The 135,281-nt window shown below is 36.8% G+C and overlaps 12 protein-coding genes and 1 long non-coding RNA gene across 41 annotated transcripts; 4 read left to right on the top strand and 9 right to left on the bottom strand.

The window, feature by feature from the left end:
* The first annotated feature begins 15,887 nt into the window (after positions 1-15,887).
* LOC121251848 (bifunctional TH2 protein, mitochondrial-like) lies at positions 15,888-20,843 on the top strand. 2 transcript variants are annotated; one of them, XM_041151235.1, is made up of 6 exons: positions 15,888-16,318; positions 16,401-16,509; positions 17,823-18,113; positions 18,208-18,622; positions 18,757-19,020; positions 20,074-20,843. In XM_041151235.1, exons 1-6 carry the CDS (start codon positions 16,119-16,121, stop codon positions 20,484-20,486), a joined length of 1,692 nt encoding a protein of 563 aa, XP_041007169.1. In that variant the 5' UTR covers positions 15,888-16,118; the 3' UTR covers positions 20,487-20,843. The 2 variants fall into 2 exon arrangements, with proteins under 2 accessions (XP_041007169.1, XP_041007168.1); XM_041151234.1 differs by having other exon boundaries at positions 18,754-19,020.
* Positions 20,844-22,249: 1,406 nt separating this feature from the next.
* LOC121251849 (auxin-responsive protein IAA11-like) lies at positions 22,250-26,953 on the bottom strand. Of its 4 annotated transcripts, none has more exons than XM_041151236.1 (5): positions 26,190-26,953; positions 24,279-24,604; positions 23,619-23,754; positions 22,734-22,795; positions 22,250-22,643 (listed from the first exon to the last, which is right to left on the bottom strand). In XM_041151236.1, exons 1-5 carry the CDS (start codon positions 26,582-26,584, stop codon positions 22,594-22,596), a joined length of 969 nt encoding a protein of 322 aa, XP_041007170.1. In that variant the 5' UTR covers positions 26,585-26,953; the 3' UTR covers positions 22,250-22,593. The 4 variants fall into 4 exon arrangements, with proteins under 4 accessions (XP_041007170.1, XP_041007172.1, XP_041007173.1 ...); XM_041151238.1 differs by having other exon boundaries at positions 23,619-23,748; positions 26,190-26,924; XM_041151239.1 differs by having other exon boundaries at positions 23,619-23,748; positions 24,279-24,601; positions 26,190-26,921.
* Positions 26,954-29,151: 2,198 nt separating this feature from the next.
* LOC121251858 lies at positions 29,152-40,936 on the bottom strand. Its single transcript, XM_041151249.1, has 4 exons — positions 40,688-40,936; positions 40,459-40,593; positions 37,859-38,046; positions 29,152-29,552 (listed from the first exon to the last, which is right to left on the bottom strand). Exons 1-4 carry the CDS (start codon positions 40,744-40,746, stop codon positions 29,356-29,358), a joined length of 579 nt encoding a protein of 192 aa, XP_041007183.1. The 5' UTR covers positions 40,747-40,936; the 3' UTR covers positions 29,152-29,355.
* A 1,050-nt stretch (positions 40,937-41,986) lies between these two features.
* Positions 41,987-46,299, bottom strand: LOC121251857. The gene is made up of 2 exons (XM_041151248.1): positions 45,783-46,299; positions 41,987-44,466 (listed from the first exon to the last, which is right to left on the bottom strand). The coding sequence occupies exons 1-2, from the start codon at positions 45,889-45,891 to the stop codon at positions 42,884-42,886; spliced, it is 1,692 nt and encodes a 563-aa protein (XP_041007182.1). The 5' UTR covers positions 45,892-46,299; the 3' UTR covers positions 41,987-42,883.
* A 2,079-nt stretch (positions 46,300-48,378) lies between these two features.
* LOC121253058 lies at positions 48,379-50,323 on the top strand. The gene is made up of 4 exons (XM_041152954.1): positions 48,379-48,546; positions 48,679-49,540; positions 49,650-49,822; positions 49,938-50,323. The coding sequence occupies exons 2-4, from the start codon at positions 48,734-48,736 to the stop codon at positions 50,071-50,073; spliced, it is 1,116 nt and encodes a 371-aa protein (XP_041008888.1). The 5' UTR covers positions 48,379-48,546; positions 48,679-48,733; the 3' UTR covers positions 50,074-50,323.
* Positions 50,324-58,594: 8,271 nt separating this feature from the next.
* Positions 58,595-67,480, bottom strand: LOC121252441 (nuclear transport factor 2). 4 transcript variants are annotated; one of them, XM_041152086.1, is made up of 9 exons: positions 67,060-67,480; positions 66,824-66,958; positions 63,503-63,812; positions 62,639-62,892; positions 61,740-61,932; positions 61,074-61,195; positions 60,889-60,954; positions 59,829-59,910; positions 58,595-59,146 (listed from the first exon to the last, which is right to left on the bottom strand). In XM_041152086.1, the coding sequence occupies exons 1-9, from the start codon at positions 67,096-67,098 to the stop codon at positions 58,974-58,976; spliced, it is 1,374 nt and encodes a 457-aa protein (XP_041008020.1). In that variant the 5' UTR covers positions 67,099-67,480; the 3' UTR covers positions 58,595-58,973. The 4 variants fall into 4 exon arrangements, with proteins under 4 accessions (XP_041008020.1, XP_041008022.1, XP_041008021.1 ...); XM_041152088.1 differs by having other exon boundaries at positions 58,595-59,084; positions 67,060-67,479; XM_041152087.1 differs by having other exon boundaries at positions 62,639-62,889; positions 67,060-67,479.
* Positions 67,481-68,936: 1,456 nt separating this feature from the next.
* LOC121253245 lies at positions 68,937-69,264 on the top strand. The gene is made up of 2 exons (XR_005938380.1): positions 68,937-69,060; positions 69,159-69,264. It is a non-coding gene; the product is annotated as an uncharacterized LOC121253245 (long non-coding RNA).
* Positions 69,265-71,743: 2,479 nt separating this feature from the next.
* On the bottom strand, positions 71,744-90,818 carry LOC121251658 (pre-mRNA-processing factor 39-like). 15 transcript variants are annotated; one of them, XM_041150966.1, is made up of 14 exons: positions 90,718-90,818; positions 87,867-88,318; positions 85,235-85,344; positions 83,707-83,936; positions 82,936-83,103; positions 82,140-82,506; positions 81,492-81,635; positions 80,602-80,754; positions 80,412-80,528; positions 75,682-75,762; positions 75,426-75,575; positions 74,292-74,591; positions 73,288-73,404; positions 71,744-72,038 (listed from the first exon to the last, which is right to left on the bottom strand). In XM_041150966.1, the coding sequence occupies exons 2-14, from the start codon at positions 88,315-88,317 to the stop codon at positions 71,934-71,936; spliced, it is 2,493 nt and encodes an 830-aa protein (XP_041006900.1). In that variant the 5' UTR covers position 88,318; positions 90,718-90,818; the 3' UTR covers positions 71,744-71,933. The 15 variants fall into 15 exon arrangements, with proteins under 15 accessions (XP_041006900.1, XP_041006898.1, XP_041006901.1 ...); XM_041150964.1 differs by having other exon boundaries at positions 87,867-88,360; positions 90,718-90,780; XM_041150967.1 differs by having other exon boundaries at positions 90,722-90,739.
* A 3,313-nt stretch (positions 90,819-94,131) lies between these two features.
* On the bottom strand, positions 94,132-95,718 carry LOC121252769 (plasmodesmata-located protein 1-like). 2 transcript variants are annotated; one of them, XR_005938276.1, is made up of 2 exons: positions 94,665-94,704; positions 94,132-94,455 (listed from the first exon to the last, which is right to left on the bottom strand). XR_005938276.1 is itself a non-coding variant. In XM_041152570.1 (2 exons), exons 1-2 carry the CDS (start codon positions 95,637-95,639, stop codon positions 94,322-94,324), a joined length of 906 nt encoding a protein of 301 aa, XP_041008504.1. In that variant the 5' UTR covers positions 95,640-95,718; the 3' UTR covers positions 94,132-94,321. The 2 variants fall into 2 exon arrangements, 1 of the variants encoding a protein (XP_041008504.1); XM_041152570.1 differs by lacking the exon at positions 94,665-94,704 and adding an exon at positions 94,868-95,718.
* Positions 95,719-98,336: 2,618 nt separating this feature from the next.
* Positions 98,337-106,725, top strand: LOC121252768 (probable inactive histone-lysine N-methyltransferase SUVR2). Of its 6 annotated transcripts, none has more exons than XM_041152567.1 (11): positions 98,337-98,569; positions 100,798-101,023; positions 101,284-101,319; positions 101,414-101,912; positions 102,174-102,382; positions 102,584-103,420; positions 103,601-103,863; positions 104,585-104,651; positions 104,760-104,810; positions 105,356-105,452; positions 106,195-106,725. In XM_041152567.1, the coding sequence occupies exons 2-11, from the start codon at positions 100,841-100,843 to the stop codon at positions 106,218-106,220; spliced, it is 2,268 nt and encodes a 755-aa protein (XP_041008501.1). In that variant the 5' UTR covers positions 98,337-98,569; positions 100,798-100,840; the 3' UTR covers positions 106,221-106,725. The 6 variants fall into 6 exon arrangements, with proteins under 6 accessions (XP_041008501.1, XP_041008497.1, XP_041008502.1 ...); XM_041152563.1 differs by having other exon boundaries at positions 100,788-101,023; XM_041152568.1 differs by lacking the exon at positions 98,337-98,569 and adding an exon at positions 98,592-98,610 and having other exon boundaries at positions 100,788-101,023.
* Positions 106,726-107,216: 491 nt separating this feature from the next.
* LOC121252767 (cellulose synthase A catalytic subunit 4 [UDP-forming]-like) lies at positions 107,217-112,506 on the bottom strand. Of its 2 annotated transcripts, none has more exons than XM_041152561.1 (12): positions 112,442-112,506; positions 112,060-112,264; positions 111,824-111,942; positions 111,186-111,246; positions 110,913-111,063; positions 110,070-110,682; positions 109,812-109,949; positions 109,499-109,624; positions 109,178-109,390; positions 108,568-109,083; positions 108,049-108,399; positions 107,217-107,951 (listed from the first exon to the last, which is right to left on the bottom strand). In XM_041152561.1, exons 1-12 carry the CDS (start codon positions 112,460-112,462, stop codon positions 107,370-107,372), a joined length of 3,096 nt encoding a protein of 1,031 aa, XP_041008495.1. In that variant the 5' UTR covers positions 112,463-112,506; the 3' UTR covers positions 107,217-107,369. The 2 variants fall into 2 exon arrangements, with proteins under 2 accessions (XP_041008495.1, XP_041008496.1); XM_041152562.1 differs by having other exon boundaries at positions 112,060-112,261.
* A 4,037-nt stretch (positions 112,507-116,543) lies between these two features.
* On the bottom strand, positions 116,544-122,509 carry LOC121253278 (cellulose synthase A catalytic subunit 4 [UDP-forming]-like). The gene is made up of 12 exons (XM_041153280.1): positions 122,168-122,509; positions 121,851-122,058; positions 121,549-121,667; positions 121,059-121,116; positions 120,789-120,942; positions 120,052-120,664; positions 119,809-119,946; positions 119,033-119,158; positions 118,724-118,936; positions 118,088-118,600; positions 117,508-117,858; positions 116,544-117,353 (listed from the first exon to the last, which is right to left on the bottom strand). The coding sequence occupies exons 1-12, from the start codon at positions 122,255-122,257 to the stop codon at positions 116,772-116,774; spliced, it is 3,165 nt and encodes a 1,054-aa protein (XP_041009214.1). The 5' UTR covers positions 122,258-122,509; the 3' UTR covers positions 116,544-116,771.
* A 946-nt stretch (positions 122,510-123,455) lies between these two features.
* On the bottom strand, positions 123,456-132,864 carry LOC121252854 (protein PHOSPHATE STARVATION RESPONSE 1-like). The gene is given in 8 exon segments (XM_041152682.1): positions 123,456-124,200; positions 125,260-125,329; positions 126,246-126,303; positions 131,066-131,105; positions 131,727-131,803; positions 131,889-132,099; positions 132,224-132,801; positions 132,804-132,864. Coding segments are annotated over 8 exon segments (1,449 nt in total). The 5' UTR covers positions 132,859-132,864; the 3' UTR covers positions 123,456-123,840.
* Positions 132,865-135,281: the final 2,417 nt, after the last annotated feature.

Genomic DNA, 135,281 nt, shown 5'->3' with positions numbered 1-135,281 from the left:
AATCTATCTTAAAGTAGTTAAGATGCAGTTTAAAATGCTAACAACAAATCTAGGTGCTTTTATTGTTTGACAACATTTAAAAATTTAAGCATCTAACATGATGTCAGGTCTGCAGAACTCAAAATTTTTGTGTGACATATAAAGTTGTTCTAGAGATTCTATTTTATGTGACAATTAGATGCTTTTAGGTGCATCTCCTATACATTCCTGTGTATTTGGGTAGCACCCTTATAGCTTTTCTTTAATGATTACATTAACTTATTAAAAAATGGTGACTATTATCTGCTATGAGATATAAGTATTTGATGAAGAGGTATGATTTTGATTCCGAAATTACAAAATCAATTCGATTAAAAAGAAAGAAAAGTCAGAAATTGAAGAAGTATGCCTTTGTTCCTGATAGTCATGACCACAGAAAATGACATAGCATGAGGACTTATTTTAAAAATAAGAAGGCTTATAGAAAGAGTAACACTAAATTACAAGTGTTATATATGCTTCATGATAGATGCAGTATACCAAAATAAGCCCATATATTTTCAATCTATACAATATTCAATCAACTCCAAAATAAATAATGAAGGAATTGTTAAAGGAAACATGTGAAAGATACCACAGATAAAGATGCTCTCCAAGTATCCACAGAAATTACTCTCGTCACTATAGACCTAATAAATGGTAATTTGATAAAAAAAATCATTTCCGGATTTTATTTACTGTTTGAGTTTATGACCTCTATAGTTTTTGAAGCATTTTTTTTTTTTACTCTAGTTGAGCCACTTCATCATTTTCCTAATTACCTTAATTTTTTCACCCTTATATCGGTTACTTAATTTTATTATTCTCTTAACGACAATGCCAAGATTTTCACTTCACTCATTGTGATCATTCACTTACCCATCTCTTACACTCCCCCTACAATTTAAATGACCATTTGTTGTATAAAAGATCCTTCGATTTTTAACTCCCAGAGGACCTTTTGATTTCTACCTCCCAAAGGACTCTTCAGGTTGGGTTCCACTTCAATTGTAGTTACCAAACAAAAATCAGAACTCTATTTTTTTTTTTTTAAAAAAAAAAAAAAGTGAAGACAAAGATAAACAATGACCAGAATTCTATGAAAAAAATTATAAATGATGAACAATTTATGAATGACATTATAGGAACAAAAGAAAATATTTTCAACCAACCTTTTAGATTTGGCACTATATCAATAGCGTCCAATATTTTTACTTTATTTATGTCATACACATACGTTTTAGCTTGTAAAATGACAATGAGCCTGCATTTACCAAGATTGCATATCAATATAAATAATGAAAAACAAAACAAATTTAGACCTCTCTTCATGAAAGTGTAAAAATGTCTAATCACAAGGCTAGATTTATATTAACTAAAAAAAGTTGAATGGCAAAGATAAAAAACAAGAATCCTGACTCTCAACAACCTAATAAATTCTAACTTTGAACACAATAATGTTACACAACATAAACAGATCATCTCTGACATTATTTTGTACCTATACACCATATAAGTCTAACTAAATTAGATAAATGGAAAATTCTAAGAAAATACAACTAAGGTTAAGCGTCCTGGAGTAAAAAGCACACAGAGCTAGAGTCCAAAAGTGTAAGGATAACATATTGGAAACAGGGTGCACCAAAGGGAATAACCACATAATATTATTATTAAAACCACTTTGGTTTCCAGATCAAAAAGAAGGATTGAATATATCTAAATAGACCATGAAAATATATTGATTAATTGTCACTAACTCTGAAAATTAAGTGGATAAGAATGGTTAATTCTAACACTCCCCTTCACATATGGGCAAAAAACTCCCCTCAATGCTAACATTTTGAAGTTCTTAACCATAACAGAAGCTATTGAACAGAGATAAGGCTCATCAACGATCACATGCTTCATATCATGCAAATGACTATATTTATAAATACTTAGGTTTATATGAAATAGTCAATTTCTTATTCAAATAAAGCTTCTAATTTAAAAATCCCAACAATGACCAACTCACCTCTAATTTAGGTCACATATTCAAGTTCCTCATCTACTTCGAAATTTCAAATGCCAACACAATTGAGATTAAGTACCCCCATACAAATTGCGTATTTAGGTAATATCGACATGTCTTAATGTTTTTTTATCAATGTGTCTTTCTTAATCTACTATGTTTTTCATGCATCAAGAAGAATCAAAAGAGCAAAAGAACAAAGAAAAACCTATCTAGAATTATACTCCTTAAAAAGAAGGCACTATAACATTGCTCCTATACAAGCATGTATTGAAGAGATATTGACAAGGCATATAAATCCAAACAGGTGTTATAAATGTGAAGAAGTGTCTAAGATGCCAATTTATTAGACAGAACCATTTCGAAAATCTGAGCACATCATTATTAATGCTCCATCTAAGGAAAAGATCAATTCTCTATGACAACCATGATTTATGTTATTTTAAAAATAACCCTAAGTTATCCAGGCCACTATCGAGCATATTAACTTCATACATCAAACCCCACACCCCGCAGAAAAACCTCTTTTAATAATTAACATCAATAAAAATTATTAGAATAATTATTGCCATGAAACATGGAAACAGAACATCAAAACAATAATCTCCAACAAAATTCAGATTCTATCTAAAATCTTTTACCTTTCTTTATTCATGCGAACAACAAGTATTGAAGTTAAAAATTCAATTCTCGGAGAGCAGTTCCAGTTGGTAAAACGAATTGGAACTAGATAGGTGGATCTTTTTCACTGTAAAAATTCAAATTGGAAAAAAAAAACATACCTTTGACGAAGTGAGTCCCATTAAAACGAATTGGAAAAAAAAAACATACTTTTGACGAAGATTTCTTCCACTGAAGGGGGTGAGGGAGATGGATCTTCAAATGTGGTGAAACGGTCCAGTGGCTCAGGGCTGAATGCTACGTCGAGTGAGAGGATGAATTTTCTAGGGTTCGGTAAGAGTGTCGGGGTGAGAAAGAAAAGGCGTGAGAGAGAAGAGTCTAAGGGAGAAGAGGGAGAGTTGAGAGCGGCTCGAGGCTGAATGCTGCGTCGAGTGAGAGCAAGAATTTTTCTAGGGTTCAATGAGGGCTTTGTGGTGAGAAAAAAAAGGCATGAGAGAGAAGAGTCCGAGGGAGAAGAGGGAGAGTTGAGAGGTCTGAGAGAGAACAAGGGTGAGATGTCTGAAGGAGAATGAGGGTGAGAGGACTAAGGGAGATAGGTCAAGTGAGATGTCTGAGGGAGAATAAACCGTGATGTGGGAAAGAATCGAGTTCGGCCACGTTAGGAATGTGGCGTGCGATTAGGGAACCGAAGGTTGAGTAGATTATTTGCAAACAAATAGCCCTTAAGTTCGTGCTACAAACACAACACTTTCACGTATAAATTATTCTATTTTTAAGTTAGATATATAGAATACATCATTAATTTTATTTAAATAATAAGATTTGATTTATAAGATTTAAATTTAAAAATTTATCTTATAAATTAAATTATAGTATATAAATACTTATTAAGTGTGTTGTATACACCAATTTAAAAATATAAATTTTTTCAAGTAATGTTACATACAGTCGTGGAGTACATAAGTGCCGTGCAGTTAATTTGAAAAAAGTAAGATCCACTATAAAAAAAAAATTAATTTTTTTATGTGGGTCCATATGTATTCACATTTTCAAAGTGATTACACGACGTTGCACACTCTAGACTGCAAGTATCATTTCTCTATTGGCAACAACAAATTTGACTGCATGCTGATGTGACAGTGCCACATGACATACATGTCAGCAAGATCAACATTTGACCATTAGTCGAGTTAATGAAAGAGTCCGCATAAGTAGCATTTTTAATATTCCTGAACATAACTGCAAATATTATTTTTCTATGAGTGCAAATATCATTTCTCTTATTTAGGAGTATAACTGGTTCGGTCCGATTTTGGACAAAATCTAAAACTGAATCGGTATGTACCAGTTTTGTATTTTTCAAAACCGATTACGCACCGGTTACCCTCCTAAACCGGTACTTCCGGTTTTCAGTCCGGTCCCTTTTTTTAAAATGTAAGTTTTACAATTTGTCATTAAAAATTTGTTTAAAAAAAAAAAACTGATTTAAAAAAATCTGTTTTATACTTTTATTAATATATTAGACTATATAATAGTATTAATATTAAACTATTGGTATAGTTATAAGTTATATATTAGTATTAGTTATAAACTTTTGATAAAAACTTGTAGTATTAATTATAAGTATAATTATAACCATTAGTCTATTAGTATTAGTTATAAACTTTTAGTAATTTAATATTAACATTTTATGTAATAATTTATAAATTATAATAAGAAATTATTTCTTATATAAATATATATAATTATATATATTATATATAAAAATTTCACATAAAAATTTATAATTATATATAATATATAAAACTTATATATATTAATATATATATATATAATATTTTGTATAAAACTTATATATACAATAATGCAAATATTATTTTTTTTATATATTTTTTATCAACCGGTCCAATCCGGTCCGAAAAATCTTAAAACCGGAACCGGCCGATTTTCACATTTTAAGAACCGGTCCCGGACTGGACCAGTTCAAAATCAGTCCGGACCGATTTTTTGGTTTGAATTGACACTCCTACTCTTGTTGATAATAGAGCACCAACTCCATTAATCTTCATTCTTTGTGGATGCTCCTTGTAACCTGCGATGTTTAAGGATGGTGCGCGCATGCTAAGTTTCAGGAATTGTAGATTCTGTCTTGACTCTCTTGTATTTCCCAACCTTGAGCACATCCTCATCATATATGTCGTAATATTCTAGTTTGAGAACACTGTTTGAGGGATAGAAAGCTTATGAACTCCTAATTTCAGAACTATTTTCTGCAGCAATATTTGACATTCCAAACATATTATATTGAATTTGAACTCCATAATCCATATCAAGCAAAAACAGGTAATGCAGCCAAGAAAGTTAAGGTTTAGCATTGAAGTTGAAAGATTGAACAGGCCTGTTGGTTGCCCCTAGAGCAAGGTTAATTCAAGGTTGTCCTTCCAAGTCCTCCGTGACTAAAAGTGGCTTTTCCTAGTTACTCTTTTGATATTAATTTATGAGTAATGATAGATACAATTATGAGTTGTGTAAACGTCATGCATTTTTTTTGAAAAACAGTGTGATTTATCATTAAAAAATTAATCTTTTCCATGTGAGTCATATTTATTTACTTTTTCAAAAGAAGTGTGCGACACTTATGCACTATGACTACAAATATCATTTCTCTTAACTGATAGGGTTGGAGTTGTGACTCAAGTGTCTATAAATATGAAAAATACTATTAATCATAGTTAATTATCAATATTCCTTTAACATTATATCAAATGATTGGTAGGCAAGTAATACATAATAAGTAGTTTTTTTAATTATGACGAGAATATTGTAAATAAAAGAATTGTGAGTAGGATTATTTATAAATAATATTGATACTTCAACTCATGAAGGAAAATGTTCTTTGTTTCTTAAAGTAACTACTCACTTTGATATAAATAATATTGATATACTAGCAATATGCAATAAGTAATGCAACAGAATATATATGGTTTGTGTAAAACTAGACAACGCCTAAAGTAATTGCCTTAGCACATGGTACTGTAAAAATATGCATAACCCAAAACATTGTCATCGTCAAAAGATTTCATTTCAAAAGTACCCAAAAGATGGATATGTTTATGTTTCCTAAAACATGAGAATTTGTCAATTTGTCAACCTTTCATATGAACATAAAACAGATTTAAAAACTTTAAATATCAATTCTAAACATCCAAATCAGAATTTTCTAACAATACAGAAACACACACCAACCATAAAGAAGTGATTAATCATATTTGGATGCCAACAAAGAAAATTTCTAAAATCTACTAAAAGTAAATTTTTTATCAACCTTCTAGAGAAGCTATACCATAAGAATAGTAAGGAAAATGAAAATATAAATACATTGCACCCTTGTATTAGAAGTCAATAACTTAGAAGGAAAGAATACTAGAAGTCAATAAATACATTGTTGGTTGATTCATTTTAGTTTCAATATAAAGTGCCAATTATTACTCACCACTAATACAAGAGACTAACAAGCAAGAAAATGAATCAACTAGCAAGTAAAAGAAATCATGTAGAAAACAGGCCATGACACTGACGTTTCAGATCCAAAAGCAAACAAAATATAACCAACAAAGCTATATCAAACAAGCTAGAGAAAATCCAACCAAGAGACCATACCCACAACAGACGACAAGCAGAAACGATCATGAATACCCAAACACAAACGACAGGAGCTGCGAAGTAGACACCCCGAGATAGACTTTTTCTTCCAGCCAAGAGACCATACCCATGGCAAACGACAAGTAGAATCGATCCAAAAGAACCCAAGAACACACGACGGAAGGCAAGAAATTGAAACCCTGTGATTAAGCCCGATTTGGATTCACAATCCATCTCAACTCATTTTACTACTATTCACTACTATTCATCAACTTTAACTCACAAATCTCACTACTATTCACAGCTCATCTCAACTCATCTTCGAATCCAAACGAGACTAGTTTTTCTTCTACAACTTATAACCAGCAGAAAAAACAAAGTATGAGACTGAGGTTTCAGATCCAAAAGCAAACAAACTATAACCCAGAAAAATAAAAAATAAAAAGCAACAAAAAAGCTAGCCAAGAGACCATACCCACGACAAGCCACAACAAAAAAGATCACCAACAAGACAAGAACACACAACGGGAAGTAACAAACAGAGGCCCCGACAAGCATTTCTTCTTCTAGACCTTGCAACCAACAAAAAAAACCACAGCATCAGAACTCTCGTTTCAGATCCAAAAGCAAAAAATATATAGGCAACAACAAGAGAAAAAAATCAAGTAGATCCAGCCGAGACATCATACCCACAAGACACGAGAGGGAGAAACGATCAAGATGATCCCAACAACACAAGATGATCCCAACAACACACGACGGAAGGTAAGAAACAAAGAGCTCGAGATGACCTTTTTCCTTTAGACCTCAGAATGAAGATACTTAAAATCGATAATAAGAAACAAAACCCAAAAACCTCTTTTGTAGCACCCCCATTAACCGACCAATACATCACTTCGCCTGACAAAACGTCGCACCACTGCACTGTAGAAGAAACAAATCTCTAGGAGACAATGAGCAAGAGCTAAATCCAGTCCTCAAAAGACCAAATAATCGATGCCCAACAAGAATAAACACTGCAACGAAACTCATTCCCAGTTAGAAAAGAACCAAAATCAAGAAACCCTAATACTATCATAGCCGGCAAAAGAGATGGTCAAAAGTGTAAAAATGCAATTAAAACAAAAGGAAGTGAGGGAGAAAAGCGACAAATAAAGTAAGAAGATGGGCAAAAAGGTAAACATGCAACAAAAGAAAGAGACAAAGAAGGAAAAGAAAAATCGTCGAAAAGCCACTATTCACTATTTTGAGGGACAAAAAAGTAAAATCAGAATAAAAGTAAAACAAAAGGCAGGACAAAATGGGAAAACAAACTAAATAGAGTGCCAAAACTATAAAATTATGAACAAATGAATGAAAAACCGAGGGATAAAAAGGAGAAATGCGAAAAATGGAGGGGTAAAATGGGAAAATAAAAATCACCGAAAATCTACTGTTCATTATTGGATAGCCTTTTTTATAATAGACTAGTTGATGGTGCAACGTGCAAGGCACGTTTTCCCAATTGTGTGAAAAATTCCTAGAAATAACATCTATAAACAGTAAAAATAGTTAATAAAATGTGGTTGAAAATAGAATAATATAGAGTATCATAAAAACTTGGTATAAAAATTTGAAATTGGTTGAATTGAATAGCAATAGGTTAATGAATAAGGTGGGTGAAAAATAGCATTCAAAAATATGTTTTTTCTTTCTTGGCCAAATTCTTTAATTCAAAACAATTATTGGCACTCAAAAGAATGAAAATATGACACCCAAATGCAAAAAACTAACTATGTCTACCTGTGGAACGTAGAGAAGGGAATAATAATCTTATCTTCTAGAATAACAACTAAATTCTATCATTTGAAATTCTAGAATGTTATGCACTGAAAATAATCCATTCTAACAAGTCAAAAAAAAAAAAAAAAGCCAAAATCAGTAGTCATCAGATTTAATAGCAAGCCAAAGATTCATAAAAAGTATCACATCTAGTCAAGCATCATTCCTGAAACAATCTTGTTATAGATTTAATCCACAAAGTATCACATCTTGTCATACTGTCAATCCAAATTTAGCATGGCACAAAAAATTAGTTCCAAGTGTATTCTAAGATCATTTTACATTAATTATACACAAGAATGATGCAAATATTTTTTGGGACAATCAAAATAGCTATTACATAGATAAGGTGATATATACATCCACAAGTTATGTTGTTATATCATTTGCGGTATGAATGGAAAGGACATTGAATTTTTTGTGGCATTGTTGCCTCCGCTGGTCCATGCTGGCAATAAGTTGCAAATAAAAGAAACCGTATAGAAAATGAAGCAACGGAATGGAAGAAACAACGAAAACAAAGGAAAAAAACAATCAGCATAGAATTCATATCCAAAACCAAGTAGCAAGAACAAATAATGGCAATACGGGCTCTTAAATTCACACATCACACAAATCTTCTGAATTCAAAACAGCCTTTACAATTTACAAGCAAATAATCTTATCAAAACATCTACTTGAAATTTACATTAATGGAACCATCACAAAGGAAAAAAAAAATAAAAACACCTAGCTTTTTAACATTTGTATCTACATGTTGATTATATAAAATCTGCGCCAACAGATAGCAAATTACATCAATAATTACAAACAAAAAAAAAAATCAATCCTTCTTTCAATAATTGGGAGAAAACAAATAATATTTCTTGGGAAAAAGTCTATCAATTTTTTATGAGTGAGGATCAAAGAAAGAGACCTGTAGCAGACAACCAAAATAGCTAATGAAAAAGAGGGCCCAGAAAATGAAACAAACGACAGATCAAACCGACCAGATAACCTGTATTGAATTGACATTAATAATTGAAATTAGCAACAAATGTTAGAAAAATAGAGCAACATAAATATTAAGTAAATAGACATCAGATCGAAGTGATTTTCCATCAAATAAAAGTAAGCATGTAGAAAATGGAGCATGAGAATGTAACAAACAGGAAAAAAACACAGCACAGAATTCAGATCCAAAGACATAGACACAAACAAATAAGCACAAGACCAGCCTTCAAATTCAAATCCCACATAGTTGCCATGAACTTCAAAGAGCCTTTTCAATTTCCAAGGAAATAATCTAACAAAAACATCTAACTTTATACATCTGCATCATTGGAACCATCATGAAAAAGCACCGAATGACCTAGCTGTATACATTTAGATCTATACATCCACCGCACAAAATCTACATCAACAAATATGATCTCATACAAAAAATTACAAAACTGATATACATACAAAGCAAGGGTAATAACAATACAAACTAATATCTTGTTGCCCTCACTTCCATGAAATCATCAAATTACTTTGATAACTTCCATCAAACTCTATCGTTGGAAGATAGGAAAATGCAATAGATTCTTGTTGACATTAGCATTCATCAAAGTAGTTGTGTTGACCACAGCTGGAAGGGTGCTTATATTGATAATGAGCCTTCTTTGGACAAAAAGAAGAGCATAGGGTCATTAACAGTTATGTACAAGGCAGATACTGCAGAGCGAGTTACACAAAAAGTGACTCCCATAGAGAAGAAAAGGAACAACAAATATTGGGTTTCCATGACTACTGCTGAATGAAAGGTGGGCCACTCTGAAATCAAGGTTAGATCATATAATAATTCGAAATCATACATAAGATAACAATGATAATAAGTTAACCTACAGTACATTTGAGCTGTTCTTGGCGTTCAAGAATTAGAATTTTTGAATTTTGTTAGCAAGAATGGATTTGAGCCATTCTTGATTAGCCATTTCATTAGGACCTAAGAGAAAGGGAATTAGAAAGAAAAGAAATGGAACAATGCACTGCAAACAACAACCAAAGAAGCCTAAAGCTAAAATGAAAGATCATAATAAAGTTTCTGAAGAGTTTCCGGTAGGTTACATCCACATATGGCTAAGAAGGGATTAACCAACAGATAGCCACAACCTTGCACAAAACATCTGTTAACTTCGTTCCTAAACACCCCTTAGATTCAATCCAGGGTCTTTCACCATTCTAGATAGTTCCCACTTTATGCACCACAAAGCATCAAATTAATTTTTGCGCCACAAGTCATACCCACCCAACTATATACATGCTTATAACTTTTCTATATGACCATTAATACACAGGTGCCTCATTGTAAATCTCTTGTGTAAATTGTTTCCAAGTAAGAAGAGAGAAAAAAAGCAAAACCATCAAGATATTACAACAACTGGTTCTGAGCCGTCATAAGGTAGATTAAAATTGTCGCATGTCTTTCTAAGCAAATAGATTTTTTTTCCAACTGTTTTTTTGAAAGCCTTGTGCGGTCTTGCCTAAAAATTAGCTAACTGAAAAGGTCCTCACATTGGATGACATAATCAATTACATTCTAAAAGAAGAAAACCCCAAACCAGTTACCAGATTTTAATGATAGAATATCTACAGCTAGAAGGAAATATATAAAAAAAAAAAAAAGAAGTAAATAACTATCTAATTGAATATAAAACATTACATTTATAAACAACAAATTGCCTCAAACTTATAAACAACAAATTGCCTCAAACATTGGCACAAACTTGAACGCTCCAAGTATCCCAAAAATAAAAGATTAAAACATAGGTAGAAATGAATTGCAAATCAAATTCTATAAGCAAAATTCAAGACATTATTCTTGTTCATCAAAACTATTCAATGCCACTTGTAGAAACATTCAAACTTAAAACCCAAAAACCAACAACAAGCTTAACCTTTCAGTTTAACTTTCCACTCTAACACTTACTGAGTTCCTCTCCGTATTATCAAAATCAATAAATACAATTCAACGTTTGAACAAATATTTTATTTAATGATTGGAAACATTGATAAAATCACCTATAAACACTCAATCAAACGATCAGAGAAATGACACTTTATGATTCTATCCATCATCAAGCAAACACAACTATGTAAAAAGATATAACAATAAATTTGAGGAGAAAATAAATTTTCATTGCCTAAAAACAACCACTACACTCAATCAAACAGCCATGGAAAGAACACCTAATCCATTGCGAAGTAAACACAACTATATAAAAAGATATAACAATAAATTTGAGGAGAAAATAAATTTTCATTTCCTATGAACAACCACCACATTTCAGCATTTATGAGTTCATTACAAGAAAACTTCTAAACCAAATGCTTATCCGATTTTACATTGATAACTTATGAAATAAAACCTCTAACAATCAAACAGATTTTAATGAACGTTACTTATAGAAAATTGAGAAACCAAATAAATCAACAAAAAATAAAATAATACAAATAATGAAATTCAAAAAAAAAAAAAAATGGAACTGCCCTCCATACAAATTCAGAATCAAGTCAAAACATAATATTGATAGGAAAGAAATAGAAATTGAAAATGTCGGATACCCTCACACTCAACCACTTTCAACAGAACCAGCATGAAAAAAATAAATGCAAAACAGAGAAATTGAGAAAGGAAGAGCGATAGACAGAACACGAAAACTGAAGAAGAAAAATGGAGCAAAAGCACAAAAAATTTCGAACCTAGGAGTGTATGTGAAGTACCCTTCATATTCATATTACGTAGAAAGCAAAAAAATAGGAACAGAAAGGGGCATACCAACACGGCACCGCGAAGACCAAGGAACATATACCCAACAACGAATGGAAGGTTCTCTTCGGTGCTTCACCTCCGAGATTTCTCTGATTGATGGTAAAAATTGAAAATCAAAAACCCTAACCTCCGAGATTCCTCCGCACAACCAACACAAAAAAAAAGAAATGGAAAACAGGAAAATGGAGAAAGAAATAACGACAAAGAGAATGGCAAAAATGAAGAACAAAAACACAAAAAAATGCGAGAAAACATAAACTTATAGGAAGTACCCAGAAACAAATGAAAGCTTTTCTTCGGCGCTTGACCCTTGATGTTCCTCTTATCGCTAGCAAAAATGGAGAATCGAAAAACGTAGCCTTCAACTCTCCCATCAGCCGACCAATAAACCTACTCCCCTGACAACACATCACACCAACGCACTGTACAAGAACGTGTAAAACCAAATGCAAATAAACCAATTTTGTTCTCAACTAAACAAAAAATAAAGCCCAGCAACAAGAACAGAAGAACAGAAGCTACACTCTGTCAGGAACAAGTGAAATGTAAAAGAAGTAAATTTAAAACCAAAAAGCAAGGAAAATGTACGGATGCAATCAAAGAAGGGCAGAAACGTAAAAAATAAAGCAGAACTGGGGCAAAAACATACAAAAGCAGCAAACAGAAGGACAAAGAGGGAAAGAGAAAATAACCAAGCAGGGGCAAAAATGTACACATGCGATCAAACAATGGCAAAAACGTAAAAATGCAAGACACAGCCGTACAGAAACAAGAGACAAATCAACAGATAAGCGCACAAAAGTAAATAAGAGAAACATTGAGGGACAAAAATGGAAAGCAAAGATCTCCTAAAATCTACTATTCATAAGCGGATAGACGCTTATATAATAGCAGTAGAAATAGAAGAGATATATATAAATATATCAATAATCCGTTTTCCAGGCATATGATTGGCCAGCCTGGTTAACTTTTGGAGCTACTCACAGGTCTTGGTGCAGTGGTTCTTAGCTCCAGATTTTGCCCTTTTTTAATTTGAAATGGAATCTGAGAAATTGTCGTTTGGAAGGACTTCCATTCTATAAAGCCTTTGAATTAACAAGAGAGAGCATAGACTACTTCGATCTGTTACTGCTCCTCACTCTAAGAATCCTGCTGCTCACATGCATTTGCTACACAAGTTGTGTTTGGATCATCAAAAAGCCCTCCAAGGATATTGGTGACACTAAAATAGGCATAATCTATTGAGCTTTGTTATTTGTAAGTTTCGTATCTCCGACTACTTCTTGTGGGATTCTTAATACTTTATTATTATTGTAGGACTTATTTTAATGTTATGATAAGTATATCTAAAAACACAATTGAAAATAAACTTTTTCTTATATGTTTCTCTCAAAATGAAGAAAGTTTTCAACAGTTTACCACACATTCTCACGTTTAAGGTGGGTGATGGCCCAGTTAGGTCAACAAATATGTCCTTAAGATTTAAGAGTGGATTAAGTCCCGTTTAGATTTAGAGATGAATCGAGATGGTTTTAAATGAGTCGAATAAAATATTATTTTTAATATTATTATTATTTTGATATTTAAAAAATTTGAATTGTTTATTATATTTTATGTAGAAATTTGAGAAAGTTGTAATAATGAGATAAGATAAATTGAGATAAGTTTCAAAATTTAGCGAATAGATTGTAGCATATTAACAACATTGTATTCTTTGTTCAAAGGTATGCTTAGCTTAGGGAATCACCTAACAAACTTGAAATAAAGACAATTAACTCCATCAATATTACTATAATTCACATAAGATTATGTCCTATAGACTGAACACATATGCATTTTGTGTTCATATGTAAGTTCAATTTCAAACCGCTGGAATTAAAACCCTTTGTTGTGTGGGTCCATCACCATCCATGCAATATATGCCCTCCACGCTCATTATATGAATTTTTAGCCCTCTTAAAAATCTAAACACCTTGCGGACCTGAAATGCGTTCACTTTTAACAAGTCTCCTCTTCATGAAGAAAATAAGTGGTACGAAATTATGAATGCATATGATATTGTAAAATTAAATCTAAAAAGACCCAAAGTTCTTAACTTTTAGAGTTATATTACATATATCGTTTTTGGGTACTTTTTACATATTTTATTGATGTGATTGATTAAATTAATTATTTTATATTAAAAAAAAGTGACAGTCAATCACATTAATAGAGTACACAAAAGTACGTAAAAGTCACTACACATAATTTTTTTTTAATTTTTATGACTTTTACACAAGAAGAATTTTATAAAATTTAATTTTGCACTCCAAAAAAATATTTTTATAATTTACCCACCCCCTATTTTATATTTCCTGGTTCCGGCCCTGACCAATATACTCTTGAAAATTAAAAGAAGAGCTTAATACCATGAACTAGTAATATATACATTCGAGTAATATTAGATATAGTCATTAGTTATGTAAATATTGTGCAGTTCTTTTAAAAAAGAGTAGGATACACCATTAAAAAATTAATTTTTTTATATAAATTTTATATTTAATTATTTTTTTTAAAGTGAATACGTAACACTTGCGCAGTAGACTCTAAATATTATTTTTTTTTGGAATATTACGTCATCTGTATTCTGAAAATAACTTGCATAATGCAACTGGACACGTGGTAAATTGCAGTAGATTTGGGCGGATTCAGTGGATCTTCTTTGTATTCAGATTCTATATGGAAACTAGATTAAAGATTCTTCATAGTTGATTAACTGAACTCATAAATTCTCAGATCATTAGCTGTTTAATAAGTCAGCAATAAGCAAATTTACGACAAAAATTTTACTCATAATCTTTATATCATATATTATCTATAGTTTTTATTTTTATTTTTTTTTTTACTAAATATGTAATGTATGAATAATGAGTAGAAGAAATTAATTAATTTAAAAAAAATAAATTAAAATAATTAAAATAAATATGATGAATAGCAAAACTCTATTTACAATTTTCTTTATTTTTCCTCTCAAACTGATCAATTTCCATACGGAAGGTCATTGCTTGATTTCAACTGGGACATCATAGCATTACGTCAGAATCAATATAGACAGCCCTCAGCACTACAAACAGGATGCAAATTTTCCGGTCAATTTATAAGTGGTCGGTCTCACTTATTTTCTTTTTCCAAATAATTCCATTGCATTAATAATACCTAATATTTTAAAAAAATACTACTTTGTCTTCTTAACTTATCTCTTCATTTTGACATTTTATATATTTTAATTTTTTTTTTACTTAATAGTTAAGAAATGAATTATTAATGTATTGATATTTTTTTATATTTTTAAAAAAAAAATTAAAATGATAAAAAAAATATGAATAAAAAATTAAAAAATAATTTTGGCCTACTCTGAGCGGTAGATTAGTACTACTCATTATCTTATCCAATTTTATTTTTTATACTTTTACGTTAGATATAAATTTAAGGTATGTGTATTTTATATTTTTTTTTTAAAAACGTCTATTATAAAATACGAATATTTTTATTTTAAAAAAATAATATTAAGCATAAGTTTTAGATGTGTAAGTTTTGAACAGTCTTTTTATTAAAAAAAATTGATTTTTTTATACTTTTTAATATGAGATGTATTATTTTATTAATAATATATACGAAAATTGTATATTTAAAATTTATACAAATAGAAGAAAAAAAAATTATACAAATACTTTCAAAACACTTGCACAAAACTTGGACGTCTTTAACCTTTACAAATAATTTTCTATAAAAAATAAAAAATATATGAGAAATAAATAGATCTTTCAGGCAGCCCACGTAGTCCGTCCCAGGGATCAGCACCGAATACGTACTTTTATCCTAGTCAGCAGCGCAATTGAGCCCATCTGTCCTACGTGTCAAACCCCTACGGACGTACTTACCCTCCAAATTATACGAGCTACCCAATTTACCCTCACCTAGCTCTTTCCCACTTTCACGGTCAGTCCTTTTCCTTTTAGCTGACCGCCGGCTTCTCTCTCTGTCTCTCTCTGTCTTTGGTGCCCGAGAGAGATGTATGGAGAGGGATTTGTGTGAGTCCAGTCAGTGAGTGAAGGAGTCCATTCTTCTCACATCTGGTGATTTTTCTTTGAAGCCTTTGGAATTTTCTTGTTGGATCATCCATCCGCCAAAGCTTTGATCGCCGAAACGGCGTCCTTGAGAGGGAGAGGGATGCTAGGGGGCCCTGGGCCTGGGACCGTGGTGGACGTCGGAGGTATCGCGAGCCGATTCTGGATCAAGGTCCGGACCCACTCCGTCTTCGTTCTCTACACGCCCTTCTTCGTTTGCTTGGCCTCTGGTCACCTTGACTCCGATGCTTTCCGCCGTTGCATCTCTCAGGACGTCCATTTCCTCAAAGCCTTCGCTCAGGCGTAATCTTCCTCATCTTTGCGATCACATGACATTTACGTAGCTTCAATTCCCAATCTGAGGACTATTCGATTGTATTTGCAGGTACGAAATGGCTGAGGATTGCGCGGACGACGATGACGACAAGAGCGGAATTCGCGACTTGAGGAAACGGGTGGTGCAGAGGATCAAAACGCACGATGCTCTTGTCCGAGTACGCTTTACTTACTTTACCAAATCAATAACCTTTTTTTTTTCCTCTCTATTTTCTTTTCTTTTTTTTTTGCTTTTCTTTTTACGTTGATTTTATGATCTCACTGTTGTTTATTCTCGTCATTTTTAAATTTGGTTCGTATGTAATCAGTTTTTAGGCAAGACCTTTTTATCAGGTCCTGTTTGGCTCCCGAGAAAACCGATCCAACAAAAGGAAACTAATTATCCAAGCTAAAGCTTCTTCTTCTCTTTTCTTTTGTCACCTAGGATCAAGTACCTGATTTGCTCCCGAGAAAACTGAACCAAAAGAAGCAAACTAATTGCCATGACTAAACAACCTTTTCTTCTTCTTATCCTCCTCCTTTTTGACTCTCCACTTGATCAGATTGAGAAACAAAAAGTTGGAGGACAAGTTAAGAAACGGAGATTTACCGATCCTTCTCGTACTTGTTTAACTAAGCAAATCTTGGACTTGGACTTGTTCCTTATCCATTTCTGACTATTTTATTCTGCCGTTCATGCGTGTTTCCTGTTCCTCAGTATTTACTCTCTTGCTTTCTCTTTCCCAGGGTTTTAGTGAACCATCAATTGGCCTATATTAATTTCACATTCGGAAAGATTCTCTTTTAATATTTATAAACTCATGTAAACATAAAATGTGTCTTGGATGGTGTTTGAAATATAACACTGTGATCTTTTAATTTATGCGTGATGATGATCACTACAAGAGCTTTGATTATGACTATTATCTTCATTGCCAGCATCCTTACATGTGAGTGAGTTACAGTATCATCATTATATTTATCCTCGGACAAATAAAAAGAATCACTGCCATATGAAATGAAATAGTATGACAACTGACTTCTATTTCTAGCTGCCAGTTGTGAACTACTCCATTAATGGAAGGGTTATTTTGGCATTGATCCGTCAGATTGACTGTTTCTTGCTATTATACCATGAACTAAATTTTTATTCTTTTATTTCATTGCCATGGTGATGGAATCAGTGGGAGCAAGTTATGTTCATGTTAGTGAGGTTAGTTTTTTGTTGATTAGCTAATGTCCACAGGTACCATAAGCATCTGTATGCGCCTACCGTCTACATTTCTACTACCCCTTCTCCTCTCCTTACTTTTTTCTTTTACCTTTGTAATATGGGTATTGAATGGGCTTGTTTTTCTTGTAGGCCGGTTACTACTAGGTTTGTGAAATGCTGAACACCATTCTTTCATTGGAATGCTTCTTTGTTACCTATATTTTGTATTCTCATTGGCTATCATATTCAGTATGATTAGTCAAAGGATTACCATTGCAGGAATGGGGCTTTGAACTCCCAGATGAGAGCATTTCAAACAATGCAACAGTCAAATACACAGATTTCTTAATGGCAGCAGCCTCAGGGAGAGTTGAAGGAGAAAAAGTTCCTGGTAAAATTGCTACTCCCTTTGAGAGGACAAAAGTTGCTGCTTATATTCTTGGTGCTATGGCGCCTTGTATGAGACTCTATTCCTCTATAAGTAGAGAGATACAGGCTCTTCTAGTTCCAGATGATAGAAGTCACATTTACAAGAAATGGATTGACAGTTATTCTTCTCAAAATTTTGAGGTCTGTCATTGTTTTTCGTTTTTGTTCTGTATGTATTGAAGTTGCTGGGGAAATATATGTTATTACCAGACTATGATCTTCTTTCTGAATTCAGGAATTTGCTTTTCAAATTGAAGACATGCTGGATAAACTAAGCATCTCTTTGACGGGTGAAGAGCTTGAGGTCATAGAGAAACTTTATCATCAAGCTATGAAATTAGAAGCAGATTTTTTTGCTACTCAACCAATTTCTCAGCAAACCATAGTCCCTTTGGCTCGTGTGCTTGATCCTGCAGTACATAGTCTTACCATATTTTGTGACTTTGACATAGCATGCACTGCTTTTGATTCCTCTGCTATATTGGCAGAGATTGCAATCATAACAGCATCGAAGGTTGACTTGGATGGATCTGAAACCCAAATTACTCGAATGTCATCAGCAGACTTGAGGAGCACATGGAATTTTCTTTCCACCCAGTATGCTGAAGAGTTTGAGCACTGCATGGAAAGTATCGTGGATGGCAGACAAGGTTTGATAACTGATCAGTAGAATTACTTCTTGATATATGCCTTATACTTTGAGTTTTAAAATGCTGAACATTTTCTAAAAGTTAGTCAAAAAGATTTCTTACTATGAAATTACTGGTGTGTGTCTTTCTAGTAGAAAAACTTGACTATGAAGGTCTGCGTAACGCCCTTGAACATGTTGCGGAGTTTGAAAAAAGAGCAAATACACAGGTGATTAACTCAGGAGTACTTAAAGGCTTACATTTAGAGGATATAAAACGGGCTGGCCAGCGTCTAATTCTTCAGGAAGGTTGTAGAGAGTTCTTTCAGAAGATTGTGACAAATGATACTCTGAAAACTGAATTTCATATACTTTCATACTGCTGGTGCGGTGATTTCATTAGGTCAGCTTTTTCATCAGGTATGATTTGCAAACATTTATATGAATCTTTACCGTGTAGAGATATCCTTACGTATAACGTGTGAAGAGACATTATGTCAAAAGAACCTCGAAAGAAAATTATTGCGAAAAGTACATTTTACACCCTCAAATTATCAGAGGTTTTGCATTTTGCACCCCCAACCAAAACTGTTACATTACACCCTTCAAAACTACTAAAAGCTTACACTTTGCAACCATTCAATTCTGGTCATTAAGATTGATAAAAATAGGTGATGTGACACAATTTTGAGGTTGGAATCTTAATGGGGGTGCAAAGTGTTAGTTTTCAGAAGTTAGAGGGTGCAATGCGTTGGTTTTTGTATATGAGGTGCAAAGTGCAAAACCACTGGTAGTTTGAGGATGCAAAGTGTATTTATCCCAAAATTATTTATTAATTTGACTCGTTCTTTGATTCATTTGTATATGTGGGCTATCAATGGTAATATTTAGCTTGATGTCTTTTATCCCCACATGTTCTGCAGAGCTAAGCTGACCCCTGATATCTTCCTCGTTATCCTCATAGGATATCAATTCAACACCTTACATGAAATTTTCAACCCTTATACAAAGGTGCTTTGGGAATTCTCGAGTCTCCCGCAATATTAATCTGAATCTGCTGCTTGCTTTCTTGTTTACGGATTCATAAAGTAAATCCACCAAATTCTAAGACTTGACCCAGCGTCTTCTGGTTAGAATCGTATTAATGAACTTGAGACCCACTCCCTTCCAAGTTATAAATATTTTATTCTCTAATAATTTCAGTTATGGGATTTCAAGTTGAACAAACTTGTCTTTCATTTGGTGGCTTATTTTGGAAGGGATGGAATTTAGGGTATGCTGGTTGTGTATTGCTTTTGACATTTTGTAGGATGAATAATCTCCTATTAATCTTGTTACAATATTGAGGATGTTGAAACGAATGTACTCTTTCTCCTCTTTTTTTTTTTTTTTTTAAATTTTTTTTTAATTTTTTTTTTCTTTTTTGTATTGGCATTTTGATGATTGAGGTCCCTTTTCTATTTCACCGAGCAGGGGGTCTAGATGAATTAAAAGTACATTCAAATGAGCTTACTTATGAAGAATCTGTGACAACGGGTGACATTGTTAGGAAGGTGGAGTCTCCCATGGAAAAGCTTCAAACCTTCAATGACATCCTAAATGAGTGCAACAAAGAAGGCAGGCGGTTGACAGTATACATCGGAGGTGCGGTGGGTGACCTACTTTGCCTGCTTCAAGCAGATATAGGCATTGTGATTAGTTCAACTCCAAGCCTGAGGAGACTGGGAGATCAGTTTGGTGTTACTTTTGTCCCATTGTTCTCTGGTTTGGTGAAGAAGCAGAGAGAACTAGTTGAAGATGGCTCCTGTGATTGGAAAGGGCTATCTGGCATTCTTTATACAGTTTCAAGTTGGGATGAGATACATGCGTTCATTTTAGGGTCGTAAGCACCTCGTTTAGTCGGGAGTGTCTTCTTATTGTTAAGACAATTTCCTAAGGGTAATTTATTACGCATTAGGATATGTATATAGCTCAAAATCAAATGGTGGCTACTTAATCCAAAGGACCACAGGTCGGCCCTTAAATCTTTTTTTTCCTTCAGGGTCTACCACCCATAAATATACAGAAGTTTTACTAGTGGGGAAGAAAAACCGAATACTAGGTATAGTCAGACTCGAACAATCTTTGTTCATTTCATTGATTTCCTGTATTCATCTCCAGCTTGTCTTCAATTGTCGTTGTATGACTTTGATGTTTCAAACTTGTTCATCATGATAAAATTTAAGTGGCAACTTTCTCAGTCACAGATCTGTCGATTTGCTCATTATCTAATTAGTTTGTGTCAATAGATGCTAAGCATCTATGAAAGAGAATGAGAGAGGAGCTAAATTCTGAAGCTCCTGAACTGCTGATTAATTGCATATATGTGACATTTCCAAACTGGTTTGTATGCTTCCTTGTATAAAAAAACCATTACTGCTTTTTGGAACTTAGTTGGGAGATGTCAATGGCAGTTTGATTTGCAGTTGCAGAGCTAGTCGGATGGGCGAGGCACGGCAGGTGCTGAAGGTGGAGAGGACTTTGCTCGTGGCTGCAACCTAAGTTGGCAGGCAGATTCCACTCTCTAGATACCTCAAATGTGGGTTAATTAACAGCTGAAGATGAGCTAGCTCTATTATGTTACTCCCTTGTGGTCTCAAGACAACATAGTCCATAAATCGTTTTTGAAAAAATTATTTATAAGTCAATACTTATTTATATGTCCTCACAGTAATAGGAGAGGCAAAGCCTCGGAGAAAAAGTAGAGACTTATCAAATAATCTGGCCTTTTCCACTGCTTAATGCTCATTACAAGGGAATAACACAGATAACTATGTCACATCCTCTTACCAATGCTGGAATTATTCGAGGTTGGTTGAAGGCAAGGCCATCTCATACTTGTACATTACTCTCAGTTTGTGACAAAATCATTATTACTCTGAATCATTCGAAGTTGGTTGCAGGCATCTATCTCATTCTGCTATTTCTTTTCAGTTTGTGACAAAATCATTCCCCTGAAATACACATCCCTCCTACCAAACATTAAACTAGTTACTCACCAACCCAAGTTGAAAAAGTATTCTGGCAAAATAAACCATCATTTTACATATTTGATGAAGAGCAACCCAAGTTTAAACTAGTTACTCGTTCCAATATCTTCCCAACCATCATTACCAATCCTGAATTCATGATCTTGAATATTAAATGATATTTTCACAATCAAATTGGATAATCATAATAAAAACTTCTATAAATTTATATATTTCTATTGATATTTTGTCCACCTGCGTACATTTGTGTGAAATCTTCAGCTATTTAATCAAGTCCCATGGGTTACATAAATCTTTAAGGTGGAAAAAGTGCCCCCAATTAAGAAAGACTAATGCTTCATGCAGTTGTGGAATGTACAAACACCATGTAACCACTTTAAAAAAGAGTGAGGTCTATTATTAAAATATTAATTTTCATATTGATCTTATATTTATTCACTTTTTTTCAGACTGATTACACAATATTTACACACTTATCACTGTAAGTATCATTTCTCGTTAATGAGAATCTAATACCTCGTAAAGAACAAAATATCTCTCCTGTAGCAAGGAGGAGGAAATTAAAACAAGCCTATTTTGGCGTGCAGAAAACTTGAAACAAAAGCATCCAAACACTCACATTTACAGCATAACCAAACAATATTTACTGAACGGTACTGCATTTTTTTCGTATAACAGTAGGATATTGAAAACTAAGATATGTCAATTGCTTCCAAAAAGCAGGGAGAGAAGAGAACTCACTCCCGGGAGAATAGTAACAAAAACAACTGAATTGAAAAAAAAAAATATGTATGCTGCATTATACATATTTGATGAAGAGCACCCCCAAAACAAACAGAAGAGCCATGGATCAGCCAGCCATTTACTTTTCAAAAAGCTTTTGACTATGCAGCATTTCTCTATTTTGGTATTATATCACTTTCAAGCCAAATATCATCCATTGCTAAAGTCTCGAAAACCAGGTCTAGATGGGCTTCATCCTTTGCCCACCATTACTTTCTTCTGACCTTGGAGCTGCATTAAGATTAAACAGGATAGTATCAAGTTAATGTGATACTGCATCTTCGAAATCTCAATCTTCGGGTTCATTGCAAATCTACTTACCAAGTCCATTAGCTTCAGATGCCCTCATAATTCTTAGCCTCCTCACGGAGTTGATGAACATCCTGAATGCAATTTAAAGAATGTAAGAAAAGAGTATGACAATAAGACCAGAGTGACTAATAGCAAGGCCAGAGATTAATAAATCCAAGAGAACATAAAACTTGCTAAAAGAAGACAAGTATTTGGCCCATTTTTCCGCCCGATGATATTTATTTAGTCTTTGCATTCATTTATACCCAGTCCAATGCCCCCCCCACATTCTCTATTCTTTCATTTTGTCCAAGAATAGGATGAAACCTAGAATGTCCACACACCGAACATAGAAGATAGGATATCAAGAGAGCACCTCATTGGAGCTCTCCCCACCTAGATTAGATAACCTGGAACTTTGAGACTGCAGCAAAAGTCTCATTATTCAGGGGTACATACCATTTTTTTTGCTAAGTAGGGGTATATACCATTTACATTATAGTGGTCTCTTCCTTGTATTTCTCAAGAGTGTAACTCATGAATTCACTATAGGACTATGAATTCAGAGTACAGACCATGGCATGAAGAAATTGAATGAAAAGTACCTGGGATGAGATTAATTGTTCAGTTTTCAATCAAAATAAATACAATTTGAACATGCAATCAATGAAACTAATGCCTGCAAGTAATTTGCACTCCAATCTTGCATGTTTTTATTAACCAACTCAATTTCATGAGTTAAGACTCAGTGTAGTTATTGTCACATTGCCTAACCACTACCTGCATCTAGGCAATGCCAAGGTGACAAAAGTAACAAATTAAATACTTGTGGGGCATAACAAAATCACGTTATTATCCTCAAGAAGGTGATTTCTTAGGCCAAGTAATCAAATGAAAGAAACATATTACACGTACCCCCAAGGAACATCTCCAACAAGCATCCAGTCTCCCTCTTTATCTTCGTATGTGAGCACAAACCCTGATGATCCATCCAGCAATTTTGATGGTCTTGTTGCTTCAACCATCATGTCATGTTCCTCTCCACCTGATCCTAACCACAGATTAACCACTTAGAAAGATCAAACAATCGCATTTCTGCATCATGACAACCACAAACAATAAAGAAGGATTTCCTATAATGAAATAATCTCTTAGATTTCAAATTTAGCTTCAATTTTTACTTCAAAATTTAGAGAACTTTTGATTTTTCCTGCATGAAATCTAAAACTTATTGGAAAAGTTTTGGCAAAGGGTCACAAACATTAGGAATTTGTTCTGATTGGGGGCAAAAACTGAAGCCAAAAGAGTTAAAGTGTAGCTCAAAACGTTGGCTTATATAATATCTGACAAGTTAATTTAGCACACAATCCCTTATATTTATTCTCAAGAATATAACCATTGAACATAGATCTAAAACTATCCATTTGGATCTAAATTTTCGTTTTTGAGTCAGATCCCCTGTTAGCTGAGAGCGCAATGACACCAAAGCTGATAGAGATCAGCAGAGAGACGTAGCTTTTGAAACCATATAATCAATCCTTGAAGTTCAAAATACAAGGTATACGGAGCACTCACGTATTGAGTTCATTATCGTACTTGATGTCGCAAACATATCCTCCAGTTTTTGTGCCAAGGTTTCATAGCATCTGTGTGAGCTCAGATCCACCTTCCTTCCTATAGGAATTCCATCCATATTCACCTTCACAAACAGAGAACTTCTTAATTGTCCCTTTTCTTTAGCATTAACACAGGCATTGCTAGTTCCCTTTCCAACTGCAGGATTACTCTTTCTACTTTTTACAATCAGAGAGTTGAATACTTCAGTGGCAGGTAGTTTTGCTTGGTTGACCAAGCTATTCATTCTATATGCTCTTATTGGCGGCCATCCAACAACCTGACTGCTTTAAAAATATAATAACAGTCCCATTAGTGAAGAAAACAAAACTAAGATAAATAGGTTGTTGAAATGCAATCACCAAAACCAATAAGATGAAGCACAAATAGAAAGATCCAAAACAAAACAAAAAAAAAAAAACCAATACAGCGAGAATAACCGAAAATAAACTGTTTTGTACATGGAAAGATTTTCTTGCTTCTTAAAGACAAGTGATTAGAACCAATAAAAAAATGATTAGATCCCAAAAAGTGACTAAAGAAACTAATGGGCCTTATGGAAATAGGCATGATACTGCCAAAATTCTACAGCACAAGGAATAATCTTAAATTATAAAAAATTTGACCCAAAATTTCAGATGTTACCAGATAAGTTTTCAAATGGGGTGGACTGCTCCTAACAGCATCACGATCACATTTATAATCTTTTTACTGTGACCAGCAAAACTTTCAGTTCAGCTCCATTATTGTTTCTAAGAAATACATGAAATGCAACAACTCCAGCCAGAACAATAATGCTGGAAACTTCTACACCATTTGTCTAAAAGCTAACTTTTGTGGACGGTGCCGACAGGCAGGGCCCTCCCCCGCTCCCCCAGAAAAAAAGGGGCAAGTTTTGAAATTGTAAGTCCACGCTCATCTTGTATGGTTTCAACAATTGCATCAAATGCAATGAAAAAATCAAACTGGGTATTAAATTAGACCTCAGATCATATGTTTATTTGTCAACAAATCAATTTGGAACAATATGGGAATCCTTATAATTAGAGGTAATTTTAGATGATTCTTACTCCAAGTTGTTTTAGGTTAAAATTGGGGATTAACTATTTGCCGGATTGCTCAATTTTTTATTATGATAAATAGAAATCATGGGTCTTCGAAAAGACAAGGGTAAAGCAGTGTACAAAACCCCAAGGTTGCCATAACCTAAATCTTAGGATATAGGCGATATAGGCACAGCAAAGAGACTCAAGTGACCAAAATGACAGAACCTAACATGTGCTAGTTGACACATTTTTGTCAATTAAGGTCTATTAAATATAAGCAACCTGTAATGCAAATGGAAGCAGATGTAAAGATAGTTAGGAGACGAGTGAAAAGGGAATGAGAACTTTTGGAGCTTCCTCTCTGATAGATTCCCAAATAGGACGTATGGGGTAACTAGAATTGCATATAAAATCTCAGATAAGCGAACTCGGTTGTGTATGTGAATCCCCAAAATAAAGGCAGGCAAAAAAAAAAGGCACATATGTTCATGAGAATCAGATCCCCCAAATCCAATAAAAAAAATCAGAAATCACGAAATTAATTGGTGATTGAAACAAAGTCAGAAAAGAAGATTGGAGAAAAAACACAGTACAGATCCAGGTCATGAAATGACAAGCAGAGTAATTTAACTTGATTAAAAGCACATAAATTAGATATCTTGAAACCACAAAATAATAGAACAATTCATTAAATAAACACAACTCAGAATACATTTAGCAGAAAGCAAAGAAACTGAAGGAAACAATAAAAATACTAAGCCAGTAATCTGGGTCAGAAAAAAGGGAAAAAAAAAAAGCATATGCTATAATCCTAAAATCCTACTACCTGGCACCATTAGCAGCAGCAGCAGAATCAGCACTTCTCTTGGTCCCAGCTGTAACATTAGCTCTGCTCAAAGAAGAAGAAGAGGACGATGATGATGAGGATGAAGATGAAGAAACTGAAGCTGAAGAACCCACGTAAGGAAAATCCTTGGCCGTCAAAATCCGAGCATATTGACCACCCCTTAGACCTTGTTGGGCCTTGCAAGCACCCATACCAACACCAAGACTCAATCCAAGACCCAGCTCAAGCTCAGACTCATCCAGGCAAGAAGATGAATCCTCAGAGGACAAGACCAGGTTGTCCTCATTTGACACCGTGGAGATCGACGCACCACTTGTACTAGATCCTCCTCCTCCAGATACCGCTCCAGCACCACCACCAACAACACCCTGCATTGAAAAATCTTTGTAGCTTGTAGAAGCTCCCAGACAGACCCAGAAGAGGTTTTTAAAGAATAAGAACAAGACCAAGGCAGATGATAGAGAAGGGGACAGGGGGTTTAAGAGAGGCTTAAATATTGATAGGGCCAAGAAAAGGAAAAGGGTAAGGAAGGGAGACAAATAGAGAAAATAAGAGAACCGTCAGGGCTGTGTTTGGTGGGTATTGGGAAAGGAAGGAAGCAAAGGATGGAAGAAAAAGGTAGGGTTGGTGCGGTGGGGGAGGCAGTGATGGTGATGGTGACGGAGGAAAAGGATGTGCTGGGAGGTAAGAGTAGTGATTGCAGTGTGGCCCACCTGTCTGGTTTATGCGCCTCCATCAACGAATCTTTAGCATCCAACACCAACCAAAAAATAAAAATCTTACTTCTGGAAAGAACTCTTTTAACTATTTCTTTCTTGGAGGTATTTCTCTTGAATTTCTATCCTCAAACTATAAAAAATAAATCTTTGAACCCAATCATCGACATAATTTTTTTTTTCAGAGAAAAAAGAACGTGCAATATTCCTAACAAAACCTAATTTTTTCATTTTTTGTTTTGCATCGATAGGAACAATACCATGACAAACAATCTGATGTTTTCTGTTTTTCTTTACCATATTAGCTTTAGAAAAGAAAGAAAAAAAAAAAAAAAAGTGACACTCAGATAAACATCATGAATAAGGTTTCTGGGTCGACCTGCTGTACCTTTTTTGGTGGGGTTGGGAGCTTGAAGTAAGCTGGAAAATGGTAGAAACTACAATTTCATTTGATGTTACACCATCTATAGGTCTTTGATCGAACTTTAAAATAAAATAACCATGTCAAATTAATATAAAATAATAAGAATAAAATACGAGTATAATATATATTATAGTAAGTGTTATTCTTTTGGGTTGGTTTAGGATCAGTTTTAACGGATTGATTGGTATCCGAGTATCATATATATCGATAGTTTGGATATTGAGAATATTTTAAATATTCTCATAATATCTCATTATTATTTATTATTTTATTACTATTATTTTATATTTTATATTATTATTTAAAGAATACCAATACCTTACTAGTCAAATATAATATTCCGATATTTTTAATATACGATAATTATTATGATTTATAAAAATATATATATTATTTTTAATTTTTATTATAGATCTCAATTTGTCCGTCCCTAAATCAGATGTTGGGATACTTTACACAGAAAATATTATTTATTTATGTATACGACATCACATAATAATCAAATCCTTTGAACTTAGAAAAATAAGAGGAAGAAGATAACAGACAAAATAGTCTCTCTCGTTAGAAAAATGCGTAGGGGAAAACAAAAACACAAAACATTAATCAAACTCGCGAGTTGAGTTTTTGTCGGGTCGGACAGTTCCCAATCAATCCCGATCGACCCAAAAAAAGTCATCTTCACGATCATATCGCCAGAAATTATTATCCTACGGAGTAGGACCCACGACCTAGGTGCTCCAAACGACAATCCGACAAGGTGGGGGACCACACATCAAAACTTCGGAGTGATGACCACTTGGGCCCCATGTTTGGTGAAATCGCGAATTGTGACACGTGGGGGACCACGGACCACTTGATTTTATTACAGACAGCTCAACGAACGATCGGAGTACGTTAGGCGGCCTTCCCAAGTCCACATTTCAATAAAAAGAAGATTTTGAGATCCGGAGTTCCTGTCCGACAGCGGCACGCCACGTGGCTAAACTCGAGATCGTCGGGCACGGCGCTGTCTTGCTGGGAGGAGACAGCGTCCACCGTTGCCCTCACACGTGTGTGCTAGAGGGCCCCACAAAAAAGGTTGATTTCTCTACAGGCTGTTTATATGTTTCCCCGCCCACCGGTCACTGTTCTTCTGACACCTTGACAGTTCACGGGAAACCTCTATTTTTTTAATTTATTTACTGTTTTTTTTTTTGTTGGCGTTTGAGTCATTCGGTAAATTTGATTGACCATTTTTTTAACATTTCAACAACTTCCGAAACATATAAATTGATACAAAATACCATTTAATAATTGATACTCTTTTCACAACTTACGCCTCGTTAGGACTAGAAGGGATGTTCTCGCTCTTCACTGGCTAGGCCTGACTTGCCTCCAAAAGGCCCAACAGCCCAACCAATCGAGATAACAAACAGGCCTAGGACAAACGCAGGAAAAGGTTCTACGTGGGAAGATAGAACAAACAATCGCTCTAACACGACTCTCCACACATAAACGGCAACAGAACTACGCTGCATTAAAAGATCAGATATAAAATGTGGGCGGGAGCCTTTGTCCTTGACAGAGTGCACAAATGATGGTCACACTCACTAACCCGACACAAAAGACGCGACCCAAAAGAATCACACCGCATTAAAGCCAACGGCATGGTACCCATTACAGAGGGGGCACCCGACACAAGAATAGAGAGCCCCACCTCAGCAAAAAGCATATACCAAAGCCTTTATCACTTCAGCCAACTCTAGGGGTTAACTAATTATATCTTATCATTGGTTTAGAGCACATAACAAGACAAAGAAAGAGAACAAATTTGGCCTCTCATTTCTTTTAAGTTTCATTACATTCCCAACTGATCTCAACAAAAATTTCGCAAAACTTATTTCATTCACATATCAAGTATGGAGGTTCCCTCAGTTTGATTTGCCAACGTTGAAATGGTGGAAACTTGTGCAAGCGAAAAAGTTAAACAAGTAAACATGTGACCATATTAAAAATTATCAGACTTTCATTTCTGCTCTGGAATCTGTGACTTTTGAAATTGAGGCTTGCACTCGGTGCATGCTTTACAAGCTGGGGGAGTGAAGTCAGATAGACTAATCCGTAATGTTTGATGCTTCTCGTCATTTCCAGGAACATGGAGAAGAGCATCCATGATTAGAATGTCCCAATCACGAGGCAGAAGAGATGATAACCAGGAGTCATCTGTTAAAGAAACATGACGACTCTGTTAATAAAATCTAAAAAACAATGAAACTCAAGTGATATAACTGACTGAAATGTAGTGAAGAGTTGCAAAACCAGAAATTCGACTTAGGGGGTGCCATATCCATCTATTTGATGACATCGATGCTTGCATAATTGGTGAATGTATATTTATACTCTTTGTTGTTTATAATTATAAAAAATACATTATAGACATAATTTCGTTTCCTATTCCTTTAATTTATGACAAATGCTTTATATTGTACTCAATTTGATCATATTAAAATTCTATTAAAATAAAACAAGAAATCACACTATTTTTTCACTTTATTGCCGTCTCCATCACGTCGAAGAATTGAAAGCTATGCACCTATCTATACCAACTACTGATTCTAGTGCTGGTCCGCAGCTATGATGCCAAGGGGTACTCCTACCTTAGCTTTACCCAAGCTAGTGGTGGCTCAACCGCTTCAACCAAATCATGTATTTTTCATTAAGTAAACAATTGTTTGAAGGGGACAAGATATGCAAACGTTTAAAGGTTTAAAATAAATGCTTTAATTTTTTTTTAAAATGAAAGACTTTTGAGTTTTATAAAAGAAATATATATATATGAACACATATATTTATATATTCATACTTTAGCAACCAGGTTTGGGTATTTTTTAACTCAAAGTGTTGTCAAAAGATAGTTTTGTCTCTCTCCTTCCCTATTTTCTCTCCATACACTTCCATTTTTTTTTCGTTAGTTGGCTGGTGATGTTGTTCATGGGAGCTTGAGTGCAAGTATGGGAAGGGATATGGGTATGTTGAATGCTGTTACTATTGATCTTAAGACATTTTAGGTAGTAAGAAAGGGACGATGGGTGCACATTACTGAAAGGGGGTGGAAGTTGGTGAAGAACCTTCGCTTGGAGTTAGCCACGACATGGTTTTTCACAAAAGCATTGGAGGATTGCTTGAAGGTGGGGAGAAGGTAGTTTTATACAGCCCACCGAGAAGGAGACAGGGGCTTCATAGAACAAAGGTGTTCTAACACCCAAGGGGTGTTCATGACTTTGGTGGAATACAAACAGGGGGGTTGGTGAAATGGTATTATCATTCCTGAAGGTAGAGATGAGAAAGGGTGGAGGAAACTGGTGGAGGTTTTGAGGGAGGCTAGCAGAGAAGGCCGTTACACTGGGTCAGCACTATCAATGACGATGGCAGCGACGATGGTAGCTCAACCTTCGACGCGGTCGTATAAGGAGGCTTTGCAGAAACCCAGAACAGACTGTGCTAGAGGACCTGTTGCTAGTCCTGGCATGCATGATGTTGCCGTCTCTGCAAAGGCGTAGTGTAGAGGGGGTGGTGGTAGGGGGGATGTTTGCCTTAAAAAAGAAACTATATTTCGGGCTCTGTCAGAGATGCAAGCTCAAATTGTTGAGATGCAGAACAAAATATTTGGACTAATACGATATGTAGAGGAGGATAAAGGGGAGGGGTTGATACGGTGCGTAGTGGAGGATAGAGGGTTGGGATCAAAACGGGTGTTGAGGGAGTAACGGGAGTTGGGGTGGGCTTGGGCCAAAGGGACGGGTCTGCTAGAGGGTTGTATAAGGGGATGGGCTCGATGGAGGGTCAAGGGGTTGGGCTCGTGGGAGAGCGGGCTTGGTGGAAGGCCCGAAAAGGGTATGGAAGCCTGAGGTCTGAAATGGATGTATCGGCGTATCAGGAGGCACGAGGGAGCATCATACGACTGCGCCAACCCACACGACGATGCCACCACTCGCACATAAATTGTCGCCGGTCCTTGGGGAGTCATCTGGTGGTGTGTCGGAGCCAGTGTCGTTGCCAAAGGAGGAAGAGGGAGAAACTAGCAACCCGATCGTGTCTGGGGTGGCTTTTCAGGCGCAAGAAATGGAAGAGGGGGAAATTATGGGGAATAATGCAGGAGGTGAAGGGATGGTAAACGTCGGTGAAACAAGTCTTGCACAGTGTGAGTCATAGATCACGCTGATGAGTCCTGGGCAGCCACAGAATACGTCAATGAGTGTTGGCTATCACAGAACATGCCGATGGGAGAGGAGTTGCTTGCTGCTGAAGATATGGTAGTTCTAAAGAGTGGGAAGGAGATGGAGAAAGGTGAGGAGACTGCAGTGGAGGACCCCTTTCCAATAAGAATTATGCCTCCTCTACCTACTGATTGGGTAATGAAGGTAGTGAAGGCGGTGGTGTTGTGTTTCGAAACAGTTTTCGGGTTAAAAGTGAATTTTGACAAATCCGAACTGGTGCCAATTGGAGTGGTGCCAAATGTACAATAGCTGGCCAGTATGTTGGGTTGTAAGATAGCCTCCCTCCCTTTGACGTATCTGGGACTTCTGTTGGGGGCAGGAACACGGAAGCCCTCTTTATGGGAGTCAGTGATTGAGAAGATAGAGAAGAGATTAGCAAGTTGGAAGAAAATGTATTTGTCGAAAGGTGGTAGGCTCACTTTGATAAAGAGTACACTTTCTAACTTACCAACCTATTTCCTATATCTGCAAGTGTGGCGTACAGAATTGAAACACTCCAAAGCGATTTTTTGTGGGGAGTTCAAATTTTACCTTGTTAAGTGGGAGACAGCATGTCATCCTATATTCAATGGTGGCTTGGGTATTAGAAATGTGAGGACCTTCAATCAGGCGTTACTCGACAAGTGGTTGTGGAGATATAGTAATGAACCGGATGCCTTGTGGAGAGGGGTGATTGGGTGCAAATATGGCGACTTATAGAGGGGTTGGAGCACCAAAGAAGTTAGAGGAACTGATGAAGTGGGCTTGTGGAAATACATTAGAAGAGGTTGGGGGGTTTACCTTCGACACGCTCGTATTCAGTTGGGCGATAGCTACAGGATTAAATTCTGGAAAGATATATGGTGCGGCAATAATGCTTTACAAGACCGTTTTCCCCCACTATTCCAAATTGCTTGTGTCAAAGAGGTTTCAATGGCGGATGTTATGGGGATGGTGGGTGGACAAATTCACTAGGATATTACCTTTAGTAGGGTTGCACAAGATTGGGAGATAGACAGTTTTGATGATTTTTACAGCCTCCTGTATTCTATGAAGCCAAGCAATCAACAAGAAGATAGTTTGTGGTGGTTACCCGCCCAAAGAGGTGCATTTTCGGTTCGTTCATTTTTTAAGGCTCTCACCCAAGAGCCCAACACTCAGTTTCCATGGAGACGACTTTGGAAGCACAAGGCGCCCCCCAAAGCTGCTTTATTCGTGTGGACAACATCATTGGGCAAAATACTCACTACCGACAGTTTGAGAAAGCGGAGGGTTATCATAGTAGATTGGTGTTGTATGTGTAAGGGAGGGGAAGAGTCGGTAGATCATCTTCTATTGCATTGTGAGACTGCAAGGGCTTTATGGTATGAGGTACTTAGTAGAGTAGAGTTGGCTTGGGTTATGCCAGAGAATGTGGTGGCAGCGCTGGCCAAACATTGGAGGTATGCATCAGATTAAAACCGTTTGGAAGATGATTCCAATGTGTATCATGTGGTGCATGTGGCAAGAATGTAATGCGCAGAAGTTTGAAGACAGGGAGAGAACGTTAAAGGAATTGTTAGCATCATTTTATAGCACTCTTTGTATTTGGGCCATTGTTGTTGATTTCAATGGCATGGCTCTTCATGATTTTCTTGTCTCTCTTGCGTCCTTTTAGTCAGGGCTCCCTATTGTATATACTGGGCTAGGCCTATTCTTTGTGCAATATAGTTTTCTTACTTATCAAAAAAAAAAAAAAAAAAAAAACAGATTGGGTAATGAAAAAGGTGGAGGAACTACAGAGTTTTATGGGGATTTCGTGTGAGGGATATGTAGATCAGTTTAGGGCATTGTTAATAGCCATTGAGGCAGGCCATTACCAATAGGGAGCAGGGCCAAAAAGAAGCAGGGAGCTGAAGCAGCTAGATTGGTCTATTAATTATGATGGCAAGGAGGGGAGTGCAAGTTGTAGTAGGAATAAGGGGAGGGCTGGAATGGTTGATAAATGAAGCCCCGAAATTCTGATATGGAGTGTAAGGGGGTTGAATGAGATCAACAAACGTCTCTGAATAAAATCCTTGTTAAGACAATGGAAGATGGACATTATTTGTTTGCAGGAAACGAAGTTGAAGCTTATTACAAGAAGAATCATATGGAGTATTTGGAGTTGCCAGTATGTAGGATGGTCATACTTACCTTCGAAGGGGGCTTCGGGTGGTATTTTGGTTATGTGAGACAAGAGGGTTGTGGAGAACATTGATGATGAATTTGTGGGAGAATACTCGCTGGGGTGTTCTTTTAAAAATTCTGTAGATGGTTTTGTATGGGCCTTTGTTGCGATGTATGGACCTAATTTAGATTGCGAAAGACGGTTGCTTTGGGATGAGCTAGCAGGTTTATGTTCTTGGTGGGAGATTCCTTGGTGTATTGGTGAAGATTTTAATGTGACAAGATTTCCCAGCGAAAGATCGGGGGAGGGGCGACAAAATCAAGCAATTGTGGAATTCTCAGATCTAATTTTTGAGCTAGAACTCATGGACCTTCCTCTTATAGGAGGTGATTATACTTGATCTGATAACCAAGTTTGGTCAAAGCTGGACAGATTCCTCATATCTCCTTCATGGGAAATGCAATTTCCAAATTTATGTCAGAAAAGACTTCCTCGGATATGCTCTGATCACTTTCCCATAATGTTAGACTGTGGAGGAATGCCAGAGGGTAGAAGAACTTTTAAATTTGAGAATATGTGGTTAAAGACGGAGGGGTTTGTGGAATTGGTTAGGCAATGGTGGAATTCATATTAACTAGAGGGCACTCCAAGCAAGGTATTGGCTAGAAAATTGAAAGTTTTGAAAGTGGATTTAAAGACATGGAATGAACAGATTTTTGGTAATATAATATTACAAAAAAAGAATCTCCTACAAGAATTACAAAGCTTGGAGGGTGTTGAAGATGAGAACGAACGCAAAGGCCAAGTAGTATCCGAGTTAGAAAGGTTGATATTAATGGAGGAGATCTCGTAGAAGCAAAAGTCAAGAGCATAGTGGCATAAGGAAGGGGATAAATGTACAAAGTTTTTCCATCAAGTTGTAAACTCACATAGGAGGTTTAATGTCATAGAGTCCATGACTATAGATGGTATTTTATTTTCAGATCAAGCAGTAATTAAAGATCATGTTGCTGGACATTTAGAACAATTGTTGACGAAACCTTATGCATGGAGGCCAAAAGTTGATGGTCTAGTTTTTGAGGCCATTGATCAAAACAATATGGCTTGATTGGAGAGACCATTTGAAGAGGAAGAGGTACGACTAAAAGTTAGAAAAAGGAACAAGGATAAAGCGCGGGGCCCGGACGGCTTTACTATGGCATTTTTTAAGACTTGTTGGGAGGTGGTGGGAGGGGATGTTATGCAGGTTTTTGTAAAATTCAAGAAAAGTTTAAATGCTACTTTTATTGCACCTGTCCCTAAAAAGATTGGTGCAATAGAGGTGCAAGATTTTAGGCCTATTAGTCTTGTGGGCAGCTTTTACAAGATAATTGCCAAGGTACTTGCCAATAGGATGAGCATAGTAATTGATAAGATTATTTCCAAGTCTCAAAATGCTTTTGTGAGAGGTAGACAATTATTGGATTCGGTTCTTATAGCCAATGAGTACTTGGACAGCAGGCTTAAGTCGGGTGTACCGGGTATTTTATGTAAACTGGACATGGAGAAGGCCTATGACCACGTAAACTGGAATTTTCTATTTTATTTGTTAAGTAGATGTGGATTTAGGGAAAGATGGAAGAGGTGGATGATGCATTGTGTGTCAATGGCTCGTTTCTCAGTTTTGGTAAATGGTGATCCTATGGGTTTCTTTAATAGTTCGCGGTGGCTACGACAAGGTGATCCACGAAAAAACTCTTATTTATCCTTGTGATGGAAGCTCTCAGTAGAATGATGTCGGCTGCCGTCCGCCGGGGGGGGGGGGGGGGGGGGGGGGGGGGGGGGGGGGGGGGGTTAAGGATTTTCAGCGGGGGCTTCTAACCATGGCTCCATCACTATTTCTCACCTCTTGTTTGCAGATGATACGTTGTTGTTTTGTGAGGATAATGTAGGACATATTCAATCTTTGAATGCTATCTTACTTTGTTTTGAAGCGGTATCCGGGTTAAAGATAAATCTTGCTAAAACAGAGATGGTTGCGGTGGGTGAGGTAAGAAATATTAGAGGGTTGGCCAGCATATTGGGATGTGTGGTCTCCTTGCTGCTGTTGAAGTATCTTGGTCTCCCGTTGGGTGTAACTTTTAAAACTAAGACAATTTGGGAGGAGCTGTTGGAGAAATTAGAGCGTAGGCTGGCCAGGTGGAAAAGGTTACACTTATCGAAAGGGGGGAGGATCACACTTATCAAGAGCACTCTATCTAACCTTCCCACATATTTATTATCTTTATTTCCTCTTCCGGCAAGCATTGCATCTAGAATTGAGAAACTCCAACATGACTTTTTGTGGAGTGGACTAGGTGATCAGTTTAAATTTCATTTTGTTGGATGGGATAAAGTGTGTACCCCTTTGAGAGCTGGTGGGTTGGGGATCCGTAATGTTAGGTCCCCTTTGAGAGCTGGTGGGTTGGGGATCCGTAATGTTAGGTCCTTTAATAAGGCTCTATTAGGAAAATGGTTGCGGCGATAAAATCGTGAGAAGGAAGCCTTATGGAAAGGGGTGATTGATGCGAAGTATGGGAGTGCAAGGGGGGCTGGTGTTCTAATGAGGGGAGGAGGGCTTATGGTGTTGGGTTATGGAAGTACATAAGGCAAGGGTGGGGGGCTTTCTCGAGTAATACTAGGCTGTGTTTGGGGGAGGGCAGCAGAATCAGCTTTTGGAATGATGTGTGGGTGGGAGATATGGCTCTTAAGGATGCTTATCCTAATATTTTCCGAATTGCAAGAGAAAAGAAAGTTATGGTGGCTGATGTGAGGGCAGTTAGACATGGTTCACAGGAGTGGAACATCAACCTCACTAGGGAGGCACAAGATTGGGAAGTAACTGTTCTGGTGGATTTTTTCAGCTTGCTATATAACATCACTGTTGTGGTTCCAGCTGAAGATACGATGGAATGGAGGCCTTCTAAGAAAAGGAAATTCTCGGTACGCACTTTCTATGACATCCTTACAGCTCAAGCTGAGCCCAATTTTCCTTGAAAAAATATATGGAGGAGTAAAGCACCTCCCAAGGCTGCATTCTTTGTTTGGACAGCAGCCTTAGGGAAGATTCTAACCATGGATAACCTAAGAAGGTGTGAACTTATAATTACAGACTGGTGCTGTATATGCAGAAATAGTGGGGTAACTGTAGATCATTTACTCTTACATTGTGATTTTGCAAGGGACATATGGAATTATTTCTTCAGCAGATTGGGAGTAGCATGGGTAATATCGGGAAGGGTGGTGGAACTACTAGCTAGCTGGAGAGCGATCACAGAGACACCGCAAATTGCAGCTATGTGGAAGATGGCTTCTATTTGTATTTTCTGGTGTATTTGGAGTGAAAGAAATGATAGATTTTTTAAGGATCATGAACGCTCCTCAGAGGAGTTTAGGAGTTTTTTTTGGAAGACTTTATTTATGTGGGCCATTGCTTTAGAGTTAAATGGTCTCAGCTTCAATGATTTTCTTGTAACAATTTCTAGTTCTTAATTTGGTGTACTCATGTATACCTCTGGTGTATTTTGGCTATGCCTATCTTTATCAATACCATTACTTCTTACTTATCCAAAAAAAAAACTCATATCTTCAAGTTTTTTAATTTTTGGAGGTATATTTTGGGATTTTTTATGCATGTACACTCATTTTTATATTTTGGAGGCAAAATTTTTGGACTTTAAGAAAATATAGAAACTGTTTTTTTATACTTTTAAGAAGACCCAAGAATTTTAGATGGGGTTAGAAGAAGATTTTTCTTATTGTTGAAAGATTTCAAAAAGTTTCCAAATTTTTTAGAATCAATATTATTTTTTACCAAATTTTATTTGAATTTGAAAAATAATTTTTTTTTTGGGAGGCAGGGGAAATTAACTGTAGATCATCATCATCATCATCACAATAATCCAAACAAAGCTTTTTGTTTTACCAACTTTTCCTAACCAATGCAGAAAATGTCAGAAGGATGATAAGTGACATCTCGCTTGACTCAAGCTGCTTATGAAGATTACGGTTTTGGACGTGAGAGTAGGAAATGTACGTGAAATAATTTGAAGATGGAACAAAAAAGAACTAAAAATATAAACATTGCGTTGAAGTGGAGTACAAACCTCCATTACGGACTGCCTTCAACTGGAAAATTCCCGAGCCTTGTGGTCCAGACACAGGAAATGTACAAGACACAGAATGCCTCTTATGAGCTACTGCAAGTGATGCACTGTACCATGGACCCTTTTCAATAGGTTCCCCAATGGCATCTATGACTGCCTGGTTCTTACTGGCTTTCTCCAAGGCCTTGCTGCAAAATATTTTAGGCAAATCTTGATTCAATTCAATTTTCTTATGTCAATCTTCATTTTCTTCTCAGCACCAAAAACATTGAAGAGGGAGACAGAATAAGGATCAAGAGAAAACATTGTCTGGCAGAAAGTATAGATATATTGGAATGTGCATCAACTGAAGTAACTATGTTCGCATTAAACAAGAAGACATAATAAATAACATATATAGATATAGTTCAACTCAGCTAAACCCAAAAATAACATATCTAAATCTAAAATGGGGTCAACTTCATGTACCTTTTTTCAGTAAATACGGGTAAGCATAAGCATCCCTTCTGCCATTCTGCCATACAGAAGATCATGCTCTCCCATACCTTCTTGTTTATCATATCCCCTTTTACGAATTTTACCCATGTTATTCCTCTACCCATTTTCACAACAACTTGAATTGTATAACCTTTTTTTCTCAAAGACGCATTCATCAGTCTCCACTACACATGGTTGATTGAAGGATGACTACTTCGATTTCAATAAGAGGGTGTTACATTCTACATGCATTGAATAAAAAACATTTAAACGAGTAAATGCAAAAGAACTGGGGTTTGGTATTGATGAGTCTGATATTAGTACTCTGATTAACCTGAGTAAAGAACTTTCTTAAATATATTGCTTACATTTTTCTTCAGTGGTTAAACTTCGTAAGCGTATCTATTTTTTCTTTTCTTTTCTTTTCTGATAAGTGTTAGATATATCTGTACCTGAAACTCAATGATGAATATGCCACCATCTTTCAAAGTGTTTCAGCATTTTAAAGTGCTCAAAACTAAGGATGACTAAATTATAATAACAATATGTTCTCTTATTACCAAGAGAAAATCTCATCATCACATCAACTAAAACAATGGGTACACCTTCCAGTGGAGTAGTGATGACAGATAATTAAGATAAATCTGTTATCTTTTAAGATACCTTTAAACTTTGATTTCAACAAAGAATAGAAAACTTCAATGATATGTATATTCACTACCTACTTAATACGATTCATGAGGCTTAATCTCGTGTCATGTCTTAATTAACGACTAAAAGTATTATTGTCATGTCTGTCTAGTCTTCAATTTGAAAAACCAATCAACTGATTGCAGGCACTCAATAGACAGCATAAGTCTCTCTCTCAGATGACGGGGTAGAGCCCTTAGGACTCATCCATGGAATGTAAAAGACAGCATAAGTCTCTTAGTTTGTATATGCCAACTTCACAGTTCACACTCTTTTGCACCCCCAATAAATTAAAATGCTTAAAATTTCTATACGAAATGGGTTATTTTTCCAACAATGAGCATTCCATTAGAACTTCCAACTGAGCCATGAACAGTAAATAACAAGCCATGACGTGACTTGACAAACAGATCCATCAACGAATGTGGTGTACTGACAAATAGTTTATTCTAACAATATAACACTAAGAATACATTCAAGCACCAGCATCTCTTGCCTAGAAGCTCATGAATACTTATATGCACACACCTGGCTACCAGCAAAGTCTCATGCATACAGAATCCATGGCTGAGTTATTGACCAAGATTGTCCAAACGTTCCTCACACAACTTTGGTACTTCACAATGGGAAACTCATAAAGCTGGCGAAAACAATAGCAGAAACAAGAATGAAAGATCTTGATATGAGCCCTCCCATAGCCATGGCACCTAATTGGTATCCTGTAAACCCAAATCAGATGGGATCCTACGAGTGAGAGCAATTTAAACTAGCATCATCATAAGTCTTAACAATCTGAGTCACATACTCTGCACTTTATGACACTGTTCTAACAACTTTATTCCAAGTTCAAAGGATGTCCAACTGATGGATGCAATTAACATACCCAGAAAAAAGGTTAACTGGTTGGTTTAAAACAGTTACAATGAAAGCAAAGGACTTACTGTTAATGGCTTAACACAATCTACACAGTCCTGTTGATTGATCTATAATTAGATGAATTTGTCCACAGAACAAAAAAAAAAAAAAAAAAAAAAAAACAGGAGCCCCGAGTCAATGAAGACTGAGAAAATTGACTGAAGAACAGATTTAGTTTTCATTAGGAGCTCCATTGTAGAATTCGGGCCTAACCGTCGGAACGATGGAACCTGTGGATGCAACTCAAAATTGGCCAATATCTCTATCCTCATGCAACCATGGTTTGGAGAGGGGGATTGAAGATTATCGACAGAAGAATAAACAGAAAATTCATGAATAGTAAGCTTTTCCTGGGCTTCGGATCTTTAAATCTTTTAGCATAAACAAATCATTCGCATTAGAAACATTTTACCTAAAATATCTACTGAAACCATGACAACTTGCATGTTACCCATTTAATTGAAGCAAATTCCTAGTGTCTTATACACTAGAACATAACTGAATACAAGGCCACATACCTGCTACAGCTACGATAAATAGCAAGGTCGTCAAGAGCACTCAGAGCGACACCACCTGTTACAGTAAACAAAACAAGAGACACCGCCTTTCGAGCCAATGACTTGCTGTTATCTTCATAGGTGGGCTTTGCAGAGCTGCAGCAGAAAGTCGGATTGGCAATATATCACGAGTTTCAAATTCCATAACCAAATAATTGAATTAATGTGAAATCTGGCATTAATTGTGTACCCAGAAAGCTGCGACGTTGGGGAGCTTTTGAACAGGGAGAATAGTCTTCTCCCTAACATTTCCCACCTTTGAGCTGATAGCTCGCTCTCTCCAAACCCTTCCTCTGACCAAAGATGGGTTTTTGCAAGTTGTTTGCTTTCGCTTCATATGGATGCCGTATGCTAGGCGGGACAGCAATCCCACAGCCAAACCCGGGTCAGTGTATCGTTGGCCGAGCTACAGCCTACGATATCCTTTCAAACCATTTGATTGTCGTTTTTTCGGCTTTGCTACACGTTTTTTTTTTTTTTTTTTTTAATTTCTATTAAACTAATTAAGTTATTATACTCATCATCTATACACCACATATTTAATAAATAAATAAATAAGTAAAATAAAAAATCATATATAGTGCATGCTATAACAATGATGAGTAGAAACATATTCCTCACAAGTCTTATAAAATTCAAAAGGAGAGTTATCTTAAATAACATTCTTTTTTATGGTTTGATTGACAGATTGTGGTGCCACACGAAGAGTCCGTTGTTCTGAAGTGGCTGATGGAGAAAATCACTTTGATTTATTTACAATATTTAATTATAGAAACCTGCAATATAGATGGATAATGTAAATTCTCATTTTATCTCATTACCCAAATATGTCCTTACTCATTAAAAAAAAAACGTTTCTATTCATTGAAGAGGCATTTTATAAAGTAGGGTAGATTTTGTGCCAAACTCTTGGTTGCACTCACTTTAAAATGGCATGACTTACGTCTCATATATCTCATTTTAAAATTTCATCTTTGTACAAGTATTTCCATTAGAACTCTTAAGTTTGAAGTATTAAACCGTTATTCGTTTGAGTTTGAACTAATACCATTCCCATGCCTTAAACCCAACCCAACATGAAAGTCACTTGTGATCAAAACAGACATTACAATTTACAATCTAGCTTGCTCAGGAAAAGGAGAAAAACAAAAAAGAACATCACAAGCTAGCTCAAAGCCTTAGCCCAAGTGTACAAGTTTTATAAAAATCTGATGAGTTGAGAGTCTGTTTGAACCAAGTTAGGCCTCGAGGCTGAAATGTTTTGGTTGAGCATAAGAACCCTACCCTTTGCAAGTACCAGATCGACCTAATGTCTCCTTAGTAGATTCAAAAACTTGATATTTCAGGATATGGAATCTCCTCATTTTCATTTTCAGCAACGGTCGAATTCAAAATTCAAGTTTCACCATAACTGGACTCAAAACAAACAAATGGTTTATAATTAGCATGCCAATATGTTTGCCAAACCAGAAAAAATAAAACGAAATAATTTGTCTCTCAACTCCCTGTCATTGCAAAAACCTCTTACAACATCTGGATGATTCTGATATGCACATAATACATTACGCATAGGGATCCATGTAATACCCTACCCAGATTGCAGGAAATTTGAACAGGGGTGCAGGCGATGCCCGCCCCGCTTCCTTGGGCAGGTGACCTGAACCCCTGCATAACAGGTGGGGCATATAGACTCCTGTCCAGCACCCGTTGGAATTGACTGCAATCTAGGTAGGGGATTTCAAGAGATCCTGATTCACATATTACAACTACTTGAAATTAATCTTCCGATTCAATTGTACATGTGTAACATCCACCACTCATCTCTACAGCACTGAACCAACCAAAAAACTACATCTTGGAGATCAACCTCATGAAATAATCTATTGTTGGATTTCAGAAATCTATTTCATCAAGACCCCATGCCAAAGCCTGAACCATGTCAAAGCTTGAAGAATATAGTAAAGGAAGCGCACCTGCAGTCATGGATGTCATAGAGTGTAATAGTTGCTTGTCTTCCACATATAGAACCCTAGCCATTTAATCGCATCTTGTCCTACCCAAAATTACATGCTTTAAGAGACGTGTCAATGGCCCGGTCATATTACTGCATTGATCATACTTTATGGGACTTGCTCATTTATGACCACATGAACTATATAGGTCCACTAAAAGAAAAATTCCTAACTTCTACTTCATTTACCCCTCCCCCTCTCTCCTTGCAAAGGATCCGCGGCTCAAATGGGAGCACTAAGCAATCCTATCTAAAAATACATATATAAGAATGAAAAGTATACCATCAGCAAAACTGGCTACCCGTGTACATACATGAACAAAAAGTGCAGGCGATGAAGAACAAACAGTCAATTAAGGTGGTTCTCCGACAATTCTACCATCTTTCATCTCCCACCCAGTTGTTCTTCTCCTTCGGCCCAGTAGGACCTTCCTCCCCATACAGCTCCACCGGAAACTTATCAAATATGTTCTCCACTGAATATCGAAGCATCGCAGGCAAAATATTGATTATCTTATCCAGTTCAGTTCTTGAATCGTAGACGATAGTTGGACCCCACTTTCTCATAAACTGCAACCAAAAAGGTTCCGTAACGAGCCCATCTCCAAGATACTCTGCTGCAACAAGTTCATAATGGACGCTTGAATTGACATACAAGTTACTTTGGGCACAATCATTCCTCACTCCAATCCCCAGCTTGGAGGACCCCTGGAGATAGACTCCAGGATGCGGGAAGCTTGCATGACCACTTTTTGATGAGTAAACAACAGCCCTATTTCCCTCCATGTACTCCAAATCATAAGCATCCACCCACTTACCGCCACTGTGTTGTGAGAAGTATATACTCCAAAGCTCTCCGGTGAAGTTACATATACGGAGTGTAAAATGCTCCCAGTCACCAACATGCTCTCCAATCTTGCTAAGAGCAACATTCACTAACCCAACTTTTAGTGTAGCAGGCCCATTGAAGGGGCAGAAAACCCACATTGCAATGTCAGTAAAAGTAGCACCAAAAGCAGGCTTCACGTGAACATAAAGTTTTGCACTTTCCAAGTTTCCATGTTTGACACTCTCTCTCCGATCATCACATGGCAAGTCAATCCAAAACTCCCCATCATTCACTCCCCCACCCGGCAAATTTGAGCCACTATCATCAATAGCTTCACCATCCAAAATTCCAGCTCTGAACAACAGTGCTCCATTTTTTAAGAACCATGAAAGAGAAGATGGCAAGAAGACCTCTTCTGGATGAAAAAATACGGTAGGTCCATAGTGGCGAATTAGTGCATGAATCTGCTCATGGGTTGGCATTGCAGCTAAAATAGGATTTAGGTTCTTCAAGCATGCAATATGAAGCTCTTCTCCAGCATCCCAGTGGCCACTGCAGAAAAATGTACCTACAGGAACTCCTCTCCCCAACATTCCCCGGTGGCAGGGTCTCATGTCCCAAACTTCAAATGGGAAATTTGGAGATTTAGAACTGGAATTAAGTATTGGGCGGTAAATTTCACATTTGTCGGTTAGATCAGCTCGAACACATCTTACTGCATCCAGCTCAGGCTTGTCTGGCTTACTGGTAACCAAATAGCCCATGGGCTTGTAACCCTTAGGTGGCTGAGGAAGCCAAACATAACCACATGCACCGTCCTTTTCCTTGCTCCCATCATCAAGAGTCCATACTAAGGCATAATCAAGGGGCTCTTGAAGAGCTGGTGACTTATCGGGGTCGCAAGAAGTACCTACTTCCCGAGCCACAAGAACAAATCCTCGTAATGGCTGGCTGTTAGGTTGGCAGTAGTGGCCAAGGCAATAGAACCCATTAGGTATATCCACCGGTTTATAAAATGCAACACCCTTCTTGTCTTGTGCCGGGTTGTAGCCCCAAATGAACTCAAACCTGGAGATCTTAATAACTTCTAATGCTCCCAAAATTATTTTTCCAGAGGCAAAACTTCCACCTAAGAAGGCAAGCATAGAGTCAACTAATTTAACAAAGTAAGTAATTTTTCACGCTCATCATTAAAAAAACACTAATTTTCCGTGCGAAGAGGAGGTTAAAAGCATAATGACCTGTTTCTAATAAGTAAAAATGCACAATGACCTTGAAACATGAAATTAATATACATATCTAAAATAACAGTAACCAAAGGGGTTTTTGTTCCATTATTAAAAGATAAATCAAAGTGCTGGAGCGCTGAAGTTAATCATGTTCTAAGAATAAATCTCAACTGAGGAATAGAAATCCAAGATTCACAGAATGCAGTAATTTCTTAAAGAGTTTTACAATCTCCAAAAGGACACCCCACTCCACTAGCTTCAACAGACCAAAACCTACCCCATCAAGGAAAATAAAAGTGAACTTATAAGGGAAATAAAAATTCATGGAAAAGAAAAAACAAATAAAAACATTGATGAGTTAATTTAAATTTTATAGAGGGTTCTACAACGAGTTATAATAATAAAATATTGCAAAAGTACATTCTAAATGAAAAGAATAACATCAGACACCATTTTATCTATTCCGGATCGCTCATCATGCAAAAGAAAATCAACCAGTCACCACTCAGTTATGTGCAATCAAATTTGAGTATCTTTTCCACAAAAGTACACAGTCCAACAACAATCCGGGTCGCCCATACCATAGAATAGACACATTCAAGATGAAATCGTGTTTTCCTTTTTACGCTTAGGTAAGTTAAAGTACAAAGCAGCCTACCGACAAGACATTACGAACCGTGTTACCAAAGGAAAGGAATACAGCTGATAATGAATAATGAAATGAGGGCCCCTCTCGCGCAATTGCCTTAGAATAGAATACTAAACTCAGGGCAAGGGAAACATAAGCGACAATGATCGAGCTCAAGCTCAAACCATCATCAGAACTCAAAATTAACCCCCAACAGGTAAAGACAACAAATTGCGCATTTTTTTATGTACAACTCCAAATCCCTCTCTGGTATATAAATCGAATTGAGCACACCATTGCTCGGCAAAGTTGACGAATAACTTTAACCGTAAAACGTAACCAGCAAACAACTTCAACCATGATCCATTTCCACAAGCAAACCACAATCTAAGGAAATCCAGAAACATGCGTTACCAGGAAAGCGAAAAAGAAAAAGGTAAAACCACAACTGACCCAAGACACACTCCTCAGCCAAACCCAACCATCAAGATCGACCAGAAAAAGGAAGCAAAACCCACATTTCATTTCACCAAAAAGATCGGCATTAGCAAAAAAAAAAAAAAAAAAAAAGCCCCAAAAGCCTCGTACCTTCAGGCCATTTGGGAAGCGGAGCAGGCAGCGAGAAGGGCTCGGGCGAAGAAGGCGGCGAGAAATCGGTGACTGCGTTCCAATATAAGCACTTGCACCCAAACATCATCGCGAAAGGCTCTCACATGCAATAGAACCTTAAAAAAGAATAGCTCTCGAGGCCCTGATCTCCGAGGCCTCTGGAACCGAGAGTGGGGATATGGTTCTGTGACCTCCCCTTTACCCCCACACCTTCAGCATCAAGTCATGGTGTTGGGCCCCCCTATGCTACCCTCAATTATAATAATCATAATGCAATGATATTTTGTAGCTCTTGTAGTTGTTGACGTCTTTCCTTCTCCCTTTGAGCTCTTTGCTATGCGTTGCAACTTGCTTTTGGATGTTTGGAAACTGGATTTTTTATGTGTTTGTGGGCGGATGGAGGAATTTCATTGCAATTTGTAATGAATCATGTTGGTGGGAAAGTGGGGTTGGGTTGGCATTATCTCGCGTGGTGTATAATCATACTCGGGGTGATCGAAACTGGTGAGGGGGGTTGAATGACTCTCAGAAAGTTGACAGGAACGTTTTCAAAACTCGTATTTTCCTTCCTAAATTTTATCCTCTTAAATAATTTCTTATTTTAGTCATTTAAATAAAATATTATTTAAAATAAATCATATTGTTGGATGTAATTGAGTACGAAAAATTAGTGAATTTTTAGCGGCCACGTCTCAAAAGAATAGATATTTAATTTAATTGAGTAAATCATATTGTTGGATGTAATTGAATTTAACTTTTAAGAAGTGTTAGATTAGAGCACTAATAGTAGACTCGACAAAATTATATTTTAGTCAAAGTTTAATTAGGTTTTATAAAAATTCACTATAGTAGATTCAACAAATGTACAATACTTTTAACTTTGATCATTTTCACTAGTCAAATCTGTTGAGTCTAAGTTACAGGCTAAATATTATTTTGGCATAAAAAAATCTCTCTCCCATGTGTTATTTGTTTCATGCGAACTCACAACTCTAGAAAATTCATTTTCGTCTAAAAAATACGAAACGTCCAAATCCCAAACTCAACCACAGAAGGCGGCCTTACTCCATCAGTCATCATTTCAATGACGTGGCATCATCTTTCTAGAGTATTTCAAGTTTTAGTTCTGCAATATTATTATTAGTTGATGTTAATTTTTTCTTTTAAAATTTAATATTAACGATAGAAAATTAATGTGTACTTTTTTAATAAAGAATAAATATTTAAATTACAATTAAAATTAAAATAAACGAAAAGGTCAAAATCAATATTTTAATAACATAATGATAGATTTAAAAAGTTTGTTATTTGATGTTGTTGAAAAGTGGCTAGCTAAATTTATAAAAGCAATATTACTAATACTCTAATAATACATACATTTTATACAAATAACTTATTTGAAAAGGCTTGACATCATTTATCATTATATATATATATATATATTATAAAAAAAAATTAATGATCAAATCATATTAATTTAAAAAATATATTTCGTAAACCAAGAATTTCTTTTAATTGCTTTAAAATAGTTACATAAATTATCACTCACAAGACAAGAAATCCTTACAACATTTTTTTAGGAACAAATATGGATCATTTAATAAGCAACCGATGGGAGGAAACAATTTGTTGAAGGACCATTTGAGGTGGGTTCAATTCAGTACTCTCATCATCTGTCAGCTTGCAATTAGAGTTCAATTCAGTCTAAAATGACATTTAGGATGGCGAGAAGAATTAAACTCAAGAGATATTTTAGGCTTTATATTCAAATTCTACAATGTGAAGTTTTTAAATAATAATATTGATAAATTCGCACAAACTTTTTATTAGAGATAGATACGAAACTATCATATGATTTGGACCGTAAGATTGTCTTCATAACTTTTGAATATAAGATGAGTTAAAATTGATTTCACGTGATTTTGTGAAAGTGTGTTTTGAATTGAAAAAAATTTAAGAAATATTTTTACCAGAGTTTGAAAATTGACGGGATTTAGTGTAAATAATATAAATGAAAAATATTTTAACTACAAATAAATTTTATAAAATTATATTTACAAAAAGAAATATAATTTGATATGGTACATTAAATTATAAAATTATTTTTATTATAAATCAAATCTAATATATTATATAAAATCCTATTAAAATTATTTTTATTGTAAATCAAATATAATTTATTGTAGGTCAAATTGTTTTTATCGTATATAATTATTTTATTTTATAACTTACACCGATATATCTCAAATAATAAATTCACCACTCACATTAAAGATGAATAGTACAAACTTCAGATGAACAGTTTAGCCACGTGTACGGATATGCCAAAAAAAATAAAAGACAGCGCATTCTCTACGTACAAAAACACGTTTTTGAGCATTTGAACGTGTTCCAGAAGGACTGTAGTCAACCCACGTGATGTTTTGCTATTGCGCGTGGGGCCACGCTGCTGGCATTTGCATGGAAAGGCAAGCTGTCAGGTTCTGCTGGAATCAAAAGATATTTTTGGATCAGTTTTGTTTCTCCACCATGCAAAGTTGATATTTTCTTTTTCATCTCTCTCTCTCTATTTTTTCCCCTTATAAGAGGAAGAAATTGAAAGTAATTACTGTGAGTTAAGCACCATATATAAAAGGGGTTCTGTAGAGAGCTCTTTGGTTCAGTTTCTAAATTCCTTTTTAGATTTCTTTTTCTGTCTGGAGGTTCTCTGCGATCATTAGAAGACTCCTTTGCATCTCAAAAGGTTAATTTTCTTTCTGTTTTTGCCAACTTTCCCCATCTCTCTGTATCTTTTATGGAGCTTATGCTGAAGAAAAAGTGACCTTAAATTCTCCTTTTCCTTTGCAACTTCACTCGAATTTTCTTTTCTCCACAGGGATTGATACCCAAAACAAGAGAGATTGGAGCTGTTGTATTATCAAAGAAGAGAAATGCTGCTAAGAAGCTCTTCAACACCGGTTCTGGGATCTCTCCTCTCATCCTTCCCAGAAAGCCCCAATAACCTCAATCACTGTGAAACCAATATCACCATCAAACACCCACCAACTGCCATTCCCCAAAGCCACCACAAGCTCTCACTCCGCCAAAATGGGTCTCTCAGCCTCTCCTCATTCTCACGCAACTCCTCCCCAATCTCTCCATCCATCCCTGACCTCGACCGGAGTAGAAGCTTTTGTAGAGTTCAGTCCGAAGGAAACTTGGAAGGAATAGCCTTTGCTTTTTACAACAGCAATGATCAAGAACCCAACAAGGTTTTGGACAGACCCAAGTGCTGTGTATTGCAAACTATATCGTCTATTAGAGGTGGACGCGAAGATGTAGAAGAAGGAGAAGAAGAACAAAGGGATACAGAGGATGATGGAGAGAGAGAAGAACTGTTACAGAGGAATGAAAGAGGGGAAGAGAGTGCCATGTCAATGGAAGCACAAACGCTCAGTTTGGAGAACAGAAGGAGAAACATGGTTTTGACAGAAGAGGCGGCGGATGTTATGAATGGAATCTGGAGTCTGGGTTTTGGAGGTGTAAAAGAGCTTCTTGGCCAAGGGATGTTTCTTGCAGGAGGGCTAGGCGTTGGCGGCGGTGGTGACGGCGTTGGCGGCGGTGGAGAGTCCAACTCAGCAGGCCCCGGTGGGGATGGCGGGGATAATCGAGAGGTTGAGGAGTATTATAAGAGGATGGTGGAGGAAAATCCCGGCAACCCTTTATTTCTGAGAAATTATGCTCAATTTCTGTACGAGGTTAGTTTCGTCGTATCTCTGTATCAAGGCCGACTCTGTTAAGTGCTTTGCTGGGACTCTCTTCATTAGGGCATTGTCAGTAAAGCTTACACTCTTATTATATTGACAGTGGAGGAGAGATCTTCAGGGTGCAGAACAGTACTACGCTCGAGCTATTCTAGCAGATCCCAAGGATGGTGAAGTTCTATCACAGTATGCCAAGCTAGTGTGGGAGTTCAATCACGACCAAGATAGGGCTTCAACCTACTTCGAACGTGCAGTTCAAGCCTCTCCTCAAGACAGGTACTGCGTGTTCTTTTGAAAACTTTATTACATTAGAATGAAGATTTTTGTTTTCTAGGTCAGGTGCTTGGCATGCATTTCTCCTGCAATTTAACTTTCGATTCTTGGTTTCCAGCCATGTACATGCAGCATATGCTAGTTTCCTCTGGGAAACAGAGGAAGATGAGGATGAAAGTGATGTGCCAAATGAGAGTGAAGTCATGCTCATGCCTTCACATTTTCATGGAGCTGTGGCTTCAGCAAGTGCTTAAAAGTTGTGGGAATGCATTAATGCAATAGAAGTTTAATTTCGAGACAATGGCGATTTGAAAGAGATACAGAGAGTGGATGGCCATGGCTTTTCCTCTAATACATTTTATTAGATGACAGCATTATTTATTAAATGGTAGCATTTTTTTCCCTGAGCTATTGACTGATGGCATTACCATGATAAAGGATGGCCCTGACATTGCATGTGTATAGAGAATCATTGATTACATGGCCTCACAATTTTTCCCTCTACATCTTATATTTTGTGTGAGTAGGGGTGGAATTTTGGAGGTGGAATGGTGACAGAAGACACAGCTACTTTGGATTAGCCAAAGCAGCAAACACAAAATGAACTATAAACATGCTTGTTACGCGTACCTCTCTGCCCTCTCATCACTGAGATAGACCGTTCTGAGGAATAGTCTTATCTCACATGCAAGTAACACAATTCATCCTCTTGAATTTTATTATCTCAAATATCCTGAGAAAAATCAAATCGGATCTTAATAAAATGTCACTTGATTAGTGTTATTGAAGAGACAAACTAAACTTCAGATAAACAAAAATTGTGAGTGCTTTGTGGCTACACTACTGGGAAAGAGGGATAGAGATGGGCACATAAAATAGATCATGGCATTTATTATGCATTGGATTCATAAATGAGTTGAGATGGTTTTAGATTAGTTGAATAAAATATTGTTAGGATATTATTATTATTGTTTTAATAAGTAAGAGATAAATGTTATTGATATGAATGAAATAGGCATAACTCATGTACACAAGAAGTATACAAAAGAACACCTAGATACATTCTAAGAGTGATGAATTAAAGACAATAAATCAGGAACATTATTCCCGTTTAATACAATAGCGGAAAACCAAAGCAATAAATATGGAGAAAAAATTTCTTCAGCTCCGCCATTGTGCGTTCCTTGTCTTCAAAATATTGTGCATTCATTTTCTTCCAAATACACCACATGATACACAACAGAATCATCTTCCAAACTGTTGCCATTTGATGACAGCCCTGCAATTTCCTCCAACAACCCATAAAATCTACCACCCTCATAAGCATTACCCAAGCAACATCAACCATTCGAAATATTTTATCCCAGAACACCCTTGTTACGTCACAATGTAGTAAGAGATGATCTACCGATTCTCCATTCTTTTTACACATGTAGCACCAATCCATCACTACACATCATCTCTTCCTCAGGTTAACCGTGGTCAAGATCTTCCCAAGAGTGGCATTTCAAACAAAAAAAGCAACTTTAGAAGGCACACGAGACCTCCAAATATTCTTCCAAGGGAACGAAGTATGATCCTGTGTTGTCAAAAAGTTATAATACGCCTTAACTATACATTTCTTGTGATTATTAAACCTCCACTTCAAGCTATCATGATGTCCCATAGGAGTCCCCATGGAATGTAATAGGCTGAAAAAGTCTGAAACCATAGATAATTCTTAGTCATGAAAATTCCTATTAAACAGAATATTACACTGATGCGAACTATGAGAAAATAACAGCACATCCGCCACTGAAGCCTCCCTATTAGCTGCAATACGATATAAAGCCAGAAAAACCATTTCCAATGCATGATCTCCACACCACACGTCCCGCCAAAAACTGATTCGTTTGCCCTCACCGACTACAAAGCGAATATGATTTTCAAAGCATGTCCACATCTTCCTTATAAACTTCCATAAACCCACTTCATACCCCCTTCTCACTTCGTTGGAACACCATCTACCCCAAGAAACACCATATTTAACGTCTATAGTTTCCTTCAACATTGATCCCCCCTCCAAGTGATATCTCCAAAGTCATTTCCCTAATAACGCTTTATTAAAAGTTCTCAAGTTACACACACAACCCCTCATACACAACTAGGGCATATACTGTCTTCCAACTAACCAGATGGAATTTCTTCTCCTCCCCTATGCCTCCCCATAAGAACACCCTAAAAAGTTTCTCAATCCTATTCACCAATCCTACAGGCATAGGAAATAGAGATAAGAAATAAGTGGAGAGGTTAGTGAGGGTGTTCTTGATAAAAGTGAGACGATCCCCTTTTGATAAATACATCATTTTCCATCCAGTCAACTTTTTCTCTATATTCTTCATCACCCCATCCCATATAGCTCTATTCTTGAAGATTGCTCCCAACAGAAGGCCTAGATATTTCATTGGGAAAGAGGACATCGCGCAATCTAGAAGACTTGCTAAACTGAGGATTTTTGGGACCTCACCCACCGGAACCATCTCAAACTTGCCAAGGTTCACCTTGAGGCCTGACACTGTGTTAGGGATCCCGGTCTTGTCCCTAAACACTAAGTCCACGAACTCGCCTTGGTGAGGATGATGACCGAGTGACCTTTCCCTCTTGCTTGGTCTTTGAACAATAATGACAATTAAGGGTTCTTAGGTTGATGAAGGTTTAGTGTTTAAGTGATGGAATGATGATGATGATGATGATGATGGAATGGGTGTTCTAAATGATAATTATGAGTGTTTGATGCAATGTGGACGACTTGAGAGTTGCTCTTGATGTTGGGGCCTCTTGGATGATGATTAGGGTTTGAATGGAGTAGTGTAGCTAAGGTTTTGTGTGGTGGCTAAGGAGCATTTCGAGATTGGAAGAGATGGACTAGGGTTGGAGTCTAGGATGAGTTGCTAGGGTTTGAGGATGATGTGGATGAATGGGACTAGGGTTTGGTGTCTAGGGTTGGCCGACTTTGGGTTTGGTTCACCCTTAATGTTAGGGTGGTTCGGTTTTGGAAGATGATCTTGGTTGACTAGATGGATTGGAAGAAGTTGAGAGATTTAAAGGATTGGATTATGGAGATGAGATGGAGTTTGAATAAATCTAGAATTGTTCCTTAAGTTTAGGAATTTGAATTTGAATTTGAATTTGGCAAGAGTGGTTCCTTGAGTTTAGGGATTTGAATTGGAATTTGAATTTGAATTTGAGGAAGTCAAGACTCCTAAAAGGAATGAGTTTCCTTATAGGCCTTGAGATGGGCGGCTAGGGTTTGATGGAGAGAATGCTTATGATGGCCGAATATGGTAAGTAAGGGAATAGAAAGATGAGGGCAATTAGGGTTCCTAAATTATAGGAACACTAATATGGGAAGTGAAGTGGGCGGCTAGGGCAATTCCAATAAAACAAGTGATTGCCGAATTTGAATATGACTAATAAGGAAAGTGGGTTACGGTTAGGGCAAAGTGTATGGAGCAAATGATTTATGAAAAATGGACTAACACTTGGATTGGTCGAAAATTAGGTTTGGATGGATTGGAAGAGCAACAATGAAAAGAACACCAAGAATTCAATGAAGAACACCCAAGAACAAAAGTAATAATACTTAAGAATTTGAATGAACCAAATGATAATAATTCAACAATTGATCCACGGATTTCACAAGAGTTGAATAAATCTCATGTATTGAATAAAAATAGAATCACACCTATCCACGGATTTCAAGATGATGATGGAACAATAATCAAAAGATAGATAGATGGAACACATATTCAAAGAATTGCAAGGTGATGATCCTCTCCATGAGGTTCACAAATGTCACCCAAGTAGCCCAAGTGCAAAAGCACTAAAGTGTTCACAAGAACAAGCCTAAATTGTCTACAATGGAAAAAAGTGTCAAATGATCAAAAGTTCTTAACTCAATACCTAAGGGTCCTATTTATAGATATTACAAAGTGGAAACCCCCAATAGGTCCATTGGAATATTATTAAATAAAATAAATAATAAATAAATAAAAATGATAAAATGATAAGGCTTTACATGGCCAATGTGGCCCGTGACATGTTTTGGCCCTTGGTGGCCTAGGCTGGCCCATGACATGGGCTATGGGCATGGTTGGCACGGCTGGTAGGCATGTGGCTGACATGGCTAGTGGCTTGGCCATGGGCCACAAAACATAGGGTCCTACCACACTGCTTCAAAGCAAAGTAACAATGCTCGTAGAGTTTGAACCTGGCTATTATCCGCTTCACAAAATACCAAAGCGTCATATGCAAAAAGAATGTGTGAGATGATAATAAGGCTACCAAAGCCATTTCCCACCTGAAAACCAGATAAAAAACCTCCACCAACAGCGGCCTGCACCATCCTACTTAACGCATCCATGACTATAACAAATAGAAGAGGAGATAAAGGACCTCCCTACCGCAAGCCCCTCGTATTATAAAAAAAACCAGTAGGAGTGCCGTTAACTAGAACTGAGAAGCAGGCGGTTGAAATACAATGTCGCATCCATGAAATCCACATATCCCCAAAGCCACACCTCTCAAGCAGGTACAAAAGGAATTCTCAATTCACATAATCATAAGCCTTCTCCATGTCAAGTTTGCAAAGAATACCTGGACCTCCCTCCCGCAATCTATAATCTAAGCTCTCATTTGCAATGAGCACCGAATAAAAGATATGTCTCCCACGAATAAAAGCATTATGAGGCTTGGAGATAATATGTTCCAACACTTGACTAAGTTGGTTAGCAAGAACCTTCGAAATAATCTTATAAACATTACTAACCAAACTTATTGGACGAAAGTCCTCAATAATTGAAGCCTCGTGTTTCTTGGGAATGAGAGCAATGAATGTCACATTGAGAGATTTTTCAAACTTTTGAAAAGCGTGAAATTCACTAAACACCTGCAAGACATCGCCTTTCACAACATCCCAACAAGTTTGAAAGAAACCCATTGAGAAACCATCGGACCCAACACTTTATCCTTAGTCATACCAGAGATGATCTTGAAAATCTCTTATTCAACTAAAGGTTTCTCCAAAACACTCACACTCTGCGAATCAATTGCCTCAAAGGACAAGGCATCAAATTTTGGCCTCCAAGTTGCCGATTCGGTGAGAAGAGTCTCATAGTAATGTACAATATGATTTTCTAGTTCGGGAGGAAAGGACAACACCTGAGAACCTGAATGAAACGACTCAATAGCATTGTTACGTCAATGTGAATTAGCCACTTTGTAAAAGAATTTCGTACACCTATCACCCTCTTTCATCCAAAGGGCCCTGGATTTTTGGCGCCATGAAATCTCCTCCGACAACAAAACCCTTTCCAAATATGCCACAACCGTGCCCTTCCTCAGTAACACCTCCTTTGAGGTATCTCTCAATAGTTCCTTACCCTCTAGCTCTTGCCCAACAATGTATATTTCTGATTGTCAATGTAACCAAAAACTTCCAAGTTTTACTTCTTCAGATCTTGTTTTAGTGCCTTCAACTTATCTGCGAGAATGAAACTTGGAGTGCCACTAAACTGATATGACGCCCACCAAAAATGCACCATCTCTACAAACCCATTCGATGTTAGCCACATGTTCTCAAACTTGAAATACCGGCGACCCATGTGCATGCCTCCACAATCTAAGAGAATGAGAAAATGGTCTGAACTGACTTGAGCTAACCTTCTCTGACTTACTTCCAGATAATGGGCTTCCCATGAAGGAGAGATAAGGAATCTATCCAATTTCGACCAAACTCGACCATTTGACCATGTGTACTCACCCCCCACTAGGGGAAGATCCATAAGATCCATATCAAAGATGAACTCTGAGAATTCCTTCATGGCCATAGTATTATGATGATGCCCTGATCATTCACTAGGAAAGCGAGTAGTGTTGAAATCACCCCCCATGCACCAGGGCACATCCCATAAGGAGTATAGACCTGCCAACTCCTCCCACAACCTTCTCTACCCATGTTAGGACCAGAAGACCCTACAAATGCCCATTCCCATCTGTCACTCACATTTTTTAATAAAGTCAAAACCGAGAACTCTCCAACACACTCATCAATCGCCTCAACTACTCTTTTATCCCATATTAGTAACATTCCACCCGAGGCTCCCAAAGAGGCCAAATAAGACCAACCCACATACAAGCATCCCCCATAGACTATACACAATTCTTCTATCAATGAAACACAACTTTGTTTCTTGAAAACATACCACATCACCCTTCCAACCTCAACAATGATTCGATACGAATGCGTTTATTGCTATCATTGAGCCCCCATACGTTCCATGATAAAATCTTAGGCTTCAGAAAAACTTAGATTGCCCCTCCCTTTCGATCTATCCCTTCCACCACTCCCTTCCTTAACATCGTAATTGATGGAACAAGTTAACCATTTAAATTCTCTATCTCGCTTTGTGGCTGATTTCAATCAGCTAGCTTCCATTGCCACGAGAAGGGCCATAAATTGTTCTTCGTAACCTCCAAAAGAAACCCCAATAACAGCTTGTAGCTCCTCTACCTTCTTGAAAACCCAATTTGACGAGCAACTCCCATAATTAGAGTTGGGAGAGAGTGTACACAAAGGAGTTAGAGCAGTCCCCTCCTCACCAACATTGTCATTGGGAAGCAGAACCAATTCCGAGCCACCCACAAAATATGGTTCACCACTCGATGCCATATTTTCAAAAGATTTACCATCCCTAGAATTATTCCCAACAAAAACATCCATCTCCAATGGTGGAGAGCCTAATGGAGGCCCCAAAAAAAAAAAGCCCACGCTCCGACGAGATAGACTGCATCAACACAGCATCTGGGCCTTCAACCACCACACACGACTCAGTCTGCCCATTCTCCAATGCCAACCCAAGTGACAATGACGGGAAATCAACCCTCAAGGTCTCCACCACTACCGGCTCCTCTACCATCTCGCCATCCTCCAAATCCTCCAGTCCAAGTGACTCTACTGGCTCACTGAGATGGTCGACGAAGACCCGCGTTTCTTTCTATGTCGGTGTGGATGCCAGTAAAGCACTTATCGACGCCACCGGAGCATGTCTCAGCGCCTGGGCCAAAATATTGGCAGACACCCGATGGATTGCCCTCCAAGGCTTCTTTGGGCTTGCAGCCTAGCCCATCCTAGGGCCCTTCACCAAATTACCCTTCCCTGCGCCCTCTCCCTCTGGCCCAAAGTTAAAGGCCTGCCCTTACTTTCATTAAAGCCTGATACATGGCCCATGTCCATCTTCATCTCTGCCTTGCCCTACCCTTAACGCAGTGTTTCAGACAAATTATTTCCTCTAACAAGGCTCCGACTTTTTCCTCCATACCAACCAACACTCTTAACATATTTTCCTCATTTGATCCCAACAGCTCACTGCCATCTCCCTCATGCCTCTGCACGACCTCTAAAATGGACACGCCTGGCACCACGGCACTCGCGGCTTGAGGCAATACCTTATGCACTTGGAGCACCTCACTAATCATTGAAGGCCTGCCCTTCCTTTCATTAAAGCCTGATACACGGCCCATGTCCATCTTCATCTCTGCCCTGCCCTACCCTTAATGCAGTGTTTCAGACAAATTATTTCCTCTAACAAGGCTCCAACTTTTTCCTCCATACCAACCAACACCCTCAACATATTTTCCTCATTTGATCCCAACAGCTCACTGCCATCTCCCCCATGCCTCTGCACGACCTCTAAAATGGACACGCCTGGCACCACGGCACTCGCGGCTTGAGGCAATACCTTCTGCACTTGTTGTGAACCTCCTACCGTTGGCGATGGAGCACCACCATCTCCTCTGATCATCTTTGAGTAACCTGCTTGGACATCATAAGCCACTCTGTTTCTCATACTCGAAAGAGAGGAAGAAAGGAGCTCCTTCAATGTATCTCCGAAGTTCTTCCACCCCTCCCCCTTCCTTCATTTCGGCACCACCATCAGACCTCTCCTCTTATCATGCCCAAATTCCGAAAGGGAGATAAAACTACCATTATGGTTGCGACCCTTCCGCACCATTAACACGGTATCTCCTTTCTACAAGTTCTCAGAAACTCATAAGAGCAAAGTGACGCTACACATTCCCTCACCATAGAGCCCAACCAACCCAAGGCTTCATGATCCAAGGAAATGTATTTCACCACACGGCGACTACTCTATATGATTCTCCACCACCTTCCGTTCTCCTTTATGAACTCAAATAACTTCTTATTAATAAAAACTTCTCTACATAGCCCCATCTAAGCCAACTCACATGGTAACAGCTGCAATGATACGCTAATCTCCACACGAAGAAGTTGCCATTAATGAACCACCACCAACGGCAACAAACCAGAAAATGTACAGTGATAAAATATTTTAGGAGAGAAAAAATTTGCTATTTCTATGATTAAAAATATTATTATTTTTAACATTATATTATTATTATTTTGAGATTTAAAAAATTGAATTGTTTATTATATTTGTGAAAATTTGAGAAAATTATAATGATGAGATGAATTTAGATAAATTGAAATGAATTTTGAATCCAAACAATGTTGCCTGCAATTAAATTGAATGGCTATAAATACTGTTTAAGATTCACTTAAGTGTCTCTCTCGAACTCTAGATCCTGACCGAATTCTTGGAGATCAAAATCAGTGTAATCAAACGCAGGCGACGGGCAAGAACATTGTAGTAAAACATTGAAATATGAGAATACAGGTAAGCATTAATTCTGAGACCGATAAAAAAGTCTCATATCCTGTGATAAGAACCTAGGGTCACCCATTAAGGAAGCAAACATGTTTTCCTGAAAACATGGGGCTTAAAATGCTTAGCAAAAAAATCCCACTTGAATTGCATGATAAAACTCATTCATCAGGGGAAAAACAACATAGCTACTACCCACACAAGAAACAACACAAACAAGTTTCTCACAAATCCCATTCATGTAAAAATGGCACACCTGAAAGTACGACATATTTCCTGGAACCACTAGAAGGAAAGTGTTTTATCTGGTATGAGCCCGAAAAGCTTAACTCCCAAATCCAAAAACTAAGTTTGGCCCATTCGGTAGATACTTGATTGCCTGAGTCTTTTTTTATCTCATCGTGAACCACGCTGATAAAAATCATTGCCTCTTAGTCTGTTGTATTCACCACTATCCTGATTGCTTCCCCTGCCCAAGCTCCGAGCACCAAAACGCCCCTTTGGGGCCTCTGTTTGGTAACTTCCTCTTCCTCTACCCCTTCCTGGTCAACGTATTTCACATAGATGTTAACAGACCACAAAATTGGTGAACTCACATTCAAGTCTATAACAAAACAAAAGAAAGAAAAGTTGGCTACTCCAAGCACACCATTGTACTTGGAAAGAAGATGATATTGGGTATGAAAAATTCAATTAAGTGTGTATGATAAGAGCCAGTTTGGCCCATAAGTGCCGATGAACCCTGTTTCTACATTTGGTTTGACATGATTCATAAGACGTGATCGACCACAAGCCTATATCAAAGCAGACACGGCAGTTATTGCTTTGAGTCTTGAAAGCAAGAAGCTTTCTTATTCTTCTCAACACTAACCACCATAAAAAAAAAAATCATCACTACCACAAGTTGAGAGCAAGGACCATCACAATCACCACAGCTACTACAGCAGTAGCCATTGTGTTGAATAACACCCATGCTCCTGTGGCAGCACATTGCCATCAAATACATATTACCAACCCTCTTGTAGGAAAAAATATAATTTTGGAAAGTTACTCTTTGTTTATATTCCAAATATTTTTGATAAGTTTTAAATATTCCAGGGAAATAATTTTAGCCAAGACTGCCTTAAAGAGCAATTAGCGAATCCCACATTAAGAATTGCACACAGCAAACAATTAAATAATAGACAACCAAGAAGGAATATGTTTGCTAAGCTCATTTTTTAATACGTACAATCATGCTGGGTTAATGAATACTTCTTATAAGAGAAATGGTTTAAGGCACATACTTCCACCTCGATAAGCACTGCTGCTGTTTGGTCTCCTCTCTTCAATGTAGACTTGCCTTCCAGCCAACTGTATTGGAGATGCCTACAGAGAATCAATTTATGCTGGTCAATATCATATTAAAGAGTACAAACTAGACATTTAAATTATCAATCAAGCCGAGATTTCGGAAGACTATTGAAAAGATCATTGAAGACATACAACACGCTTTTTTTTTAAAGTGACATTAATAACAGCACATAAGGCAGTCTGGTTCTTTAGGCACACCATATGACAAACAAAATATATTGTCCCGAAAATATTGTCCCATTTTACATAACATACAAGAATAACATTTTTTTTTTTTTTGATAAGTACATACAAGAATAACATTTAATAAAAATCTATCGATCTACCATAGTTTTGTTTTCCAGGATTGTTCTTCTTACAAAAAGCGACGGGAGTATCAAAACTTAAATTTGAATCTGAATTAATGAATAAATGGGTATTATTGGAAAGTGAATTGCTTTTATATTTTGATTTTAAAATATAGAGAATTAATACAATATACTACGATATTCATATTATATACTCCAAAAGAACTAGTCAATGATACAATTAGAGCCTCATTGGAACCTTATAAAAAGCAATAACTTCTTCTTCTCAATCGATGTGGAATCTTATTCAGCACCTACCCCTACCCTTATAAGATTCCAATGGGGCTCTTTATAAGATTCCAATGAGAAGTTCTTGCTCTTTGTATCATTAACTAGTCCTTTTGGAGTATAGGCCATGTGGTTAAGGTCTTCCATTGAGGCGTTATATCAATCCAAAAGATATAACAATGGACAGGTAGATGATTAAAATGACAAGCCAATACAGAAAATATAAGCAATTAATATGAAAATAAATTCGATAGATCAAGCAAAGGATCACATCATAGGATCAGGTAGGTAGACAACCAAGGTAAAATGATTGCCATTATATAAACAGGATATTCACAACTCCCTGAAGACATTTTCTACTAATTTAAACATGGAGAGAGAGAGAGAGAGAGAGAGAGAACACAAAACAGATAGAAACCTTGAGTGCATTTTGAACGCCCATAAGGTCTTCGAACTCGACAAAAGCATAACAAAGTCCAATTTCCTGTACAAACTGATTGCCTTAGCTTCTCTTAATGTAATATCATATATATATATATATATATATATATACACACACATAATCTATATAAACTTAGTCCAACCTAAGATTAAAAAACTCACCTTACGTAACCTAATAAAGATTCCATCAGGTATTATTTGGCCAAAGTTCTTGAATTCTTCCTCAATTTCTGCTTCTGTAACATTAGAAGGCAAGTTTCTCACATAGACAGACTTCGGTTCACCTGGAAATGATTGGAGAAGGATCAACTTAAAGAAGAAAAGAAAATACTTCAACATTAATATAAATGTAGAATCTCAGAAATGGAATATCATCAAGTTAATGCAAACTATATATAATATATGGGTAAATGCCACATAAAAGAGGGAGTTTGGACTCATCACATGGTCCTCAAAGAATGAATCTATTTGCAAACCTCTTTGTTGATACACCAAGCACACCGCTTAAATGGAAGCCTGCTACAGCAGCTTACATAAAAATTTATTGATACTTTGACTCTATTTATAAATATAATGGGTCCCACAGTAAGTGGTGCATTACATACTAGGCTTGCAAATAGCATATTTCATTCTCAAAATGTTGGTACAATTCTCATATGAATGTTACCTGAATATGTATACATATATATTTTGCTAACAACAATATATAGAATACATGAAACGGGAAGAATAAACATTACAATTAGCCAAAGACCACTAATAAGTTCAATTTATGAATCAATGTATCAAATCTTGACAAATTTTCAAAACATGAATCAAGAACTCGACCTTCTTCTTCTTCCACTGTCAGACCCTCCTCTACTGCATCTACCCCAGCTTCAGGCAGAAATGACGGCACAAAGTTTGACTGCTGAGCAGCAGGCAGCGGTGTATGATTCCAGTCTGATACAGCTGGAGAACTTTTGTGTAAAGATGACTGGGATGCAACTGATGATGCAGTCTGTCCTTTAGAAACTCGCAGCTAGCAAGTTTCAACCATTAAAAACAACACGCGTGATGAATAAGCCAACCAATCAAACACAAACAAGTAAACTTCAAACTGTGAAAAATTGACAATGAATCCATTGTTACAAAATAAAGGATATATACATAAATACCAAAACCAACAGACAAATAGATATCGATAAAGGTTCCCTCTTTCCCATGCATAAATCTTTTTCTATAACCAATAACAAACACGCAAACCCCTCCACATGCATATTTTTGTTAATTCAATTAATGTATGCCAGATTTGCAATCGTTTCCACAACCCCAGTTCCTCTCATAGATGGTCTTTTCCCATTGATTATGCCTAGATCTTCGATTTTTTTTTTTTTTTTATAGGTATAGATCTTTGAATTATTATTGCATCAATAATGATTATTGAGATCCAGGGGGTAGTGTAGCTCAAATAACAATCGTCTTTTGATCATTTCAGCCAATTTGATAAGAATGCAACAAATGACGAACAATATACAAGTGAAAAGCAAAGTGGAATAAACTTTTGATAAGGGAAAATAAAATATATAAAGCTAAAAGTGAAACAAACAAAGCCCATATGGTGTAGAGGCATATTGGCAAAAGAAGAAAGCCAACGGCACATTGAAAATGCACACAAAGGGAGACAGGTGAATTAACTCCCCACCCCACAAACCCACACAAAATCTAAAAATGGAAGAGGTGCATACGATAGAAGCATAAGTTTTCTTTGGTGCCTCTCCCACAGGTTCCTCCACAGCTGGAGCTGGGGCTTCGTGCACAGTGTTTGCCATGCTTTGAAATGAAGGAGATGGCTCCTCTACAGGAGTTTCCTCCACCACAATTTCAGTTTCATAGTCCTCTTGCTCCTGTTGCTCTGGTAGACTGTACTTATCAACTAGATCATCTTCTATGTGGATTGAACTCACATAGTCCTGGGCCTCTTCCACATAGTCAGAAACTGCTAAAAGCACAGGGTTAAAAGAGAACAAAGAAAAAAGAACAGAAAAAGGTGATCTGTTTGCCTATTAAAATCTATAATAATTAGATGCCAATAGTGAAGAAAAAGGCAAATTTCTCAGAGATCAAGGAAATATCTATGAACATATCTACTTTCCATATCAAGAGATTAGGGAATGCCAATAATAATTTGAACCCATAATTGATGAACATATCTACCTTACATATTAATATTAAAATACCAACAACATTGACTAGGAATCTCAATCATGACTTCTAATAATTATGCCTTGAATTGGTAAAATAAAGAAGAATCCATGACGGTATAACTAACCTTACAATTGCACCAAACTAGACACAATCTAGGGTTGAAAGGCCAAGAATAGGCACTAAAAACTTGATAAATGAGCTGAAATGCCCAAGACCAGGACCCTAAAAACTTGCTGGAAATTTTGAAAAGACATCTGCATCATACAATGAGTCCTATATGCATATAATTGCTTTAAGTTTTAGGTTGAGCCATACAAAAAATCTCATGCAAAACTTCTGGGTCCAATTTCAATAATTTGCATAGTAGTAATTCGATTAATCTCAAAGTAAAGCAGTGGCGTTACCTGGCGGCTCGGGAAGAGTGTTAGAAGGATTTGGTTGTGCGTCAAAATTGCCTTCTAATGGAATGGGTGCTTGATGTTGGTATATTCTTCCATCATCAACAAACTGAAAGATATCATTGAGAACAAAGTAACCCTTCTCTTGAGGAGCAAGGAAAAAGCTCTGCACAAAATTTCTTCTTCCACTGAAATCTCTGGTTTTAACCAATCCTGAAACCATCACCAAAACACCTCCATTCCAAGAATCAAGAGAGTTGATTGTCTTGATCTCAATTGCAGTAAAATTTAGTGATATGAGAAGTGTATGGATTTCCTGCAGAAGGGAAAAAACCAACATTAATCAACATGGAGAAAACACAAAGCAAGGAGTAAGAAACATATTAATTCATAAAGCAAAAGACAAACAACAGGGCAAAAACAAAAATTTAAGGAATCACTGCTATTGTATCTGCAAGATCAACAGCCATATCAAATTGCATCTGCAAGATATTGGGATACAAATTTCATATCACGATTCCTCTTACTACAAATGTTGTCTGCCCCTTAACCTGCCCCTTGGAATCCTGAAATGGTAATAAGGTGTGAAAGAAAATGATAGAAAACTTGCTTCTTGAATTCTTGGCACAAAAGAGGAAAGTGGCTCCAATAAAGCATGCTATTTCGGAATTCCTAACTATTTTCTCTTTTTCTTCATTTGGGCTCCCCCCTTTTAAGTGCAAAGATGATTACTATGGATCCATGGGGACAATCTGGGAAAAACGGAGATCAGGTATGTGGAAACTAAGAATCTGTTATGCTATTAAACAAAGAGAGAAGACAATGGGCATTAGACCAATCGAGAAGTTCCACCCAACTCTTCTAGAATGGTTATGAAAATTTAGATAGCCAAACCATAGAGTAAATACTTATCGAAGTCAGGGATGAGCAAGAATGATAGAGAAATGTAGCTTCAATAGAGTGGTTCTCTAATGTTGGGGGTTTGGGGGGGGGGGGGGGGGACCAGAAGTGTTCATCTTCTACAATACCCCATGAATGAAAGCACGCCCTCTATTGTAGGACATGGAGAGTAAGAGATTTAGAAAGATATGTGTGGTATGAAAAATATCCTCTCACATACTGATATCACCTCACAACTCTAGATAAAAAGGAATTGAACAATATGTATTGGTTGACTTCCCAGAAACAGACAATACTTTTTTCTTTATAGGTAAACTTCACAGAAACAGACAATACTTTGGGCCGAGAAAAAAACAATAGGACTTTTTTTCCTTTTCGTTTCTACATTTCCAAAAACACAAGATCCATCTAAAGAGACTTCATGTCGTTGGCAAAAGGTGGGTGCCATGAAACTATCCTCTACAATCATATGTACCGTTCTAATTATCGACCTATCAACGCAAAATTCTAAGGTAGATTCGGCATTAACGACTTGTAAGAGTTGGTTAAATTTTTTACAAGGGTTGGATCTGATAAAGTGGAAACAATTTTCATTGCATGTCTTTAAGATTTCGTAAAGAAAGCAGGTCACATGTCAGGAACTAGTGCAATATGCTTTATTACACCTAAATAGGAAAAGAAAAGTATCAACAGCCTCTATCTCTATGCAAACCATACTTGGTTTGAGACATTTTGCATATATGCCTTTCTTTAATAAAATTCGTATTTACCGATTAAAAAAAAAAAAAAAAGAAGAAGATATTTTGCATCTACACTGTCATAAATGTTTGCCTTAAAATATGCAATAAACACAGTTTCCTTTTGCAGATATATAAATTTAAGTCAATAAGATTGCCTGCTAATATATATGTCCGTATAATCGCACAGACGTATAAGGTATAGTGACCATTTGTTCACATTTGAGCATTTCATGGCTGTACATGATTTTGGTGATGTTTACTTCAGGCATTTATTGTATTAGGACTGAATCACTTTCCTTCCAAACATTCCAGAATTCACTCTGCAAGCCTATTCTGGCATTAATATCTTGCCATAAACAAAAACGTAAAACAGTTAGGCAATTCTTCTCGAACTGCATACTTTAAGTATAAGTATCTCTTACTTATCCATATTGTGCTAGTTTGTGATTGAATTACCAGTTTGTTTGCCATAAGATTATTCTTAATTATTAAGAAAAAAAAAGTTTTCCTGTCATAAGATTGCCATCAAAAGTAGAGATGTTTTAAATAGTCATTGACTACACAAATATAAGACCACCTAAACTATACAAGAAAGCAAATCAATTGCTAGTGTCAAGGGCTTGGCGAAATAATGAGCTCTAGTAACTTACTGAAACCTATGCTTCCAGTGTTTCTAAAGTGCTAGCGTGGTCTGACCACACCAATGAAGGCAAACACAAAATATTCTTATGTATCTTTCCAGCCCATTACTACCATCTTCCATCTCAAACCCATCCAAAAAGAAAAATTCCACATAGCCATATTTGTAAAAAGAAGTGTCAAAAGGTCAGGAGACAAACATCATTGCACTCTCCTCTCCAGAACCACGACACTTTGCCCATATTTATAATTAAAAAAATGAACACAAACATCAAGCCTAAAACCACAGTTAGCCATCTCTTTGGCAGACACCTCTAGGCATGACACTCATGTTGGCCCATTTTAGAAGCCTATTTGGATGCCAATACAAAAAACTTGCCCAATGTTGTCCTTGATGAGGTATCTCATACATTTGAACCAACATGTCTGGTTCATAAAAGCGCACACAACTTATAAAAATAAAATAAAAGGATTCATACAGTCATGCCCCTATGAGTGGTCTCCGACACCTCACATCCGTTTCCTTGTCCACAATCGTAGGAGAAATTCCCTCGGTTATCTTGTCTAATATAGATGCATTCTTTTATGGATGACTAGAATCCCTCCTACATTTCCATAATCATTAAATAACGAAGATTTAAATTAACGCCACAAAAAATAAAAAATAAAAACCATTCTCACATCCTGATCATAAAGCTAAATCTTCTAGCACATAATATAATAAAATGAAAGCTGAAAAAAAAAATTAAACCCATACTATATACAAACAGGTTCATCCTCGAAAGGTGAAAAAAAACCATTCCTCAGAATCATATTCCATTTTTCAAAGCATAAACACACAAACCCAAGAGATAATACTTTACCAAATCTGATTCACATGTTTTGCACAAGAAAACAAACTAGAACCCACAAGAATCAAGCTTGACCTAGAATGGGATAAGTGATGATAAAAAAAAATAGTGATGGAAAAATGAATGTATATACATACTCATGCTAACATTCGCAAACATATAAGCAGTTATCCACAAACAGTTCCCGAAAGACTTACTAGCATTGCAGAGGCGGACTCGCTTGAATCTCCATCGACTCGTATCATGGTGCTGCCTTCGGTGTAGAACTGATGAACACGATCGGGCTGCTGCTGAAGAACTAGATAGTACTGTCCCACAAAGTACGACCCCACCTGCAAAAACCAACACAATCCCATATCACCCATTGAAATAAAAATGTCTTGTCATACATCTATAAACTCCCATTTCCATGTGTGCGTGCGTATGCAACGACCTGAGTGGCACTGACACGTCCAGGGTAAGAAGAGGACATTTTCAGAGTCTCCTGCTCGCTCCCTTTTTCTAGAAAAGCATACAGTAGCCGAAAACAAAGATTTTGGGTCACAGATCCACTGATAGGTATAGTATTCCGAACCCTAATCTTCAGTAACTAGGGTTTTAAATGACAGTTTTTCGCGTCAGATAAAACACAGTTCACAGAAACAGTGCTTGGAGATTTCAGAGAAAGGAAGAAGGATTAAAAGATATCGAGAGAGAGCCAGAGAAATAGACGGATTTTAAACGGAGAAGGAAAGGAAGGATCGAGGAGAGAAATGAGAAGACTTAAGACGATAGATCTGTGAACGAAGGAAGATAGATAGAGAGAAAGCGCTTTGTCTGCTACACCGAGTTCTTCCTTGGCCAAACTTATTGATTCGCTGTTTTTATACTGTGTTGCTTGGGAATACCACACGAAACCACAGCCGTCGGATTGGGTAAATGGCACTTAGGAAGACTTGCCAAATCACGACCGTCCATTACTATTTAAAAAACGTATTCTCAACGGCTGCGGTTTATCTCGTATACCGTCGATATTTACAGTACTTGTAGCCTTGTAGGACTGGAGTGGTGTAAGCCTGATGATCGGACGGTGATGTGTAGGACACGATCCTCAAATTGATTGGTTGGGTGAAAGGGTTACCGTGTGGAGGGTAGCATCATTATTTAGAATATGTCGTAAATATTTATAAATAGTAGTAAAATAATTTTAGTCAATATATTTTTATTAAATTTTGAAAAATAAGAAAAAAATTGAATAAAAATATTATAAAATTAATGTTTGATACAATCATGTGTTGTATAAGTGTAATATATTCCTTTTGAAAAATAATAGAGTCTACAGTTCAAAAATTAAATTTTTTTATATGAATATTATATTTATTCATTTTTTTTAAAAAAATACGCAATATTTACATACTCTATGTCACGAAACATTATCTATTTTTTATCATCTTCTCATCATTTCGTGATATAGTATTAAATGATTAAAAATTATTTATTATATTTTACTTATGAATCTATCATCTAATATTATATCATAAAATTATAAAAATATGATAAAAATTAAAATAACTTTCTCAATACTCAATAACAGTTATGTTGGGAAGGTTAAAAAGTAAAGATGCAATATTATACGAGGGTGTACTTGGCCCAATAGTAGTCGGAGAATTGTTTGGCGTTGAGTTCAGAGGGTTTTGCTTTTCTGCAAAAAGGGTTTTGTTAATTTTTTTGTTCACATTCACATTGATCGCACATCCGTATCAAAATTGAAAGGTGGAAATGTACTTGTAGGGGAATGTCGACGTGGCTTCCAAGTTGAGACTTTCACCTCGGATTCGATTGGAAATCTAGCATGGGTCTAGAATCCCACCCTACATATTGTTTCAATGGGTATAAAGTTTAATTAAAATAAAAGAAGAAAATATGTAAATACAATTTATTTTTATTTTAAAATAATAATAATAATAATAATACTAATAACGTATTTCAATTAGAAGTACAATAAAATTGTCTAATAGGAATTTTCTGAAAGGTGTCATAATCATTTCATTTTCAATAATAATATTATAAAATAGGATTTGTTAGGAATGAATTTATAATAGGGAGCTGCTATAAATATACAGAGATCCCATTAACTTACATTTTTATTTTCAGAAATTGAACAGTCAACACTCCCCTGCCCAGCGTCCATCAAGTCCATCCCATTTCAAAGATTTTCCTACCAACGTCCTTGCAAACTTCTTCAGCAATCCACCCAATGTTAGGTACCTCTCTCTCTCTCTCTCTGTCTGGCATTTTTTTCAACTTTTCCACCCATTCTCTGGTTTGCCCTTTTTTTCTATTTGTAGGGATTGCCGACATCGTCCCTAACGTTGTCACTGGAAGTTACATTCCCGATGTTGGGAAATATTGGCAACAAAGGTGAGAAACTTTAGCAAATTAGACGAAAATAAATGTGTTTTTTTTTACCCAGTTTATTTAGTTTATTTACTTAACCCAATATTCTTGCTTTATTGGCTGATGGTTGTCTATGTATTCTTGCTTTATTGGGAGGAGAGAGAGACAGATGGATGGGCGGTGGGTTGTTGGCAACAACAATGGGTTGTGGGCAGGAAGAGAAAGGGAGAAGGGAGATGGGAAGGGAGAGCAGTGGGAGGTGCGATTCTAACGGCTGGAAGAGAAGCAGGGGTGCGATTCTCACAAGTTGTGGTCGACAGTATCGACAACGATGGCTAGAAAAGAAAGGGAGGAAGGAGATGGGAAGGTAAAGCAGCAAGGGAAAAGGAAAAAAATTACAATTGTTGGGGGGAAGAGATAGAAAGCAAGGGAGGGTGGATCAAAGAGAAAAAATAAATAAAATTGACTTGCCACGTCAGTATGTGAGATCCTTTTGTAGGATTCTTTTGTGTCTCTAATGTTTTCCCTTATAATATTATAAGGTTTGATATTGTAGAAGTGACAAAAACAAAAACAAAAACAAAAACAAAAATAGGTTGAAATTTTTGGAGAAAGACCTTGCAATAATGAGAAGTACGGCTGTACATTAACTGCCAACCCAAACCGACCCGAATTTTTTGCACTAAATTACCTGACCCAGAATGAAATAATAGGAAACGGAACTCTTCCATTCTACTTCGAAAATACTACGGTTAGGGTCGGTTAATACCCGTAACCGAAAACTGGTCCAGTCCCTGCAAGATTCAGCAGAGAGTCTCGGATGAAGTTGTTCTATTTCTTTAGTGCCAAGGCGTATCCTATTCTGAATCTGCACTCATCACCCATTGGGGGCAATTCCTGTATAAAGAACACAAGAAAATCAGTAAATGTGAAAATGCAAACATAAAACAAAGCAATTCAAGGAATCTTGCTAGGTTAGCAAATTGAAACAGAGAACTTCAACGTCCTTTTCAAGGGTTCTTTAAAGAAAGATAACTTTGGAGAGAACGACAATGGCAGAAAGAAATAAAGAGAGAGAAGGGTAACAAAGATATGGTTAGGAGGGAGGGGATTTGATAAAGTAACCTGGTTAGTAGGAGACGTGGCACATTCTTGGTCAAATATTAGCATTATTTCTTAATCTTCATGCATCTTTAAATTGGTGGATGATTTTCTCTAACCCCCTCTAACATTTTTGTATAGCATGGTAATTAAATTTTTATAGTCATTAAATAAGTCGGGTCGGGTCGGCTATTTTCGGGTCTAATGAACAATCCTAATGAGAAGTGAGAAGGAGCTCTGTCAAAACTCATGGCCCACATCATATATCTCCATCAATCTCTCAGTCTGTATCACATCCATTAGAATAAGGTCTGGCGAGCTCACTGCCCACTCAAAATTTCATCCCACTATCTAAGGAACTCGAGGCTTATTAGAGGTTAGATTAATAAGAAATGATATTTGCAATCGTGGAATGCGTAAATACCGCACAATCGTTTTGAAAAAAATGAATAAATACGAAACTCATATAAAAAATATTAATTTTTTAATAGTAGACCCCACTATTTTTCAAAGAGATTGTACGACGCTTACATACTCTACGACAGCATATAACATTACTCTAGATTAATATATGTTTGAGTATTTCAAGGTTTATAGAAAATAATAATAAAAAATAATATTCACAGTTATAATATGGCTACTACCTTTAAAAAAAATGAATAAATCTAAAATATGAAATTATTTTTTTAATAATAAATTCTATTTTTTAAAGAAAATATACAAGACTTACACACCCTAAGATTATATTTAAGGTGTGGACTCATAAGACTTACGTAAAAAGGATCTATTCTATTGTTTTCTTTCAAAAAGTGCCCAAAACATGCATTCCTCATCTACAATTGACTTATTCAGGTTATCGCCATATTTGATGCCATCTGTTAATTTTTTTTTTAACAGTTGAATATTAACACTCATTTGGTTACATAAATAAGATAAAAGATATATGAATAATAATAAGATAATTTATAAATAACAGTAAAATAATTTAAACCAAAGATGTTTTATGAAATTTTGATAAATAAGAGAAAAAATTAAATAAAAATATTATTAAAATATAATTTTTTAATACTATTTTTATTTTGAAATTTAAAAAAATTAAATTATTTTTTATGTTTTGCTTGAAAGTTTAAGAAAGTTATAATGATTAGATAAAAAAATTAAAAATTTGAAATTGAAAAGTGTTTGTATTTGAATATTAAAATGAAATGAGATGAATTGAAATCATTTATGAAACCAAACAGAGCCTTAATCTTTGGTTAATTTTGCACCACTTACTTACAAGCACATGGATGGTTGATTACCTTCAGAACATCTGTGGAAAAATATATTCATCATCTATTTTCTTATCATCTTCTCATCATCCCATAATATAGCATTAAATGATAAGTTCACAAATGAAATATAATAAATAGTCTCCAATCATCTAATACCATATCATTAGATGATGGAAAGATGATGAGAATTAAAATGATGAGTAACATTACTCATTGCCGTTCTCTTTGCAATCATCCTCACGTGAATCCGAGTCACCGCTCTGTGCTTTAGTTAGAGCACGCAACAATGTAAACAATTTAGATAAAGTGAGGGGCATCAAATATTGCAAAAAGAAATTAATACGCGCGCGCACACACCCAATATAAAATTGCCTGAAACACAGCTAAGACGGAGGCCTCTCTTCCCTTGATAGTTCTTTGTTAGCAACACCATACCCATGTCTTAAACAAAAAACCAATGGTACGGGCCAGTCTATGCAGAGACCAACAAGACAAACGAAAGAATTGATTACATATGCCAAAACCATGCCACAATTCAACAATTGACTTGGCCGCTTCAGTAGTAACTCCCATAATAGGCCTGCGGAACTGACGCGGGTTGCTGCAGTGGGGCGGCTACTACTGCAGTGGGCTGTGCATAACTTTGTTGTGGGAAAGCCTGCTGAAATTATGGGCAAACATTCAGCTGTAGAGATGATGACAAGCAACCAGAGAAAAACAACAGACTTCATAGTTATAACGTCCCAATAGAATACTCAAACCACATGACCTATACTCTAAAAGGACTATCAGTGATACAATTGGAGTTCCATTGAAACCTTATAAAGAGTAATAACTTATCATTCTCAAATAATGTGGGATTTCATACACCACCAATCTTTATCCATATCATATGAAGTATAACAATCTACTCCCTTTAAACTCCCGACGTCCTCGTCAGGCCTGTCCATTGTAGGTGGCACGGCTCAAGTCCCACATTTTTTGTTGGAATAGTTTCTGATACCATTTGTAACGCCCCAATGGAAGGCTCAAACCACATGGCCTATACTCTAAAAGAACTAGTCAATGATACAATTGGAACCCCATTGGAACCTTATAAAAAGCAAGAACTTCTCCTTCCCAAACAACGTGGAATCCCATACACCACCTACCCTTATTTATATCATATGGGATATCACAATAGTGTCTTTATACAAGCCCCAATGGGTTGTGGGGGGAAGTTATAGAGATGAAACATTTCTTAAATCCCACACAGCTGCATAAATAATGCATAAATAATTAACTATATCATGGGCGAGTCCTAAACTTGGACTTGCAGTTTCAGGTGTGGACATACTGCAAGGTATGTGGAGGTGTCACACATTACACATGAAGACAGATACCAATTTGGGTAGAAATGGATGTTCATCTGTCAAATATACGAACAAACTTGATTCTGCAGGAATCATGATGCTTTTTTGTTTGCCATGATTATTAAATACTCCAAAACAAGAGGTGAAACTCGGGTACACGAGACACAAGTTTAAATACTCATGCCTACAACAATGGCAACCTGAAGGTTGAGAGAAACCTATTCAAAGGATACAAGTCTATAACTCAACAACAATTGTGGACTAGCAATAGACCCCAACTTCTTTTGTGGAGACTTCAAAATGCACAAACTAGTTCCAATGTGGCTATAAAGAAATAATCGAAAAGAAACGACAAACAAAAACATTAAAAATATGGGTTCTCAGGCCCAAAATAAATAAATAAAAATAGGAAAAGAAAAACAAAGACAATTCCAATGCAATATCAAAAAGAGGTCGTCAAGATGTAACCCAACTTTAAAAAGTGATCAATAAGCAGCCAGCTAAAAAAAAAAATGGTAAGAATTTGATCCACAACACATGACAAGTAATACTAGGTACCTGCGCAGGATATGTAGTAGGATAAGCCCCATAAGCGGCAGTTTGTGGTGCTAATGCTGCCGTTTGTGGATTAGTGTAACTGCTTCCATAACCGCTATATGCACCATATGCAGCCTGCTGTAAGATTTAAAGGTTCTTTTTATAAATAATAGCCATAATAAATCAAGGTAGCCATTATAAAAAGAACCTTTTTTTATAACTAATAGCCATAGTAACTGCTTCCATAACCACTATATGCACTGTATGCAGCATGCTGTAAATCAAGGTCTTTAAAAAGTTTCGGATTGCAAGAAACAACCCTTTGTATGCATGTGCAAGCCGACAAAACAATGGCTATTAAAACAGCATAAGCACCTTTAATCTAGAAAAAAAGGTAGAAAAATCTCATCTTATCTTGAATGAACCAAGCACACGGTTCACATACAGTCTCCTGTATATTAAGATTGAAATTTTTGGTAAGCAGTCAAAAATTTTATTGATGAAAACAAAATGCGCAACCTAAGTGCACAAGACGTATACAAGAGAAATGCCTGATTACAAAGTGGTAAGATTAAAAATACATTCTGAACAACCAAAATTCCTGATAGATTGGGCATGTGACAATACTTTCACACATCGCTCCTTTAGATCTAGGGTAAGTCAAGATGAGTGTTGAAGAAGAAAGTTTTGGGCTCCACTAATGTCTGTTCACGATACTCAATACTTCTATTATTACTTTCCCTCCAAATACAACATATGACACAAGTAGGAACCATTTTCCACACCACGATGTGACTTACCACTCTATGTGACCTTTTCCCAATGTGGGACTAGGGTGTTACACCAAAATACTTCTTAACGAACAAAACCCATCAATGAGAAACAACGAAAACCGAACTGTGAAGTAGAAATTCTTGTGATGTGGAAAATCCAGCAAATAAGTCAAAGATTTCCCTCAACCAGCACATGATAAATAACATATATATTTATATGTACATAAATTAGTGTGAAGAAATGACATCTACCTGTTGTGTATTGCCAGGGGCCCACTGTTGAACTGGTCCTTGCGTAACTGCTGGCCAAGCTTGATGCTGCAAACCATAACCAGCTGTCCATTGGCTTTGTGCACTTGGATATGCACCCATCAAGGACTGCGCAGGTGAAGGAACAGAATAAGACCTGGCTATTTTGGCCTTATCTGATGCTAGAAAATCCTCTGCATGGCGTTTTTTCAACTCTGAAGTGCTCTGATGAGGCAAGAAAAGCTTAGCATGCCGATCCTCAGCCTTCTTGATGGATTGTACATCCCCAAAGACATTCAGAAACTGAAAAATCCAGGTAGGCACATAAGACTTTGAGGCAAGTTTCATTTCTCACAGAAAGAATATCAAGATCGGAATTGGTGTTTGTGATGCCAGAAGATATTCAACCTAGATGCAAACTAATTCCAAAACTGAAATCCTATCTTTAAAAAGTGACATTAAAAACAAGAATATACAAACTCCATTAAAACAACTAAAAAAGGGGTTAAACGATAAGAGGCTTAAGCTTGAAGAATGCATATTATCATTAATAATATACCCAACCCACCTGACCCGATCAAACTCTGTATGCAAGGTAAAAGCAAGGTAAAAGCATTGAAGCATGCAATCAACAATCAATTGGAATTTTTTATATATTCACGATTCACTGCTGGAGAGGAATTTCTGTTAACTGTCTCAATTCAAAGCTACGGAGAGAAGACAAACAAAAAATAGGTAAAAATTCCTGGTTTTTGTTTTGCTAGGAGTAACTATCACACAGGGCCCAGGCCAATAGTATACAAGCAGATTTTTTTCAGTGGTTATTCTGAAGAGATTTCTTGAATCATCACTGCTTTTTCTTTTTTCTTTTTTTAGATTGGAAATTATAGATGCACCTTAACCAGCAACATCACCCTTCATCTAATTTTACAATTAGAGGAGGTGCCTTGGAGCTATAGCTCATGTCACCCTCTACTCCATTCTTAAAATTAGTTTCTTAATGAAAAAGGGATGCTGGAAAATTGCCAACTGAAATCTTCAATAACAAACAAAATATAACCTTTCATCTTTTCCACTCAACAAGTTATATCTGGAAAGTCATAAAACTCCACTCATCTAAATGCCAAACAAATTTACCTCCAAAAAAATGCAAGAAAGCTCTTCCCTATCAGCTGGACCAGCAACATTGGGGCTCTCTAGGTCAGGAACTATGAACTTAACAACCAACGAATCTAGATAATTGATTCTCTTTGGTAAGGACTGAATTGCCTCAAAATGTATTAAAGCCTGCAGGCACCATGGAAGCAGATGCAGCATATCAGCTAAAAGAATCTTATTGAGAGAATATTGGAAAACAGTGTGCGTCTGCATGTGAGAGAGAGAGACTATAGACCTCAAGAACTGGTTTGGACGGTTGCACATGCTCAAGTGCTTGAAGTAGAATTTCCCTAGCCTTTTCATCATTACCAGAAACCTACCATTAGAATCGGGGGAATGAGAGACATCAGCTATATTATAAGGTGCGGATAAATATCTCTGATCAATAATCACTTCCACAAATGTCCAAGAATTTTGAAAACAATACGCCTATTTTTAGTAGTGTTCACTTTGATAATGACTAAAAAAACCCACAAAATCTCTGAAGTTTAAACTGCACAAGTAGTCAGCAATCAAAAGGAAAAAAAATAAAAGAATCAATCAAGCCAAAAGCATTTTTTTTATAGGTAAAAAAAAGAATTATTAATAAGAAGAGGCATAGCCCAAGTACATAGGGAGTATACAAGTGCTTACACCTAGTTAAGAGGGAGAGATAGAAACAAGAAAATCATGAAAATCTAGTCCATTACAATCTACAACACCCGCCCATAGGAACAGAATTTTAACAAAGAACAATCTAATCTCCTCCAATGTTCGCTTCTTATCTTCAAAAGTCCGATCATTCCGTTCCTTCCATAGGCACCAAAGAATACATATAGGAACCATCTTCCACACATCTGAGTTGTGGAATTCTGCCCAAATTCTTCCAGCTTACCAAGGGTTTAACCACCGTAGCAGGCATAACCCAGGCTAACTCTAATCTTATAAAGACATCATCCCATAGTGATCTAGAGACCTCACAATGTAGTAGAGATGATCCACAGTCTCACTGTTCTTTCTGCACATACAGCACCAGTCCACAACAATCATCCAGCGTTTCCGTAGGTTATCCATGGTCAAAATCTTGCCCAAAGAGGCTGTCCAAGTGAAAAAGTTCGCCTTAAGAGGCGCCTTGTTTCTCCAAATACTTCTCCATGGGAAACTATTGTGTTGCGGATTGATGAGGGTCTTATAGAAGGAGCGGACTGAGAAAGCACCTTTTCTAACGGGTGTCCACCACAACTTATCAATTTCCTGGGTGCTCAATCTCATGGCATACAAAGTTCTGAAGAAATCAGCAAAGCTGTCCACTTCCCAATCATGTGCTGCTCTCAAAAAATTCACGTTCCATTGGATTAAGCCTCCGGACATCTCCATTAGATCCACTACTGATGCTTCATGATCACACGCAATTCTGGAAAAAGTATGGAATGTGTCCTTAAGGGCCTGTTCTCCACACATAAATCATGCTAAATTTTATTCTAGATCCGTCACCCATCACAATTCTAGTGTGTCAAGCAAACACCCCCCCAACCTCTCCATATGGGCTTCCAAACTCCCACACCATATGCCCCTTGTACCTCCCTAGTACTCCAAACTCCCACACCAACTGGACTGCCATTCACCAAAACCGAGAACCTCGCCGTCAAGATGCAATATCTGATCCATGAGCACCATCTCTCCCCAAATCCACACCTCTCAAGCAAATATAGTAAGAAGTCCTAGTTAACGTGATCATAAGCCTTCTTCATATCCAATTTGCATAGAACATCCAGTTCTCCTGATTTTAATCTGCTATATGGACATTCATTAGTGATTAGCACTGGATCCAATATTAGTCTTCCCTTTAGAAAGGCGTTTTGGGGTCTCAAAATAATCCTCCCCAATACCTCCCCCCAAGCGGCTTGCTTAAGACCTTGGAGATAATCTTATACACCCCATTCACAAGACTAATAGACCGAAAATCTTTAATATTCAAAGCGCCGACCTTCTTGGGAATAAGCGCAATAAAAGTAGCATTGAGACTTTTCTCGAACTTGCCAAATGAGAAAAATTCTTGGAAAACCTTCATCAAATCATCCTTCACCACCTCCCAGCAGGATTGGAAAAATCCTATAGAGAAACCGTCAGGACCAGGTGCTTTGTCTTTGATCATCTTTCTTACCACTTCAGACACCTGTGTCTCATCGAAAGGCCTCCCCAGCCAGGCAACTCTTTAATGTTCAATGGTTTCAAATGCTAATCCATCGAGTTTTGGCTGTCACACCACCTGCTCAGTAAGTAATTGTTAAAAAGAAACAGCAACAAGCTCTTGAATCATTGGAAGCTCCATTGACACAGCACCTTCAATATTTAACATCTCAATGTTGTTAGTCCTCCCATGTGTATTGGCCACTCTATGGAAAAACTTTGTACTTCCATCTACTTTTAGCCACAATGCTCAAGATTCTTGGCGCCATCGAATCTCCTCCAATAAGATAATTCACTCAAGTGCTAGAACTCATTCTGTCTTCCGCAAGAGTTCCTCCATAAATAGTGGCCGACTCTCCTTAACCCTACTATCTCTTGTAACTCCTCCATTAGAGGAATAATGCTAGTTAGCCCCATCATTTTGCCCCCTCAAAGTAACTAGTGTATTTGAATTTTTTTTTTTTTGAAATGGTTAAAAATGTTACCGCTGGTGCATCGGTGTATTTTTTTTTTCTTTAACATTAAAAAAATCAAAATCAAAATCAAAAACACACAAAAAACATAAAATCCTCAATGTAATCATCTTCCACATTGGATCCAATAAAAGTCTTCCCCAATGCAAAAGCCCACATAAAATCATCTTCCACATTTTTAAAAGAACATGCCACTGTATAATCCCCAATGTAATCTCCAATTTGTTTTATCCAAAGTCACTTATTTTCCTCATTAAGCCCTCAGACATTCCACGACATAATCTTTGGCTTCATAAAGAAATTTTCGACCCCCTCCCTTTGGATTTTCCTTTGCTTAAGCTGCAAAATAGATCATGTCAATCTATTTAGCTCCCTCTGCTTTTTGGAACACGACTTCTCAGACTGAGCATGTTCTTCTTCAATGGTTGTGAGCAATGCCATAAATCGTTCCTCAAAACCTTCACACTCAATCCCCACACAGTGTTGAATTTCCTTCACCTTAAGTAGCATCCAGTCAGAGGAAACCGATCTAGGTTGACACAGCGGCAAAGACTTTTAAGGGAATGGGTTCATCTGCCTCTATACCCTCCCTTGGTGCCCACTGCAATTCCATCAAGTCCCCCATTTCTCGTTTAGAAAATAGAGACCTACCCTCCCAGTCTTGGTCCTCATTTGTAACTATCAGCATTCGTAGGTAGCGATCAGCATCCGCAGTTCCTTCTCCAGAGGTGTTGCTCCCTGAAACTCCAGTGAGAGATTCCATGCAGTCCATCGTCAGTTTCTGTCCATTCTAGGCCAAGGACCCAATGTCAGACGTTATCGCAGCACTCCCCTCCATAACACTCCTGATAGGCTACAATTCCTTCAGGAGAGGTGAGGCCCCTTGAAATTCCTTCGCTAGACATCCCCTACACTCCATTGTCACCTTTTGTCCACTCGAAGCCAAAGAACCACGATCGGACGGTGAGTTTTCAATTTGACTCTTTTGTGGTTGTTACCAACTATGCCAACAATTCCTCCCTCTACACTTTTTCTCCATTTGATTCACATGCAGCGTTACGTTGGCCTGTTGCGAGTCAATCTGGAGCTTTTCCGGCGTGGGTGGTTGGTTGCTAGCAGCCGATGGCCCTACTTTTCCACGTTAGCCATAGACCCCCCACACGGATCGAGATATATCGAGGCCCGTCTCGATCTTATCTTTCCCTTTGTCTCAGCCCCTTACTCGATGCCCAATATGGGGCCCATGTGGTGGCCCAATAGTGGCCCACGAATTTTTGTTTTCCCTTAGCCCCATCAAAGCTCAATGGTGGGTTGTGACATTGAGCCCTTTGAATGGCTTCCTCATTTGGTTCCCCCGGGCCCCTATCCGAGAACATCACACCCAAGCTCGTACCGTTTCCTTTATCTACAATTCAAATTAAACCATTCACTTTCTCCTGCAAATCATCCAACTGCATTTTCATTCCCTATAATGTACGATGGACATCCCCCTCTACCATACTTCGATTGGGCCTAACACCACCACCTCCTTTCAACTAAGCAGCAAGTGGGCCTGCAGTGCATTGTACCTTCATCGTGCCTAACACTCTCGCTAGTGGTAAATCCGTATAATCTCCTCCTCCCCTGTTCTGAGTTGGGTCCAATACTGTTTTAGCACCTCCTTGTAGGAACCAAAGCCAAGTTCCTACCTCCATAACTTTCCTCCATTCGGCCAGAGCCCATCCCTCTGTTGTGCCCTACGTTACCTCCAACCACCAAATTTTCTCGAACTTCTCGTCTAATGCCCGATAATCTCTTCCACCCCCTACCTTCCCTTTCTTTCGGCATGAATAAAAAAACTTTGTCTGCCACCAACTCCATATTCCACTAGTTCCATAAAACGCCCATGCACATTAGAACATCTATGGGCTATAAAGCTTCTATTACCATCCCTTAGAGAGGCAAAAAACTCCTTTTTATCGCATGATGCACAGCCCTCCAGCAATCTGATGACCCACTTGACCGTATACAGCCCCAGAGACAGCTCCTTCGATACTTTGCAGCTCTCCTCAGTGATATGAATGAAGTTGCCTACCGCCATGACTGTAAAAGTTTTAGATTCTAACACAATCTGCTTCAAAGTATCCATGCTTCTAAATCGCCACAAGTGTGGACAATTTGTTACTCATCCAAACTTGAAGTTACAAACACCCGTCCTGCTCTCATTCAAAAACCCAAAAAGTGGATTTTCCAGCAAAAAGACCTGATCTAATTCTGCACCAAAAACATTATACCTGTACACTACAGAAAACACACAAACAGGCAAACATGTTGCCCAACCTACCATGTATACAAACCGAGAATATTGTGCATACAACATCGGTAATGTCTGCGAATGTTCTTTTCCTTTTTCAATAGCAATGGCCTGTTCGTACAATGAGTAGGCATCTTCCAGATTCCCCTGCAATAAAAGAGAAATGAGGCTAAAAAAATGTAACATGATTATCTTAAACAATGTTCTTAACCCAACATACCAGCCGATATTCCATATTTGCATGCTTAATAATTGCTTCAATGAGACCAGGAGAGATTTCAGTATGAACAAGTTGATAGGCAGCTTGAGAACCAGGTATATCCCCAATTTGCTCCTTAAACCGAGCAGCAAAAAGGTGAATCTCTGGTTGTCTCTGTTATAATTTTGGCAGAAAAAAAAATGAAATCATATATAATGTAATTAAATTTAGAAAAGAGAGAAGGGATAGATAACTGTGTTATCTCATGGCTTAATGCTGACATTGGAAGCTGAAAAGACACGGCAATGTAAGCTCGTTTGCAAACAATCTAATCTATTCATTATCTATAATCAAAAGATAATACCAGTTCTTGAAAGGCCAACATAAATACACACAAACACACACACACACACACACATCTGATGGCCGAAAAGGTCTTCTAACCCACAGTCTATTCATATGAATAACAAAGAAAGGGAAAAGGAACCAATATGTCGTCCATCCTTACACTGCTTGCTTGAAGGGATTGAAGTAGGGATAGGAAAGGGTAGGAGGAAGCAATGACAGAAGGGAAATTGATTTGTTAAGTAGGTGGACTTAAGGGCACGGGAAGTATGGAGGAGGGAGAGACATAACTAGTGCAGACCCACCAAAACCAATTCGCCCAACAGCAGGACAATTGTAAAAGGGATAGCTATAAGCTAGCTTCTTATAAAAGTTGTTAAATTTCAGCTTTATTCTATCTTAAACCACTTAAGTAGTGGCATAAAGGTAAAACTACATATCATGTTTTTTAATAAGTAAAGGTAATCCTTCCCTCCTACCAAACAACAGGTAGGGAAGTGAGCTTCCCTTTTTTCACTTCTCTCCCAATGTCTCAATGAAGAATATTCTTATAAAAAATATGCTACCTTGACAAACACTTGAGATGCACGAGCAAGTGCATTATTTGCGAGATCCAACATTCCACTAGCTTCCATGCATAAAACATAACGCATCCAATACTCAGGATAATTGGCACATGCAATCAAACATCTTTCATATAACTTGACCACCTGATTCACATGGAAGAAAAATGAACGAATATCATACTCTGTCAGTAGAACACAGAGGCCCCTCAAAAATAAGGGAGGGACCCTCTTTGTCTGACAGGACAGGTGATTAACAACATAAGGACACCTGCATGCATAGCATTAGAACTTTGAAAAGAATAAAATTTACAATACAAGCACATCATCAACCCGGTCCATCCACTGACAAACGAGGGTTTGAAGTACTTAACCTTAAAGAAACCAATACTATGGGCCAGACCATTAATATGTTCATTTACTCATCAAAATTAAAAAAATAATAATAATAAAAAAAAAAAAAAAAAAAAACCAAATTGAAGGCACATGCTTTGGTCTCAGTTCAATTTCCCATTAAAAAAGTTGTTTCATCCAATGGTTTAACCAATAATACAATGGGGCAGCAGATATTATTTAACTGTGACTCAATATCTACGAGAAGGACAACAAAACTACAAACCAGAGAAACAGAAAGCACGTAAACTCAAATACCTTGTTAAAGTCACCTTCCCTTTCCATAAAATCCAAATAGCTATGCCAATTTTCAAGCTCTGCAACATTTAGAGGCCGCACATGAAAGTAGGGTCTCCTAATTGCTGTTTCAAAACCAATGATCTTAGAATCGAACTCTTTAGCCTTCTTATACATCTCTTCTCTGATGGCGATATACTTCTGCAACTCCTCTGCCTCCGTTAAGCCAGCACTTACAGGTTTAGGAGATTGTTCCGTAGCATCAGGATGAACCTCTCCCTCATTGGCTTGGACACTAGCCTCTGAAAGTGCTGCTGCTGCAGCAGCAGCAGCTTCCTCAGCAGTCCTTAATTCAGACAAAGGTCGACTTCCAGCTAACTCCTTGAAGCTGTAGCACCATTAGCATCAGGAATGTAAATAACACTTCAAAAAGGAAATATTGTGTGTATCATGGGCTCCTAAGAGAGGTATGAATATGTTGTAATCAAGCCACGTATATGGAAGATTACAACATCAGCAATTGTGAACAGGCAGGTTATGTTCATAAATCCGAGTTTGGTATCAATTGCAAATATTAGTGAACCGAGAAAAAAATACATTTCAGGAGTGAGGAAAACAGTGCTTTATCTGACCAGAAAATATACAGAATCTCCTCCAAAAACATCCAACCACCCTAAATTTGCTGAATGCGGCACCAAACATACGTAAAAGCTTTCCATGAAACATAAAGCAAACTCAAGGAACCAAAGCCAACTCTAAGCAATACAAGTTCGACAAATAAATATAAAAAGCAATGTACAAGGATTCAGGGAATCACCTGTTAAAATAGCGATCCAATTGCTGATTTGGATACTCCAAAATCCTGGTGTAAATCATAGCAAGACGGCCCCACTCTTGCTGCATGTACTCATATTCGATGTATTTATCCCAAAGTGTGAATGACAGGTAATCTGTTCCAACATAAGCTAATCCTCGTTCAAAGAGCCTGAAACACCATATAAATAACTGTCATTCTACAAGTATGAACACCAATTCATTTAACCCAAGCACATCCATAAATGGTTGCAGTGTCAGAACGTCAAGGAGAAGAAACAATTCATTGTTAACAGCATATCACTTCCAAACGCTGCATTTACCTTCCTGAAAAAAAATCATACTTATGTTCGTGAAATGGAGCAGTGATAGAGGCCATCTTAGCCCTTAACCTGACGAGATCTTCCCAGCAGCAATTTGCATATTGATGAACCTCAGCGTCAAAGTTAAAGATAGCCATATTTCAATGACAACTATATGACTACGGCACAGGCTTTTGGAGAGAAAGGAGACAAAAGAAAGGGTATATGAGGCCAAAAAACTGAATAAGAACCCAAAACAGCTACACCTTTACAATAGCATCAAATCAATGCTTTGCACATTAGAAAAAAGCATTTCTGTAGTGCATTCTCATCAAACCTTTCCGCCATAAATGTGGAGAATCACTGTTGCAGGCATACTGAAATGATGTTAGCAGCAATAAACACTATAGCCATGCAATAACGATCTACCAATGTCGATTAAGAAAAAAATAAGCCAAACCAAAATATATTACCTACGGATGGTTTCTGGATCCCCGTATGTGCTAATGGCAAATATACAATAATGCAACCAAATATCCACCGAATATGTCACTCCTTGTACTGCCCGTTCATAAACCTCCACTACTTTCTCAACAGAGCCTAGATGAGCCTCATGGTCTGCATACTTTTTCCAATAACCATAACACAAAGGAAATTCTGCCACAAAAGCATCATAAGCTTTTCGGATTTTCAAAATGTTCTCCTGCACCAGGCAGAGATGAAGATGTTATTTCCACCGGGAAATAATAAATCATAGGGCAATAACGTCAAAAACAAAAGTCTGAAGACAACCAGAAACAGAAGATGCTTATCACTCTGAAAAATTATATCATGAGAATTCTCATGAAAAACGTACACAACTTAATTCTAAAAATAATAACAAAAACTTCAAAAATAAACCATGTCTTACCCATCCACCGGTATGCATATAATGCAAACTGTAAACCCCAAAAAAGAAGCCCATCTAAACAAAGGCAAACCTAAATTTAACAACATTCAAACACTTTCAAATAAGATTTGTGCGGTGAACAGCAGGAACAGCCCCATAAGACTTCCTGATTAAAGAACGATGGCATTTTAATGACACTGGACAATGGAACATTACTTTCATCCGAACAGCACCCCAAGATTGGGAAATGGAGATGTTTTCCTCTTTTTTTCAATATCTTGTATTCTAGAGGATGGGAGGAGGTGTAGAGGATAGCATATCATGTGTTCCATAAAGGAAAACGAAGTTTCAATGCTCAAAGGTTCTACCCCTTTCACATTCCATGTAAATAGAGTTTTTTATCAAACAAAAGGGTGAGAACATACTAAGACATAAGCTTCTAAGGAAAGTAAAGTAGAAAGGTTTCTAAAAGCCATAAGTACATATCTATTCCTATTACAAAAATGCATATGAAAGCAAAAAGCGTGTATCTCAGGTAACTTGCTAATAGACACTTAGATCTTCACCAACTAGTTAATGTAAGGCACTAGGCAAGTAAAGAGAATACAGACCATCTTTTTATACCTTGTTCCAAAACTAGCATGCATACTTTTTTGACAGGAAAACCATAGATCTTCCAAAACTTTTTTTTTATAAATAAGAGTTTTCTGTGATAAGTAAAATCTTCCAAAACTAGCATGTATATTAAACAAGCACATTAAAGTTAACAGCCAACTTGTTGAGAACGTCTCGTCACACAATTTCTTTTATGATGAGATATCCCTAATATGCAAACACATGATTTTACCCAGTTAAACCCATTACCCGTGTAATGTGTCCCCATCGTACAAATCAAGTAAATCATCAGCCTTTAATTGATAAGACGTGGGCCATAGAAATTGTTTGCACCCAAGAGTTTGAACCTTAGACATGGAGTGAGCATACCACCAAGCCCAAGGCCCTTACCACCCCTAGGGTTAATTTCATCAAACCAAATAACAAATAGAAAACAGATAAAGATTGGTATAATCAACAAAGTGAATCATCATAAATGCAAGAAAATGCAAACATACCTGCGCCACCTTCTCGGTCTCTTCAATTAGGGAAGTCCATGCATTAAAATCTAAAGCATTAGCCCTCACAATGTTCCACAGTCGATCTTCTTCAGCAGACACAGCTGGTACTACGAATAAAAAGGAAAAGGATTAAATACAATTAAGAAATTATTCATTTAACTCTACATAGAGATTTAGCAAGAATATAAGTATAGCAGAGGACACATTAAGGGGATGTTTGGCAACTGAAATCCCCTCTAAAGTCGGGATTTTTCAGTTAAAGATGTTTCCATTCCGAGGCATACAACACTTGTAGCATAAAAACCCCTCAAGTTGTCTAAAAACACAAAAACTTAAAAAAACAACCTCCAAATAATATTCTCGTAGCGAATGTTCTTGTATTGAATGGGGATAATGACTTTCTTTTAGCTTTTCCTAGCTCTTAGCTTGTATTTAGGTGTTTCCGCTTGTATACTTCCTGTATACTTGGGCTATGCTTATTTACTTGTCATAATAAAACTTCTTATTAAAAAAAAACAGCAGGCACCAACATGACCACCATGAGAGGCCCAGATTGGGCCACCATGGTGGCAAAAAAATTCTACCGATGGGCCGCCCAAGTTTATTTGGCCACCACAAGTTGCTCAATCTGGGCCACCCATGGTGGTTGACAGGTTGTACTCTTTTTTCTTTTCTTTTTTTTTCCCTTTTTAAACTTATATATCATATCATCCCATAAACTTCTCTAAAAAAATTTTACATCCAAACATAATTTCAATGGGTCCCAACCACTTTTAAGAACTCCAACAAAACAATCTCTAAAAAAGTTTTTACAACTATTATAAACACTTTACACTATTCATGAAAGCTTCTTGCATCCAAACATCACCAAATAGGAAGAAGCAATATGATGTTTGGAGTTTGGAATTTGGAACATCGCCTAAAGCAAAATCACATCATGAGTCTAAAGAGTATCCGGGCATCTATGATGTCTAAGCAATGTCATATAGAATAAAAACCCAAGGAAGCTCAAGCCACATTTGGGCCTATTCTCCAAAAGGAGTAATCAATGTTACAATTGGAGCCCTTTGGAATTATTATAAAGGACAAGAATTCTTCCTTCTCAACCAATGTGGGATCCCATTCACTACTATCCATACTAAATCCACCTTATTACAATCTCCCCCCTTCAATCTCTAAGTCCTTGTCAGGCCATACCATATTAAAAAACTATTTGAACAGAAAAACAAAAGAAACCCAAAACTCAAAAAACAAAAAACAAAAAACAAAAAAACAAGACATTTAAACAACTAAAACTAAAAATTAGAATAATTAAAATTAAAAAATAAAAAGTTCACTTGTGGCAATGTGGTGTGACCACCAAACCACGCGGGGGAGCCTACCGGTGGGCCTCCACCCACACAAGGGATAATTTCAATCCACCAAATGTAGTGGATGCCTCCATCCTACATGTTGTTGGATACGAGCCACACAACCCCCCCCCCCCCCCCACACACACACACACACACACAATGGCGGACAGCCAAAATCCAGCCTTACACAGTGCAGACCAACACTTGCCACGAGTAAAGGGGCTTACCCCTCCCATCTAATATTTTTATTTCATTTTCATTTTTGTTATGTAGTTGAATATTTGTTTTTGTTTCTAATTTTTAGTTTTAGTTTTTTTTTTTTAAATCTTAGTTTTACCTCATTTAATTTTAGTTTTTGGTTTTAATTTTTAATTTTTCAAATAGTTTTTTACGATGGCAATTTAATAACCATACTGTCAATTGTTTTTTGTGCTGGCACAGCATAATATTAATTTCATTAATGTCATGTGGACAGAAGATCATTTTGGTTTAAAATGAAAAACCTATGGATTTAATTGATGTCTTCTTAAAATCTAATGAGTGTTTTGCCAAAATTACAAAACCCATGGACCAAATGAGTTTTCTTTTTTTTTTAATGTCAGGGAACCTCTCCAAGGCAGGGCCCTTCAGACCCACCCCTGCAAAGTAAACCCTGGTCCCGTGCATCGCACCCTCGAAAGTTTCCCTACACAAAACTGGTTAAATCACTGGCTTTTCACCAGGGGTGTGGCCCCAAAGGATTGTTTGCACCCATGAGGTGGTCAACCCAAAAATGGTGAATTCAACTATAGAAAAGGCAAGTTCAAATTAAAAGTTAATAACGTCAAGTTAATTGAGTCAATTGATTGATACTTTTTTTTATAAGCATTGATTGATTAGTACATTTTTTAAGGTATATTAATACTTTAGCTCCAATATACTTAAGGACTGTCCAAAAAAGGAAAGCACCCCATATACATTAGAATAGTGAGAGTATGTACTTCCCATGTAATAAAATAATGACGACAAAAAAGCCTTAAAAGGATCGTGATACCGCGCATGGTTCAAATCCATACACACATTGACATAACCATGTTTTCAACCCAAACAATAAATATAGGGTTTTGTTTCCAGCACTAAACTACAATTCAAACCACAATAAAATGTTGTTATAAATAGTATCTATGATGTACTGGAAACAGCTTTTAAATGCTGAATAATATACATTCTAAAACTGCCCAAATAATAAAACCACATCATCACACACACGTATAGAAAGTGCAAACGGAAAAACATACCAAAACCATCGAACTGTTGCTCATCCGCAGATCTACCTACATGATCTGAAACATGTCCATTCTCAACTCTTATACCATCAGTACCATTCAGAGATGATATATTACCACCAGCTTGAGAGAATTCTGTTGCAGCATTTTCCAGATCAGTGACTTTCTCACTAGTATTAGCAACTTCAGCAGCTAGGTTAGCTTCAGATGTTGTAATCACATGTGCTTCTTGTATATTGGGATCAGGATCTGTACTATGTACATTTCCATCTCCCAAATCAGAACCGCCACAAACAGTAGAACTTATATCAGCCGGTGCAGTAGATGCAGAAAAAACCCCAGTAGCTTCAGAGGGGGAAGCCCCAGTGTTTGGAACAACATTTGAGCTGGCATCAGAATAGCCAGTGGATGTATAGTCCATCATGGCAGAAGGCTCAGATATGACTGTTTCGCTGTCTCCCATGCTTTGATGCACAGACTATTAGTTGTTAGCATACATTGCAAGACTGCCAAAAATAACATAAAGCTGTAATTTCTTAACAATTTTAAAGACAAATGCGCCCCTATTGCATGTTTTTGCTTCAATTCTTCCCTCTTTGTTTTTTCAAAAAAAAAACTATGGCAATCCAAAAAACATTTATCAACCAGTAACCATATTAAAAATTAACTCAGAAGGTATAAGGATGTTGTGGGAGGCGGCAGCTAAGAAGGTGAGGGGCAAACAAAACTGGTTCATGGGATATGCAAGTATTAAATCAAATAAAGTAGGCCAAACCAGGGATGGGGTTTGCCTTAAGTCTGCTTACTGAGTAGCTTCAATAAAACCAAGCTTGAGCTATAATTTTAAGACTGTGACAAAAGCAACGCAAGCCCAAGGAACTCTTTACTCGGTTCTCTTTATGTTTTCACAAAAATAAAAATAAAAAATTCCTCCTCGACTCTGAATATTTTGAATTTAAACTCAAAATAAAACAAATGGAACCAATCTACAGAAACGTTTCTTTTTTTCGATCGGTAATCAACCTACAGAAACATAACAGCCAAGGCTACATAAAACTAGCACCAAAGGATCGACCAAAAAAGACTACAATAAGTAACAACAACGTGCGTGGTTCAGATCCATACACAAATTCACGTGACCGTGTTTTCAAACCAAACAATAAATATAAGGTTTCGTTTCCAACGCCAAACTATAATTCAAACCGCAACCGTCCGAAACTGAACCGAAGGACAGAGAAATGGGTAGTATGGAGCACCTAAGGAAAAGAACATGAGAAACGATGTCGTTTGCAGAGAGTTTTGGATTCGGCTCCAAAGGTTTTGTGTCGATGTTTTGTAAAATTTGCAGTAGAAGTAGGGCCTGGAATGTCGGGGAGGACGATCAATTAAATTAACAATAGAACATTATAATTAAGTTGTTAGGCCTGGCACCGATTCCGAAGGAGTCAAGAGCCAAGCTTCCGATAGACACCGAGGGAGATAAAACCCATAGAGAGAGAAATACAGAACGAAAGAGACCCATACCTCTGAAATGGAGCTCTCTCAGAGGCAATGGTGGTAGCAGTTCGGCAGACAGTGTAAGGGGTTTTTCAGTACTTTAGGGTTTGACGTTCGGAGCGGGGCTTGTGAGTGTGAAAGACGGACGGACGGAGAGACGCGTGGAAGACAGAAGAGGTGGTTATAATACCTACGTGGGTAATGCTACAGTCACCGTTCTATCTTCCCGTTTATAATTCCCGCTTGACGTGGCATGCATTTATTTTCTGAAAAATGCTAGACCCACCGTCTCCCCTTCCCGTTTTTTCTTCCCGCTTGACGTGGGCATACCACGTGTGATGCATTTTTTTTCCCCTCACTTGCCCTTTCGTGATCTTCCCCCTCCAGAGTCCATTTCGTCTTCCACCTCCAACCCATTTCTACAGACAGAATATCTTGTACGATCTCAACTAACCATGTCAAGGCTAGGACAGATTTCATCTTTTCCAAGGTTCTCTTGATGGTTCTCAGAATGCTTTCCACTTACGTGGGTTCCTGAATTGCACGGCACCTCTAAACAGTGTTATTTATGGGTTTCTAAACAGAGGTTTCAGAAGGAGTTTATCCAGTTATGGAAGCTTGGCTCAGAGGTGAGGTTTTTTTCTCAAGATACGAGTTTAACAAATAGATATGAAAACGTTGGTGTTCGTGGCAAAGAGGGTGATGGGAAGTCCTTGGGCTTCCAACCATTTAGTGAACACAGGAAACGAGCAAAAGCATTGGCTGCTCACAGGAAAAAAAAAAACAGCTGCAAATTTGAATATTTCAGCCTCTAAAGATGTCGACATGATGACTTCTAGTGAACAGTTAGTGCAAGATGGGAGTAAGGATGTGAAGCTAGGATCAAATATTTCAATTTCTCCCGTTAAAAATGATAATCATAACACTGAAGTTCATGGGAAACAGAAGCAGCACTCAAGAAGCAAGAAAAACAAGGTGCATAAAGTTGCTGGTAATTATTCAGAAGCAGCAGTTGAAGCAAAAGGACCCCCAAAGTTCTTCTCAAGAAAAGACGCCAAATGCTGGGAAAAAAAAAAAAAAAAGGGAAGACGAAATGGGTAGGAAAAAAAAAAGGGGGGGAAATGGGTTGGAGGGAGAAGACGAAAGGGACTGTAGAGGGAGAAGGAAAAACGAAATGTTCTCTAGAAAGGGAAGACGAACGATAGGTGAGGGAAAAAATAAGGGTAATGCTACAGTCACCGTCCTCACAGGGGAAGATCACGAAAGGGCAAGTGAGGGAAAAAAAAAATGCATCACACGTGGTATGCCCACGTCAAGCGGGAAGAAAAAAGGGGAAGGGGAAACGGTGGGTCTAGCATTTTCCTACCAACATTAAACCGACGCCGCTTCAGCCTTCATACCCTTCATCAGTTTATCATTAACCGACGCCTTCAGCCTTCGTCAGTTTGTCATTTAACAGTTACTTTTTGAATACTACTCTCGGACTACGTGCATGGGATTATTGTAAAATATAGCTTTTACTTTTAAGATTTATTGTAAGCTTTTACTTTTAAGATTTATGTAACTTCGAGCTTACAATAATAAGTTTTATTATTATAAAATTATTTAGATAATCATATGTCTAAAATATTTTTAGATATATTGTATTTATTTGGAAAAAAATTAAAAAAATATTTTTTGAGGAATAAATAACATAAAATGGTGTTTGATTTTTCACACATCATGACTATATATTTGATGGAAATCAAATTTTATAATCAAATAATAAGGAAAATAGTTTAATAGGATTTTTAAATATAATGTAAAAAATCCATTCAACAATCCATAAGTGAAAGAGTAATACAATTACGCATAAAATTGATAGCATTTTCAATAGATATACCTCATTGTTGCATGCTTGAGTATTCTAATATTTCTTCGTCCTCCATGCTTTCAGGAGGTAGATAATCATCATCATGATGGTTTGAAATCAAGATCCTTCAATGCATGATTTATAAAAAACTATGAATAGCCATATATGCCACGATAAATTTAACTTATTTATCATAAGGAATATTTGACATATGATCCGATATCCAAATTTTAAAAAACTTGCTTTGGTATATGGTTTTTTAAATATGTCTTGATATAAAGATAATTTTCCCCCAAACATTTTCAAAAATCTCACTTAATACCTCGTTTGTTTTCAAGAAACATCTCATCTCATCTCACTTCATCATTACAACTTTCTTAAATCCCCACACAAAATAAAATAAACAATTCAACTTTTTCAAATTCCAAAACAAAAATAATATTAAAAAATATATTCTAACAATATTTTATTCAACTTTTTAACTTTAATCTCATCTCATCTCTGAAAACAAACGAGCCCGTTGTCTAGGTTTCTTTTAGTTTTTCTACAATATGTTCATACTCACACTTATTTGTTATCATTAATAAAATCTCATATTTTTATTTTTTTTACATATCATAAAAGATAATAAAATATCTTGGTCTCTTTTTATAAGCTATTTGGTAAATTTACAACTTAATATTTCTTATTTATTTATATTTTTTTCAAGTCTTTCACTAGTTAACTTATTAATTTGAATTAGTTTTGTTAGTAAGTACATATGTACTACCATCGAATTAACAATTATGAGTGAACGCAAAGATAAAACCACATAGTTAATTTTTATCATTTGTTTCAATAAGTTTCACATAATCATCTCTATCTTAACTTTTATCGCTTTTTCATATTGTTAGATTGCAAACCTATTAGTCGATGCAAGGGGTGTAAACCCAAATTCGGTGGTTTTGCATACGGATTTATAATACGGTTTGAGTACTTGGTTATAATTTGCGTGGGTGCCCGGTTTTAAAAATATTGGTATATAATTACCCAAATTGTAATCGGATATTCAAATTTATCAAAAAATATTTTAAAAATGAGAACCATGGATACAAAACAACGTCATTTTAAATATCAAAACAACATTACTTTAAATATATAAGTATTTTTTTAAAATATAACCGATTACGATATTGGGTATTAATCCAGAACTCACGTTATATAATTGTTGTGCTATGTGTGACAGCTATGATGAACATTATGTAAAAAAAAAAAAACAAGAAAACACATAAATTTAACGTGGTTCGACAGTATGTCTACATTCACATGAGTGAGAGCTAAATTTTTACTAACTGTTAAAAGTAGAGTTATATTATATGTATTTATACTAACCCTAATCGTATAAATGCATTAATTTTTTTTAATAATATCCCTATACCATACCGTGGGAGCATTGCCCCCACACTCTCAACCTATTATTCGTCCTTGGCAATAAAATAATAAATTACAAGCCCAAAAGACAAATGTTGTCATTCTGCTCAATACATTACACTCTCCTCACTCCACTCTATTTTACTCCCAACATCAACCTGCTTTCTTTATATACGTATTTCACTCAATATGAGTTGCATACTACAACAATAACCATATGTATATCCGTATATGAGTAGTTACGAAATCTGAATACTCATCTAGGTGAACCCAATTTTTCAATTTTCGAATTGAACCAACAAAAAAAAAAAAAAGACACCTGCCCTAGTCCATGTCATTACTTAGTTATTTATTAAAGGGACGATCATTTTCGTAAAAGATCAGATAACCCATTTTCATATAAAAACTCTTGAGCACTTTGATTTAACGAAGAAATTGTAAATTCAATAGAAAGTTGAACGTAGGATTAATTTCGATCCCAACCCAAGAAAAAAATGTAAAAGAAAATGGATTATGATTGTGAGTCGATGTCACTCACTGCGTACGTAATCAGTTGGTTTGATCATTAAAAAAAAAAAAAAAAATCTAATCCTAAAAAAAGATCAACATAGCTCTAACCATAATAGTGATCATGATGTTCTTATTTATTTTTTTCTCAAAGAAATGAGAGTAAGGCTGCGTTTGAATATTGAACTGAATTGAGTTAAGATGATAAAATATTATTAGAATATTATTTTTTAATATTATTATTATTTTAAGATTTGAAAAAGTTAAATTGTTTATTATATTTTGTGTTAGAATTTAAAAAAATTTTAATAATGACTTAATATAAGTTTAAGAAATAAACAGAATCTAAAAAATAAGAAGATCTCAATCCTTGATACATAGGATTGTCTGTCTTTTTCGGAGGAGAAGATTAGGGTCACTTTATCACGGTGGATGGCTGTCTATTTTGCGCACACGCAAACAAAGAGGACAAATTACAAAATAATTTAAATACAGGTTTTGCGTCATCGAATTGCTTAATTTTCCAATGTATTAGGTAACAATTTTATTGAAAATAACCTTAAGATATCATAATGTTTTCATGTCGGGCAGATCATATGCTAAGGTAGTTGAAACTTTCTTGGGATATTTTGCCGATCTTTGGGCTCAAAACTGACAAGTGGGTTTTCTTTTGAGTCCAAAATCATAAAGATTTCAAGTGACATAAGTAATGTCGGAATAGTCTACATTATATACGGCTTTTTTTACTGATATGTAAAGCACAATTCTCATTATTTATGCGATAATATTTTATTTGTAATATTTAAATTTTAAAATTTTTATTTTAAATTAAATTATGTCATGTAAATATTTTATTAAATATATTATTTATGCTAAAATATAAATTAAATCTTCCTTTAATAAATAAAAATATTATTTTGAGCAATTATACTTTTTCATTGTGGGATCTATATTTTTATAAAAGACTTGCGCAAGACTTATGCATATTTGAAACTTGCATATATCATTTTTCGTTTTAGCATTGCAATCTTCAAAACCCAACCCTTTTTATTTGGGTAAATTGTATTTCAACACTCATCTTACCCTACTCAATGATCTTTACAAAATTACGTAATTCTCCACGTCCAAACTATGCACATATATATATACAGGAAGGTAAGATCCAGGAATACTGAAGGTCATAAATTGGCAATGACGAAACTCAGCCTCCATGCTTACGACCTCCTTTCTTGATCACTGATCTAGCAAACAGGAAACAAACTATAATAAAGCCAAAAGCTGCCAAGCCTCCTACCGCAAGAGCTACTGTCCTCTGAGTCTGTCGTTGCGCACTCCCTGCACACCATTCAGACATCTATATTATTAAAAAAATATTTAAGAAAAATAAATTTATAAATGAATATAATTTAATATAAAATTATTTTTATTATAAAATAAATTTAATATAAACTTATATCAAGATCTCTCTCCCTCCCTCTCTCACCAGATATCAATCGATTTTTCAATATTTGGAGTTACAAAAGATGTGAAGAAGCAGGCCCTACCTTAACTCAAACCTGTCCATGCATAGAGTGGGAAAAAAGAAGAAGAAAGTAACAAAACACTCGGAGTCTGGTATCAATTAAAGAAGGAGATGATGATTTGTGACCTGCCAACTGGGCATTAAATAACAAACTGCCCAGATAAAAAAATAAGTGAAAAAAATAAACTAATAAAGATATTTTGAGTCGTCTCTAGCCAGCTTTACCTGATGATGATGAAGTTACGGTTGGGACACCATTTGGGTAATAGTTAAGATAGCACTTCTGGAGATACACTTGCCCGGAGGTAGAATCATCACAGTCAGCTTTGGCCCTCTCCACTGCATTCTTCACACAATCCCCACAATCATCACTGCCCAAATCGCCCTCACACTGCCCCAGCACATACACTGACTCATATCTGCCTGTGTAAAACAAACCTCCAGTACCAGCTCCACTGCTCTTAACCCCACTCTCTACCATATTCAAAGCCTTGTCCCTCTTTTGCTCAAACCCAGTTTCACTTGCTTTGGTTGATCCACAAACCTTGTACAACAATTCAGTATCGGAAACTTGTTTGAACCCAACAACCTCGTACCGCAGGTAGCACCCGTTGAGTTGAATCCTAGCTGCTATAGCTTTGCCACAGAGCTTTTCAGCCGTATCTGATATCTTGCTCACACAGCTGTAGCACTCGGGTAGCGTGAGGTCCCCTCTGCATTGAAATAGACCTGTAATGTTATTTTGATGATCTTCACCTGAGGTTGTGGTGGTGGTGGTGGCAAAGAAAGTTTTTTGTGAAGATTGTGAAACCAAAGAAGACAAAAGGGCCTTGAGGTTTTGTGAGTAAATATTCCCAGTTGGGGCTTGGAATTCTTGCTCTGCACAGCCCTTGAAAACCAAGTTTGTATAGTCAACAGCGCTTGTAACAGAGGGAAAGAACACTGAAAGCACGAGAGACATAAAAAAGAGAGAGAGAGGTGTATTGGGCAGACCCATTTGGGAGTTTCTACGCCAAACAAAGACGAGTGACGGGCGGGACAGGTATTTGGGAGTTTCTAGAGACGGGTTTTTTAGTTGAAACTTGAAGGCATGGACGAGTGTGGGGACTGGGACTGGGCTGCTTGGTGGGGTTGGGAACGTTTTGGGCTATACTTTTTGTCGCCTGTCTTAAATCTTATGGTAGCTCTAGCTCAACGCTTGTATTAATGAGCCAAAAATATAACTTCCACGAATATTTGACTAAAATATTCTGTTACAAAGTAAAAACACTATCCAAATAGGAGTATGAAAATGTGATTTTGAAATTAATGGTATATACTTTTGTGGGAAAATCAGTGATATATTTTATACAAGTTTGAAATAATCACGTAAACAAAAAAGGAAAAAAGAAAATAATAATGTTGTCATCTTTAGTTATGCTAGCAGAGTATCCTCGATGAAAAAATTAAATTCATTGAGTATTTAGTCATTAGAAAATAAAAAAGGATTACAATGGAGCAGTTACATTGAAAATAATTTTCAAATTTGAATGCTCCTATACATAAATCAAATTCTTATTTTATAAATTATTTCTCTCTCCAGCAAACCTATAGTTCTAGTTTTTGTTGAATGGATACTCTGTTCAAGTGCACGAGTTCATGGATAGTCTATCCAAATTTAATGAAAAAATATAGTTGGATGAGAATTATAGAAATTTGTAAAATATGATAAAATTAAATAAATTAATAATTAAAAAAAATTAAATATTTTTTTAATTATTAAATACTCGATATTATATAATGAATAAATAGATAATTTAATGTGGAGATTTGATGTGAATAGTCAAAGTCAAATTCATCTTATATTATTTTATTATTATATAATAAAAAATAGCTATTCTAATGTGGAGATTTATGTGAATGGAATAGTCAAAAGTTAAATTCATCTTACATTCACCAAAAGTGTACTTTAGTTTTAACTAATCTATTGAGAGTGCTATAATAATATATTTTAAGATAATTATTAGATAATTTGGGAGTATGAAATCATAGATGACTAATATAGTACTCTCATCCTATTACAAGATGTTATATAAGTATTACACCTCGTTTGGATTGAGAAATCATTTCAACTCATCTTATTTTATCTCATTATTACAAGTTTATCAAATTCTTATATAAAATATAATAAATAATTCATTTTTTTTTAAATTTCAATTCAATTTTTTCATATCTCAAAATAATAATAATATTAAAAAATAATATTCTAACAATATTTATTCAATTTTTAACTTTTATTTAAAACTATTTTATCTTATCTCACTATCTAAACAAGGGCTTAAACTTTAATAATGGCTTGCCATCTTGTCATAAGACAGAAGTATCGTGTGTCTTTACTCCAAGAGTACATAATAATTATTCTATGTTTTAAGTGATTTCATGTGTTGAATCACTTCAATGAACAGACACTTGAAATGTGTTAAATCAACAAATGTGATTGGAGATGATAAAGTATAGTTAGTAAGATCTAATAAATAATAAATTCCATATTTTTCCATTAGTTGAAGTTTTTGTGACAAATAATACTTCAAATGATATCATAATCCTGATTTTTTACTTCTCTCAATTATTAAATATTCTACGTGATGATCCTATATATTGAGAAAGAGTCTGATTTACGTATGAGAGAGAGTATTGAGATATGATAAATAATAAATCTATCCCTTTTTATTACTTTAAACTTTTGGGACAAATATTAAATTTACAATAGTGGAATAACTACATTAATTCAAAAAAAAATTATTAACAAGCCATTGTTTTATTAAATAAAAAAATCCACTGAGCTTATGAAAAGATATTTATATTTTTTAGAAAATTATGGCCTTGTTTAGTTAAGTCCAATTTCCATTTCTTTTAACTCTCAACTTCAAACAAACTTAAAATTATTTTGAAAAATATATTTATATAACTATTCAATTAAACTATTCCCATTAAAAATAAAATTTTAATACAAAACATATTATTTAAAAAAATAGAAAATCTAAACAAAGACTTTTTTTTTTTTTAAGAGAACTGATATTAGCAGTTAGAGTGTGCAGCATTGCATACTTCTTTTTTAAAAAGTGAATAAATATGCATGAATTATTACAAATATAAATTAAAAGAAATGATATTTATAGTGATAATGTGTGTAAGTCCTGTGTATTTCTTTTAAAAAAATTGAATAAAATTGAAACTCACAGGAAAAAATTATTTTTTTGAAACTACATTGGGTGACTAGGATTACTCATACATTCTAAAAGTGTATATAGGATTACTCGTAAACTAAATTGGGTGACTTATTTATAACATATAATAATTTTAGATACAGTTATGGTTGTTGTCTAAGTGCCATGCACTTCTCTTAAAAAAAAAAAATTAGAGTCCATTATTAAAAAATTAAGTTTTTCATATAAATTTTATATTTATTTATTTATTTTTAAAAGATTATACAACCGCTTGCGTATTATTGCAAATATCATTTTGACATAACTTCAAGGACAATGTTTGGCGTACACCCCAAATTTGCACCAGTGCAAATATATATATATATATATAATTTCTTTTAAGAAATTTTCAAACGTTTTTAAAAAATAAAAAATAAAAAATAAAAAAGAGAAAGAGAAAATGTGAGTGTCCCAAATGAAGTCATACAAGCATTTTCCTAACTTCAAACTTCTCGACAAATATTTTCAAAATTTCATCATTCGCGGTGCGTTGCAGAAGTCGCAACTCCAAGTCGCAGCTGCCCTCGACGACGCCATGTCCAGTCTCACATCCCAAAGAATTACGTGAGCCCAGTGTTCATGCCGCTGCACGACAATCCCTGTTCCTTACAACCTCGGCTGGTGTGGGGGTGTGGGTGCCAAGTGAACCCCACCCTGACACTTCAAATAGCTCCAAGAGTCGGTACCTATTCACTCTCTCTGTCTCTCTTCAATGAATTTGAAGTACGTCTGCGCTGTCCTATTTCCAGTTCACAAACTCCTTCCTGAAATTACTATATAATACTGTTTAATAATCTGTTTATTTTGGGAGCACAAAATGCGACTTTCGTTTCTTTCTTTCCCTACTCTTCCCCGAAGGGTATGCTTTTTTTTTTTCTTTTTTTTTTTGTTTCTCTCGTAAATGTTGTACTTGTTTTGAGAGAATCTCTTAAAATTAGTAAGTGTTGGTCCCTTCAGTTTCCTCTATTTTTCTTAAAAGTTCCAAACAAATGCTTTTCTACTTGTTTCTTAGTGAGTTGGGTTTCTTTTTTCTTTTTAGGGTATTTTTTTAGGTTCTCAGGGTTGGGATGAAACTTTGAGAATTTAGTTTGCTAGGATTATTGTTAATTGGTATCTCTTTGTGTATATAACATTTTGATTGTGAGTGTATGTGGGCTTGTTTGTTTAACTTAGTGTGTAATTGAAAGAGAATCCAAATCAGAGAGTTGTGTAGTCACTGGAAGGTACAAGGAAAGGAAGTATTACTTTTTGCGGCTTCTGTTGAAGTACTTGTTGTTAATTATAACTGTGAAATTAATATTCTATTTAATATGAAGGATTTCTAAGGAAGGTGCTTTTTGTTGTTTGTTGGTTTGATACGATTCATGTGAACCGTTTGTTTAGCCATATTCTAGATAGGAAAAGAAAAGTAAAATCAACAATTTGAAATCATGTTGTCTTTTTGGTTCTTTAAACTGTTGCATATTTGTTCTTTTAGAGTTTCACTAATGGATTCCAAATTTCCAATTTCGTATATTCTGGTCATTTGGTACCTAAGTGAAAAAGGTATGCAATGAGTGATAGGAATTTCATGGCAATGGTTAATAATGTTACTTTTAAGGGTAATAGGCCTAATGAAGCTTCCCACTGTCCTTTTGGGATGATTGGGATGAGTGTGAGGGGATCGAATCCCCTCACTAGTTGGGGCTGTGTATGCCCTTAAAGTTAAAAAAGTTGCCTAAAAAATTGTTAGTAAATGCTGAACACTGATCTCAATACTCTATAAATTATAATTTTTTTAAACTTAAATATATTTTTCCTGAGGCTTTTGGCATCTGGTGGTTGAATCCAGCTTTAAGAGTGTTATCTGCACTATAAACTGTGGGATACGATCTAGCAGCTGCTTACTGCATACTGAGATAAGATGGGGCCAACTTCTAATATGGTTATGTGGATTGCTTAGTTAGACTAATGATATAATAGAGTAGTTAATTTGGTTCTTTTATTAGGACGAATTTGTTACATGGAATATTACCTTTTAAAGGCATTTTTCTAACTGTTTTGGATTTATGTTGATGCGAGTAAACCAGGTAAAGAATTACCAAAAAAAAAAAAAAAAAAAAAAAAAAAAAAAAAAAAAAAAAGAGAAAAAAAAAGGAAAAAGAAAAGAATTGTGGGTATCACTCAACTGTAGTTTCTTTCTTGATGTGTTTTGTCCCCCGTTGCATGAAAATTTTCAATCTTTTTGATTTCAATATATCTTGCATGAATTCTTTTAATCTTTTTTTAAATATATCATTTACTATTATTGCATAATATTTTAAAATATGGGAAAAATTAAGGAATGCTAGGTTTTTGATGACATGGAATCTCCCCAAGGCAGGGTTCACCTACGTACCTACTTATGGACAGTAAATCCTGGATATGCTACCCAACATGCCAGACCCATGTATTGGGTAATCATAGGAATTCCTATTGTGGAGCTGAACTCATGATATCTGAGTTTACAGCTCATCTCAAGCCTGTTCTTTGACCACTAGGCTGCACCCTAACGAGTTCCTAGGTTTTCATAACTTAGATTATCATTTTGGTATTTACTGTTTGTTTTGTTAGTTTATTGTGAGAAACTGGTACAGAGATGATTTTGAAGAAGTAAAAACAATTATATGTGTTGACATAACCCAAGGGAATATTATTTTTGGTGTCAATATAAAATCTATAGAGGTAAAATACACTTGTCGAGTGTCCTGACTAGTGTTAGAACTGATGTTTCTATGTCAATATATATATATAATAGTATATATATAACTGGTGTTTCTATGTTCTCTGCTACAGCATTTAATTTACTTGAAATATTTGCTGGACTTGTGCATTTCCTTTCAGGCTCTTTTACCCCCACACTCATATATTCTAAAATGTAGGGGTATTCAGCCTTTGTGAGTCGCTAAAATAAATAGCTGCTGAGTGATTATCAATGGCGCCGAATCCTAGAGTTGCAGCAGCCTTCCGTGCAATGAAGGATATTGGAATTAAAGAAGATAAAGTGAAACCAGTGTTAATTAAACTTCTAAAATTATATGAAAAAAACTGGGAACTTATTGAAGAAGAGAATTACAGAGCTCTAGCAGATGCCATATTTGAGGAGGAGGATACTAAGGTACATGCACATGTATACTTCCAGTGTACCTGGGCTATGCCCATTTTTATATCAATATAATAACTTATTAAAAAAAAAGGTTCAATTTCAGTCTTTGTCACTTAGAATTTAGTTAGATCTGTTTTACCCTTCCCTTGTATTTTATCTGACACCAATGTTTATCTAATTTTTTTTTGATCGGTAAACAAATTTTTACCAATGTTTATCTAATATAAATTGTACTTATCTATTACTTATAAATACTGAATCCTATCTATCAGGTTGTGGAACAAAAGAAGAAATGCAACAATACTGATGTATGTTGGTCATTTCTCTTCCTGGCACTTGTGTTGGTTATATTTTTTGCTTCTTGTTTTTGTACCCATCTTGACTTGCCTTTCAAACTGGCAGGAGGAGGATTTGGAGGAAGAAGCTCAGACGCATGATGAGCCTGAACGCCCCCTAAAGAGGTTGCGCTTGAGAAGTCAAGGTGGCCAGGTTTCACCGTTGGTCAACTCCTGCAGCCACAATTTGGATGGAAGTTTGTCAGAAAGGCCTAAAATGGAGGAGGATGAACTACCCAAGTCTCATTTCCAACAGCGGCCTCAGGAAATAATGGAGACACCTCAGTCCATCCAGCAAACCATCTCACCTCAGCTTAGTATTGTTAACAAGGGCAAGAAACCTCTCTTACCTTGTATTGATTCCCTTGAGAAAAGATCCATGTCGGATAGAGAATCTCATGTTGTGCACATTAAAGAGCCAATGGTTGAGTCAGACATTGCTCTTTTGCCCAAGCAGAAGGTTCCTAATACTCGTGTTTTGATCAAGCCAAAGGATGAGCCATTTGATGATATGTTTAACAGTGATGTACCAGACTACGAGGTGCCTATTGCAGTGATCCATCCTGGTGCATTTCATCCCTTTGGAGTGATATCTCTGTATCAACATAGCTCATATATCTAGATACTTTTAGTGTTTATAATATTTTAAACTGGAATGTCTCCATTATCTACATTATGCTTTATTTAACTGTCTAACCTTAATTTCTGAGTGATAAATGTAAACGACTGTGAAGGATGGAAATAAAAGGCTTGGTGCTGTTCAATAAGCTTCATTTAATATAAAAACTGCAATTCATTCTCTTCTACAATCTTGGTTTTGCTTACAGATCCCTGTAAGGTAGATTCTTTAGTTGGGCATGGTTCAGGTGAAAAACAAGATGGTCCAGAAATTCCAGCTTCCCAATGTCTTGGTGAAGGAAATAGAGGTGATTGTGCTCTAGCTCCATCAAGTGAGAGGGAAACCAACTGTACACTTGCAACCATCCCAAAGGAACCTCCTCCCATTGTTGAGATTGCCTCCTTGCCCTTGGGAGAGGTAAAGATTTCTCTGAGTTACACTTCCACTCTCGCAAGACTAGATTCGATATGCCTAGTCGTGATGAGGTTATAAAACTGACAGGATAAATATTTGTGTGAATATAAAATTATTGACCCAAATTTATCTTTCTTGAAACTTCTGAAAGATATTTGTGAGGGCGTCTTGGAACTGGGAACTTATGCCTCTTATGAATCGCAGGAAGGATCAATAAAGAGAATTCCAACTCCTGATGTATTGGGGAGATCTTCCCCAAAGGATGCTTTGGATATGGAAGACAAAGAAAAAATTTTGAGCTTGTCACTCCATTCTTCTAATGGATCAGTCCATATTCAATGCTCTCCTGCAGTGGCTGAGCATCTTTCAAGACTTCCGCAGGCTTTGAATGGTCTTGATGGTCACATACATGCCAGTAAGAAAATCACTAAAAGTAGCTGTGTTGGAAGTGAGCCTGAAAAGGAACTGGAAGATCCTGAATCAAGGAATTCATGTAGTTTAGCGGTTGTCCCTCAATATCAGATAAGTCCTGGTGATTCAATGTCTATCCATGATGTTAACGATGTCTCAAAAGGAGAAGAAAATGTCAGAATTCCATGGGTCAATGAAATCAACAGTGAACTTTTACCACCCTTTAAGTACATACCTCAAAACCTTGTTTTCCAAAATGCTGCTGTTAAGTTGACCCTTTCTCGGATTGGAGATGAGGATTGCTGTTTGGCTTGTTTGGGTGATTGCCTATCCTTATCTACACCTTGTCCTTGTGCAAATGAAACTGGACGCCAGTTTGCATACACACAAGGAGGTCTTCTTAGGGAAAAGTTCTTGGAAGAGTGCATCTCTATGACTCATGACCCACAAAGACACCAGCACTTGTATTGTAGAGAATGTCCGCTTGAAAGATTGAGGAATGGGGACTGTTTAGAACCATGCAAAGGCCACTTAAGGAGGAAGTTTATCAAGGAATGCTGGAACAAGTGTGGCTGCAGTAAACAATGTGGCAATCGAGTGGTGCAGCGAGGCATAACTTGCAAGTTGCAGGTGGGGATTGTAACTTGGAAATTGGATTTATACAGTTGTTCTCCTATGCTTATATAACAGTTACTTATAGAATTTACTCATTGCAGATATTCATATCTCATGATGCTGAACTTTTTTTTACTCTTGTGATGCTGTGTAATTAGTTGAAATGCAGACTTCATGACTCACTCTAAATCTCAGGTGTTTTGCACTTCTGAAGGAAAAGGGTGGGGTCTCCGAACCCTAGAGGAATTGCCAAAAGGTGCATTTGTGTGTGAGTATGCTGGAGAAATTCTAACCAACACTGAGTTGTATGATAGGAACTTGGAAAAAAACAAAAGTGGCAAACCGGCATACTCAGTGCTACTGGATGCTGACTGGGGTTCGGGAGATCTAAATAATAAAGAAGCTCTCTGTTTGGATGCAACTTTTTTTGGCAATGTTGCTAGGTTTATTAACCATAGGTACTTGTTTTTACCTCAACTTTCTGTCTCTTTGTTGAATACTAAACTTTTGCATATTGTATTTTCTTAGTATAGTGGAGATGCTCCGAGTATCATACTCATAAATTTGGTTTTTAACTCATATGCTCATCCTTCTGAAATATTAAGAAAGTGACATCAATTTCTGAAATGCAAGGTATTTAATTATTTACAATCAGAAATGATATAGCAGAGAATTGGGTAAAACCCCCCTCTCCCCCTCCCAAAGAGCTTGAAGATGGGGGACTTTGTTCCTGGATGCCTGGTGCCAATAAAAAAAGATGGGGGGAGGACCGTTAATGTTGAGAGTTTTTTTTTTTCCTTTGAAATTTAATTTTATGAACATTCTGATTACCATGCGGAAATATATCATTAGAAACTTTTGTTGATAAGGTACAGCATATAAAGTGGTCAGCATATTTAACATATTATAGCAAGCCATTAGAAGTCTTGCATCAAAGCAGGCTGTGCTGATGCACTGGAAGGTCCGAGAAGATCAAGCTATCTCCTGGAAGATTTAGTGCGTCTTAAGAGATTCCGAGGATGTCATACCTGACTGTCTGGGATATGTTTGCTTATGTCATCAGGCTTGTGAGTTATCTCGGTAGAGATGGCTTGTGACTTATCTCGGTAGAGATGTGTTTACCAGGCGATAGAAATTCAATTTGCAAGTATGTGATTGTTTTGTTCCTTATTTCATCAGGTGTTTGGATGCAAACTTGGTTGAGATCCCTGTTAAAGTGGAGAGCCCTGATCATGCCTACTACCATGTATGGAGTCTTTGAAGCTTTTATTTGCATTTCCCCTGTGATGTCCTTGCATAGTGTTAGCAAACTGAGTTGAGTCATGCATACTCATTTTGTTATCTTCTTATGTAGCTTGGCTTCTTCACTACAAGGGTAGTAGCTGCCATGGAAGAGCTCACTTGGGTGAGTAGGTTTTTAGTTATTAGAGCGCAGTTGATTGTTGTTCGCATATAGCATGATTTGGTTTTGGGTTTTATACTGCCACCCTAATTTTTTTTTGTAAGTAAAAAGAAGTTCTATTAATACTCCCTCCCTATACTATTGCCACCAATGAAGAATATGGGTGGAATTGTTTCTCTGTTTTAAGAGCACTTCAATGAATCATGAATAAAACAAAATTCTGTTTCATGAATTAAACACATCAGTTTAAGGCTTTTATTTTTTCTTCTTCCTGCTGGGGTTAGGTTGGAAAGCAACTTAACAAGGTACTCAAGCTGTTGCCTATATATGTTTTTGGTATATGTGCTTGCATGCTTGCATTCGTACATTGAGTCAAATAACATGGTCCTATATTTCTCTTTGGATGTATAAATTCAGTTGTATCATGCTATCTTATCATTTATTACTCAAAGTTCATATTAATAGTGAATCAACTTTGAACTTAGTTTATGTATGCAATGAATCTTAATTTGCCCTTTGTTGAGCTACTTTACATGACATGTCTGCAGGATTATGGCATCGACTTTGAAGACCATGATCAGCCTGTGAGGACATTCTGGTGCCGATGTGGTAGCAAGTTCTGCAGGAACATGAAGCGTTCAAATAGTAAGAACATTTTCTGTGCGCATGGGAGTGTACGTGAGCATGGGCATGCATGCACGTGCTTGGGATACGCCTTTTATGTTTTTAATAAAATATTTCAGTTATAAAAAAATCTGTAATATTTCGTTTTATTAATCTAACTAAAGGGTTGATAGGACTATCAGTCAAGGCTTGGATGTTTAGCTTCAAAATTGAACAAGCCAAAACAAGATAAATAGATTTGGTGATTCAGCAAATAACATCTGAGTTGACCAGGATCTTGGTTGAGGGTGGGCACTTTTCAGCATATCTATGCCTCTACCTGGTATGAAATTATCATAGGAGTCGTCTTTCTTATAAGTAGGTTAAACATTTGGAAAATGGCTAGGTGATGTTTTTGGTTCAACGCTTTGGTATTGGTTTGTTCTTTTTCCCCTTTTGCTCTTAATACTCTGTAGATTCGTCATCCGCTTGCTTTGTCTGTTGGTGTTCATGCGGAAATGTAAATCTAAGGTTGCCTGGTTTGCAACAGGTTTTGTTTGGAGAATCGGTGTTTGGTGTCATGGCATCTACTGGTTAATTTAAGAGATGTAAATTTAGTTCTTACCGAAATTTCAAGCCAGGAATATCAGATAAAGTTAGGCTTAAATTCCAATAGCAAAGCTTGCAATATCAAACGTGGGCCAATATTAGATTCAATTCTTTGTAGTCCTCGTTACTGCCTGCTAGTGCTGCTAATGACGGTGGTTTTGTTTTCATGGCACAGGATTTAGATCTGCATCAATTGCATGATGAACAACAATGGGGATTGATTTACTGGCCTTCCCCACAACGAATAAATATGGATGAAGCAGATTGTACTGGACCAGAGTTGTTGCTCAAACTCTAATGCCTAGTGTAAAGTGGCGGATAGATTTTTCAGATGCTTTTGATTCTTTGAACAAGATGTTGGTAGATTGACCATAGGTGGTTCAAAGTCATCGGCCCTTTTGAAAAAGGATCTTGCCACTAACTGTGGGCTATCGGACAGCCGAGACAATAGGAATATAGTTCTGTTTAGCAGTTGCTTTAGAAAGGGTGCAACTGTTTGTTAAATTGGTTCCACGACCCATGGCATCATAATGCATGTAATGGGAAATTTGGATTGCTATGGGAAATTTGGATTGCTGGGAAAACTAGCAGGTTTAACAACCTTGCTATATGGTGACTGATCCAATTTTTTACAAGATTTACGGTTGCTTAAGGGCGCTTTATTTTCTGTCAAGCCTGAAAAGTTGCTTCAAACCTTTCTGCCTTCTCTCTGGATGTTCTTAAGATTCCTCCCTCTTTGGTTAGACTCAAAAGACCATTTCTTGCTAAGTGGATGTTACCTCCAGTTGGTAAACTCGAATTAAATGTTGATGGAACTTCCATGCTTAGTCCTTGAAATGCAGGATGTGGGGGAGTAATCCAAGCTTATGATGGCTGTTTCATTGCTGGTTTTTCACTCTTCTTTGGACATGGTGCTGATGTGTCTACCGAATTAGCAATTGCATATCTCGGATTTGGTAGTTGAAACTGATTCTTCTGATTCCCACAACCACAATTTAGACAACCCAAGTAATTCTGTATGCAGATTAGTCTTTTCTTTGATTGGTTGGTATGTACTTGAGTGGTTTACAATGTCCTGCTTTTGTTGATCTGTCTCAGATGATCTTTCTGAGATTTGTATTGTTTATTATTTCAAACTACTAATTAATATACTCTTGAGCATTTATTAAAAATAAAATAGTACATATTGGCAGGGTCTCTACCCTTTGGTATGTAAAAAGTCTCTTAAAATGCCTATACACAACAAATGAACTCACTCTCAATTGAAGACTGAAACAAGCAAAAAGTAGCACTACATACTGGAATCAACAAGAATGAGAATCGCTAGAAGGGAAAGGTAAACGAGCAAATCTAGCACTCCACCCCACAAGGTTTAAGAATTGGCCCAGTTTGCTTAGGCAAGAAAGGATCGATTCGAACCCAAAGCATTGACAAAATTGATGCAAGAAGTATGGACCAAAGGATTATAATGGTAGGAGTCCTGTTTTGCTTGCCCAATAAACCTTTGAGGAAAGGATAGAGATGAGCAATGACCCAGAAGGCGAAAAGTAGCTTCCCAAATAACAGACCCCATGAGCCAGAGCCGTTGTTAATAGAATCGGAAACCCCGGCCACAACTCCTACTATGTTCATGATTATGAGAGTGGTTGGAGGGATGAGAAGGTTGGTCCACTTGAAGAGGTAGAGCTCCCCTACCTCAGCATCATCACCTGATTTTGATGTCACTGTGAAGTTGGTGCTCACTCCAGTAATCACTTTGAGGAGGCCTTGAAAAACAGCAAAAAAATGTGCTGAAACGCCCCCAATCACCCAGAATTGCTCACTGCGCCACCAGTCCTCAATGCCAACACCACTCCATCTGATCTCAAGCACGCTTGTTACTATGATGGAGAGGAGAAGAGCCATGAACCATCCGCCAGGAATGTTTGTCAGCTGCAGAAAAGACAAAAATATTTGATTATAGCAATCAACTTTTTAGCTATTCTCATTATTAATATGTCATTGTTGAAAAAAATTTAGTGTAACTTACCGTGGGGATGATGAACTTTCCACTCAGAAGACAGATGGCAGGAACGGCGCAGTATGCAAGCAGAGGGATGGAAGTAAAAGGGTAAACAATGGCGTTAATGTAAGCCAGTCTTTCCAGCCATTTCAGTTTTCCTCCATAAGCATACCAAAGTGGGCAGTGGCGACTAAAGAAAATTTCAACAGAGCCAACAGCCCATGTCAGAACTTGGTGTAAACGATCTGATAGATTAATTGGAGCCGATCCCTTGAAAGCTGCTCGCTCTGGCATGCAGTACACTGACTTCCATCCTCTGCAGTGCATCTTGAGGCTTGTCAAGATATCATCTTTAGAGGAACCATATATCCACCCAATCTGCAATGGGAAGGAACTAGTCATTGTGCAATCAAATTAAATGGCGATACAACTCTTTTGTATGGTACCCAAAACCATATCAGAATCTGTTGAACTAAAGGCAAAATATAATCTTGAAACTCTATAAAAAATATTCCCAAAAGAGTGGAGCTAGGAGCTAATGATCACCTCTTTTCCCCATTCAGTTTTCTGGTCATAGCCGCAACTGATAACATGAATGGCCTCTTTGATAAGTAAAGTTTGATCAGTCCCTTCAGGAAGGCCACCATCTTCCATAAGAGTGGAAGCAATAAAAACTGGAGATTGTCCGAACCGTTTCTCGAAATTCTTCTGTGACATGAGTGATGATTTCTCAAACTCATCATAACCTTCGAGCCCTTCTTCTATATCTTCAAGATCAAACGTAGGTCCAGACCCTTTCTTCGAGCAACTCTTCCCCATCATTTTTTTCTTCTTGTTATAAAGTCCCCAAAGCAGGCTCTTTCCAGTACTTTTCTTCTTTGTATTTGACTTCCTCGAACTCCCACAACAGCAGCAGCACCATGAAGTCCAGCAATCACATGTCATCTTTGGCCGCTTCTCAGACGCCGGTGGATCATAGCCGTACAATGCCTGCCTGTTGAATACACATCCAGTGCCAACGTAAATCGGGCCTTGGATGCCATCCAAGCCTTTCATGCTGATCTGTAACAGAAAGAACATTTTTTTATGCTGAATAGTGATCGTCATCCGTTTGAGATGGCTGATTATTACATGATGATCAACTTGCATGACTTACATCGTAGAGCACAACGTTGCGATTGGCATATCTATCATGACTATCGATGCCATCGAATCTTTGAGGAAATTGGACAAAGCAGAGTTTCTTTCCCACCTGGGGGTCCCTCAGAAAGCACATGGCTTCCCGTACAGCCTTGCTATTGTTGATGTAGTGGTCACAATTCAGATTCAGCATGAAAGGTGCATTGCTAAGTACAGCAGAAACTCGTACCTATTGATCACATACACAATCCCAAGTTTTAAGATTTGCAGATATCGCAATTTGCAGTACTCGAGAGTTATATTGTTTGAATAACTAGCTAGCTAGCTAACAACCCACCAGGGCGTTCATGGCACCAGGTTTCTTGTGGTGTGGATATCCAGGTCGTTTCTCACGTGAAACATACACTAGCCGCGACAACTCCTTACCTTCTAGATCCAGTGCACCTTCACTCCCAAGATATACCTGCAATACATGTAGGGTTTCCCAAACAACAAATATGTGGTCCTCTTGAGATTTTAATTTAATATATGGCAGTAGATTATCTCTATTTAAGTAGCATAGATTTGGTTTGTTGTAAAGAAAAAGTGAAAATTGGTGGATTAAAAAACGAGTTGGAAAAGTTATTAGGGTAGGGATGATCTTGCTAAACCTGAATCATGCCTGGATGATCACCGGTGTCATTTCCAGGCCACGGGGCACCGTCTTGCATCACCCATCCTTCTTCTGGTTTCTTCTGAGACTTTGCCACCAATGCATTAATCCTTACTTTGAACTCTTCATACTCTCTCTGCAATACATGAATACAATACATGAGTCACTCAATTCAGCCCTTAGGTTGTTGGGGAAACACTGTTGCAATAATGCTAAACAAAGAAATTTTATTAATTTCATTGATCTGTTTGCTTACTTTCATGGACCTACGCTCCTTTACAAAGCTGGGCAACACCTTGTCTTTTAAGTAATCAATCTTCTCAGAGAAGTAGAACTCTGGTGCCCTTGGCTCAATGTTATATTTCTTGCAAAATGGCACCCATCTTCTTGCAAACTCGGCAGTTTCTGCGATCGTATCAAAACTGAGCATCGATGCACCCTCATCCGACACATAACAGCTCACCTTATCAACAGGGTAATCAACAGACAAGATCGAAAGAACAGTGTTCGCTGTTATGATTGGCGGTTCCTTGACAGAGTCAACAGTAGTCACAAAGACATCAACTGGGGCCAAACGGTTTGGTTCTCCCTCACGCTCAAACCTCAGGGACAAGCGGTCCAAGTAAGTTTCTCGGATGATGGGGCTCCATTTAGGGAACTGGTCAATTATCCAAGAGAGGGAAAACCATATCTCGCATATTACAGAGATAAGCCACAACGGATAAGCATCATGTGCTGGATTTGAAACTCGGAAGCGGAGGAAGAAAGCAAGAATGATGAGCCTGAGAACAATGACTGAGCGATATGGATTGATTTTGCTTGAGGAGATTGGTATTTTTCGCCACATTGGTTGCCTGGCTTCAGCCAAACTGCAAAAGGAAGGTGCATGTTGTTGTTGGTATATATATATAGACCGAGAAGTACTAAAATCTCAGTACTTTCATGGATCTATAAAATATTAAAATTGATATATATGCGTGGGTTTGTGGATTTGATCACAAATGGTAATTTTGTTCTTGATCTCAAGGATATGATCATATTGTAGCATTAAATAAGGCCAAGAAGGAATAATAAATTAAGGAACAGATAAAACACTTACAGGAATTCATCGTCATCTCCCCGATCTTTATTTCCATTATCTTTGCCAAGGAAACCTCTCTTTTCTTGCTTGACCTTCCATTTCTGTACTCTCTCTTTCCATTCTCCATTACTGTACACCTCTTTCTCTCCTTCAAATTCCTTACCAGCAACTGCATGTGCCCCATTCCACCACCATTCAGAAGTACATAGATCAATAAATAAAAGAAGAAACAACAAAACCCCTTGCGGAAAAAGGTGCACGTAAACATTTTAAAACAATATCTCAGCTTACCATTTCCTTCAACAGAACCATTATAAGGATGCTGTTGGTGGTAATTGTAGTCCCCATTTTCCTGCAAAACTCACCAATATCTCATGTCTGTTTGAATTCCATACAATTAATTCTAAATATATGGCCATATATATATATATATAATATCTTTTAAAAATTTTCCTCTCGAAAATGATCTACTTCAAGATAAGAAAAAGCCTCGGCGGTTAAATATTTACAAAAGCTTACCTAGCTAATTTATTAGCAAATATGAGTCTTTTTCTTTTGTTCGAAATATATACAGTCGTAGAGAATAGTAAAATATGTAAGTACCGTTCAATCGCTTTGAAAATAAATAAAATTTATTATTAAAAAAATAATTTTCTTTTCGAGTCTCATATTTATTTATCTTTTTCAAAATAATTACATAATAACTGTACACTCACAATTATAATTATCCTTTTTCTTTTTAAATAGTAGAAGGGAACAATAACGTTTGGCGCCCCAGTTTTCATTCTGCAGCATGACAAACAGCTAGAGAGATGATCATGCACGTACGTTGGCGTACGTAAGCTTTATTTGAAAGCGATGGCTATGGATCTGATTTATTACACCACATGAAGTACTTTATATCATAGTAACTTAATTAATGAAATTACCAAATGGTTAGTGACATGTTGCATATCGGAGTCATCATGATGACTATTCTTAATCTGAAGATCATCGTCAGAATCGTCCGCATCGCTGTTTTCCTCGTCTCCAGCAACCCTAGGACATCCTGGGAGAGACAAATGTCGGATCAATGGTATGGACTGAGTCCCATTTACATATAAAAACTTGATGTTATACAGCTCATGAATTAATGAGAGTGAAAGAGAGAACTTGATGATCTAACCCTTATGACGCTTATAGCGGGTGTTGCACTGAGGACAGCTCTGGTTCCCATCACTCCTTTCATAGTCATAGCAAGGCCGACAAACTGGGAACCCGCATTTATGACACGCCACAAACAAAGTACCATCTTCTTTGTATCCAATCTCATCGCTACAAACCCTACAAATTTTTGACACAGGTTGACGGCCGGTTGGAGACCGGTACTGCTGCTATGCATATATAACATATATATATAAATATATATTTGTGAGAAAACTGTAGGCATAAGTTATATATTCGTTGTTTCTAAACAGCTTAAAGTTTCAGAGCAATTAATGGTTTTTTGTTTTTGCAAAAAAACAGCCTAAGAAATCATATGGAAAGAGGAAATTAACTATCTATACCTCGTCATCAGCCATCGCCATGGCAAGCCAAAAAAGAAAAATATGAGAGAAAAATATGTTCAAGGATTGAGAGCTGGTGAGATTAGATAAGGGATCAAGGGAGATATATATAGGGCAGAGGTGGGGGGAGAGTAAAATATGAGGTGCATGCATGCAACTATGCAAGTGTGAGTTCAAGCGTCTATACCATGAACTGTGAGTTGGGAAGTCATATGTTTGAGTATAGGAGACGATGGGGGAAAGCTGTATCTCCATAGCAGAGATTATAGCCATTTTAGATGGGCTGTAACTTTGTAGGAAGCTACACTGATGGAGGTGGATCGAGCTTGAATCATCAGATTCTCCAAGTTGTGATATAACTTGGCTGCTGCTCATGCATATTTGCCCTGGACTGTGAAGGAAGTGTGGTTGGTGCAGTGTCAGGCTATCATGGTACTAATATTATTGCTCAGATTCGGAAAAGTTAGCAAATCATGAGGGAGGGTTGCAGATTTATTGGGCAAATCAGGTGAAAATAATGGCTTCACTCGGGGAATATTTTGGTTGGCTTGATGTTCTGAGAGAGGTGAGAGGTTTTTGGGTGGTTGATCGATGATGGAATGGGTTTATCCTAATTAAATAGTATATGATTTTTGCATCAATATTGTACGATGTGGAGAGGCTGTTCATTTATCTTTTTATGTACCGATCATGATCAGTTTATTTATTTTTTAAATGTGAGGGCGGGTGTTCATCTATCGGTATCCATATCATGGACGTTTAACTTCATTAGCTAGTAGTACTGCTGCTTGTAAAAACCAACACTAATTCATGCAAGTACCATGTAATTAATATTAGCTGCATGCATGGTAAAAAGAAAAGGCAAGTATTAAACTTAATACAAATTTTATTATAAACATCTTCTAAATTTAATATAAGTGGTGTCACGTTAATTACCATATTGATTTGACTAATTTTTATTTTTATTTTTAATTTATGACATAATTTATATTGTATGCAAAGACTTAATTTCCAATAAAACTTACATATATAATAATGACAGATCTAATCTTAGAGTGTAAAAGTTTTGTGCACTTATTTAAAAAAAAAAAGTAGAATCTAATAAAAAAGAGTTGTTTTTTTCATATGAATTTTAAAATTTTCTTACTTTTTTCAAATAAAGTGTCCAAACCATACGTAATCCAAAGCTATATAAATAGTTTCCAAACTTGTTTATCTATCTCAACTTCCTAATTCTGTAGTAGTCTGATCTTTTATTATACTTTCGAGTAATCTTGTAAATAAATCTTCGATCTCTCCGATGTCATAAAAAAAAAAAAAAAAAAAGGGTAAGTCTTTGGTCTCTATGTCATGTCAATTATAACTCTTAAAGCTTGAAATTTTTTGGTTTTCTGCAAATGTCCCGTTAGTAACTTAAATTGAATTGAGATTACTAAACTCATCTCAATTTAAAATCTTTTTACACATAAGATATATAATATTTTTCAACTTAACACCTCTATATATACGAGACTTACAATTTTTTTCAACTTCTAATAAATATATCTAAACTCATGATCTTAACATTAAAATATATCTAAACTCATCTTAGGTGATTCCACAAAACTCATTACCATCTCAACCCATTACTATTCATAAAGAACTTAATTCATCTCAATTTAGATCAAGCTTCAAACATGACTTTATTCTCTCTCATACATCCCAACAATAATTCTCTCAAATTTATTTGAAATTCATAATATCTATTTAATTTAAAAGAAAATAAGATATTAGAATCATTCACCTTTTAGCAATATAAATCACTTTTTAATTAATAACAATCGAATTATTTAACACTCACGTACGTACGAGATTTCGAGACACTCTTCTATGTCGCTCTTTCTTCCTCTCCTCAAGTCCTTCTCTCCGCCAGCTACCGCTCCAGGCATCTCCTCTCTCGATTTCTACTTCCATATCACTCTCTTTCGCTTCCTCTCAACTTAGTTCGCCCATCGCTGTCGCCCCTGTTTCTCTCGCGCCCAAGCAAAGCTGACTTCAGCGCGCCGTTGATGCCTACATCGGTAAGCCTTTCTTCCTCTTTCTCTTCTCTCTCCCACTCTCCAGAATTCGATCAACTTCTCTCATCCGATCGCTCACTTGCTCCCTTTATCTGTCTAGCCGTTCCTTTTTCCTAGGAGTTTCTGGCTTATGAGTTCTGTGGTGGCTCTGTTTTGTATTAATTTCGGAATTTCGGATGAATGTTGCTTGAACTTGTTGAGTTGTGATGTGGCCTGGTAGTGTAATCGAGCGTTGGTTCTGATGAAGATTATTTGTTAGGTTATTGTATTTTTTCAGAATGAGTTTTGAGTGTTTTGAAGATTATTATTGAATCGCAAGTTGATTTTCTTTGCATGAATTTGGTTGGAGTTCTCAATAGGATCTTGTTTGTTTGGATTTTGCTCGTAGATTTTGAAATCTTTTCGATTTTCATGTCTACTCAATAATTTTTTTTTAAAAATTAATAAAAAAAAAGAGAGAAATGTTTTAGCTGCTAAAAAAAATTACAAAAATAAACTTCTCAAATCATATGATGACTTAATGTGATATTTAAATTGTAAAAATATTTTTATTACAAAACAAATTTAACGTATAACATGAAATGACGTAAATTTATAAAAAAAATTTTATGGTTATGGTACTTCTCATGCATGACTGAAAATTGGATGGTTTGGGATATACACGGCCATAAATAAAGGTTTTTTTTTTTTTTTTTTTGTTATTTTCCAAAATATTTTCTTGAACGAATTATTCATGTAGTACGATTTTCCTTGTGTGAATACGCTTATATTTACTTTTTGTGATGAAAATTAATATATATTATATGTATATATCTATGCTCACACGTATAACATATAATATGTATAATAACTTTAATTGGATATTCATGTTGTTAGATATTCCTCTAAGTGCGAATCTATATATATATATATATGTGTGTGTGTGTATATATATATATATATATATATATATATATATATATATATTTCCCATAGGTGCATAAATATAGTTGAATTGTTAGATAAAAGTTTTCTAAAAATCATGGGTTGAATATAAAACAAGTATTTGGTTTTTATGTTTTTATAAATCAGGACCAAAGTTGAAAATTTCACTCCATTGATATATGAGAATAAAAGAACTCAAATTAATTACTTTTGTAAATCTTAATTGGTATGCCACACGACAATTTTCAATTGGCTAACATGTGACATTAATTCAGTTTTTTAATTAAATTGTTGATATGACATGTTGATGTCACGTGTCAGTCAATTAAAAATTAATACGTAATAAATATTTTAATCGAGATTAATGAAGGTACGTAATTTTGATTGTATTAGTTGAGTTATCACTGTTATAGAAATTGAAAAATGTGGCTTCAATTTATAAAGGAAAACTCTAAAGCAAACTCAAGTATAAAACTTGAAAACTAGAAGAATTGATTTATAAAACTTGAAAACTCAAGTATTCAACCCAATAATTAATATTGGGCTTCGAAGTGAAGTAAGTTTTAGAGAAGGGTAGTGCTAGTGTGTCGCCCAACTTTGAGCTTTGATCACTGAGTGTGCTCATTAGTACAAATTTTACATTTCATTTTTATTTTTATTATTTTTATGTTTTTTAACATATTTAAATATTTAAAAAAAATAAAAAATATACCAATATACAAAGTAACTTCCTTAATTAGTAAGTAATATTTTTTTTAAATTAAATGCATGAACAATCAAAACGAAGGAATAAAATGAGGCAGCATAATAACATTATTCTTTAGAGAATTGAACCATACAAGAAACGGTATGTATGATGGACTAAATCCATATAGCTAAAACGCCCAATAACAAAAATTTCTTTTAGAGAAATTATTCATTTTGCTTCTCCTTATTTATTTATTTTTTATGAATTAACTTGGTGAGTTTCCTTTCATTTTCATAATATTTTTACTGAAATTTCAAAACCAAACCTATATTTGCTTAAAATGTTGCATTAGAATAGGACTCTCTCCTAATGACTTATTTTAAGAATAATTGTAAGGGGATCAACAACTGCACAAAGACAATATATTAGAAAGGGAGTATATAATCTTAATGTTTCTTATTATTTTTGAGTGTACATGATGGCAGGGGCCCTCCCTATGATTGTTACATTTCTTGCAAAAACTCTCTTGGTGACTATCTATGCACAACAAAAAGTCTCTTAATTTGGAAACCTAGAAATAATTGAAGATTGAGACAAGTAATAAGTGGCATCAAAACTATAAGAGAAATCACTGCTAGGGAAAGGTAAAACAAGAGCTTGTCTAGCAGTCCACTCCACATTGTTTGAGGATTGGTCCAGTTTGCTTAGGCAAGAAAGGATCAATTCTAACCCAAATCAGTGAGAAAATTGAAGCAAGAAGTATGGACCAAAGGACTACAATGGTGGGAGTCTTGTTTTGCCTTCCCATTAAACCTTTGAGGAAAGGATAGAGATGAACAATGACCCAGAAGGCAAAAAACAGCTTCCCAAATAATGGACCCCATGAGCCATAGCCATTGTTAATAGCATCGGAAAATCCAGCCACAACTCCCACCATGTTCAAGATTATAAGAGTGGTTGGTGGGATGAGAAGAGTGGTCCACTTAAAGAGGTAGAGCTCCCCAAACTCAGCATCATCGGCGGCCTTTGATGTCACCGTGAAGTTGGTGTCCACTCCAGCAAGCACCTTGAGGAGGCCTTGAAAGACGGCAAAAAGGTGTGCTGATACACCACCGATCACCCAGAATTGCTCATTGCGCCACCAGTCCTCGATGCTAACACCACTCCATCTGAGTTCAAGCACTCCGGTTACTATGATTGAGAGGAAGAGAGCCATGAACCATACGCTAGCAAGGTTTGTCAGCTGCAAAACAAATACAATCTCTCTTAGAGCTTGTGTGGCTAAATGGGGGGAGAAAAACAGACAAAGACGGTTTCAAAATATTTAGGTGTTAGCATGCAACTTTTTAGACTTGACAAATATGCCATTGCTAAAATAAATTTCTAGTATAACTTACAGTGGGTATGATGAATTTTCCGGTTAGAAGACAGACGGCTGGAATGGTGCAATATGCAAGCAGAGGGATAGAAGTGAAAGGGTAAACAATGGTGTTAATATAAGCCAGTCTCTCCAGCCATTTCAACTTTCCTCCATAAGCATACCATAGTGGGCAGTGGCGACTAAGGAAAATTTCAACCGAGCCGAGAGCCCACCTCAGAACTTGGTGTAAACGATTTGATAGATTAATTGGAGCCGATCCCTTGAAAGCTGCTCTCTTTGGCATGCAGTACACAGACTTCCATCCTTTGCAGTGCATCTTGAAGCCTGTCAAGATATCTTCTGTAACCGAACCATATATCCACCCAATCTGCACTTGGAAGGAACTAGTCATTGTGTCATCAAATGAGTGATAGAACTCTATTAAATCATGTAATGAGTTTCAAAATCCTGATTTTACTTTTAATCTTTCTTTTTATGGGACCAAATAGCATTTCAAAATATACTGAGGTTCTTAAACTAGTTCACTTTCAATGTTACCCTCCTATTTCAAGATACATTAATCACTCTTTTAGTGATAGGAGTTAGAAGCTAATCACCTCTTTTCCCCATTCAGTTTTCTCATCATAGCCGCAACTAATAACATGAATGGCCTCCTTAATAAGCACAGTTTGATTAGTTCCTTTAGGAAGACCACCATCTTCCATAAGAGTGGAAGCAATAAAAACCGGAGATTGTCCAAACCGTTTCTCAAAATTCTTTTGTGACATGAGTGATGATTTCTCCAACTCATCATATCCTTCAAGCCCTTCTTCAATATCTTCAAGATCAAACATAGGTTCAGACCCTTTCTTCATGTAGCTCTTCCCCATAATTTTTTTCTTCTTGCTGTAGAGTCCCCAAAGCAGGCTTCTTTCACCTTTATTCTTGGACTTTGACTTCCTGGAACCACCACAACAATAGCAGCACCATGAAGGCCAGCAGTCACATGTCATCTTTGGCCGCTTCTCAGACACCGGTGGATCATAGCCGTACAATGCCTGCCTGTTGAATACACATCCAGTGCCAACATAAACAGGGCCTTGGATGCCATCTAAGCCTTTCATGTTGATCTGTAACCAAAGAAGATTCAAATCATTATTCAGGCAATTGTGGTTTTTTACCCTTTCTTTTTCACATTAGTAATCATAATCAGTTTGCAATGACTGATTATTTGAAGAATTTGGATGGCTTACATCAAAGAACACAATGTTTCGATTAGCATATCTATCGTGACGATCAATGCCATCAAATCTTTGAGGAAATTGGACATAGCAGAGTTTCTTCCCGAGCTGGGGGTCCATCAAAAAACACATGGCTTCCCTTACAGCCTTGCTATTGTTGATGTAGTGGTCACAATCCAGGTTCAACATGAAAGGTGCATTGGTAAGTACAGCAGAAACTCGAACCTATATGATCACATGCACAATACAAGTAATAAGAATGGGAAGAAGTTGAATTTGCGCAGAGACACAAAATACGACTTGAATAACAGAGCTACCCACCAGGGCATTCATGGCACCAGCTTTCTTGTGGTGTGGATATCCGGGCCGTTTCTCACGTGAAACATACACTAGCCGTGGCAATTCCTTACCTTCCACATCTAGTGCACCCTCACTTCCAAGATATACCTGCAAAGTAAGTATGATTCCAACAAGCAGTTTTAACAGTGACTCAACCCAAACAACCTTGAGAATTTTTTTTGGGGCAACAGATATATTCTCTCTAGTTAACTAGCATAATGTTTGACTGTTGAAAATGATGAGGAATTGGTGGTTAAAAAAAAAAACAAGTCAGCAAAGTCACCAGAAACCAAAGCTCATTCATTTTATTTTACCAGTGAAAAATTTATGAGTCTAATTCATTTCATAAAACTGGTTCTATAAGAGAGAATTACTCATTCCTTATAAATATGTTCAAGACCTTATCCATAGATAATGTGAGATTATTCTTCAATACCCTCCTTCACGTGCATATCATTATTTTTTTGTGGTTCTTGTCACGAGATAAGTTGTGTGGACCTCCATTCGTCCTGTGGCAGACTCTGATACTATGAAAAAATTCATGGGCATAACTATCTCATAAACCAGTTCTATAAGAGATGATTGTTCATTCCTTGTAAACATATCCAAAACCTTGTCCAGAGGCAATGTGAGATCATTTTTCAACACATTGTCTTTCCGAGAACCAAGCAGAAGCTAAATGCCAATTTGGAGTCACATTTTGATGACATATGTATAGGTTATCTGAGGAAAACAAAGTAGGGATGATCTTGCCAAACCTGAATCATGCCAGGATGATCACGGGTGTTGTTTCCTGGCCAAGGGGTACCGTCTTGCATCACCCATCCTTCTTCTGGTTTTTTCTGAGCCTTTGCCACCAACGCATTAATCCTTACTTTGAATTCTTCATACTCTCTCTGCAATACAACACAGTCATTCACTTAAACCTCCTTTTATTGCTGGGGATTTGTTGCAGGAAAGCTAAACAAAGAAGGTTTTTTCCCTTAAATCTGTTTGCTTACTTTCATGGCTCTGCGCTTCTTTACAAAGCTGGGCAGCACCTTGTCTTTCAAGTAGTCAATCTTCTCAGAGAAGTAGAACTCTGGGGCCCTTGGCTCAATACGAAATTTCTTGCAAAATGGCACCCATCTTCTCGCAAACTCGGCAGTTTCTGAAAGTGCATCGAAAAGCAGCATCGATGCACCATCGTCCGATACATAACAGCTCACCTTATCAACAGGGTAATCAACAGACAGGATGGAAAGAACAGTGTTCGCAGTTATGATTGGTGGTTCCTTCAGAGGGTCAACAGTACTGACAAAGACATCAACTGGGGCTAAACGGTTTGGTTCTCCCTCACGCTCAAACCTCATGGACAATCGGTCCAAGTAAGTTTCTCTGGTGATGGGATACCATTTCGGGAATTGATCAAGTATCCAAGAGAATGCAAACCATATCTCGCAAATTACAGAGATGAGCCACAAGGGATAAGCATCATATGCTGGAGTTAAGATTCGGAAGCGGAGGAAGAAAGCAAGAATGATGAGCCGGAGAACAATGACTATGCGATATGGACTGATCTTGCTGGAGGGGATTGGTATTTTTCTCCACAATGGTTGCCTGGCTTCAGCCAAACTGCAAAAAAAGGAAGATGGGGTTGTTTGTACATTGTCCCGAGAAGTAAAAGCATGGCTTTGTGTATTTGATCACAAATGGTTTTGTTCTTGAAGGGAGTGGATCGAAAAGAATAAAGACTTACAGGTAGTCATCTTGATCATCTCCTTGATCATTATTTCCGTCATCTTTGCTTACTAAACCTCTCTTTTCTTGCCTGACTTTCCACTTCTCTACTCTTTCTTTCCATCCTGCATTACTGTACACCTCTTTCTCTCCTTCAAAATCCTTACCAGCAACTATACAATGCCCCATCCGCCACCAATATTCAAAAAATATATAGATCAATAAATGAAAGAAAGGAACAACTAAGCCGCCCCTCCCGAAGAAAACTAGTTTAAAGATCTGATCTTACCACTTCCTGCAATAGAACCATTAGAATGCCGCTGCTGGTGATTGTTATTGCCATTTTCCTGCAAATGTGACGACCTTAAGTCCTTTCCTACTGTCAGAATTCCATAGAATTTCCACCATATAGTACTGATCATGATCAGTCATAGCTTTTAAAAACATTTTCTTCTCGAAAATCTACTTGATCAAGAGAAAAAGCTTCTTTCAGCCCTTTTTCTTTTAAATTACAAAAGCTTACATAGTTTATTTAGGAAATATGCGTTTTCATCTTGCCATTTGATGTATACATGATGAAATTAAAATTAAAATATCGAGGAAAGTTTTAAAAAGTAGAAGTTTTGGCCCAGTTTTCTTCTGCAGCATGACAAATTGCTAGAGATGATCATGCAAGTACGTTGGCGGAAGTTTTATTGTCTCCATGCATTTAAGGATGGCTTTGAATCTGATTTACACTAACATATGAAGTTGATATATTAATATTTTTCTAGAATTACCGAATGGTTGATAACATGTTGCCTATCGGAGTCATCATGGCCATTGATAATCTGAAACTCATCCTCAAAATCGTCTGCATCATTATAGTTTTCCTCGTCTCCAGCAACTCTAGGACATCCTGGAGAGAGAAATATCAGAAAACGTTATGTGTTGAGTGACACATTTTCATAAAAATCCTGATGTGTATATGTGTATAAATATATAATATATATATATATATATATATATATATATATATATATATATATATATATATATAGAGTAAAAAATGAGAGTGAAAGAGAGAACTCAATTAACTAACCCTTATGACGCTTATAGCGGGTGCTGCACTGAGGACAGCTCCGGTTCCCATTACTCCTCTCGTAGACATAACAAGGCCGACAAACTGGGAACCCGCATTCATGACACGCTACAAACAACTCACCATTTTCCTTGTATCCAATCTCATCGCCACAAACCCGACAAATTTTCAAGACAGAGTCCTGACGAGTTGGAGGCCGGCGGTCGTGCTGCTATGAATATAGTACGTACATTTGTGAGAAAAAAAAGCTTTCAGAGCAATTGATATGTTTTTTTGGAAAAACAGGTTAAGAGATGAGGAGGAAAGAAACTACGTACCTCGTCCCCACCATTCAAAACATGATGGCCGAGTTCATTTCGGGTACTGTGAGAACCAGCAACTTGGCCAGCCATGGTGTTGGCGGCCATGGCAATTAGCTAGCAAACAAGTGATGAGAGAATTAGAATAAGGCCGTGGAGGATTGAAAGGTGGCGAGAGGAGAAAAATGAAAGGTCATGTACTTATAGTAGGGGATAAATGTGCCGGGGAGAGCAAAATAATATGAGCTGGAGTACTGTGAGTTGAAGAGTCTCTACCAACTGGGAGTTGGGAAGTCTGTGTGTTTGAGTCTAAGATCAGACGTTACCGACCGATTGGTGGGAGGGATGGGCTTCGTTTTTGCTTGCTTGCTTGCCTGCTGACTCTCGCAACGGTGCATATATAGCTTAGCTTGGTCTCAAAGGGAGTTTAAGGCTGGCGCTTCTCTTGCGGCCTGCACAAACCAACAACCATATAATAATCATATTTTCTCAGCTGAGAAAATAAAAACATAAAAGAAAACCCTTAAAATGACAAAAAAAAAAAAAAAAAAACTACATAACTTAAATGGTATAACCTTAACATAATTAATAAATTACGTATTTATATGAATTTATGAAAATATATAAGATGTCGTTAGTAACTTCAATTTTATTGAAAAAAGAAATCATAAATTAATCAAATTTATTTATAAACGAACGAATTAATCGAAAAAAAAAAAAAAGTGTAGGCTGATGATAAACTCATGCAAAGTTCGTGGTCAAATAAAAATTGAACAAACTAAGCTTGAACATTCAATACTCAATTCGATTAGGTAAGTTTCGATGGATTTCAACATTTGCCAACATACTACCATCTTCTTTAATAACCCAAATTTCATTACGATTCTATGAAATGCAGAGGACATTCTTGACAGCTACGTGTAACAGCCTGCCACTCCAATAACCCAAATTTCTCTTGAAAGAACTGTCTGATAAATGAAGCTTTCAATTGACTCCAAATATGCAAAGATTTAATTGTATCGAGCCGCAACAAATACATTCTTAAAGTGGGTGGGTTGATAGGATTCAACTTACAAAAAGCTGGCGTTTTTGCTAATTCACTCAAATCTGTCAAACTTAGTTGCACAAATCCACCTGTTTATTGCTTGGATGGGAAGCCTGGTTTGTAACTTTGTATGCCATCGATCCATGCTTGTATAAAAAAGCCAGTTTGGTAACAGTTTTTCCGACGAGATCACTAAAAAAAATAATCTGGAAATAAGAGAGACTAGGGAATGATGTTTAGTGTAAATCCACATCCAAGGAATGCCATGATAAAACTCATGAATGGTTGTGTACCATTGGCAGTAACATGATTATTCATAGGTTAACATTGAGGATATTAGATTTTTACTACAAATAGCGTTCGATGGAGATATAATCAACAGGGTTCTAAGCAACAGTTCCTAATGCATCCTCATCCTTGCTTAACTCAAAAAGAGTACAAATTAGAAGGTTGAAGAACATTATCATCAAAACTCGACTAAAATTTGTTGCTGCATCTGGAAATTGTCTGTTGAGAATATGATAACAGAACCGGAGTGGACCAATCTATCCATCAGTCAGCTTTGTTTGTCTTACTCCAAGAATAAGATATTACATTAATCAGTATGGTTTTGTCAGTCCAATACCGATTTGGCAGATGATATGACTTATTCATCAGTTTTTGGACGCTTTGAGGGTTGGGAACTAGTTTCACAAGCATCTGGCTCAAAATTCTGAGCCGCCTCTGCTACAGTTGCCTTTAGCTTCACACCCAGCTCCCGCGAGGTTTCTTCCAACCCAGAGTTGGAATTGACTGGATCATACACTGTATTACCATGGTCTACCTGGAAGGCTTCCGGTTCACTTTTGGCAGGGGAAACTGGAACATCCAAAGATGGGGCAGGAGAGTTCTCCAGAGTGGATGCTGATGCCTTCAGCTTGTCAATACCTGACTTGCATTGCTTCTCAAACATCATTTGGAGGTACTTTCCTTGTTCTTCGATTCGCAACTGTAGATTTCTTTGAATCTGCTCATAGGTCAAAGATAGTATTACACCATAATTACAGATACAGCAACCCAGCAAGAGAGTATGAAATGTGAAAAAGGGCAGTCTTGATACACATGTTCACACACTTGGACAGCCTGAAATATTTGAAGCATAACATTATGTTTTGCCAAGTCACAAGCACACTATTATGTTTTGCCAATGATTTAACAAGCATAAAAATCAAGCCATTAAAACTATAGCATCAAGCAGTAAAAATAGTCAACTCGATAGTGAACTGAAATCAAATGTCTAAAAAACCTATTTAGCCCCAATGCTTCCATGTTCAAGTAAATCAGCTTCACCCAGTTCCAACATTAAACATTCACGCTGATAAAAGGTGGAAGAAATCGATCTTCCATCCCTCCCATCACCCAGAGTCAACAATAAACCCTATGAATCATGTTGAAAGTAGTAGGAAAAGTATTTCTTACCCAGTGGGATCCCAAAATGTTTGAGAGGATTGCGGTTTAGGTTCCATTTAGTTCCAATTGGAACATTGACTAGTTCTTTTGGAGTATAAAACTTGAAAAGGTTTGGGCTTTCAATGGGTTTACAAATGGTATCAAAGCCAATCCTCAACCAATAGTGAATTGGTTATAATATCCAAAATGAGTATAGATGCGAGGTGAGTTGGATACCCTACTGTCTGAGAAGGAGAAATTCTTTTGTTTTACAGAGATTCCAATGGACACCAATTGTAACCTTGACTAATTGTTTTAGAATATAAGCCTAAATGTGACTTGGACTTTTCTTAGGTGGTTAATTTCTGTATACATGTAATAGAAAAGAGATAGACATAGAAGAAATGTACATGCAACACACACACACACACACACACATGGTATGCATCAAAGCCAAGAAAGCTTTCATGCCCAACCCCATGTTAATCACAACCAAGAGTTAGAATTGCTGGGTAAGGTTTCTCATATCATATTGCTTATTTCACTGTTTGATGGAGGTGTGCAATGACAGAGTAAAGCTGACCTAACCAGATTTCCAATAAGAAAGGAAATTCCTTTCTCCAAAAAGAATTCATACCTCAAGTTGTTCATGAAGCCTCTTCTGAACTTCCATCTGCAATCTCAGAGCTTCAGTAATCTCGATACCCCTGTTATCCAAACAAAACGAATTTCACAGAAAAAAAAAAAATATCCATCATGATAAATCAGCAAATAATACGAGAGATCATAAGCTGAAGCATGCATGAACTTGAATTATCTAAAACTAGGCATACCGGATCATCATTTAGAAAAGTGTTTCTAGCCTATAATCTTAACCCATTTGGCTTCTGCTTTTCTCTTGTTCTTTTGGTAAGGCCGGTACCCTGCTTTAGGTAGTTTGATCTACTATACGTATAAAAAAAAAAGAGGTAGTTTGATCTACTATCAATTTTTGAAGAGCATGGAAATTGTAAATGGCTAGAAACAGTGACAGCACAATACATGTTCAAGGGGCTAAAGTTGCAATAAAACTTATATGCAAAGTTCTGGTCTTGCAGGCTTCAGTCTTTAAAAATGCCACAGCTGGCTGGTAAAATTGGACTAACAACCTTCCCCCTCCATGGATACTAGAGTTGCTGAAGATAATGCACAAGAGCTTATTGATTATACAACTTAGGGCAGACCGTGAATTTGCACGGAATGTTTATCTAATTATAAGAACAGTACCAATAGAATTCGTAAAAAGATTTGGAGCCCAAACAATTTTCAAGTCCACCCAATTCATAAAAAGGAGGTATTTATGCTTTTCTCTTTTAGTAAAATTATCGTAAAAAGTTCCTATAAAAGTAGATTTTCCAAGCTATACCATTGCAGTATCCCATATAATGAGAAACTTCCTAACACAGGTTTCTTGTACTTATAAAAAAGAGGCCAAAGTCAAGTCATCCATCCGGAAACAGGATAAGCAATATATAGTGACCCATTGTGTACAGAACATGTCGCAATAAATTCCACAAACAGGAAAAGATTATGTACTTCTGAAACAATAGGAATTCTCCAGGTGTTAGTAATTAGTTGACTTACGTTTTCAGGTCAAGAGACGACAACTCTTCAAATGGAGTCAATTTCTTCTCTGAGGATCCTGCAAATTGAATTCAACAACCTTAAATTCTTTTGATCTAACTTGTATATAAAAAAAAATCGACATCTCTATGCCAAGTCGAAGCTCTGTGAAGAGGAACAGCTAAGCCAAGACAGATTAGAAAGAAACTGTTTCTAGTTCATGATAGATCAAAGGGACTGCTTTCATTGAGTGAAGTCAACATCTGGTACTCACACAAAATAAACGGAGAGAGGAACCTTTTAATATCCAAGGGGAAAAGCAATGGAGAAACCAACCTTTGATTGTGATTCTGGCTTAGATAATTCAATTTAGCTGCGATATCAGTGAAAAATTGTTCATATGATGGTATCTAATCATAACAACTACAGAGGAAATGGAGGAGTATTAGTTTATGTGGGATAGAAGGGCGATGGAGAAAATGGAGGAGTACATTAGGGAGTATTTAGTGGCATACTCCTTTAAGAGTGTAGAAGACAAATTTATGTGGCCTTCACTGGTATCTATGGGCCGAACTTAGACAGCGAGAGAAGACTTCTATGGGATGAGTTGCTGGAGTACAAAGCTGGTGGGATCTACCATAGTGCATAGGTGGCAACTTTAATGTCATACAATTCCCAAGTGAACGCTTAGGAGAAGGTAGGTTGCGGCCAGCAATGATGGAATGCTCAGAGTGTATTTTCGATTTGGGATTGGTGGATATTCCTCTCATGGGCGGAGCATACACCTGGTCTAACAACCAAACATGGTCTAGATTGGACAGATTCCTGGTCTCCTCGGAGTGGGAAACTCATTATCCAGAGCTATGTCAGAAGAGGCTTCATCGCCTGTGTTCCGATCATTTTCCTATCTTGTTGGATTGTGAAGGCACTCAAGGAGGGAGGAAGTATTTTAAATTCGAAAATATGTGACTTAAAACTGATGGTTTTGTAGATAGGGTCAGACACTAGTGGTTCTCATATCAGTTCCAAGGCACTCTTAGTTTTGTTTTTGCGGGCAAACTGAAAGCTTTGAAAAAAGACTTAAAGCTTTGGAATGCTCAATCCTTTGGTGACTTAGGCGACTGTAAGAAGTCTATGCTGGAGGAGCTACAGGAGGTAGAGAGGGTACAAGAGGGTCAAGCTCTCTCTCTAGATGAAGTCTCTTGGAAGACAGAGTAAATTTCAGAACTAGCACGAGTTACCTCATTGGAGGAGATATCATGGTGGTAAAAATCACGTGCTTTGTCGAAAAGAAGGAGATCGAAGCAGAAGTTCTTCCATAGAGTGGTCACTTCTCATAGGCGAACTAATGCCATTGAGAGGCTAAATATAGATGGTGTGGTATGCACGGAGGCCCCTATGATTAAACAGCACATTGCTGGTTTTTCTGAACATTTGCTCACAGAATAGGTGGGGTGGAGGCCAAAGCTTGATAGACTAGCATTTGAGTCCATCGAGCAGCAGCATGTTTCTTGGTTGGAGAGGCCTTTTGAGGAGACAGGTTCATGGTTGGTGAGGGGGATGGTCAAAGACAAAGCACCTGGTCTAGACGGTTTTTCTATGAGATTCTTTCAGTCATGTTGGGATGTGGTGAAGGAGGATCTAATGAAGGTGTTTCAAGAATTTTTTTCGGTTGGAAAATTTGAGAAAAGCCTCAATGCCACTTTTATTGCGCTTATTCCCAAGAAGATTGGGGCATCAAAGGTGAAGGATTATCGACCCATTAGTCTTGTGAATGGGTGTACAAGATCATCTATAAGGTGCTTGCAAACCGTTTAAGGAGGGAGGTATTGGTGCAGATCATTATGAAACCACAAAATCCATTTGTGAGGGGTAGACAAATTTTGGACTCGGTTCTCATTGCCAATGAATGCATCGATAGTAGATTAAAATCTGGGAATCGGCAAATCTTATGCAAGTTGGATATGGAGAAGGCCTACCATGTCAATTGGGGTTTCCTACTTTACTTGTTGGGGAGGTGTGGATCTGGTGGTGCATATACACGGTGAAGTTCTCAGTTTAGGTGAATGATAGTCTGTTTGGAGCTAGCCTTTTTAAACAGCTCTCGGGGTCTAAGACAAGGGGATCCTTTGTCTCCACTCCTTTTCGTCATAGTCATGGAGGCGCTTAGTAAAATGATTTCTGCCTTGGTTAGCAGTGGCTTTGTGGCTGGTTTTTCGGTTTGTGACATTAATAGGGGCATCCTTAACATTTCTCATTTGTTGTTTGCAAATGATTCTTTGATTTTTTGTGAGATAGAACAAAACCAGATTCGGGCATCGAGGGCACTTCTACTCTATTTTGAAGCTGTATCTGGCTTGAAAGTGAACTTAGCCAAGTCAAAATTAATTTCAATTGGTAATGCTCGCAACATTCGGCGGTTGGCTAGCTCTCTTGGATGTAAAGTTTCCTCTCTTCCTATAAGTTACCTCGGACGAGTTACCTCGAACAAGTAACCTCGGACTTCCTTTGGGGGCTGCTTCAAGGGCTATATCTATCTGGAATATAGTAATTGAGAAAATTGAACGTAGATTGACAGGTTGGAAGAGATTGTACTTGTTGAAAGTCGGCAGGGTCACCTTAATCAAAAGCACTTTGTCTAATCTACCAACTTATTTATTATCATTATTCCCAATTCCAACGAGTGTGGCAACCCGTATTGAGAAACTTCATCGTGATTTCCTTTAGAATGGCTTAGGGAATGAATTCAAATTCCGTTTGGTTAAGTGGAATAAGGTATGCTCCTCAATCTCATCTTGGTGGGTTGGGCATTAGAAACCTGAGGGTTTTCAATCGGGCCCTTCTTGGGAAATGGTTGTGGTGATACAATATGGAACCGGAAGCTTTATAGAAGTTGGTGATTGATTCCAAGTATGGAGGCTTATGGGGGAGATGGAGCACTAGGGAGGTACATGGGGGGTGTGGAGTGGGAGTTTGGAAGCATATTAGAAGAGGGTGGTGGACTTGTGTTATGAGATGGCCCTAGAATTAAATTTTGGTACGAGTTATGGTGTGGAGATAATGCACTCAAGGATTCTTTCCCTTCGGTTTTCAAGATTGCATGTGAGAAGGAAGCTTTGGTAGCCGATCTCATGGGGATAGCTGGTGACTCAGTCAAATGGAATGTGAGCTTTACTAGGGCGGCCCAAGATTGGGAAATTGACAACTTTAAAGATTTCTTTAGTATCTTGTACTCCATGAAACCGAGCCCTCGAGGATTTGATATGTTATGGTCGGTACCTGTACAAAAATGTATATTATCGGTTCGCTCTTCTATCAGTCACTCACACAATTACAAAACAATCACTTTGCATGGAGAAGGATTTGGAGACACAAGGTGCCCCCAAAGCGGCGTTCTTTGCTTGGGCAGCTTCCTTGAGTAAGATTTTGACGATAGATAATTTATGGAAACGCATGGTGATTATAGTGGAGTGGAACTGTATGTGCAAAAATAATGGGGAGACTATGGATCATCTTCTACTGCATTGTGAGGTTGCTAGAGTGTTATAGGAAGATGTATTCAGATGATTAGAGCTAGCTTGGATTATGCCTGCCATTATGATTGAGCTTCTAGCCAGTTGGACAAATCAAGGCGGTGTTCCACAAATCAAAGCTGTGTGGAAGATGGTTCCTGTTTGTATTTTGTGGCGCATATGGCAAGAGCATAATGACAGGACGTTTGAAGACAAGGAGCGCTCATTGGAAGAGCTTAGATTACTTTTTGTTAGAACCTTATTTCATGGGTCAAAGCAGTTGGTTTCAACGGCCTTGATTTTCATGATTTTCTTGGTTCCATTTCTTCTTCCTAGATAGGTGTCACCTCTTGTATACCATCTTGTGTACTTGGGCTGTGCCTATTTTTATTAATACAATTGTTTACTTATAAAAAAACAACTAAAGAGAGAATGTCATAAGATTTTGGGGACAATTCTTAAGCCTGCATTGTCTCCAGCTATAAAGCACACAAGACTTAGCTAATAATAAATTTCATAATTCTCAAGACGATAACAAGTGTCCCGTTTTATATTTGGGACAGCCAATAATGTCAAAACTTGTTTCCCTCTCTCTTTCCTTTCACATCATGCAAACCCTTAACCTGCCTACTCCAAAAGAATCTCCACCTTTTAGAGAATTAGGAGATGTTTGGGGAATGAGATGAGATGAGAAATCAGTAAATAGTAGTGAAATGGTTTGTGAATAGTAGTAAAATGGTTTGAGTTATGATGTTTTATGGGGTTTTGGAAAATGAAAGAGAAAAAAGTTGAATAAAAATGTTATAAAGTTATTGTTTGAATATAATTTTTTAATATTATATTTGTTTTGGGATTTGAAAAGGTTAAATTGTTTTTTGTATTGTGCTTGAAAGTTTGGGAAAGTTATAATGATTAGTTTGAAAAAGTTGTAATATTAGCTTGAAAATGCTTGTATTTGAGTGATGTTTGAGAAGGAAATGAGATGGAATGAGATGAGATGAGATGAGATGAGAAACATTACCAAACATCTCCTTATATTTCCATGAAAACATAAACAGGGGCCACAATATATGCTAAACATCCCACCCGTCCTCTTCCCAGAAAATGTAACATTCAATCGGAAAGGAGCCAATGCAGTAAGGTATATAACATTCCACCCACACTCTTCCCAGCAAAGGAAAACTTCAAATAGAAAGGAACAGATACATTTAGGTAAATGAAAGTAGCAGGAATATAACAAAAAAAAAAAAAAAAGGAAACATATGCAGGCACACATGCACACATATGCACATGCAAGCATGCCCACACAGATGTATACATGTTACATACCTTCTGATGAATCTGGTCGGTATCTGGCTGTCCTATATTTCTGCAGTTCACGGAACAAGATCTGCAGTTAAAACTAAACACACATACAACATACACTCAAATTATTTCCGTAAGAAGCTAATCTCACGGCAAAAGGAACAAGGACTTGTTTGGGGTTGCATTAGGGATATTAAAAAGTGCTTAAATAATCTTAAAAACTCTTTAATGATAAAATAAGATTGTTTGACAGTTACATATTAAAGTACTTTATAATCTCAAATAAGCTAAAAAGTACGTTTGAGAAAAAGTATCATTTTGATGCTTTTCTTCAAACGTGATTTTCCGGATAATGAGGAACATAGTTCCAATTTTAAAAAAGACTATCAATGGGTGAAAATACCCATACAACATTTAGATAATTACAGCTTTGCCCTTTGATCTTATCACACGCACGACACTACAACTTTCAAATGACCTTTTATGTCATTTCTATCTCAAAAAGCCATTTTTTATATTGTTTCCAAACAAATGTATCATGCTTGAAAGTGCTTTAGACGTATGGTTACCAAACAGTAAATAGTTTTTTTAATAGTAGAGCTTATTAGTTGAGCTCAACAACTATAAGCCAAGTTAAAAGCTACATTACTCACCGTAATTCCAAACATGCACTAAAACATAATACCTGCAAATGGCTTTTCACATGATAGATAGTCAATCCTTCAACTTTCATGAGCTTCAGCACACCCTTTGGAGTAGCACCTGTAAAATGAGAATAACAAATCAACTAAGCAAAAGTTACTTAAATTTAGGCCATGACTATGGTGAGGACATGAGAGTTATGTACTTTCACTACCACCAAGTTTATTGACAGCCTCCACGAAGGCTTCATGAAGTTCTGGGGTCCAGCGCATGCGTGGCTTGGATGGGGCACTATTTGCTGAGGAAGAAGGGGTAGCAATAGGAAGAATTTCTCCAGATGGAGCAGAAAGCTGCATATGAACTTCAGACTGATATGGTTGAGAATTTGGAGATGAATTGGACACCTGGTATGCAATTTAAAGAAACAAGACCAAAATGTTTCAAAATTAATTATGCTAGAAAGTACCTATTTTAGCCATGGACTTTTTTTATAAGTACTTATGGATGAAAATTAATGACCACATCTCATGAAGATCCAACCTTTGGTTCCAAATCCATAACACTGGTGTCACCAAGAAGCTCAGTCCAATTAGAAGTCAAAGCATCGTCATCAATGATTAGCTGGTCCGCCCATTTACTAAATTCCTCAGATGCTATGGCAACATTACAACTACTGCTGCCTGCCTGACCATTCTCAATAGAGGTATTTACAGGAAAATCAAGAAAACTCGGAAGTGGATCAGTATGCCAGAAATTAGTGTTTTCTTTGGCATAATGACTTGATGTTATAGATTGAAGAGATCCGGAATGAGAATTATGTGCTAATGGCAGAGATGCTCCATTAGTTGATGACTGAGAAATGAAAGGAGAGTTTCTTGAATGCTTTTCATGGGGTGAAAGAGATGAGTAATGACGATCTGATGAAAGTCCAGGGGATGATGAAAACATGTGACCAACTAGTCCACTATTAGAGGGTAAATGACGTGCATGGGTGGGAGGCCTTGTCACAAGTTCTCTTTCAATGGAAACCTGTTGCGAGTCTGGCAACTTGGGAAATGTCTCTTTCAAAGGGGCTGGAAGGACTGGAAATGATGACGACAGTGCTCCAGACATCCCATGTTACTAAGCTGCTTTGCACTTGATCTCTGAATTGATAAAGCAGGGCGTGCCTCCATTTCGTCCTAAAATTAAATGTAAGAAGAATGTGTTAGTTATTTACAATTACTCTCAGCTTATTTTGTGTGGCCCACCCTGTTATGGTAATACTCACCTACTAATAACCCACAGAAAGCACCCTGGATGCTTGTTCTTGACAACCACACCAAGGAAAATTTCGTCAATTTTTACATATGCAAAAAAGAAGTACTATATCAATGTAAGCTACAAATCAAAAGGAGACAAACCATAATAAGAGTTTTTTTGGTGAATAAGATGAGAAGCTTTCCAGAAACCTAATAAAGGCTGGTGGCGGCTAAAATATATAGACTCACATTAACAATAAGCTCTAGCCCAATGGTTGAGCTCATTGCCCTTGTGAGAGAGGTCTTGGGTTCAAATAGATTCACATACATACATACATGGGACCAGCCCCTTGAAACTATAAATGGGTGGAGAATTGATTATCATACACCTCATTGTCTCATTTGAAAAATATATTGGGTATGAACTCTGGTCAGATCCTGGCACTCACGAATGTTCTAGGGCAGACTTCACCAACCAAGTTTTATGACCTTCAGATGTTGTCCCTGGAGAGTACCCTGCTGAACAGCTCCTAACGCAAGACCTTCAACAAGAAACTTGTCGTAACAAATCCCATTTCCAAGTCACCAGCATATAGTAGGAATCCAAGCTTGCCAAACTATGATATCTAGGGCATAACAAACAATCCAGGCAAAGATGCCTAAGCTTTGTCACCATTAGCTTCACTCACTTGAGTGAAGGATCAGATTTCAGATTTACAAGTCCTTGAGCCGTTAAAATGCAAAATAGCAAAATAAAAAAATTACAAAAAGTTGAAGTCTCCTCTACGAATGAGATTAAATCTCCCAAAGAAACCTGCCTCTCAAAATCAATACTTCAATTTCATAAATTACTGTTTGATTGAAATCTGAGACTGATAGAAGTCACTCGCAAACAGCTACAGACATCTTTCAGATTCCCATTGGACTTTCTGGCACCCAATATGTAACAATCATCTTCAGTACTAGCCCTAAACACTAAAAAAAAAAGGAAGAATAATACAGAAAATACTTTTTTTAACACTCCATTTCCAAAGAATTAGCAGAACGTAATCTAGATTTTTCAATGCCATTTCCAAAATATCCTTTTTCTCAAACACCAAGCCACTTCCCAGGTAGTGCTGACCAGCCATCAGTCAGGGTCAGTGTCCAATAAAGCATTTCCAACTCAGCCTATTGGAGGCCCACCCAATGTTAACATTCAGATTTATTCTCAGTTCTGGCCCCAAGAGGTGGACACTGCCACCTTGCTTGGGCTTTGAACACCCCGTCGCCACATAATTTTCGATTCCAGGCCATCTTGTTTGCTACATGGGTGAGTCCTTGCCATGGGGAAGGAGGCCCCATTTGTTTCATGACATCCATAGATTCATTTCAAAAGCCAAGAATGTCAGAGCAATTGGCCACCCAAAATACCTCTTTTCTCATTGCTTTCTCATTCAATCGGGTCTCATTAAAGCTTTAATATGCTTTTACATCCTGTTCACTAACACTAAACTAAGAGAAAAAGCATATGATGTCATTACTTCCCAACCATATCTGACCAGAAGTTCACATTAAGGATAATCGTTAAAGCTCTAGTACCAAAAAAAAAAATTGAGGATACCCCCGTAATGTCAACAAAGACACCCTAATTCATAAATTTGTGGTTGGCCAAACATAATATCTAGTCAAATATTCAACCCCTAGCGGTTGGCTCAAGTGGTAAAGGCCTTAGTCTTGGTGGTATGCTCCCTCCGGGTCTAAAGTTCGAGTTCTCTTGAGTGCAAACAGTTTCTAACTTTCTAGGGGCATTGGATTAGGGGAACTTTTCCTTGAATTAACCGAAGTGCACTTGCTGAGGCCCTGTTCACCCTCGGGATTAGTCGGGATTTTGTTCTCGGATACCCAGTGCCAATAAAAAAAAAAAAAAAAAAAAAATCCACCTCACCCAGAGTCATTTCTTAACTATATCATACACATACATATGGGTTCCACTAAGTAAAAGCTTTCACATTTACTTCATATAGGACCACACTCTAGCTCAATCACAAGCTACCATTAAGAGTCTTCCCTAAAAAACCAACAAAAGAGTGGTAACTAGCTCCATAATCAAATACAATAACACACGAGTAACGAATCCACCAAAAAAAGCCACGTAAGCCATCGTGAAAGTCAATCCCATTTCCAAACAGAAGTAACAAAACATTATCCACCAAAAAACCGCCAACATCAAATACAAATGAAAATGAACGATCAAACTCACCCCAAATACAGATTGAAAAACAACAAAAACTGAATCAAACCCCAAACGGTTATCCCAAACTGCACGGAAAAAGCCAACATGACCTACAAATTTATTCAAAAGAAAGCAAATTGAA

The sequence above is a fragment of the Juglans microcarpa x Juglans regia genome, chromosome 2S, assembly GCF_004785595.1.
Source record: "Juglans microcarpa x Juglans regia isolate MS1-56 chromosome 2S, Jm3101_v1.0, whole genome shotgun sequence".
NCBI lineage: Eukaryota > Viridiplantae > Streptophyta > Magnoliopsida > Fagales > Juglandaceae > Juglans > Juglans microcarpa x Juglans regia.
This window is presented reverse-complemented; position numbering and strand designations above follow the sequence as displayed.

Bases quoted from the DNA above. Each gene is read 5' to 3' on its own strand.
- LOC121252769 (XM_041152570.1), bottom strand. From the start codon at position 95,639: ATGGGTCTGCCCAATACACCTCTCTCTCTCTTTTTTATGTCTCTCGTG. The intron at 94,456-94,867 runs GTAAAGCTGGCT...AATGGTGTGCAG, and splicing joins CGTAACTTCATCATCATCAG to GGAGTGCGCAACGACAGACT.
- LOC121253278 (XM_041153280.1), bottom strand. From the start codon at position 122,257: ATGGCCGCCAACACCATGGCTGGCCAAGTTGCTGGTTCTCACAGTACC. The intron at 121,117-121,548 runs GTAATTCTAGAA...TCACATTTGCAG, and splicing joins AACATGTTATCAACCATTCG to GAAAATGGCAATAACAATCA. The intron at 120,943-121,058 runs GTAAGATCAGAT...GGCATTGTATAG, and splicing joins TGGTTCTATTGCAGGAAGTG to TTGCTGGTAAGGATTTTGAA.
- LOC121252767 (XM_041152561.1), bottom strand. From the start codon at position 112,462: ATGGCGATGGCTGATGACGAG. The intron at 111,247-111,823 runs GTAATTTCATTA...TGAGTTTTGCAG, and splicing joins AACATGTCACTAACCATTTG to GAAAATGGGGACTACAATTA. The intron at 109,950-110,069 runs GTAAGCAAACAG...CATGTATTGCAG, and splicing joins AGGAGCGTAGGTCCATGAAA to AGAGAGTATGAAGAGTTCAA.
- LOC121252768 (XM_041152567.1), top strand. From the start codon at position 100,841: ATGGCGCCGAATCCTAGAGTTGCAGCAGCCTTCCGTGCAATGAAGGAT. The intron at 101,320-101,413 runs GTATGTTGGTCA...TCAAACTGGCAG, and splicing joins AGAAATGCAACAATACTGAT to GAGGAGGATTTGGAGGAAGA. The intron at 104,652-104,759 runs GTATGGAGTCTT...CTTCTTATGTAG, and splicing joins CTGATCATGCCTACTACCAT to CTTGGCTTCTTCACTACAAG.
- LOC121251857 (XM_041151248.1), bottom strand. From the start codon at position 45,891: ATGATGTTTGGGTGCAAGTGCTTATATTGGAACGCAGTCACCGATTTC. The intron at 44,467-45,782 runs GTACGAGGCTTT...TTGCCTTCTTAG, and splicing joins GCTTCCCAAATGGCCTGAAG to GTGGAAGTTTTGCCTCTGGA.
- LOC121251849 (XM_041151236.1), bottom strand. From the start codon at position 26,584: ATGCAGGGTGTTGTTGGTGGTGGTGCTGGAGCGGTATCTGGAGGAGGA. The intron at 23,755-24,278 runs GTGAGTGCTCCG...ATCTGTGGTTAG, and splicing joins TACGATAATGAACTCAATAC to GATCAGGTGGAGAGGAACAT. The intron at 22,644-22,733 runs GTAAGTAGATTT...ATCTTAATGCAG, and splicing joins ATCTGAAGCTAATGGACTTG to CTCCAAGGTCAGAAGAAAGT.
- LOC121253058 (XM_041152954.1), top strand. From the start codon at position 48,734: ATGCTGCTAAGAAGCTCTTCAACACCGGTTCTGGGATCTCTCCTCTCA. The intron at 49,541-49,649 runs GTTAGTTTCGTC...TTATATTGACAG, and splicing joins ATGCTCAATTTCTGTACGAG to TGGAGGAGAGATCTTCAGGG. The intron at 49,823-49,937 runs GTACTGCGTGTT...CTTGGTTTCCAG, and splicing joins CAAGCCTCTCCTCAAGACAG to CCATGTACATGCAGCATATG.
- LOC121252441 (XM_041152086.1), bottom strand. From the start codon at position 67,098: ATGTCCTCTTCTTACCCTGGACGTGTCAGTGCCACTCAG. The intron at 61,196-61,739 runs GTCGAGTTCTTG...AATCATTTCCAG, and splicing joins GACAGTGGAAGAAGAAGAAG to GTGAACCGAAGTCTGTCTAT. The intron at 59,147-59,828 runs GTATGTGCCTTA...GTTTTGTTATAG, and splicing joins CAGTGCTTATCGAGGTGGAA to ACTTGAATGTGAGTTCACCA.
- LOC121251858 (XM_041151249.1), bottom strand. From the start codon at position 40,746: ATGTTAGGGAGAAGACTATTCTCCCTGTTCAAAAGCTCCCCAACGTCG. The intron at 38,047-40,458 runs GTATGTGGCCTT...AATATTTTGCAG, and splicing joins ATTTATCGTAGCTGTAGCAG to CAAGGCCTTGGAGAAAGCCA. The intron at 29,553-37,858 runs GTTTGTACTCCA...TTTCTTTAACAG, and splicing joins GAAGGCAGTCCGTAATGGAG to ATGACTCCTGGTTATCATCT.
- LOC121251848 (XM_041151234.1), top strand. From the start codon at position 16,119: ATGCTAGGGGGCCCTGGGCCTGGGACCGTGGTGGACGTCGGAGGTATC. The intron at 16,510-17,822 runs GTACGCTTTACT...TTACCATTGCAG, and splicing joins CGCACGATGCTCTTGTCCGA to GAATGGGGCTTTGAACTCCC. The intron at 18,623-18,753 runs GTTTGATAACTG...GTGTCTTTCTAG, and splicing joins TATCGTGGATGGCAGACAAG to TAGAAAAACTTGACTATGAA.
- LOC121251658 (XM_041150955.1), bottom strand. The intron at 83,937-85,234 runs GTATGTTTGCAT...TGCCTGGTGCAG, and splicing joins AGACCGAGAAGGTGGCGCAG to GAGAACATTTTGAAAATCCG. The intron at 82,507-82,935 runs GTGATTCCCTGA...ATGGTGCTACAG, and splicing joins TTGGATCGCTATTTTAACAG to CTTCAAGGAGTTAGCTGGAA.